Source organism: Pyrgilauda ruficollis, unplaced genomic scaffold (assembly GCF_017590135.1).
Source record: "Pyrgilauda ruficollis isolate IOZ18807 unplaced genomic scaffold, ASM1759013v1 scaffold20, whole genome shotgun sequence".
Classification (NCBI taxonomy): Eukaryota; Metazoa; Chordata; class Aves; order Passeriformes; family Passeridae; genus Pyrgilauda; species Pyrgilauda ruficollis.
In genome coordinates, this window is record NW_024519207.1 from 2,188,188 (window position 1) to 2,291,968 (window position 103,781).

Below are 103,781 nucleotides of genomic sequence, written 5' to 3' on the forward strand. Positions count from 1 at the left end.
CATGCTGAAAACACCCAGACAGTCCAGTAAGTCTCTTCCACATGTCATATCTAATAGAAGTAAATTGTGTCTTATCAGCCACACACGATGAGCTTTGGAGGGATGTTTGCAATTTCTGAGCAGTTATCAAGAAATGTAAATTATTAACAGTCTGCAGCAGGTTAAGCAGTTTACTTAATTGAGAGATGTCTTAACTACTGAGCATCAGAGGCAGGCAGGGCACATGGAGGCCATATTTAGAATACATTTTCACTCCAGTTGAAGGGGAGAAGACAAAGTATTAGACAGAGCTGTTCTGTGGACTGGATCTGGCCCCTAAAACAGATCAGATGGACAGTTAGCTCTAAAGAACACCAACAGACAGGAACAGCAAGCTTACAAGAAAGACTGAGAGCAGTTATGACCTCAAACACTGCAGTGAACAAATGGGTTGTTTTGGAAATACACACATATTCATCATCTCCACTGCACAGTGGAAGTACAAGCTAACAAAGGCTGTTAGAAATGCACAACCATATAATTCCACAAATGCATCTCTCCCCCTGGCACTGCACCTTTAAAATACTTGCTTCACACTCTTAAGTCTAAAAGATCACGGTTTGTCTTTGCTTTTCCTACTCACTTTTCTTCAGAGCATTTAAGGGTTTTGTTTGTTCAGTTTTTGAAAGGAAAGTATTTCTGTAGAAGGAAACAAAGGTTCATGGTATGGCAGCTACACGCTAATTAAAAAGCCAGTGAATGCTGAGGATCTATGTCCTACCTTTTCCAGTGATCAACCATTAACTCTATTTAGAACATAGGAACCAAAGAAGACAGTCCGATAGCCAGTTACTTCCAAGCCATGCTCTTAAAAGCTTAGAGACATTTTTCTGTACCCTCATCAGTTCTCCCACACTGTCTCTTTCTCTGGCACCCTTCATTTTAACACACATTTCAAACCACGCTATTTCTCTCCCCAGAGTTTTGCCTCCAGCATCTGGTTCAACAACAGCTGACAGCGATTTACAAGTCTTGCTAGACTTAGCCTTTTAAAATTATTCATGCTATTGGCAAGAATTTAAGCTTCAGATGTGTATGTGTTTGTGGGAAAGGTGCAGATAGTCCCTCTGCATCACTGTTTTTTGGTTTTCAGGAACACCCATTAACCAGCAGGTATGAAGCTACCAAGGTCATCTCTCCCTGGCAGCAGCAAGCCTTCAGCATTTGCACCCCCACAAGCAACTGCAGAGGTAGCCCATGTTCCTCCTCAAGCAGCTGATGTTCCCTTCCTCACCAAGTCAGCTTTGAAGCAGCAGGACAAAGGCATATACTGCCATTCCCCTCACCCAATGCAAATGAAAGAAACTCTTCCCATTTGATTTCCATTTCTCTACTGCTTGTAGCATCCCATCCCACTCTCTCATGTCTGGGAGGCACCACACATCCACCATCTCTCAATTACTCATAACAATTCAATGCATTTTAATAACATTTAAACAGGTTTAAAAAAACCTAGCAATAAACTGGGAATTACTGTGGACTCCTGCTGGACCACAGAAGCACAAAGGAGGTACTTCAGGTTTTCAGGAGACAGCACTTGGCAGATGAAAACAGCTAAACACACTAAATGCCTTTTCACATCACCAACACACAAGGTGGTTTTTACCAACTTCTGGTGTCAACAATTTTCCTGATCCAAGCTGCCCCATTTCACTTTCATGTCAGCTGACTTGGATATTGATATTTAACAGCATAGGATGTGCAGCTGCTCCAAGTTCATGCAGGAAGGAGACAGCCTGCCTTTTTTGAATTCCAAATTGATAAGAGGAGAGTCACTGAGAGAATTAATAAGCAGGAAGGTGAGGAAATGAGAAAGTAAGCTGAGAGGAGTTAGAACACGAATGGGAAGAACAGCAGTAGGGAACAGGATATAAAGTACAAACAATACAAAACCCTCAGTAAGGATGGCAGCAAACATCTGCTTCAGTAACACTCAGACAAGGAAACTGAAAGAGCACAGAGTTTTGGTAATAACAGGTCTATCCAAATGGAGGTAACGAGCTGAAGACAAACCCTTCAGAGCCCAAGACTCTCCCACCACCACAGTTACTGTGGTATCAGGCAACTTTGTGCATGTTGATTGTCTTTCACCAGAAGAAAGTCCAGCTCCACATCATGCATTTACGAAGCATCCTGGTGACATACAGGGCAATGGAAACCTCACAGCTGCACTCAACAGCTACCCTCCAAATCTGTAAATTGGAAAGTACTGCTCATATTAAGGCTTTTCCCCAAAGTGCAGTTGCACTTACCTTGATACCTCACAAATACAAAGTTCTTGCTCTGTTACTTGGGACACTAAATCCTTCAGGCTCTTTTTACTTTCAACAGACAGGAATTGGTTTTTGCATTTAAGACAAACAAAGGCTCATTATCTATCTCTGTGAAATAAGCATAGAGAAAAAGAAACAACAGTTTGAAAAAGGAAGTTATGACTATTGCAGACTATCTGAATTCAATGTCAAGTGTTTTTTCCCCAACTGCATACTGCAAAATGTATACACATTTTAAGGAAGAGAAAAAGCTCCACTTCTGTTGCCTTCCTCTGCAGTGTTTATAGAAAGTTTCAAGTCTCAGCCCTGGCTCTTACATTCGTACTCTCTTTTCTTTTTTCTTTTTTCCTACTCTCTTTTCTTCCTCAACTTGAGTCAAGTTATTACTGGGTACCATGAATAAAATATTTTTCTATTCAAAGCAGCTTAGCTTTTGAGTAAACAAACACACAGTCTAACTTTGTCCTGTTTAGGATATGTTTACAAAAATTACTATTAGTGAAAGATAAAAACCATATGTTTGAGATGCTTCTAAATCAGTCCTGGACATATAGAAAAGCAGCACCACAAACCAGTTTCACAAGAGAGCTTAAGACAATGATACCAAACACCAAAAGGTCTAAAATAAGAACACAGGTGTGGGAGTTCTGTTTCCACTACAGAGGTAGGTAGTGAAAAATGGAATTCCCATGAAACGCCCCAGTGCAAGCCAATCCACACTATACACACTTATCAAAGATGTAGCAGTTACATTTTTTCATGGCATCAAGACTGAATAGGCACTGACTGAACAAGAAGTAAACTTCTCTGCAAGGCAGGATGGATAATCGCATATTCATCCCATTCTTTCTCTCTACAAGGAAGCCCTTCCATTTCAACTTCCAGCTTTAGCAGATTATTTTTCCTATTTTTTTCAGATAATACATAAACAGATCATGTCGCCAAAGAGCAACACCACTGTCACTCTGATTTAATTTCAGAAAAGAATATCAGTTTCTCATGAAGGAGAGAGCTAAGTTAGATATCTTGTTCTGCTTATTTTTGTTATGTCTACATAATTGATAGCTATTTGTAAATTAATTTTAATTTACTCAAAATACGCTTCTCTTCGCCTGTGGTTAAAATTATTGTTTCTACAAGATTTTATGCAATGGAGGCCAAGTAGAATTTCTATTTGTGTCCAAAGTGAGACAGTGCAATGTTGCAGTATAGTAAAAGCAGCAGAGTTTGTAGAAAAATACTATCAAGGTTATTGTACAACTCTTATGTCCTGGGTATTCCAGACATACATAATTTAAAGGAAATTTTGTTGCTTTCTTGATCCTCTGATGCCGTAAAAAAACAATCATAATCTTATAACAACTCAGGGCTGGGCTAAAATACTCTGACACCATTTCCTCAGTATCAGAGGACCTGTACCAGAGAATTTCAGACCAACAATCTTGAGAACAGTTGAAGTAATGTTAAAAATTAAACAACGAACTTCTCATAGAAAATACAAAAACCTCCTACAACAAAACACTCCACACAAGAAAAAACCTAGAATATATAAATTCCTTGACAATCCCAGAGGGAACAGCAACAGACTGTGGAAGACAAGACAAGTCCAACAATCCTTGCCACTGGAAAGCCTGGCTCCAAGACACAAAACGCAGCTTAGCAACTTGGGTCAAGTTCAGGAAGCGGAGGAGAACACAGCTACCACAGGGCAGCACTATGCCAAAGAGTGTCAGAACAATGATGCTCCATCCAACATATATTTTCTGACTCTGCTGCTGCTCCATCCCAATTTCTGTGGCAGGCTAAGGGAAATGTATCATGCTTGAGAAGAAGTGCATGCACTCACTCCTCCAGTAATCCAAGTATCACCTGCAAACACTCAGCTGATCCCACTCCCAAGGTCAGCAGCAAAACTCTCAAGTGACACTGGAGCAGGATGAAACCAGCCACGACAACTCTGGTGTTTGTTTGCACATTGAAGCAAAAGGAAAATACTATTTCTTCCTAATAGGAGACACATCACTCTCCCCAAAACAGTGGGTAAAGGAGAAGAAAAAAAGAGAAGGACTTAAATACTGAGTGAATCATACACCAGCTACTCAAATGGAAACAGCTTGTACAAAAGCTGTAAAACTGTGGAAGAGACTCCCCAAAACACTTTGCCCCAACAACACCTTTAACTTCTGTTACATTATCAGTGTCAGGTAAACTGGACATGGCAGAGACACCTTGATAGTTATAGAACAAGCATCTCTAGCTATAAAGTACTTTCTATTGAAAATGTGCTTTGAAGACTAATTTAATTATTGTGCCTGAAGTTTCCTTGCTTTTCTTAGGCACAGGAGCTCACAAGCTATTGAGGCAGCCCATTTCCTCTTCATAGTTTCTTTGTGGCATTACCAGTTTTATTAGGACATGGAAGTTTCTTATTTTCTGTCCTCCTTGAAGTTTTAATACAATCTACAAAATCTCTTAAGAGTTTTCTACAATCATTTAGAGCAATACCACATGTATGGGCAGAAAACTGCTTGGGGTAAGGTCTGTGACCACGGTACATCCAACTTATTTTCAAGTATTTTAAAAATTGAAAGGAGCACAAATGTAATTTTTATGAATAAAGATCTTTTTGAAGATGTAATGCTTAGGTAAAACTTCACAGCAGAGGGTCTCTGGATTTCCTTGATCTTCTTCAAGCTATGCTCTAGATTTGAATGGCCCTGATGAAGAATTCTGTCTTCAGCACCTAACGTCCACCAGTCTGTGTTGCAGATGCACACGATTGGTGACTTGTATTTCAAAATTGGTCATTACTACAGCTTAGCACTGTTCTATGACTTCAAAAATACAGGACCAAAGCTACCACATGGCCTGAAACAGTGAAGAGACTGCCACACTTATTAGAACACATGGGTACTTTTACTGACAGGCACTGCAATGACACTAAGCCCACTGGAAGGATCCCACCCCAGGATGGTGTAAGCAGGGAAGGAGCTGGCATATAAGGAAGCATTCATGTCTCATCTCCCAGACCTACAGAACATGCAATACTCTGCTCAAACTGGCCAAAGATACATCCCTGGGTGCCAGAAACAAAGGCTCATGGAGAAAACATATCCTGACAGCTATTGAGGAATGCCAGAAGATGTATTCACATCGGTTACAGGTCCAATGCTTGGGCCTCCTGTGGTGCAGGAAGCGAGCACGGATGTCTGACTGGAGAACTTGGCTACAGAGGCCATGAATGTGACTTCAGTGCTCCAGCTGAGTTCCAGCCCTGGCTGCAGCCCTGCGGGTCACTGGCTAATGTCACAGGGGCCCTGGGAGACCTGTTCTCCTCTGGATGTCTGGTAGAAGTTATCTTAAGAATCTCAAACTACTTTGGTCTCAAATTCAGGTTTTTAAAACTTACTGTTACAGATCTCTAACCACCAGAAATGTTTACAGGCATGACAGTTTCAAGCGCTGAGTCTTGTTTAAACCAGTGGCTTAGTTGGTTTGGGTTTTTTTTTTAATCACAGAACCAATTTCCTGTAGGCAATCTGATACCCTACCAGGAGGAACAGCCACATGACCTGGGTGCTCCAGAGATGTGAAACACACCTACATTAATAAGTGACACAGGCCTGGGACCAGCCTCTGGCAGTAAGGCCACCTGGCAGGGAAACAATGGCTGCATCCAAGCTATGTACTGGGAACAGTCCCTAGGACAAGCTGACTTCCAAACCCTGTATGGTTTGGATGTTTGATGCTGTGCAAATTGGCTCATGGCAAGAACAGTGCTTAATACCAACAACAAGACACCACAGCCAGACAGATCCCCATGCTTGAAATATACTCTTGCACTATTTAGTTTATTAGAAATACAGTCACTGTAACTGCTGGCCATGGGTTCAGCAGCCCATTTCTCCCAGCTGGTTCACAGAGCCATTAAAAAAAGGAAACAGTATTGATTTCTGTGTACACCAACCATCTTGTTCAATACTGGGCTCGTCTAAAAGAACAGGGAAGTGAGAACAAGGGGTTTGCTGCTTACTCTCACAAGAACTCTTTTTTCTTGTTACATTGTACACCACAATAATATCCCAAGGTGGTTCACATTTTCCCACTCTCCCTCCTTCATTTTTGTTAGTCTGAGGTCAGTATAACGGCATTGGTCAATAATTGAATAAACACCATTTTTTGGCTTGAAGTTATCATACACAGCAATAAAGGGAAATGAAACTAACTAAAACAAAAATATGACCATTGCCAGGATAATGCTTCAGAATATCACAACAACCAGCTTGCAAATTAGGAGCTTGCCTTCAAACACAGGCAGTATAATTTATTTCTGGAAAAATACCATTGAGTCTGAGGTATCAATACATGCACACACACCACTTTTTGAAACCACTGTTTGCACTTTTTAATCCACATGCTAAACACAAACACAGTTCACTAAGCAATTACCCATACCATTTGCTTTTTCTGTCTCCAGAATTTTTGTCAGTGGTTGTTTATCTACTTCTCCTGTATTATTTTGTATACAAAACACTTGCCCACACATTTAATACAGGTTTTGTGCTTAACAGCTGTATAACCATTACACTTTTTTCTAAAAGAATTTGACTCTTAAAACCATGTAAAAATGTCTTTTCATGTCAAAAAGGGCATGTGAACACAAGTTTGGTTTTAGAGCACAAGAAAGACCACGGGAAACAACAACCAAGGCAGGCCAAGCCACTGGTTAGGTTTAGCCACGCTTCCCACTGGTAACCTCAATAATTGCAATCCTTGGGCCATCCTTTCAGATGTGTTCACACCTCATAAAAACCAGACAACAATGTTCAACCTGCTTCCTTGAAGAAGAGGTTTTAGGTCATCAGGCTTTTAGAATGAATATAGGCTGTGATCAAAAGGGTGCTGTGGATGAAACTAGTTGGGGATGACAACTACTTGGCTTGGTTTCCTGGTCACAAAAACTCATTAGGGAAATCCTCACCAGGCTTCTCTCTCATCTACTAAAGAATGAAGGAAGGAGGGAAAGAAGGAGCAAAAGCATCTGAAATCACAGAGGAGCTTTCAGAATTCAGATGAAAGTCATGCATTTTTCAACCACTACCGCATGTATTTTTTTTAAACAATCAGTACATTCATAGCTCCCTTTTCCTACTGCTTTCTCTGGTATATAATATGGGTTAGCAACAGTATTTGTGGAAAAGCTTATTGCTGGAAACTGAAGGACCGTGACCAACAGCATTCACAGCATTTCTTATTTAACAAAAACCCCCCTACCCTTACTTTTCATCTTCCACTCCAAAACCAACACATTGGAACCTGAATTAATGGTACAAGCTACTGAGGGATTTCCTCCCTTGCCCCTAGTCTTGTGCTCCTCAACAACATTAGCAACCATAACGAGTGTGCAAAGGGGAAGATGAAATGCCAAACAACAGAGGTCTCAAATATTCCCCCAGAGCAAAGCTTGCAGCTAGGCAGCCTGTAGAAATCCTGCCTGCAGAACAGCTGGGAGAAGATCTCTGCAACAGCCCATCCCAACATGGCTCCTCACCTGCTGGTGCTTCACAGCTCAGACTGCCATGGTGCTCCAAGCACCACAGCAAGCTCACTGAAATTTTATGTGCTTTGGCCTTTTGGCTACAAATAAACCTGGCAACAACAGGGATCAGAGTTTGAAGCTGCAAGTTCAGTGTTTGTATGGGTCTATCCCTGCTGGAAACCTGGCAGGACCATTTATCAGTTGATATTTTCAAAGCACGATGACGGATTAATTTATTCCCACTCATTTACTGGCACTTGCAGAAGTTAGCAAGAAGACATCAGTTTATGAAGTCTGATTTATTTCCTGAAGCGAAGAGACTGAATTCTTCTTTGGAAATGGATTAGTGCCTATACATTGTGTAACCAACCCTTGTACGCAACACGCAATGCCAAGTGTAGTGGTCTGCCACCCACTGCAGCTGATACTCTTACATGAGCTGCTTTCCCTGCTTGCTCCTGCCTGAGGGAATCCAGCATAGGTCCATCCTTAGCTGCCAATGCCAGCTCATGCAGTCTCAAAAACTTCAGATGTAACAGAACTTAGAAAAGATGAGGTAATATCAGACAGCACTAAAAGTCTCAGCTGCTAAGGCAGCACACATGACAGCTCAGGCAAGGCTTTGGTAGACCCCAAATACTCTTTTTGGGCTGAATTGCTGTTGTTCTGACAGAATGGGACATAGGTCTCAACGGAGCAGAATAAAATATGTCACTTGACTGCTACAAAAAGTATTAACTTGTTAATTTCAGTAATTAAATTATATCGGGGCCAATAAAGTCAAAGGTGTCAATTTTGATTTGACAGATACATTACCTCTTCACCCTCTGCCCTCAGCACAATTACTCCTTTTTTCCCCATGTTAGTACTACCACACTGCCCTACTTAGATCTCTAGTTTTTATCAGTATTGCTTTCTGCCTATGCTAAAGTAAATTGTTCCCATGGCAGATTAAAATCATAGAGAACATTTATCTCTAGCAGACAAACACAGGACTATTCAGTAAAGACCCATTCACCTGCCATTAAGCTCCTGGCCAGGAGAAAGCAGGAGCTTTGCTGAGGGCTGATCAAATGCCACAGGAGTCTGAAGCAATGGGACCAACACGACAAGAACAGGCACAAGGGCATCATGCCTGATGCTGGAGAACAGCACAGGCATGACCTTTCCTGCTGCACTTCCAGTAACTGCAGAAGGGCAATCATCCTTTGACAACTGCTTATTGTTGGTGGAGCTGCTGAAAGAGTGAGTGAAGCCAAGGCATGATTCCTAAACCTAGACAAGACGTGTAGAGGACCACCACTGCCATCAAAATGCTGCAGCTGTCTTTAGCCAACCCTGCATGCAGCAAAATCTAGGCTGGACCACATGCCACCTGCCATAAAGCTGAAAGCATCTCCTTGGAAATCCTACTTTTATTCTATACAACTCAATGCACATGATGCTGCAAAACATGAAGCCTTTTAAATGTCAATTTGAACCATTCATTGGATGACTCCACAGCCCATATTTGCTCTAGCAAAACACCGAGCTGAGAGGAGAGGCTGAGTTTTTCTCTGTATCAGATGGGAAAAAGGAATGCGGTATGGGAATGAGAAGATACTGATTAATAACACTTAGGATCCAGAAGAAAATGATGAAGTAAGGATAATTTGGCACATAAGCAAAATGAGTGCAAACTTTAAGGCCCCAAAGTGTTCCACAAAGCAGATGCACCTCCTGCTTAAGAATACAATGAAAGCTTTATTTGCTATTATAAGTGAATTTGAAGCCAAAGGTAAATTTACCACATTTTCACTCACTGCTAGAGGTGCAAAATCTCATTATCTCTCATGTTCTCAACATGGGCAAGGATCTTTTCTCCATATCCCTTTAAGACAAAGCACTGTACTTGTTCTATCACCTGAATCCTCAACCTGATGGCAAAATAGGCCACTTCACATTAGGACAGCCTTTTCTCAGATTCTCTCCACAGGACTCCACTCCTAAGGAAACCATGATTACATTCCTTTAAAGGTCAAAAGCATTGCCTTCTGGGGCTGATCGATCACTACTGTTATTACAAAAAACTGCTAAGTATATTGATCTTTCACCTCACAGTAGGAGGGAATGGTAAAGGACTGGAGAATAAAAGACAACATTAGACAAAACTTTGCAGTAAACTTGGCAGCAGAACAGCAGTGCTTTCTACCCAGAACTGCGCTTTGGCATCGCCTTCGATTCAGCGCTCCAAACCTTAAGAGTTCTCTGAAAAACTTAATTTAAGTGGTGAATACACATGATGTGAAAAGCAAAGCCCATATGTTCAAAGTCTGGCCAAGGTTAGTTACACAACACTATTTCCTGCAGCCTGACTAAGAGAAAAATTGAAACACCACATTTTTTAACCCAGCCTCCACAACTGTTCTCTCTCATGAGGATGAAGGCAGTATTTTGTCCCTCAAATTTGGGCACAGTATAATTTGTAAAATTTATTATTTGTTTTCTGATGGGCCAAAATCAATTTTGGCCATTATTTACACACAGTTTCAAGCCATCAGACATGCAGATTGTGACATATGAAGAACCCCAAGAGATGCATATGGCTTTGTGATTATGTGACGGTCCCTGTCTGGAGGGTTGTCTGGTAAACTTGCCTTCTCCTATTTCTTTCTCACAAAACTGTCCTTTTCCTTCTCCAGGCTTGCTCCAGCCACCCACCCAAACTGCTTGCAAGGGTACCTTCAGTTCCTGTGTGGATGTTTGTTTTACAGTCTTCCCATTCACATAATTTCTTTACCTCACAAAAGTATAAAGAAGGAAGCTTCATTTTCTCTTTCCTAAACTGCCCCATATAGGACAAGGCTCTGCTGAACAGGATGCACCCTGCTATGCATCCTCAATACTCCATGGCTGCTGCTCCTATTCCCTCCCATGGTGCCCCGTCCCACCCTGCCACATCCAGCAGTGCAAGGCTGCATCCATCACTCCTCACACTGTATGCAGAAGGGAAACAGGTCTGTTTTTTCTTGCTTCTGGTCTTGCAACAGATTGCATTATGGACTGCTGCAATTCTTATCAAATCTCTGGGAAAATACATGCAGTTACTGGAAGTTTTATACAAACCCACTCATATTTGGACAGAGTGTAATGAAGCACAAAGAGCAAAGCAGTGTTTTTAGGTAAATAATCCTTCAATGTCTGAGAGGTTACAGTGCACAGAACACAGTGATGCACAGAAGACACTTGTACAAAAGCCAGTTGCTCCCCTTAGGGCATTGCTCATCATTTAAGAAGCTTTTAGAGCTCCTGACCACAGAAACACCAAAGCAGTATACCTGCATTATGCCCTCCTACTCTCTCCTTTCCATTTGATCTCTGAGCTGCTAACTATTTCCTGACTCTCAGGGTTGTTACAAACACCGTTTTACAAAACTTGTGCCACTTTTGAGCAATTCTCTTCCATGCAGTATCACACAGCTAAAAGATCTTGCTGGGAAATTATGCACAGATCAGTGTTGGCAGATACCACGCAGGCACCAGCACAGCTGGAGAGAGGGAAAGAAAAAAGTCTGTCTCAGTAAACAAAACAGTATAAAGTAGCTCAAACAAGCTACTGACATATTTCTATTGTGCTACAATGGTCACATGCTATTTGAGACCTTCAGTCTGCTAAGTGACCCACAAAGAAAGGTCAGCCTTACTTAAATAGCTCAGTAGCTTCAAAACTGTTGCAATTCCTTTAGTTTAAGGTATAGCAGCCATTTTGTGTTGCAGCTTCAACCGCCTCCTCTAGACATGTTTATCTTAAGGAGAAAAACCAACAAGTTTCCTGCAACAGTGCATATTTAGTTATGTGCCATCTCTGGACTGCAAGGACTCCATAACTGGCATTTGTTTTTCTTTCAGGGTCCACAGGCCACACACAGAAGTGGCATTGTGCAGTCCCCTCTTGGCAAGAAGAACTGTTCAGCTGCAGAACTGGAGAGACTGCAGGGGAAGGTCACCAAGCCTGAAAGACGTGAGACACTGATGAGAGATCCAGTCTCTGTGTAAACAGATGCCAGGGAAATTAAGATGGGGTCAGGGAAGACAAGCAGAAAAATGAGAACTAGTTAATATGGGAAGCAGATGCATCATCCCAAAATTTGCTGACACTCAAGAACACTGCGCAGCAACAGGCAGAAAAAGAGGCTACAAGGAGGAAAAAAGGTGTATTAAGTAGCTCTTCTTATTCCAAATAAAGCTTGTAAGATTCACCCACATCTTTTATGGAAGGAATAATCTCTAAGAGAGGGGAGTAAAAGTCATTGCACCTCTAACTCGAAAGGCTCAAGCACCTAAGGTTCCACTCTATTACGCTGCCCAACTGTTCTGCTGAAGCTGGGTCTGTACAAGCTGTGGTCCAAGTCACATCAGAGCACATTTTTGCAGCTGTTGTCCTGCAATTAAGACATGAACTTTGTAACACAGGCCCCTTAGCTCAGTACGACAGGCGATGCAACTGAAGGAGTTTCATCAATCTCTGCATTGACCTACATGAGCTAGTAGTTTCAGGACAGCTCAGATCAGAGAGATGATACTAAATGCTTGTGCTTTAAATCTTAAACTGACACGCAGGAGGAGAGCATCTTAAGGCAAGGGATCCACAAGCTTGGATAAACTTCAAGAGGTGGTGGCAGAAAGTAGCACAGAGAGATAAAAAAGCGCAACATTGCAAGGTCTCCCACAGGTTAATAAGTGGAGTTTATCACCCCCAGCAAGGACTCAGCAAGACATTTTGTGTGCTAGTCTCAGATTTTGGCATCTCAACAGGATACATGTTAGTCAAATCCGGAACAAGTACTTTTCAACATCTGCAACAATGTCTGTTTCCAAGCGCTTTTGGACCTCCTATCTTCTCTCTTAAGCCTCTTGCCAGCATCCGCTTCTTCCTCGCAAACACCCAGCACTAACCTCCACCCTGACCTTTATTCCAAACACACACTCATCAAATTACAACATATCCAAAAAATTCAGTTTAAAAACACACACAAAATAAAAGAGCAAATTCCATCTACAGCATTAGGTCTCTTCAATTCCTATCAACAATTTTATTGGTGACTAACGTTTTTATCAAAATTTTAAAGAACCTCCAGGCAGGAACAAGTCCTTTTACACTTGCAAAGAGCATCCACACCTTCTGCCCTGCTTGAACTACTGCTCATACTGCAATCACCTGGGTGTGAAACCTACAGGCTTCGACTAAAAAACATACACAGACAGCATCAAAATCAGTTCTCACAGCACCTACACTTCTGCTGTGAACCAACAGCCACTCACAAGGCAGAGCAGACATCAGTGATGTAACCCTGTGCTTAGGTAAGAATTACAGATCTGTACAGCAACCAACACTGTTGGGCAAAGCAATCACTTTCTACCACTCCACCAGAGGAGAAAGGAAACTCAGTTTACCAAGGGTCTGCAGTTCCTTGCACCCTGCTTGAATACAGCACTGTGTATACATCCCACCTTTCCATTAGAGCTTGTTCACAGGCATGAATTATGACACTGAATGCTAAATATTCTGGATCTGGACAGGAAAACCACAAGGAGAAAAAGATTGCTTCTGATATACTTGATGGCAGAAAGATCACAGTTCTCCATGGTAGAAGTCATGTCAACACAAAGCAAAGACAACTCCCACATTTCTTGTCACATATGCATATTCCCATTCCCAGTCCACTGTTAATTTAGCAAAGAGATTTTCATTTACACAAGATGGGCATTAAGTTGTTGTGCTCCCTAAAAAACCTGCTCATTAGCACACTCAGAACACAAGCCTTGGACAACAGCTGAAGTGCACATCTGTATTTAAAACCCTCACACTGTAAACCAAACCCAGGAATACAAGCTCTGCACAGTTTTCTCTATGTGAGATGAAGAAACTAATAAGATAAGCAGTCGGGGCTCACTGTTTATACAGTGATCCATATGAAGAAGCTGAGACTACTGAGTTCAAAAAGAACTTAAGATAATACAAGGTAATGGAGAAGACAACGGTCTCTACTCCCTTAAAACCTTAAAACAAAACAAAACAAACCACCAAAAACAAACAAAACAAAACAAAAAAGCTATGGGATAAAGGGATAATTTTTTTTTCCTGTATCTTGCCACCAAGAGACTAGAATGCCCATTTTTTAAAATAAAAGGATTTTGACAATTTTCAGTTGACTGTGAAAACTTTTACTTCTTATGAATAGTTCAAGGAGAACAGTTCTTGACTGCAACACGTACATTTAGAAGGTCTGTGGCATGGAAGTGAGCACAGAACTCCCACCCACAAGAGGGCACAGACCAGAGTTCATAATTACCAGGAAAGCTGTTTACACCAGCCTCTGTAAAAGTTCTCCTCACTTAGAATCCAGCTAGGGGTAAAAAGAGGGCTACTGGTAAAGTGCAGGTCTACCACACCCCCCCTGCCAGTCTGGCACGGTGACACACGATCAGCACATGGGTGACACACGATCAGCACATCGGAGGCCCAGCTGAACTGGCACCCACAGCACTGGCAGGCTCTTCAGGCTCTTGAGAAACACACGAGTGTGCCAGCACCGAACAGAACTGCTGCCACTGAAAGCTGGGTGAGTCAGTGCACTTGTCCCACCGTATCCCATGCTCAGGTAAGATTAATGACACTAAATCTTCTCTGGAGCATGGAGTTAGATATGTCTGAACTTGACATGCCAGTGACCTACTTTTCAGACATGCCCAACACCCACGTCTCCCTCTGAGCGCAACAAAAGACAAGGATGCTTCACAATTTTGAAACGGCAGTGCATGCTTTTAATACTGAGGAAGCTGATGACAGCTCAGGATCAGCTGTGCACATTAGGAAAACCCACTCTAACTTCACACGAGCATACACTGCTACGGATCACTCATGACTCTACATGTTTGGCTATATATGTCTGTTGATTCCATGAGTTTGCTGGCAGGGAAAGAGCATGGATGAAAGCTAGTAATTTCTCAGAGTCATCCTGCAATAGATTTATACATTTCTGGATATCAAATTTTGCCACTATTTTAACTCTCACCTGTCTAGACAGGTGCATCCTTCTTCTTAGAAGAAAAGCACAAAACACCTTACCCCTCCAGTGCATACCAGCTCTACTGTAGATACAGGCTCAGTCTATTTTGCCCAGATATAGAATTAGAAAAAATTAGAAGATTAGGACACAATGAACATCACTCAATTATCACAAGTGACCGGGATTAAGAAGAGAAAATCCATGTGCATCACGTGTACAAATGACACATACTAAAAAGGAACTCCAACCCTGCTGGGTATACAAAGTTTTGGGAACCTAGTTAAATATGTGAACCCACTTTGCCTCCCCCCCTTCTCCCCAATTCCTTCTTCCCCCCCCAACCTTTGTCTTTCTTTATGAGGAATAACCACACTCCCTATTATTAAATAGTTTTAATTTTATTTCTTAAAATATATGCATGTATGAGCTACAAACATGCAGGGCTATATAATCCATAACTATGTCTGCAAGCTGTAGCTAAAATCACTTTTGTGTCTTCAAACCAGATAACACCACTAGTGCCATACAAAACTGGGACCAGAGACCAAGCTAGCTCCTGCTTTTAAAGGTTGAGGTGTATAGAGCCACATCATGCAGCAAAGAAAACCTTTAAAGTGAAAAACCTTTAAAGTGGCACCTAGCTGCTGCATATGCAAAGACTACCAGCAGCTTCAATAATCATGTGTTCAGCCATTCACCAGCAAAACTATTCCTCCTTCACGTACAGAACATGTCCCATACTGAAGCAATTACTGGCGATGGCAAGTCATTCCAGCTGAAGTTCTCTGCAGAGGTTTCAGAACATTTTCCTCATATGAGCAGTGCATATCACTGTTAGGGAAATGCAGACAAAACTCACTTATTTGGTTAACAGGTAAAGGGACAGATAACATCTCCATAACGATCCTTAACAGTTTCCAGGAAGCTCTAAAAGCCCTCCACATTCCATGGCCATTAAACAACCACGTCAACACTGACAGGAGAAGGCAGGTCCAAACAGGAAAAGGTGCCATAAGGATCTGCACAAGCCTAATCATAATACACGAGTATTGAAAGTCTGACAAATTATGCTTTCACCCCAGGCAGCCTAAAACCTGCAAGTTAGACTCCTAACTTGCTATTCCTTCCAAGTCAGTTTCACACTCTTAATCTTTTAATTACAATAAAAATGCTAATGCAAGCAGAAAATGAAAGACCCATCAACCGACATCTTCATGTCTGAATAAATAAAAGGCAGGATCATAGCTTGTAGCATGTCAAGGACACTGCAAACAAGTCCCAGAAGCAGGCACACTTAACCTGGTTAATTCCTTTAAACAGAAATAGCCTGAGAACCTCTGGAGTTTCCTAGTGTGAAACTCCTGGCTTCTTCTTCGCTGCTTGTTTCTTGAGGCTGACATCTCAGTTACTAGTGAAAATAATGATGTCTCATCAATCCCGTTCCCTACACAGAAATATCAACATGGAGCATCAACCTGTCATCAACAACTACAGCTACGTATTTTTGCTAAGGTGAGGGAAGATATGGAGATTGAGAGAGAGGAAATAAATTTCAAGAATATATGAGAGGAAATAAATTTCAGGAATACCTTCTTACAGGTAAAAAGAATCGGCTAAGTAAGCCTAACAAGCTACAATGAATGAAAACAAGCTCAAGCTATATTCAGCATCATTTTAAATACATAGAAATGTGAGGACAATAAAATTGTGAGCACATAACAATGTAAAACTCTACTTAAAGTTCCCTTGACATTATACTCGTTTTAAGTACCCAGCTCCTCTTGCTAGCAGATGAATGAGAGTTCACTTGGAGACCTCAGCTTAAGGTGAACTTAAATGGTCTTAAATTTGCACATATTTGACAGCTGAAAACTAAGTCACAGTGGGGACAAAGATGAAAGAAAATACTGTCCGTTTTTCAGAAAGCCTGCAGAGACATAAAAGCAGACAGTCAACAGAACAGGCATCCATGAGAAACAGTCCATCCAAATACCTGTGAGTACCAAAACATACTGACAGGCTGGTCAACAACATGTGTCTTTCAATCTTAGGACACAGGTTACACACTACACCTGAGCTGCAAAGAAACCCTGCCTAACATAACTATTTACGGGCACTGCAAGAAAAATAAGCACTTATTTTGAAATAAAAGGTTTTCAAGTTAGAATTTGGAAGGTCCAGCTGCAGGGCTGAATCAAGTTTGAGCCCCTGGGCAGCCTCAGTCCCTTCGAAGCCCTGCTAAAGGGCCTGAAAGCATTCTCCTCCTTGGCAGCTTTTCAACACGGGATTTAACTCCAAGATCTTATCACCAATATGGTATTTTTAAATAATTACCCAGAAATGTTTGGAGAGGGGAAACGGGAACCAAAACTACTGTTTCAGCCAATGCTACCACAATCTTTAGGCAAGGTCAAAGATCTTCACAGACTCTCCGGCAATCCTCGTGATGAAGGGGATCTCACATCCCATTTTTCCCACGCTTAGAAAAGTCACTCAAGTCCTGCAAGTTTCAGCGGCGCCCCAGCCCGGTCACTGTCCTGACCCACACAGCGGCGGAGGAGGAGCGCGACACTATCCTGGAGACCCCTGCTCCAGGCTCCTTCCCCTCCGGGATGTGATGTGTCTGCTTAAAGCAATGTCCCCATGCTGGACCACCGCCACCTTGACGCTTGCCCGGGCTCCGAGTAGTGGAGACTACAGTCGCACAGGGATGCTGGCGGTCTGCCTCCACCACCTCCCGCCGGTGATGGGGGACCACCAGCCAGGAGCCCGCGCCGCGGGCCCAGCACTGCCACCATCACCGGCAGCAGTGGCGGGAGCTGACAGACCGCCGCCGCGGCCCCGCCGAACACCCGCTCCCGGTACCTGTCTTCGGAGACGCTGATGACCCCGTCCTCCTTGGGCACTATCGCTGCCATGTTCACCACCTCCTGCGAGCCCTCCACTTTGTTGAGCAGGAGGGGCTTGCGAGTCAGCGCCTTGGGCTGGGGCTCCGCCGCCATGGGGCCGGCGGGCACCGCCGCTGCCACCGGAGGAGGCTACGGCCGGGGGAGGGAGGGAGGCAGGGAGGCGGCCCGCACTGCCGAGGCGGAGGAGGGACTTGCCGGAGCCGGGCGCTCCCTGGGAAGCAGGGACAGCGCGGCGGCGGCCGCGGCACCGCCCCCGAGCGGGCAGGGCCGGGCCGGGCCGGGCCGCGCCGGGCGGGGCGCGGTGCGCGGAGGGGCGGGAAATGGCGGCCGCCCGCCGCCATCTCGCAGAGCGGGGCTGTGGAGCGGCGCCTTGGCGAAGGGAAAGCTGCGGTCCGGCGGAGGTGTGAGCGCACCTCTCCTGCCAGGGCTGCCCTCCCAGTGCCGCGGACTCGCCCCAGGGCTGCGGGGAGCGTGTCCCTCTCTGTCCCGTGCCCGGCTATGGACTGTCCGCACAGTACGGCTCCGTGAGGTCCATCCCACACTGCTGTGGCCGCCGGGCGAAAAAAAAAAAACCCAACGCGAGTCAAGATTAAACAGAATGTTGCGCAAAAGTAGCTGCATCCCTCTCTGTTTACATTTTCCTATCTTAGTTTTTCCTGGGACTGAAGGTAAACATGGAATTTCTGCTGCTGCACTAGACAGGGACGCTGGCAGGCAGGGCTGCACCGCGGCGCCAGCAGAAATTCCCTTTCAGAAAGCTGATTCCGAAGGGAAACGCAGCAGACTCCCAGCAGCTCGTTTTCATCAAGCGCCTTCTTTTCACTCGCTTTTCCTGACAGATTCATTGAGCTCCAAGAAAGTCACATCACTTGCCCAAAGCTCTGTGCTGAAACCAGTGAAAAGAGCTTCCTCTCGAGGCATATGCCAAACTTTCATAATCTGTCTCGAAAGATTACGGAAAATCATGCTCAATGTCTGAGCTGCTGTCCTACATTGCAGAAGTTGTCAGCAGATTGGAAAGCGCTATTTCAGCTGCAACTTTAAATTTACCCACACTAAGCCCAAACAGCAGCGGTTTAACCAAAAAAAAAAAAAAAAAAATCAGGTATGAAAACAATACGAGATCGAGAGATTAATTTTTTTTCCAGGAGTAGAATAGAGCAGCGTCTGCAATAGGACAAATCTTGATTTCCCACTCACACTTATGCTGCCTATGTAGTAGACAGAGGCAACAGAGGAAAGATAAAGTCAATTACTTATGACAGAAATTAAGTATCACCATGTTTAGTAATCTCTTCTCTGGTAAACAAACAGTGTCTGCAGGACCACAGCAAGACATTTAAGTTTTCTCAACTAAACATGACAGGTCCACAAGAGTACTGCAGAGGGAAAGGTCTGGTCAGCAACAACTGGATTACAGGAAATGAATCTGCAGTCTCAAACTATTTCCCTGAGGATGTGTGATTGGACTAGATAATATCTCTTCCTCATCATTCTTAGAAGGGAGTTAGTACTGAAGAGTCAAAGACCCACCTTCTCTCTGCTGTGGATGATCTGCAGTCCTAGGCTAGAGCTACAGACAGAAATGCTTGTCTCACTGCTTGGTGAGGTATGAGGTACTCTTTGAAAATTGATATACTTGTTAGTTTTCAGAATATATCTAAAAATGTCTTTTAAACTGAAGTCTGGTAAGATCTACTGACCTTGCAGCAGTTTGCTCTCAAGATCAGGCTTTTGGATCACTGACATATAAACAGGGCTGAGCATTTGCTGGAGCAGGCCCTTGGGAGACCCACAATCCATTTTCCAAAAAGGCTTTTAAGGAAGAGAGTAGTTGAGAAATGAGTGTCTTGATAGGCAAAGGTGTGGGTCACGGGACTGGAAAGAGTTGTTTCAGTTGTTGAAACACAGCTCTTCCCTATTATCTTGTCTCTCTTATATCCTTAAACAGTCCTACTGAAACACAGCTATTCCCTATTATCTTGTCTCTCTTATATCCTTAAACAGTTCCAGGTCCAACTATTCCTTCAAGGTTTAAGACACTGTTTAGAGGAAAACACTGAAGGACAGACATACATTTTGGACTGAAGTGAAATAGTAATATGATAAAATCAACTATATGCTTTATATAAATGGTTGGCCTTTGGAAATAAGTTACCCTTTGGAGAGAAAGGAAGGAGAAGAAAAAAAAAAAAAAAAAAAGACAACACAATGGAGAAAGGAAGGAGGGAAAAAAAAAAAAAAAAGACAACACAATGCAAGAGAGATTCCAGAATTCCAGTGGCTATTCAAGATAAAATTCTTGAGGGCATTTTTTTAAAGCTTATCTGTAATGGTGATTTCCTCTGCAAGACCAGGAAAGTACTTGAATAATAGAAAGGTGTCCTGAGGTCTAGTACATCATTTTACCAGGTGTGCAAACTTGAGGTCAGTGCTCTACTCTCTCTGATGAGATAGGGAAATAGGGTTGAGAAATTATGGCACAGAAAAGCAATTTTGCTATGACTGATGGAAGAAAAAGTAATGTACTGAAACCTGGGGAAAGGAGTATGGGAGACAGAGAAGAAATAGAGTGATTTCAAAGTGAGAACCTGGATCTTCCTCTTGCATTCTCCTTGACAGGCTTAAAGAGTATTGTGGTTGTGGAAAAGGCATGGAAATTACCAGCAAGACCTGAGTGTTCTCCCAGGTCTACCACTGTCACACAAAACAATAAAAAACTTCTAAAAAACAATTTTCATATTATGACAGAAAGTTGGTAACATGTCTTTTTCAGACAAAGTTACTATTGCTCTAGACATCAATTTTTATGAGAACTTACAGGAGCAAAACTAGGATAGTTTAGAAAAGTGTTGCCCTGTATAACTGAAAAGAAAAATCAAGAAAATAAATCTCATAAATACTCCCTAGAATATCTTTTTTTCATTTTCTGTCATAGCTTTCAGGCCAGATTGCATGGATTAAAAATACTGCTAGGACTGAAAGCAGAACAACTTAGTATCTGAATCTGAAGCCAAGAAAAGCAAGCTTCTTCAGTTATGTTTCTGCATTAAAAAATGTTGTAGGATTAAGAATTATAAGATGCTCCTCTGGTATTTGCTTTTTGCAGGAAATTGCAAAAATTACATGATGACATCATTTAAAGGTTCTATTTCTTGTCTAGTAGGTATGCTTGGATTATGTGAACTTTCTTGGAAGAGTGTATCCACTAGTAAGACAGAATGAAAATCAAGCTGAAAAATGCAGCTTACTTTACATCGAATTAATATTACCTCATCTTTGGTTCTTAGCATCAATTCTCTTACTCTGTGTTCTGGCATGACAGCACAGTAAATGAAACATCCATGCCTCTGTTAGTTTTGGCCTTTCTATTCTTGAGGCAGGCTGACTTTCCCTCTTTTGATTGGGGTAGAGCAGAATTGGGCTCCCTGCCTCTGAGCAGCAGGGTGAGGACGGAGCACGCCGGGGCAGCAGCTGTGCTGGTTTGCACTGATGCGTTCACACACAGTGCACACTTTCCATGCCCTGGAACTGCACCAGAGTCTTGAAGGACTTTCTCCAATTCCTTATCTGCAGTCTTGTTTGGAGTTCAGGAGTTGGAGCAATCCGAGTTCCCCGTCTTCTCTGGCAATTTGCTTTAAAAGCTTCTCTCTGGCTCCATCTTCTGTTTGGTTGCTTGGGTTTGGGATTGGTTTTTTATGTCTATTTATTTTGACATAAATGGGTGACATTCTTCTAAGTTTTGCATACTGAAGTTGTTTTAAAAAGTAGGTAATCACATCTTGTGTGACAGTTTAGACAAGCAGAGAGAACCCCAACCTGCAGATGGAAAGAGTGGCCCAGAGAGGAGGGAGCTGAAGGTTCCCAGCTCTGCTGTCAGCCCTGTATTTACAGATTCTCATGTTTTGCAAAGCTGTTGCTCTGGTTACAAGACGAGGTGAAATCCCTTGACCAAAAAGCACAGCAACGTGTTCTGTTTCGGTGTAATTGTACTTTTCTGCATAATTATGGCCATTACATGATCTGACAATGTAAGTGACATCTTTTGTACATTTCAGCTAAAACTGTCAAGCACTGGGGCCACTGAGTAGGCATAGGACAATTTAATAAACAGATCAGTCTTTTTGTGGGTGGTATGAAAAACAGACCTTTTACAAAGTGCTCAAAAATAATAGTAGTAATAGTAAAAGTCATGAAAAGAGGACTCTAATAAAGAAAAACTGGTTTATGGTGATTAATTTTTTGGCCCAAAGTATTCATGCCCTTTTGAGCATTAAGCAATCTGATTCCAGTTGCTCTGACCCTGCAAGAAGGGACCTAGTGTGGGAGCAAAACTGCACTTTGACTGATTCAGTGCTGAAATTTAAAATTGCTCTCTTGACAGCAAGGCAGATTTTGGCTTCTGAGCCTCTTACTTGGTCACCCATGCAAAATCAAAGAACTTATATGCACAACAGATAGCATAAAAAAGGTAAAAACCGTTTGGCAACAAGAAGAGTTTTATTCATTGAATACAGTTGTATTCATTGAATACAGTGTTTTACTCTCTCATGCTTTTCTTCTCTGCTCGTTTATAAACTGTTTTCCAGCTTTACAATATATGGGATTTACATTTCTTCTATACCTGCACTTCTATGCAACTGCAAAAATGCATGCTTAAAATTCTCTCCTTCTCCTATTGTGTCATCAGTGACAGCCTTCATAAGATAGTTACTGAAAAGTATTTTTAATTTCAGATGCTACATCATTCTTGGAAGACTGTGGGAAACAAATATAGATGAGCTCTTTATATAGGAAGGCAAACTTCATGAAGTACCAAAATGTTCTGTGGAAAATCTGCTTGTCCATCTTGCCTAAAAAATATTAAACTTGTTACAAAAATGCACCCTCAAATTTAATCACTGCTCTTTATTTTGCTCCAGATATTTATCAGTTACACAATTAATAGTGCACCACCTATTACATTTCTATTAATAAGCCCTACAGTCTCATTGGGACAGTTTTATTCTATATTTTATTAGTTTCAATTTATGTGGCCACTGAGAAAATGAAGACCTATGAGAAACATAGCTTGAATCTGCTATGGGTCAAAGTTTTGGAAAGATTAGCATTAAAAAATAAACATGGCAGTACCACTGTGTAGCACCTTCTCGAGAAAGTATATACTCATTTTTAGCTGTCATGCAAGTGCTGTTGGCTTTGTAACTGACTGTGAACATGTGAGAACAAAAAAAGTGATGCTGTGTCAGTGTGTGGGCTGCAAATGAGAACTCCTGGCTCATACATTTTGCCCCATAAGCAGTTCTGGCATTGTATGCAGTCTTATTGCTGTTTCCTTTGTCCTCATTGATCCTGCTATAGTGTTACTCACATTTTGGGCTCCAAACTTTCTGTAAAAAACCCTCTGTAATTTAATTCACTGTCTTTTTGGTAGAACATTCTGACCACTAATTCTTCTAAGCTCATTATTCTCATCTTTTTCTAGTCCTAAGGACTAAAAGATCTTTCTTTTTTTCTTCCCTAAATCTTCCCTCTGTGATATTGAAGAATGATAAAGTATCATCAGCAAACACAATTTTGTGTCTGGAAAATACGTTAAAATCACCTGTGTAACCTGCATGAAAGGTAAATAAATTTGTCTTACATAATGCATGAACTATATAAAAGCTTTGAAGTATTTCCTTTTCTTTCATCTAAAGTACACAATTAAGAACATATCCAGGGAATATCAAGGAACAACTTCTTACAATAACTTTTGTACATTTGGCTTTTTTTTTTTCACTTTTATTACACAGGGGTCTACAGTAGATGTTGTTAGATTGACAAAATGCTTTCAACCATCTGAAACCTCACAAAGTTCAACAAAGCCAAGTGCAAGGTCCTCCACCCAGAACAGTGTATTATCACTACAAGCCAGGGGATGAATGGATGGAGAGCAGCCCTGCAGATAAGATCTTGGGAATACTGGTGAGTGAAAAATTGGATATGACCCAGCAATGTGGACTCACAGCCCAGAAAACCAGTCACACCCTGGGCTGCAACAAGAGCAGTGTGGCCAGCAGGTCCAGGGAGGTGATTCTGCCCCTCTGCTCTGCCCTTGTGAGACCCCACCTGGAGTGCTGCGTCCAGCTTTGCCATCTCCAGCACAGGAAGGACATGGACCTCTTAAAGCTGGTCCAGAGGAGAACCACAAAAATGGTCAGAGGGCTTGTCACCCCTCCTATGAGGAAAGGCAGAGAGAGCTGGGAGCTGTTCAGCCTGGAGAAGGTGCCAGGGAAACACTATTGCAGTTTTTCAATATATATAGGGAGCCTGTAAGAAAGACAGAGAGACTTCTTACCAAGGCTTGTGGTGGCAGGACAAGTGACAAGGGTTTTGAAATGAGGGAAAGCAGGTTTAGATTAGGCATTATAAGAAACTTTTTGCAACGAAGGTGGTGAGGCACTAACATGTTGTTCAGGCACTAACATGTTTCTCCATCCCTGGCAGTGTTCAAGGTCAGGTTGGATGGGGCTCTGAGCAACCTGGTGTAGTGGAATGTGTCCCTGCCAATGGCAGGGGGATTGGAACTCAGTGATCTTTAAGGTCCCTTCAAACCCAAACCATTCTGTGATTCTATTATCTGAGTGTACAAAGAGAAAAACAAGAAAGCTACTATTAAAATATAAACTACTATTAAAATATAAAAATGTTTATTGCTTGTTAATATTGAAAGTACCTTTGAAGAAGGAATGAATGAATAATGGAAAAACTGATACAAGTTATGGCCAAAAGATCTTAGCAATGCTACTGCTAACAAAGCTCTGTCATCATTTTAATACATACTTTTCAATAGAAAGTTTTTGGAGCTGGGCAGTTTTCTTGCAGTCAAGCCATTTTTACCCCTTACTGCAATTACACAGAAAGCTCCATATTGTGGAAGCAAATGAAGCATCCGAGTCCATAAAAAATAGGTGGAACTCTCATTAAGCTGCCAGTTTTGTCAACTCAAACCTGTGACAAAAGATTGCTTTAAAAGCTTGTGGTTCCTAAAGCAGGGCAGCTGAACTCATCCCTCCTGTAGAAAATGATTTCTGCAAAGAAGTCCCAAGAAGCAGCTTGAGAGCAAAATTGCAGAAATTTCAGTGTATACAAGGACTTATGACTCACTGCTGCAGGGCCATTTGGAGTTAAAAAAGAATCCCAGATTGTCTAATCAAACTTTTGCATGTCTTACTCTGTGCCAACATACTGTGCCACCTTCTCTTTAGCAGGCAAGTCACCATTTCTGGCCATTACTGTGGTAAGAGGTTCCTCAGCCTTACAGGCATCTCAGTAATGCCACATTTAGATGAGCATTATCACGGATGGTGTTGTAGAGCATTTGGTTCTGATTACTTCCTGGCCACTCCTGATAATTTTTACTCTAGATAGATTGCAGCCAGAATGTCTGATTGCTTTGAACATCTTGCACTGTAGTAGGCCCATATGTTTATTGTCACAATCTACAGAGTGCCCTTTGATTTTGAAGAGAGAACCATATCTGAGTCAAGTTTAGCTGCTTTAGGGAGACTTCCTCTGGGACAAGAGTGGGTGTAAAAGCACTGGCCCACCGTAGGACATCCACCAAATGTTAAAATTCATGAAAGTGGGAGAAATACTCTTTCTTGTAAAAGAGGAAATGCTCTAGAGACAAGAGGCCACATGTGTTTGGAGGGCAAAACCAATTATTCAGTCATGTCCTCATCTGTAACTCAGTGACCTCATTGTATAAAAATATCATCTGACAAGATAGTAGAAATACTTCTATGAAGACTGAGGAACTGACGAGTGTACAGCTTGTACCTCTGAAAGTGCACAAGAAAACTCCAAATGAGAAAGCAAAGAAAACCTGTTAGTCAGTCCAGCTGGGAGAGAGGAGAAAAAAAAGTTACACTCAGTGGTTTTCATTAGCCCTCAAAATTCACAGACTAACTAGCCCCAGACTAGCCTCTGTATTCTATCGGGGTTCGCTGTTATTTGTCTCTGCCCTGATACGGGAAAAGTGGTTCTGGGTAGGTCACGCTTCGAAGGACGAGTCTGGACTCTTGAGTTTTTGGTCTTCAGTCTTGTTTATTAATTCTTATTGTATGCTTAATATGAGCACTGGACAATTTTCATACAGAAGGTCTAAACCAGGTATCAGTATCAAAAGATAGAGGTGCTCCAAAGACTCTGTAAGAGGGCAAGCAATGCTCTTGAAATCAAAATAACTTGTTTGGCATGTTAGATCAGTTCCCAGTAACAGGAGGGAACTAGGGCAATAGTTATTTGCCAGTGACCATGACAAGAAACAATAAGAATTGGCCATGTCTCCCGAAGTGTTCAAAATGAGAAGACACTGGAGAAGGGGACAGGTAGTAATTAAGAACATCTTAAGAAAAGATCCTTTCAACTGTACTGAATGAGTGTAGGAAACAGGTTTCTCCATCTGCAGAAAACCAAAAGTAGATATGAATGTAGGCACATACTTATATTAAACAAACCAATAAAAATCCTCAAACTTCCCCCCCACCAAAAAAACCAACCAACCCAAAAACTCCAACAAAACAAACAAACAAAAAACCAACCAACCAACTAAACAAACAAAAAACCTCCCAAAAAACTCTTCATCAAACTGAAAAAGAAACCTTTTACCAATGTTAGAGAGACCAAGAGCAAAATTGTAGCAAGAAATTCAGGTACCTGCTCCAGCTGTCTAGCTCATAAAACAGACCAGATAGTGTTCTTTGGGTTCTGAGGCCAAACTGTGTGTCCCAGCTTGCACTGCAGAACTACATTTTCTTCTTCACCCAACAGTGATGATGTGAAGTTGCTTGTGAGGAAATGACTCCTGTTCCGTGCATTGCTGTCCTCCAAGCCAGATCCAGTGTACCATCTGAGAGGCTGCCAGGAGCTTCATGCCAAAATTGCCAAGTAATCTGCCTATACATCAATTGCAAGAGCTCTGCATAGAATGCAAGAGCATTGGCTTCTGAACCTTACCACTGCAGATCCAGCTGATGAACCTTTCTCCAGGGTTTTGGTACCTTCCAATCCAGCAGTGTGGACACATCAAATCTTTCACTGCAGAAGCAGGTACCAGTGAGGCATCCAGGAAACTTCCTGGCATTTCAGGAGCTATGTGGTGAGAATCCCAGGCAGCTGCCAGGACCTTGAGTGCTAGAGGAGCACTTGTATGCAGTCAGCCTAATTTCTATCCCTCACAAAGGCACACACTGAAGTACAAGCCATCCTCTCAAGCAATTACTTCACTGTGCAGATTTGTATTCTAGGGACTTCAGCACCTGCCTTGCAGAATATCTCCACAGGGATGTCTGACTGGACCTGTATCAATCAGCATTCATTGATTCCCTTCTCTGGGAGATGAGTGCCAGATGTTAGGGACCCACTTACCTCCTCTTTGATACAATCCTGCCTGACAATTTTCCTCTCACAAGTGCTGATAACCAAACAGAAAAAAAAAAAAAAAACAATCTGGAAGAGAAACTAGAACAACTTTCCTAGGCAGGGATGGGCTAGAACCTGATCTGAATGGGGAAGAGGAAAGAAGGAATGGTTGTGCAGCTGCAGCATGATTTCATACTGTGAACACATCACTCCAGTGCCTTCAAATCCTCTTGTAAGTCTACATTTGCCCTATGTGTAAAAGTGAGAGTCAAAAAGGCTTTGCTGCCACAGATCTTTTTAGGTCTCTGCCCTTTCCCCAACTTAAAGGTGTGCAGTGTGAGTTATGACTTGTGTCTATGAGAATATTTTCTCTCTGAAACTATATTTTGATTAATTTCAGGGGTTTTCATTCATGTCCTTTGATTTTAGCCAAAGAATAATATGGAGCTATGTGCATCTGTGCATTGCATGTACACATACATGAACAGACTCAGAAGAAAATGAGGGGAAAAAATACCACTTCTGATAGGCATAACAATTCTGAAAAGAAAATTTATACACATTTTATGCTTTTGTTTTATAATAAGAGGTGAAATGCTGCTCAAGTGCTGACTTGTAGCAGAATAGATTAAAAATTCTTGGCCCATCAGTAGCAAGAAATCACATGGCTCTACTTACAGAGGTCATTAACTGTCCAGACATCTGCTGGGTAACAAATTCTGCCAAACATAGATCATGAAGCGGTTCTTGAATTATGCAGAGGATAATTTCATAATCCAGAAAACAGAGAACTCAAGCAGAGAAAGAGCTGTGTAAGACTTTCTTATTGCCAGTTGGGAAGGAATTCACTACAGTGTCAGAATTACAGGAAAGTTTGATGCTAGTGGCAGTGGGCTGCTGCATTGCTAGCAGTGAAAAAAGGAACAGATTTAGATGATGGTCACAATTACAGTTATATATTCCACAAAGTAATTGACATTATGGTAAAATTGGCTGTATTAATTAGAAGGATGCTGTGACAAAAGTAAAAACTCCAAATATCTCAGTGAAAACTACTGTAAAGCATATTAACACAAAAGTAATAGATTTCAGTATAAGAAAAGGGAATTAGGAAACAATGAGCAGATGCAGAAAAGGAGAAATTGGTACTAAGGTAGAAACAGTCTGGAGCATTCTAAACAATGTATAAATTAAAGCATAATAGACTCTAATTCCCCTTGAAAAATGAATACTGTCCCATTTTTCATAAATTAACTGCAGTAGCCAGTTGGTAAAGGATCACAAATGAGTCCAATTATGCCACACTGGACTATAATTGGGTTAAAGGGCTGTCATTTACCTCTGAAATGAGAGCTCAAATGATATCTGTCAACCTTTGGAATCAGGAGTTATTCTGGCATCAGGAGTTACTTATTAGCTGCTGCAGAAGTCCAGGACGCAGCACAACCAGTCATTGAAAAAGCAAAGAGTGAAAACACTCATCAGGGCAAATTAGTAGTTTTGGCTTTTTTTCCCTTGGCCAGCTGAGGAGAGCCATATCTAAGTAGATAAGCCATAACTAAGCAGAAATGTCAAGAAGAACATACTGTAACTTTTTCTGCAAGATAAAAAGGACCTGAAATGGAAAACATGAAGAAAAATAAGAATTGATCAAGTAAAATAAAATTTAAAAAAACCAACATGCAAACCCTGAAAGGTAATGGAATAGAAATAATAGTTAAAAGCCTGGTTTTTGTGGCCTTTGCATTGTAAAGTTTCATTCTTGGAGACCTCAGTTATATAAATCACTGCTAGCTTTATTCACAAGCCACACAAACCAGAAAACAGAAACGCATATATCAGTGTCAAGTTTCTAAGAAAACAGGCTAACAGAAAACAGAAATACCTTAAAAGAGGAAAAGACCAGGAGAAGCTCAGACCAAATGTTACAGTTATCACACGACTGGTGTACACACACACACACACACACACACACACACACACACACACTCTGCCAAACCTGGAGCAGCATACACTTACTGTCAATATGAATTATGGGATGGGCTTTCTTGGACTTTTTATTTTGGCCCCATGTTTGGAAAATAACCATAAATGGTATGTTGCCTTAAAAGTAGCTTACCAACAGGAAAATATTAGAACTGATCCTGAAATGGTCAAGGCTTTCCGATTGCAACATCATGAAATTGAAAGCCATCTCCAACAACAAAAAAAAATCATCACTGACAAAAATAGCACTGCTTGGTGAAGACTGTTGTTATGAAAAAAGGTTATACTTGTAATTCAGGGTTTGCTATCAGCTGGTCGTAAGTCAATTCTAAAATTTTCCTAATAAGAAATGCTTTTGTAGTCTCTAATCAGTAAGAATTTTCCTTTTGCAATTTTCAAAGCTGTGTTTTAAGTGTCCTTCCTTCTCATTTGAAATATTTATAAAACAAGACACTTTTTCTGCAAACTGGTGCAGGATAGACTTGCCCACTGAGGTACCCACTAAAGTTTTCTGTGACAAATAGGCCTTATATCAGGGCTTCAATGGGCACATAAACGTAGAAACGGAAAAAAATCCCCTCACTTCATTTTAATTGCATCTTTTAAATTACATGCTCAGCAACAGTCCCAAACACCTTGACATAGGTCCTTGAAGGCATGAAATACTGATGACAGATTTCCTCTCTGGATGAGAGGCTTTATCTGGTTAATTGTATTCCAGGAGTCCTATGTCTGTGCTTTATAGATGGCTTTTGTAGAGATTTCCGATTAGCTACCAGTTGAGATTTGATTAAGTTTTCATTAACTGCTAAGTGGAAAAAGATCAACTGGTCCATATTCCATTCAGCATCAGTCATCAGCCAGCTGCTTTGCAGGGAGCAACTGAGTACATCTTTATTTTAGAGTGTATTTTGATTTTGGGCAAAAGATGGCAATGCATAATAATCACATTCAGTGTAAAAGTTGGACAAAAAACCTCTACAGTAAGGCAATATTTTAAAGAAAGAACTCCCAGCTCTCAAATACCACATGCAGGTGTGATACCTCAGTGGGAAACAGCTTATGGATGAATAAATATTTCTGTCTGTTTACCAAGACTATACACATTACATTTGCCATTAAAAAACCCCAAACCAAACAAACCACAAAAAACAAAAACCCCAGCTCATTGCTTTGCCTCCCTGGGAAGTGCTTGTAGCTATGTTTTAGCTGTAAGTGCTTTACAATCCAAGCTGACTGTAGCTGAAATTGGTGTCCCTTAGCTGCTTGATTAGTTAGATAAATTCTACACGCTTGTGTCTGGGATCCATGGTAATGGAGTTACGTTGCTATGCTATGAAATGTGCAGGAAGGTCCAGCTCTTCAGGAAGGATATGATTTCCAGGGCTAATGAAACTTGGTAGTGAAGGCAAGAAGGAATGCTTGGAGGAATGAACAAAAGCAATCACTGGAACGGTGACAGGAGATTGCTCAGGTCAGCGGGTACAGGCAAGGCATCCATGCCCCAGGAAGGTTTCCCTGAGAGGGCTGTAACAACCACCCCAAAGATCATTTAAAAGTGGTGCTGTGGAAGAAAAGTATCATAGTCCTGTTCCTGTCATCCTGAGGAAAGCCTGCATGGCAACATTTTTACAGGTATTTGTGTGGAGGATTCATTAACCCCCAAACCAGAGCAGATTGCTACAAATGATCTTTCTCAAACTTTCAATAGACCTAACTATTATCTCTGGCCATTCCGGCAAGATTTTTTTTTTCCCCCTGAAATAACAAGCAAAAGTCTCCTGAAACGTGTTGGTTTAGTGAGTGCAGAAGACTCCTCCTGTGTTCATGACCTGGGGTACTGGTGGGAAGCTGAGAAGGAAGGAAGATTTTATTGTATGCTACAGGGTGTTTATGCTGGAGGGTGTTTTGTGCTCCCTTTGGATCTTGATGTACCACGTTAGATACTCAGGACACAGAATGCATTTAAAGGCCCAGAGCTGAGACAGGGTTTTGTTCTTGACCAGAACCCTAACTTACGTGAAAAAAGCAATGTAACACATCAGGAAGGATAAATAAGAACTGTAAATCTATTTGAATTCTCATGTGTGCTACCTTATTGCAACTGTAATTTTGAAAAGTTTTTTTTTTCCATATTATATTTAATATTCTTCCATGGTACCAAAGAGGAGAAATCTTTCTCTGTTAAACGCTGTTAAATACATATGAAGACAGTGCATAGTCGAGAAGACCTTTCAATCTATGACCAGTAATAGTAAAGAAAAAGCATGTAGCAAACACAGTTTATTTAATGACAAAAGTCTCCTTATCTTCTATTCAGGTGCCTTGCAACCTCCATCATTAACTGACTGAATTCTGCTGTCACAGTAAAGTGACCTCAAAGAGATCAGGTTTTTTCTCTGAAAAGAATCGTACTGTGCACTTCCATTATAACTTTATTTGGAAGTACCTAAGTACTTCACAAATACTCATGAAGTTAAGTCTCCCAGTACCTACATTCAGGCTGCACAGTTAGAAAACAAGCTCTATCAAACTCCTGTTGTGCCCATTTCATTGCATTTCCATATTAACTGTTCTTCCCCTGGATGGTACTCTGTTCTTCACTGCGGTTCCAGCTCCCAGGCCAGGAAACAGCAAGGGATTTGGATGACTGGAGGGGTGGTGGGGAATACAAAAATCCCTAGGAAGCTTCAAAGGCTATCCTCTGGGTTTCCCAATAGATGGACAATGAAAAAGAGGCTGTCTTTGAAGATGGGCCAAGAGAAGCCAGAATGCCATTTCTTTTAGAGGTCATTGTTCTGCAGAGATGTACTTTCACTGTATTCTGGTGCTAAGGAACCCAAAGTACAGGCTTCTAAAAGGTGCTAGTTTCAAAGGAAGGCAGCTGCCTCTGCAAATCTTGGAAAAATAGGCATCCTCATTCAAGCCCTTATAATATACACTAAAAAAGTTTTCTGTTTACCTAGGCTACCTGAATGATAAGATTAAATCAGTTTATCTTTGGTAAGGATTTCAGGAAGAGGAAAAAAAAATAGGATCAAACCCCCCTGCATTGAAATCAGTCAAAAAACCCAACAGGACAAAACAAAACCCCCTAACAATATATGTTGCTATGTATGTGAGACAAGTAAGCAATGAAATTTTATTTGTAGCAAAAGCAAGTGAGTTGAATGCACAGAACATGGCCAAAGGAAGACCAAAAAAAAAGAGGACACAAGTATTAAAAGATAAATTGAAACTCAGAATGCTGTATAAAGAGATATGTTTTAATGACATGCAGTAGAATTAAATTAGGAAATGGAAAACATAACTGTTAAATATGGGGGGAAGCATTTAATAATGACAATCTAAAAAGCTACAGAACTGTATTGTAAAGGAAACTTGGAAAAATTTCCCTGTATCATTAGGACCTGGACTGACTAAAATCTGGACATTTTCTTTATGAAAATAATTCCATATTGAGGAGAAAGACAATTAAAAAACAGGTTATCAGTTTTCGTTCTCCAGCTGTGTCAGCTCTGGCAGTAATGAGCATAAGCACTAATATCACTGGGGTTTGTTCCTTTGCAGCCATTCTCCCACACAGATTTATAAATATGACTCTGATGGCAGTACCAGCCATTATGACTCTCACATCAAGAGACTGATGCACACTTAAGGCTTGGGTTGATTACCTGTCTTTGAAAGAATCTTTCTCAGCATTAATCAAACTGGCCTGCTCCCAGCAGCAAAGTACCAATGCCTGCCACAGACAACACACACCCAGCCGTGATTCTGCCCTATAGCAGGGTCTAATGTAAGATGCACAGGAGCGGGAAGGACTGAATGCTCCAAATGGCCTCCAAGATAACAGCAAAAAGCATACAGAAAAGTATCGTAAATTAGTTCCTTGTATAAATCCCATTGGAATTGTGTATAAATTTTTTTTTCTGTGGGACTCTTTCATCAGTGATAATTACCAGGGCTGAGGGAACAAGAGGTAGAGCAGGGCCAGCTGCTTCGGTCTCACCTTCCTCTTGCATTGGCAAGACAGTTACATCATGCCTACAGCTTGCAGTTTTCAAAGTTGATTCAGAATCCATGCTGGTTTATAACTGATTCTACCAGCACGAATGAACATGGCTTTTTAGCTGATCTCTCTTCATTTACTGGCAACAAAACACAAAAATTCCAAATGACCTTCCAGGATTTATGCAACGTCTTCACGGTTCAGGCTGCCTTTCATCATGACATTTTCTTGGTATGACAAGGACTCTAAAATGCCTCTTTTCCAGAACTTTGGAGAAGGAACCACTCCAGAAGTTTCCCATTTTTCAGATGTTCCCCAAGAAGATGGATGATGTTTTACACATAAAAGTGATGATGATTTTATTAGGACGGTCAATGAAATATCAGCGACATACAGAGAGAATATGGCATGTCTGAACAATGTGCCTATCTCAGAAATCTAGCCAATTAAAGGCCATCATTATACACTCAGTCAACATTACTCCCAAATGAAATTACTAATTATAAGGTGTGATTTGCTTTAGCAGCACCGCAGCCTACAACTTGAATCCCACCACCTTACAGAGACAATTACTACTCCTCCAGCAGCCAGTCTTGCTTACATTAGGAGCTGCAGAAGATACCTTTAGCTTTCTTTGGGGACCTGAGGGGACAGAAGGTGTCCCGAAATACCTCTGTGGAGAGAAAATTACTATAAACCAAGCCTATCTGATAGTCCAAATGTTTTATTGTGTAACAGGGACTGGCATGCAGATGGATTCCAGGGTAACCCAGCAATGTGGCCTCTGCGGGACCTGCTGTTATCTCCCTCTGACAGGAAGGGATTCAGATTAAACAGTAGAACGTGTACCGGAACAGCCTTGCTGCAAGTCACGAGACCCAACACCACTGCTAGAGCTCTAATACTGAACTGCTGGAGAGATACAAGCAGTTTAAGAGCCACTGGGTACACACGAGCTGGGCCAGTCTCACCAACAGCAGCACGATCCACAGTGAGAAATAATCATAGTAAAAGAAGTTACTGCCAAAGTTGCTGTATTTTGGCCTGCACCAACTCCAAAGATTCCTTCCCAGCTCTCCCAGAATTCCTTAAGATTGAAGACATTTTAATAGCCTTGAATAGTAAACTGGGCTGAAAGGAAGTGTCCTTGATTTCACCCCAAAGCCTAAGAAAGGATGGCACAGGTTACAGGTGCAGCACCAACAGGAAAGCCAAAATAAGCTGCTTGAAGGCATAAGAATGCATACCAATTTGCAATGGAAATGTGATTCTATCCCTCTCTCTTCCTAGAAATGCTAATCTTCCGTTAGTCTTAAAAATAATAAAAAAGCCAAATCAAGCTCTTGCCTAACAAGACACAAATCTTGCCAGGAAGACCAAGACGAATCAAGCCAGAACACAGCCAATTTTATTTTGGGAGAAGGAAGGAGCACAGTGGTTTTAAACCTTCTAGATCAGCAGCTGTGGAAGCACATCAGCCGGATCAGGGAGAAAAAAAATTTCAGTCAGATAGGAAATAGAGCATTCTCCTGAACAAATTATGCTAAGAAATGGCTCTGGAGTTACTGCTCCAATGATGTGAGCAGAAACAGCAGACTCAATTGCTGGAGGAGAAAAAAAACCAAAAAAACCCAAATCGTAACAAATTGCCAAAAAAACTGAGAACAGAGATCTTTGTCATTAATTGATTAGGAACAGTCCATAATTATAAGATTTATAAGAAGTAAATTTGGAGTGCCTTTGCATGGATGACTGAAACCTTAGTATTAATCACTGCTCGTATGGAAGGAAAAAGGTCACAGCTAAGGCTAGCCAATTTTTTTTTCCCCTAAGGATCGAGTGAAAGGCCAGACCATGTCTCTTGGAATTCATCATCAAAACGGTACCGGACCGTCATCTCCATCCTAAACCCAGCGGGCAAGACATGCGACCCCTGGGCTGCCTGCCAGGAGCGAAGTTCCCTTGAGGAGCGATCCCCCCGCTCCCTCGGCACCGGGGCCGGCGGGGCTCCCCGGACCGGAAGGTCTCCGCGGGCATCTGGCTGCTGCACGGGTCACCCGGAGCCCTGAAGCACTGCCCTCGTCCCGCAGGGGACAGGACCCGCAGCGGGGACAGGTGGGGATCTGCCCGCAGCCTCAAGGAGAGCGGCGGCGCCCGCAGACGGGGCGGGGGCAGCGCCCGCCCTCTTCCCTCCCTCCTTCTTCCTTCCCACCCCCGTGACTCACCCGCCGCTCCCGGCGGCGACAAGCCGCCAGCGCCGGAGTTACCGCCCCGGCCCGGCCCGGCGCTCCCCAGGGGCCACCCCCCGCCCTCCCCGAGCGGGCGGGTCGGTCAGGGCGCTGTCCCCGAGGGACGCGTCACCCCGCAGCCCTCGAAATAGCTCAGCGAGAGGGGCGGCGGCGACAGATCCCTCTCCCCGTTCGTCCGTCCGTCCATCCCGCACTGCCCCTCCGCATCGGCGGCGCCTGGAGCGCACCCCCGGGGCGCGTCCCTGCGAGCACCGGAGCTCCCCGCCCTGCCCCGTGTCCCCCGGCCGGCCGGCCGCCCCCCCGCCCGCCGCTGCGCCTGCGCGCCCCCCGCCGCCCGCGCCCCGCGGGCTGCGGCCGCCCCGCCCCGCCGATTTGAATATGCTAAGGAGCGGTTACCGGGACCCTATGGTGGAGCCAGGAGGCAGTCACGTGGGACGGGGACGTGTCCTTGAGGGGCGGGGCCGACCTACCCAGGCTGCCTTAAAAACGGGAGGCGAGCGAGGAAGCGCCTCAGTCAGAGCGAGAAAGTGCCGGGGTAGCGGGGCTGCGGCTGCTCCGCCTGAAACTTCTGAGTAACATCAACAGGGGGAGGGGAGGGCGGGCGGCGGTGGAGGAGGAAGGTGGCGGTGGGGGGAAGGTTAGCCAGCAGCGCAGCCCTATCCGCCTCTCCCTCATAAACCAGCCTGTGTTGGGCTGAGCAGGCCCCTCACACAAAGGAGGGCAGGGCAGGCAGGGCTGCCCCCCCTTCCCCCCCGCCTCGGCAGAGGGGCAGCGGGGAGGCGCCCTTCCCCGTGCACAGCACTCACAGCCACTTACTCCTCTCCCGTCCCCCGTCTTCTCTCTCTCCCCCCCTTCCCCTCACCTCCCCCCACGGTTCTCCCCTCAGCCCCCCGCCCGCTGTCCATGTAGCCGTCCGGCCGCCGGCCCCTCCGCACTATGCCCATCTTACTCTTCCTGATAGACACGTCCGCCTCCATGAACCAGCGCACCCATCTGGGCACCACCTATCTGGACATAGCCAAAGGCGCTGTAGAGACTTTCATGAAGGTACCGGACTCTGCCTTGCGAGAGGAGGCGAGAGAAAGCGAGCGAGAGTGACTGCGCGGGGAGGGGAGGGGGCGGCAGGGAGCGGGGGGCTGCCTGGGCCGGGGGCGCGGGGCGAGGGCGGGCGAGAGTGAGCGAGAGAGTGCGTGTGTGTGCGGGGAGGGAGGGGAGGGCCGGGCCGAGCCGGGGGGCTCCGGCGGCGGCGCCGCCTCTCGGCTCACCCTCTGCTTTGTCCCCCGCGCCGCAGCTCCGAGCCCGGGACCCGGCCAGCAGGGGAGACAGGTACATGCTGGTCACTTTCGAGGAGCCTCCCTACGCTATCAAGGTAACCCCCGCTCACTCCTCCCCTCCTCCCCGGCCTCCTTCCGGCCCGTCCGCCCCCCGCCTGCCTCGCCCCGGCTGCCGGCGGTCCCGGGGAGCGCGGCACACACGGGCTCCGGCGGCGGCGCTGACATCAACATGGCCGACGCTTTTCCCCTGTGCGGTGTGTGCGAGCAGCAATGAACTGTGGGGGATATTTATTCAACTTGGGAGAAGTGACAGCAACTCCAAGGAGAGTTCGGCTGGGAAGGGGCGAGTCGGGGGAAGGACCGACTTCAGCCCGGAGAGCCCCGGACTCGGAAGGGGACGGCACTTCCCTGGCCCCGCCGCGGCGTGGGGGGACGCACCGCGCGGGGGAAGGGGGCGGTGGGTCCACATGACACAGGACGGTGAACCTGTTGGAGGTCGCTTCGCGGCGCAGTTGGCTTCCATCTGCAGGGCTCTGGGAGGGTGATGTAAATAACTCTTAAGGTTTGGGCACCGGGGTCATCAAAGAAATTTGTCCCGTGGAACAAAGCAAAAATGCTCGTTTGGTATATGGGGAGCTCTAAGGATTAAGACAAGTGTATCATTTCAGGCTTTTTGGAGCAACATCAAATACTAACTTCTTAGGTGTTTTATTATCATTTGTACTGAGCTGCATGCAGCAGGGGAGGCTCTTTGTAGCCTAACAGGAAAGCAAAACTCGTATCTGCAGAATAAATCTTTTCGCATTTCCCTTTGCAGGCTGGCTGGAAGGAAAACCATGCAACGTTTATGAATGAACTGAAAAACCTTCAAGCTGAAGGACTGACGACTCTTGGCCAGTCCCTAAGGACAGCTTTTGATTTATTAAACTTAAATAGATTAGTAACTGGCATAGACAACTATGGGCAGGTAGGTTGACTGTTACTAGGTGGAAAAATCTTAAAACACAAACTTCCCAGAGACAGCGATTAGCCAGTTGTCCAAAGTGGCACCTTCATGAAATGTTCAATATGGGGGCTTCTTCAAAAATTAAGCAGAACTCTACTACCTTGAAGAAATACAGCCAGTGAATTTAGTACACAACTTACTTTTATTCTTCAATTTCAGTAATTTCTCAGTTTTTAAGCTGTGATACAGCCTCCAAGTTGACCTTTTCAGTTCAAATTTTTTCTTTTTTTTGTTGAGTCTGTGTTCAGTACCTTAGCTGGTGAGCCTCATAGGGTTATGAAAACTTTGCTTTCCCTATACAGTGCTGAACAGTTTGGGAGATGAGCCATTTTTCTAACAACACTGCATGTCCAAAAGTACTGGAAGGAGCACTTTTTCAAAACACTTCCTTTCCAGTGAGTTTACCACAACATTTCTCCGCATACATGTATTTTTGTGAACTTGCCTGTTGTATCAGAGCCTTGAGAAGCTGTGCTTTTTTAAATGTCTATTTCAACTATCCCTTTAAAACAGGAGTTTTTTGATGTGGGCCAGAATTCTCATGCTCATTAGTATGAGCTGCTAAAATACAGACATTGTAGGTTAAACAGCATGCCTTAGGACTCAAGAGTTCTTTCTGCTGCTGGATCAAAGCCTGGATTTGTTTCACATGAAGGATGCTATTAGTACTTTTCATGTGGGGCACACCAACTTGAATCTCCCCTTTTTGTTTGTTATTCTCATGTAATTGTCCACTATCTGAGGATCAGTACTTAGTACTGCTCTTGGTATTTAACGTGGGAATGTGGTTGTGAACATAAGTCCCCCTTCTTCCCCCACTATTTCCCAGTCTAAGCAGAGTTTGTGATAACACGCCACATGGGTTTATGAAGGAAATTTGTCGTGGTGCATTGTATGGCTTTACCATGAGATGATCAAGAGAGCTAAACATTTTGAAAATGCCTGTTCAGTGATGAAACTTTAAAAACTTTTCCTGTGGCCATCTGATGTCGTCATACATCTGTGTGTAATTTTCCCATTTTTCTGGTGTTTTTGTTTAGTTACAGGAGCTATATTCTTGAACACTTAACCTCTGTAGGCCCATACACAAAATATTGCTCTTTCCAATTGCTACTGATAATTATTCTAATTAAACCCATGTCAAATAATTTTCTCTAAGTGAGCCAGCTGTGATCAGCTACTCAAATAGGCAGTTTGAGTTGTCATGGTTGTTTTGACTCACTAGTAGTGTTCATTCCTGCAACAGCTGCTCTTTTGCCTGTGAAGCAATGACTTTTTCTTTGTCTGATCTGTTCTGGTTGTAAGCCTCTCTGGGCTTGAACGCACTGTCACTTAAGCACATTTTTGCTCCATTCCACATGTGGAGCTGGCTGTTGAAGAGGTATTCACAATCTGCAGTCAGGTGACTAAATAGAAATTCTAACTCTTTTTAGCGTATGCAAAAGTAGATGACTCTATTGCAAGTGGCAGGTCACCTGCTGCTAAAGTCAAAGGTTCCCATTTTGACTATTCTAACCAAAATAGCAATTTTTAAAAAACAAAATCAAATTCCACAACATTTAACTGATCCTTCAGTATTTGCAGGATGAGCTCTAGGGCAGCTAATTGTCTTCATCTTCACATTGGTTTTTAAAACTACGGCTTGATAGCCTGTCATTGTCCTGTTACTTTTGTCTACCATCTAAAATTTAGTCCAGACAAATTACTGTTTGACTGTATGAGAAACTTAAAAATCCAGGAAAATAAAAGTGGTCAGAATGCTCATTTGCATTTTAAATAGTTTTCACTCAGAACATAAATCGCTGATTAACTTTTTTCTAAAGCAGCTACAAATATTAACACTATAAAACAGTAGTTAACTGAAATACAGCAGGCAGATATTTGAAGACTGAGTATGTCAGAATAAGAGAAGATAATTTTATGAAAAACAGCAACATACAGACCATCTTAAGTGTGAAACTATGTGACGTAATAAAATCCAAATTTATTAACATTCTGTGGGAAATTTCTCTGGCTAAAAATATTTTGACTGTCAGGCTTGTATTTTGGTGTATTGACAAACTTCTAAGATATTTGCCAAGATCCACTTGTTACACAAAAAGAAATTGTAAACCAGACTTTTGTTACACGTGCTGTTGACAAGACACGATACAAGCCTGATGGGATTGTCTGGTTATGTCTCCACCAGTGTTGTCTTGTACCCCTGCTGTGTGTGAACTGTTGGTTTAAATGGCAGAGTGACTCAATTTCTTTCAGAGTTGACCAGAGTTCTCTGTCATCTGACCTTCTGAACAAGAATGATGGCTGAACGGTCATTCTGGAGTTGGGGAAAATCTGCTTCATATTTTCTTGCTACATTAATGTTTGGATTTTTATTACGAGTATTTATCATACTGCATATGCAGTGATTGAGTTACTATGTGATCAGCTGATCACAAGATCTCACATTTAGATCTTAAAGGACACTGTCAACACACTTAGATTGTCAAGAGCCTGGAAGATTTTTTCATTAGCTATTTCTTATATAAATGCTATGGTAGGGCTTTATAAATGTTTTTTCTTACTGAGGGATTGCTAGATCCAATTGTTTTGGAGGCTTTTGTTGAGGAAAAAATGGTTTTGAAAAGTACACATTTTAAGGTGGCTGTTCCTTAAACTTTTGCAGCACATTCAGATTGATAATTGCAGTATTATACTGCTTGGATCCAATAGGTTTTTTTTCCCTTTAGTACGCTTTGTTATGATTATGATAGCAGAAGAATAAACCTTCAAATAGAGTGTCAGCTTTTAGCATTCACTGACAATAGTGATCCTTTTCATCTGCATTTTTATGGAGAGCTTTGGAAAAAAATATAACATTTAGATGTCTCCAGGAAGAAATCAGTTTAAACACATCAAATTCAATAAGGGTTTACTGTCCCATCACACAAAATATTGTACTTCATTAGCCCAGTTTACAATTAGATAATTGGCTTCTTATTTTCTCCAGTTCAGCTTTTCGATTATTTCAGGTAGTCTGAAATACCAAGCCTTTTACCGGCAGGTTTTTTGTCCTCTTGAAATATGCTCTTAGGTCTTGTAGCTATGGCTTGTTTAGCAGGACATGAGTAGTCACGATTTAACCAAATAGTTTTGAGTATAGCAAATGTGCAGCTTGTTTTAGTTGATAGAAAGGTTAGACACTGATAGATGTTTCTGTGGAAACAGAAAGCATTCAAAATGTAACTGCTGTTACAGTAGAGTGAAAATGTAAACAAATGGTTGAAATGAGCCATCAACTTCAGTTACTGCAGGTTGTAGTGAGGTTTCTGAGACTAGGCACTGAATCTGAGGTAGGTAAAATACGTATCAGTGGTGTTTTGATACGTGCCAAGGACCAACGTAGCTCTACCAAAGCTGGAATCTGGTGGATGTTTGAGATTGCTAAAATTCTGATTTATTGATACCCTGTCTGTTTCACATTGCCTCTTATTTGTGGAATGATGAAAGCCTCTCACTGTTTTTTCAGCAGTATTGCATAGCATAAGGTTTGAGAGCATAAAATACACTTAACTGAATGGCTTTCTAAGTATTTTTACTATTTTTTTCAGGGCAAAATTGCTTTAATACTAAATATAGCAAATGCTTTTCAATAATATAAGCTTTTTATGAGTTTTTTTAATCTCACTAGAGTATCTTGCATATTTTTCAGCAGCATTACTACTGCTATGAGATGAGGTTGACTTTTAAACAAATCTAATGTAACAAAAGCACATGCTAACTTTGTTGCTCTGAAACAGAAGAGTCAACTAATGTGTGTAATACAACTGGATTTAGACTAGGTATTTTTCATTCACAGTGATGAATAAGATGCTGCCTGGATTTAGATTAGCACAAGAAACACTGTTTGGGTGACTTACCAGGCTGTGTAGAGTCTTGGTGAAAGCCTTTTATTCTGTAGTGTATATCACATATGAACAGAAGCATAACTAAAGTTTTTTGAGCAAAAAACTACAATCCAAATGGAATTCAACTAATAAAGAATATTTTTTAAGAATACACTCAGAGCTGAAGTTGGAAGGTATCCTGCATATGATGGCATTGTTTTTGAATAAGTTTTTTCCAGGTGTTTTGGTCATGCCATGTATGACCATCAAACAACACAATCTGAGGTTAGCTGCTACTTTATAGTTCTTTCTTAGTATAGGTTGAGACCCATTTATAGCTACAGTAGCAGAATTGCTGATGTGTTTCCACAGTGAAACTTGGCATTGGTCTGTAAGTTCAGGGTGCTTTGCCACAATGGCTTAAATACTGTAGTATTCCAAACACAGGTACACAGTGTACCTAGGAGATAATGTCTAATCATACTTGGAGACACAAGACAGCTTTAAGTCACACATTCTAGGTTGACTGCTTGCCTGTATGCTTGTCTAGGTTCTCCTGAGCTTATAAAACCACAAAAATCACATGTGAAAGAGATCCTGTTCCCTAACATGGACTACATTAGGCTTCTGTAGTGATATGTTCTGTTTTCTTTAAATTGTTGAGCAGTTTTATTTTCCCAAGAGACTTTTGAGGATTCTTACTGAATTTTGTTACTCTCAAAAGTCAAAATCCTTTGAAGTATGGCTTCTGTCTTGGTATTTTGGGATCATTATGCACTGCACTGAAATGGCCTGTGCTGCATGTGCCTCCAAATTTGGAACCCAAGTTTAGGTTAGCATTTCCTGCTTTGTCATGCTGGCACAGTTGCGCATGCAGTTTGCTTCTCATGTTGGTAGAGGCAGAGATTTACACTTCCAGAGTAGCTCCCCTGATCTCTTTTTTTTTTTGTCCCCCTCCCCCAAGAAAACCAAACAGGACCATTTCAGACAGTAGTAAACAACATCACAAGTGTAAGTGTAATAATGGCAGAAATATGAGAAGCTTTCTCACAATCTCATTTTTTCTGTGGAATGACAATGGATTTAACATGAACGTGTATGCCTACTGATGTCAAAGATCTGTATGAGAAGTGCTGATAAAAATCAATCATTCTCATCTGCTGTGTGATGAAATTAAGCATATTGGTTTGAGCTTTTAGACCATAACCTTTAGACATGCTGTCCTTGTTTTAGAATATCCTCTGGTGAGAGCTACTGGCACTGTTAAGGTGTTTTTTTCACATTTTGATGTGGAACTGCTTGCCCTTCAGTCTTCCCAGCACAACCAAGTTCAGCAAAAGTCTTAAGTGTTTCTAAAATTACTTGTCCAGTTCCAATCCAGTATGTTTTTAAAGAATTTGAACCTTTCATGAAGTACTTCATTTTTTCCAATGACAACAATATAATCAGTCTGTTCCAGTAGCAGAAAGAGGATACTTCAAACAAATTTGATTTGGAAGGGGCAGTCCCATAACGTAATCATTCATAATTTATTTGTGTACACTGTGAGTTTTGTCCAGCTACATTGAACAAATACAGAATATGTCACTGGACTCATGTAGGGCACTGATGGTCTTTTCTGATGCTCAGTATACAGAATGAGTGAAAAGTGGGCATCTCTATTGCAACAGTTTTGCCCTCCCAGCTTTGAATCCCAGAATGCCAGCTTGATTGTATGCATCTGTCTGTAAGGCAAACTCAGCCTAGATCTCTGCTCTGGACCTTGTGGCCTCTCATGGGTTCATAGTTGCAGTAACCTTGCTTCAGGTTGTGTGACTTCATGTAGTAAAACAAATCAGTGATTGATCAGTGACATTAATAAACTGGACTGAACTGTAGTGGTTCAAAATTGGTTTAGAACACCTAAGTTGCTCCTGCTGTTGTGGTGATAAACTCCAGGAAGGAATTGTGGGGGAGTCTTCAGGAAGTTATTCTGAAGAATTGCTCTGTGTTCATAGGTCAATAAGCTACTTTTAGTCAGTTTATCAGTACTCTAGATTATTAACCCCCTAAATTGTGGGGAGATTTTTGTAAACAAGTCTGTCTTTTCTCCTTGGTGGTGTGTATTTTGGTTAGGTTTTTTCCCTCTAATTAGTGTGCAGGCAACTGTAGGACTCGTCGTCCATCTCCAGCATATGGAGAGCAGAGGCCTGGCTGAGTCTGTGAATTGCACTGAGTGAGCCAGAACCAGCTGTGTAAAGTCACTGCTGTGAAGCAGAAGGGCTTCTGTAATTAGGGACTTGATCCAGGGCTTGGCAAGGTCAGTTATTTTTGGAACAAAACATTCAGAAGTATTTTTAGGAAATAAAACCAAAATCATCTTAAACTCAGAGTCGTTGGAGCTGATTTTAAAGTTACATTTGGTATGGGTTGTGTTACTTTGTTTTTCTTAGAAAAAGTTTATAAAGGCTCAAATAGAACCTATTTTTAGCAGCTTGCGTTTGCTATGCTCACTCAAATAACTTCAAAAACTCCTGTAACTTACTGGCTGATTATCCAATTTCAGGTGACTCCAGTAGTGATGCATTTATTAATCTGTGACTAACTGATAAGGTGCATCTTCTTCTGTAAGTTACCTTAAAAATAAGATACAAGTAGTGATTGCAGTTGATTTTGCTGCTTAGGTAAATCATTTTATTTAAGATAAAGATCTTCCCCTTCTGGCATTATATATCTGTCACATCAGTACTTAAATGTTTCAAATGTTAGTGGCGTTTTGTTCTTCATTTCAATGTGGTTTGTCACTGTTTAGTTACTTGCTGGAATTCATTATGTATAAAATCCCTGTTCTATGCATGTTTTATTTTTTTTCAACTGTGGTGTAATTGTGAAAGATTGAAGGACTGAATTGTTTTTGAAACTTACCAAGGACTTAATCTAAATTGGAGCACTTACTAGTTAATCAAGAAGTTATCACTTATATAATGTGATATTTAAAACTCAATTAGATCTGTTCTTAAATGAAAGAGGACAAACCTATATATTAACCTGTGATTTTTGAAACTCTGTGACTTACTAATGTTGGGACCTCTCTCATTTAGACACATGAAAGTATCTTGAGGTTTTAAGTTTGAGGTCTTAGTAAATCTACTATGTATTCATCATTCCTTTATTGTTCAACATGAACAGAGTCTTAAACTGCTTCCTTAACACATGCCTTCTGTTGTCACACGTGTGTTGTTCAATATGGAAATTGTGTATTCCAAAATGATCTGTTCTTGAATTGAAACTCATTTTCAGGCTGCTTTGAGTTGCCTCTTTTGTTTTCTTGCTGTTAGTTTTGGTTTTGTTCTTGGCACAAACTTTTTGAGAGAGTTCCAAAATGACTGAAGTTGCGCAATTAAATAGTCTTTAAGCAGTTCATTCGGTGCCAGACTTGGAAACTCAATGTGTAACGTTATGAGCATCTATAAAAATGGTACTAAAAGTGCAGTGAATTTTCTTGTGGCATGTTTCAGGATGGATATGCAATGAAATCATTGCCTATAGAACACAAACTTGCATCTTTAGCAAAGCAAGCAGCTGATATGCCTAGATATGTTTCTGTGATGTTGTTTTTGAAAATGGGTTTGCTGTCTCTTGTGCAATTCAGATAGCTGTTTTGTCTCTAGCGTTGCTAATTATAGAAGTGATATCTGACTGGATCTTTGGTTTTTGCTGTACAGCTTTGACTGGACATGGCTAGTTTAAGGTGATGTGTTTGGAGGTTCAGTAGTCAATTGAAGTCATAAATGGCTATTTTAAAAAAGTTTTTTGGAGTTAATGCCTAGGTCCAGAATACCAAGGAGCAAATGACTTGCTTTTGTTCCATTTATTTTCCTCAATACCTTAAATTTCCTTTTCTTAAATGGAACCTAGGTAGCCTGTGTTGTGGGCATAATGGTTGTTTCAAGAATTTTCCCTTAGTCCTGTAACTTATGTGCTGAGGAGTTTGATCTCTGGCTCGGCCTTACGAAAAGTCTGCTGTTGCAACTGCGTTTGGCTTTGAAAGCCTTTTGCTAACTGATTTTTCTTTAAATTTCTTTAAGTCTATAACTTAATTTGTTCCTGGTTGCCTGAAATGCAGAAAGCTTCATGCCACCAAACAATGGTATGTACAAACACTGTATGAGCAAAAAATATTTCATTTACTGCTAATCTGTAGTGCTAGTAAATAATGAAACTGAAACCATGTAACTGCCTTGTAATCCTACATAGGTATTCCGGTTAAGAAACTGTGACTAGCCCATGTCTTGGGCATTATAGTAACTCTTAGGTATTTGTTATGTAGTTAACTAAAGAATTGTCTAGAATGTGGGAAATTAATTTGCCTATAATAACCTTGCTGTAGTCTATGGAGGAGGACAGCTGAATTTAGGTTTTGTAGTCTTGCCTCATGTAGGAAAGATATTTTTTGGTAGCCATCCTTAATGTAAAATTGTTGCAATTTTGTTGACTTCCAGAGCATGAGTGCTGGAGAAATCATTACTGCTTGAAAAGTATTTTGCATTTTTTTGTGGGGGAGGGAGGGAGATGGTGTGTTAATAGAAACATGGGTTCAGACCTTGATAAATTCTACTGGACCTTCTTCAAACTCTGTTTTTAAGGTCTTCTCCAAAAGACAAAATAATTTGAGATAGAATATGGGGTGGAGGGTGGAGGGGAAGGTTAGCTTCAATAGCAAAGGGAATGTGTCCATAATACAGCTCAGTGTTTGTGGCTGAGCCTTCCAAAGATGGACAGTCTGTAGCAAAAAAAAAAGAAAAAAAAGGAATGATAGTATGTGCTTCCATGGTGTCTAGAAACCATGAACCAACTGCTGGATTAAATATATGTTAAGAAATTAGAGTTGAGTGAGGGATTACTTCTTGTTTGTACTTACACAAGAACATTTAAGGTTTTTAGATATACAGCTTTAGACAGGAGGTATTAACCTGTTCCTGTGTGTTTTGAGGTAGTATGCAAACAGAGCATGCCTCAGGTTTTCTTGTTATTCAGTTCACCTCGCATGAGGATTTTATTAACTTGTGCCCCCTCTGCTGGCTGGTGTTCCAATTACAAAGTAAAATACAAGTTTATATAGGTGAGAGGTGCTTTCTGATTAGGCTGTTTTGGCCAAATAGCAGTTTATAAATGTTGCTTTTATGCAGCTGTAACTACGGCAAGACCCGTAGGAGAATTTGGGAGAATCCTTGGTAGTGTTGAGAGTTGGTGTTTTCATAGTACAGTTGCTGTTCTGGCCGCATTCAAGACTCCTTAAGCGTTTGTCAAACCTGTTTCTTTCCCTCATCCCTGAGCTGAAGAAGTGTGATCTTTCTATTCACCCTGGGTGTGTTATATATACAGAGGAGCTAGATCTTTATCGTTTTTGGGACCACACTTTGGTATTTTAAAACCTGCTATTATCACCTGCTTTTCTGATAGCAGTTGTTTTCCCCTTAAGATTGAGTTCTCTTCTTTTGGTTGTAGTGAGGTGATCTCTCAGATTATGTTTAACTGGTGATGAATTTTCCTGTGTTCTTTCTGAAACCTGTCTGTTGGTGAGGTAGGATTCCCAACTGCCTAGTGTGAACAAAAGGCAGAGCACAAGTCCTCCCATCTTGGGTACTGTAGAGAGAGCTAAAAGATGTCAGTATTGTGACAGGATGCTTTGTCCATACTGCAGGTGTGTGTGTGTGGACTAGCTCTAATAGTAGGAATCACCCTGGTGTCCTGCACCCCTTTCAGAAAAAACACTGGGCATTTTTTCTTGGAGATAGTGTAATTTCCGGAATGGGGCTTTCATTAGGTTATTTCATAAGATTCCTCTTTGTGACTGGTGTTGTTGCATTTGTCATTAATCAGGCATCAAGAGAGATTTCTGGTTTGTATTATGGTATTCTTTTATGGCTTGAAATCTTAACATATTTCAAAACACCCATCCTGTGTAAAAGTCAAACTGGTTGGTATAGCTCTCGTTGAACTTTCTTCTGTGGCTTCTGAAAGTGATCTTGAAATAAATTTGCTATACAAACATCTGATATTCTACTAAGACAGAACTACTACTACTGCAAAACTGTATTATATATTGAATAATCAACAGTGTCAAGGGAGCATATTGAAATCTTTATGGACAGCAAGATAGATGAGTTAGCAACTTTCTTTGTGTGTGAAGTCCATCTTTGTCAGATCATAAGCCTGTGCAGAATTTGTATGTTCTTCAGCTCTTACTCCTTCAGGCTGAAAGCAGAGAAGTTTCTCTGACACTGAGGTGCTTTCGCTTCAAAGAATCAATTTCAGTTCTAAAACAGACATACTAAATAAATACAATTTCAAAATTATTTTTATCATGTGGGTTCAGTCAATTAGATAACACTGTGACAGAATTTAGTGGTGCTATATTTTTCAGTCTGGCCACAGAATTGTGGTGCTCTTTATGGTGGCATATCATGTGAGAGGTCAGATTTATCAATGCAAATGTTGTAGCAGAATTGGACTGCCCTTTTTGCACTCCCCCACCCATAGCATATTCTTCCTTGTGTTCTGATAGAGTGAAGTTTCACAATGTGTTTGTGTTAAATATTAGCTGATGGTTTTCCCAGATTAAGCTACTCTTCAATTTAAAGGCATTTTGCTTCTTCTGAAGTAATAGAAAAGAATTTACTAATCTAACAAAGTCAAATCCATATTCTTTCCTCAGTACTGTGGTGCATTACATGTACTTGCATGGTTGTTGTGTGTGTCGACATGCATTTGAAAATCCATAAAGGCAAAGTAATTTTTGTAGAGTTTAATTGCCAGCTATAAATTGACTGAAATACTGCTGTGATGCCAGTGTATTCACCTGTGCTTGTGACTTGGGAAACAGTTGTGCAAAAGCGTGAAATACACTTAGTTCTGTAGGACTTGTCAACTACAGTGATTAATTCTGTGGGGATAATAGAAGATAGCCAAAGCTGCTGAAAGTGCGAGTGCGACAAGTAAGAAGTTGCACAAGATTCTGTGGTTCTTATGTAACTGATGATCAAAACAGTTGTTAATACCTCTGTGTTCTTGACTGATAGTGTTCTGCCTTGAGCAATGAAGGGGAAAGTCTCCAATAAATGTTAATGTCTTAGACATTTCATGATTTTGTTAAAGCGTAACTGAAGTTTCCAAGAAACAAAAAAAAGTTAAAACTGTGATGGATTTGGACCATCTGTTTTAGTTTAAAATTCAAGCTCAGTGTTTTTATATTTTTTGAAGCTTTTTATCAGTTAAAAAATAGCTTTAAAGCTAATAATTTTTGTCATTCTGACTTCTAGATTTCATTTTAAGCTATTGCTTTTGAACAGTGGTTGCTCACAGATTCTCAGGAGAATTTGAGATGCTTGACCTTCTAAATTACAAAAAACCAAGACTGAATTAAAAAATTGATAGTGCAATTTTGTATTTCCTGGTCAGATGTCTAAATTTTACTGAGTTAGGACTGATAGTTCTGAAAATGAAAAGGCTCTGCTGAGATAATATAATGGGAGATAGATGTACAATACAGCTTTCAGAGTTTTGTGACTTACTGAAATGGAAGTGTACATTTTAGACATTTGTTGTGATCTCAAAATGCATTTTTTCCAGTTCTTAGTGATATGTTCTATTAAAAAATATTCACTCCAGTTCATGTCTATTTTCAGCTTTCAGTCTTTTTTGGGCTTGAAGTTTCTGTACTACTAAAAACTTATTTTTGTAGTAGTTGCTTATTGTGTCATTTTTAGTCTCTGATTTGGTGTGTTTTGGTCACATTTTTACCTCATCCATTTCTTCTACAACATTTCTGACTCTGAAATTAATATTTAAATATGTGCTTTGAGATAACAGTAGTCTTTATCATCTCTTCCTGCATATAAAATATTGTATACTTGCATATGTAAGGGTCAGAATTGATCTTGAACTGCTTTACCTCTACACTTGGAAGAAAGAAAAAAGTCATATGTGTATTAATTAGTCACGCTGAAATTTGATGCTAAGCTTCAAACTTGCCAGTGGGAGTGAATTCTTAGTTGTGAGAGCCTTAACCAGGCAATAATGTGTCTTGATAATTTGATACACTTCTGGCTTGATGTGGGGCTCCCTCTGAGAGCATCACACAAGCTGGGGTAGCATGGGATGCCTCTTACTGTGACCCCTTGTGAGTGGTGTGGAGCTCAGTGGTGCTCTGTATTTGTGTGTTATCTGAGCGCTGAACTGCTTCATCTGGAGACCAAGGGAAAGGCAACCAATGCAGCTGAGCTGCTTTGTGTTTTGGAGCAGTCATGAAGCTGTCAAATTGTTCAAATGGAAGTCTTGTGTAATATTAAGTTAGTTTTAAGGCTTTGAATCTCTTGCTTGTTCCTTTTTAGTCAAGCAAACTTTCCCTGGTATTGATGCTGAGTTTTAAGTACCTTTGTTTCCAGAAGAGGTCTGTAGGCTTTTTGTTGTCTTGGTGCGCATCTGCCCTTGAAAATGTAGATTGTGAATGAAAAAATCCTCTTGTACCCTGTTACAGGGTGGTCAGCCATTAAAACTGTACGTGCTTCTTCCTTTTTTCTCCACTGCTACAAACTTTCAGAAGGAAAAGCAGTGTGTTGAAAAGAATTTGCTTCTGAAATAAATAAAACCTCATGCTGGTTAGCTAGTTATCAGAGTAAGTTGTAAGAAGGCTTATTATTTATACCTTACTATCCTGAGATGCTTTCCCCAGTGCATTGCAGCATACCTGTAAGCTGCCAAAGAGATGGTAGTGTACCCTGTCACTGACTGTTCCTCTGCATATCCAAAATAATTGGGTTGGACTGAATTAATTACCTATGCATTTACAGTCAGTGATGTTGCTATGTATTTTGAAGACTGATATTTCCAAGATTTGTAAATGCTGTTTTTTTTTACAAAAATGTGTTTCTAGGGGAAGAGAAATAGAATTTGATTACTGTAGAATTAGATTAATTAGATAGAAATAAAGTTCTCAACCAGTTGTTGACAGAAGTGCTGCTGTTTAGTTAAAAGAATTGGTAAGTCTTCTGGAATTCAATTTTATGATGTCTGACTGTTGAGAGCTTACATAAATAAGAGGGGGTTTTGTTGGAGGAATACTTGACTTAATATTGGTTTTGAATGCCTTTGTATAACTAAGATGAGGAGCAGGGTCAGAGGAGTCAGTGGTGGTCTTTAAAAAGTAATGACATGGAAATTTTTAGTCAAAATTAGTAAATCTCAGGCTTTTTTGCCAAAATTCTTCCATGACACATTTTAATTATCTTTCTGAAAACAATTGATTATTAGTATGTGAGTGACTATCCTTTGTATATGTAAAATGCTTGTGAAATTACCAAGAGTAGCCAGAGGATAAAGACATTTCTCCCTCAAACATGTTCCATAGGGAGCTCAAGTGTAGCAACTCTTGTTTCCTTCCTTATAATTTCATGATCATTCTAACACCAGTTGTATAAGGCTTAAACTTTGGATGGGAAAAATTGAGACAAAGTATAGTTAAGGAATAAAAAACCTTTTCAAATGATGAGGATATCCAGATAAAAGGTTTTGTCAGAAATGGAAATTTTAATACTTGTATTTGAAATTGCAACAGCATATTAACTTAGCATTGCTTTTGACATAAATCTGTGTTTTTATCAGTTGTCAATTCATTTTTACAATAACTTATTAGCAGTAGAATTCAAGTATTTTTATGGTCAGTATTCATGAGAAATATCTAGTTACAAACCCTGCTTTCTGTGTTATTTCAGTGCAATGTAATTAGCTTCCAGCTGATGTTTAGCAGTTGTGGTAAACTATTAGTTGGTAGAAAAACATACTGTCACTGTTAAGAATTAAATAAGGCTAAATATTCTTAGGAAATTATTTTAATTAAAATTGAGTGTTTTCAGGGTCCTTAAATCCTTTTGAGTGTAATTGTTTAAATTAAATCACAAAGTAGCTTGGCTTTCGTGGGAGAGATTGATCTTTGCTTTAATTTGATTTTTGCTTATTTTTTGTAGTAATGGTATGCTATTAGAAAAGAAGCCTTTAATATTTTTTTTCACTAAGGTTTGGGAAAATATTGACCACTATGAAAGTGGTGCTGTCACAGTAGTCAAACTAGATACCCTTCACCAAATATATTTGAGATTGTTAAATAATAGTTCTGTTCAAAGCACAAAATGAGTAGATGGTATTTTATATTTAATGGGTTCTAAAAATGGATTTGAAAGGTCTTTTAAAACCTGTTATTTCTCCCTCCATGTTTTTAGAGTAAATTGCAGCCATTCATGAGATAGTTTGTCTTTATAAACAGAACTAGGCTGTGGGTTTAGTTACATTTTTCTTTGTTTCCTGAGGAAGAAAAACAAGGCCTTGAGATCAACAAGAGGGGAACAGGACCTACTAAACAAAATCTTGTGGTGACTTTTATTCAGTCCATCATTAATCCTAGGTAGAGTGAAATGTGTTACTTAAGCTTGGAGTTGATGTATCTGTGCAATACTTTGGAATTCTCCTTCAGAAGGCACAGAAAGCTCCTAGAATACTGGCAGCAGATAAAGGAATACCAATAACTGACTTCAAGTTTTTGCTACAGCTAGGCTAGCTGCTGGTCTTGCTGGGATCCTGGAATATCTTGCCTTGTATATGTTTCTGTCCTACATGATACATATAGAGAGTTTATCTATTTTTCAAGTATTTGTTTCTGAAGTAGATTTCGTGTATGCATGTTGAACCACTTTGATCAGAATGGAATGGGTGCTATTTATATCAGTCTTAATACATAGAGTAGTAGTTCTTAACCTGGGGGTCATGATCACAAGATACTATGCAAATATTTTGGTTGGACACAAAGTAAGTCACACAAAATCCGTCCCAGAATAGGGGGAATTGCAAGTACCTTTTGAGGAGATGGTTGCTTCTCTAAACAGCTGCTAGTTTGTCAGAATATGCTGGCAAGCCTTATTCTTGAAGTCCTGTGTTAACTATTTTTGCTGTTTCTGTATGCACTCATTGAATACAGACATGCTAGGTGTCTAGCATTCCGTGATCTGAGTGTAAAAAGGCTCAGAAACCCATTGTGCTGCAATATGTGGTACATGAGAATAAATACCTCAAGCTTTGCTGTTTTGTTAGTCAATATCAGTGGCTATTTAATGGCTGAACAGAGTTTGTTGCGTCATTTTAAGTAACTGCTTTTTTTCCTCTTAGGGACGAAACCCTTTTTTTCTGGAGCCAGCAATAATTATAACAGTTACTGATGGAAGTAAATTAACTACTACCAGTGGGATACAGGAAGAGGTAAGATCTAACCTCTGGTTACAGTAATGTGTACTAAATATTGTTTAAACATTGATACTGTTTACAGTAGGAGCATAAGTGGCTCCTCAGAAGAATGCTCATTAATAGCTTAAACGTCCTTGTGTCTTGATTAATTTCAAGTGATTTATTTTTATTTCAAGTAATTTTATGCAATAGTACTATGAAAAACCAAATAACTCTTTTTCCTTCATGTAACAGAAACCTGTGGTGCAATTGTTGGTCTGTTTAATAGAATGAGTTTGCTCTTTCTGTCTAAGGAGTTCATGGCTTTTAAACTACGTTAGCAGAAAAAATTGATTTCTATAAAGCATGTGTGTCCTTAATTGGTCTTGATATAAGTTCTTTTTGTACAGACCCAAGTTAAAGTAATGATTTCCCAAAGGATGTCGCCACTAGAGAGTATGTGAAACATATACTACTTTCACACCGAGTTCTTAAAAAGATTATAATCAAATCAGTAGTGTTTATAATTCAAGGTAAGAGCTAAAGAAATGTATTCCAAGTTAAATCTGTAGAGCAGTTTAAAATCAAGATCTTGATATATGGAGTACCCACTCAGACATCTGGCAAACTCAGAGATACAACAAATGCTGAGGCATTGAGCTATTTTAACTTACTGGCCGTTTTGAGTTCTTTCCTTAAAAAGATGGAAGTGGTAGGATTGGTCTGGCCAGCTCAGTGCCCGTTCCATGCAGTAGTAAAAAAAAAACCAAAAACCAAAACAAACTATAAGAAATCCCTAAGCTCATTTCCTTTTCAGGAAAAAGGTTAATATCCAAAGGTCCATTTTAAAACTTAAGCGGGGAATTTAGACTTTTGCCTGTGCTGCACCACATTTGACTGTACAGATTAACTTGTACTTTGCTGTTCATTAGTTACTCAGATTTCTCCTGATAATGTATTATATTGCATTCTTACAGCACTTACAGAATTTGTCTGTATGAAAAGTGGTATTTGAGTGGTTTTTGTAATAGGTCTGACTTGAAGAGAGTTGAGTGATTGTGTAATTCTATGTGGACTCCTAACAAGCATAGCTAGTAACTGAAAGGGAATATCTGGATCCATGGTAACAAGTAGGTTATCTGTGTGAAATCTCCCTTCCATTATACTTTTTTCTACCCATTAAGCTATTTTCAGATGGATTCTGTGATAGAATGTGTGCAGTCCAAAATACTGATTAGAGTAATCTGACACTTTTAGAGTCTTTTGCAACATACAGTGCTGTTAGCAGCAGAATACCGTTTTGGGTAATCTTTCAGCTGTGTGAGTCCTTCATTGAGGAGAAGAATCTCTGTTGTCAGATGACTTGTAAAATATGACACTGGCATGAGGAACACCAAGGTGCTCAGAGGGTGAAACTCATAACCTCTGGGTAGAGGCTGAGAACTGGGTTTGTTCAGTCTTCAGAAGAGAAGACTGGGGAGTGCTTTACCACCCTCTGCAGCAGCTGAATAGGACAGGGAGCTTGTATTTTCCTGGAGGTACCCAGGACTGAGATAAGAGGCAACAGCTGTAAGTTGTCCCATGGGAAATTCTGATGAGGTATCAAGAAAATCTTTATCTGTGTGGGTGATCAAACACTAGACATGTTGTCCGGTGGTTGTGGAGATGGTAAAAGCTGCATTGGACGAGGCCCTGAGCAGTGAAAAGCCTCTGGACTCTGTAACTGTCATGTCCTCCTTCTGGTGTACGCAGTGCTATGATTCTGTTACATTTCCTTTCATCTTTGTTACTCAAAAAGATTTAGGTAAGAAAGCTGCCTTAGTAGTTAAGGTCTTTCTGTTACAACAAGAATCAGGACTTCTGGAGGCATGCAATCATTTGGTCATACATTCACATCTTTAAACTGCTGTAACTTAGGTTGAGACAAAGGTGGCTGCGTAAATCTACTAAATTCAGATTTGGCTCATGAGCAGTGCTGATTGATAAGTGTGTGTCATAAGTGTGTGCTGCAACCAGAGTTTGTGTTGTGATCATGTCAAATCAGGCGCAGTGTTACAATTTTGTGATTGTTAAATTGCATTCTAGAAATGCAGAATTTGCTCTAATAACAGTGAATTAATGTGGGGTTTTTTGTTATAAATGAGCCAATGTAAAGGTGTTTCATTCCTCCAGAAGGCAAAGTGACCACTGTTCTTCCTGCAGGACAGAATTTGAATGCAGACATTTTGAATGCTTTGCCATGTGTGTATACTGGGTATATGTTTCATACCCAGCAAAGGATGTGATTGGTTTTTTTCTCCTGTTTTTGGCCATAGGTGTACACTATCAAAGAGAAGAGGAACAAAGCATTGAAGGGTGCTGCTACTGTCTTTGAGGGGTGATCTTTTGCAGTTGTCAGTGTGTGTGCTATTGATCAGAATTTTTCTTAGTCTACCTTGAGTGTCCTTGACAGTTACCTCTCAAGTTGGACAGGCAGAAGTGAGCTAGAATTAGTACAGGAGCACCACCCTGGAGATACGGAGTTCATTGCTCCTCTTTGGTTTACTAACAAAGCTTTTTCAACCACTTTCAAATGTCTGTTCTGTTCTTTGGGTTTGACTTCGACTTGGCTTTTCAGAGTTGATGTTGGAAGTGATCATATCCCACTGGCTATGACAACAATGTTTTTACTTCCTAGCATTGACTGAGGCAGTGTATTTTTAGTTCTTTTAAGGCATATGTACAAGGGAACCAACAATGTTGGGCTTTTGTGTTTTTTTCGGTTTTTTTTTTGAAAGCCTGTGAAGCCAGCATGGAACCTGGAGGCAAGTTTTCTCAAAGCTTTGTCATTCAGGTGAATATTTGCATTCTTACCAATGAAATCAGTTTATCACTATGGGAGCACTGTCATTTGCCTTAGCGTGAAGCAGTCAAGCTTAAACCCTGTTTCAGAGCTCTTGCTGAATTCTTCAGATGTCCTGTTCCTTTGTGGATTTTAAAATGGATGTTGCAGATAGAGCCTTGCCCTTTAGTGAGTGCCGCTTTGTCTCTCATGGGTGTGGTTATTCTGACTGAAAACAGAAATTATATTGTCTATGCAGTTTTCTCCACCTGCACAAGTCAGTAACACTTCCAGTTCTGTCCCTCCTGGCACTGCTTTTTAATGCATCAGTGCCAATGCACTGAAAAGTGCCAGCATCAGTTCTATGTTCTGTATGGCTTGTTGACCATACTCTTCCCTGGACTCACTAGTTCGAGTCAGAACTTGAGGAGGGGATGGGCTCATACTGTTGGCAAACCATCATTAATTAGTTGGTCCCATGTTATGGATTCCTTATGGAATGGCCTTTGCTTCTGGCCTGATCCCTTAAATTCAGTCGTAGCCCTTTCTTCATCTTTCATTAAGCAAATACTTAAATACTTGAAGGGATTTTTTTACTCCTCTTCACATTATGGAATAAAATACTTTTCGAGTTTTACAACAGCTGAGCTATGTTCCCTTGTCCTCCCTCAGCATACCCTCTAAGTAGCATTAAACTTTTCTCTAAGACTGAAATGGAGTTATTAGCATATTGATACATTCTGATAAATTATTATAAAAGCAAAAAGCATGAACAATGCTGCTTGGTTTCTGTATGTTGCCATTCCTCTGATCTTCCAGTTATGAGATGCTATTACAGGAAGAATCCATGGTTTTCTTGCTACTTCATCCCACGGCTGTTTGGCATTGTCATATTGATCCTTCCCAGAGCTAATCACCTTGCATTGCACTTGTAACAGCTGTGACAAGTGTCCCAGCAAGGTTCTGCTTACTGTCAAGAATAATCAGGAACTTTAAATGCTCTATTATGTTTTTTTATCATAGTTTCTCCAGTTAAAATTTCTGATTTCTAAACAAATTATGCAAGAAATATATGGCAAATATCATTAAATGTATGTCCCCATTCTTTCTTTTCTTTACTCTTCCTGTTAGCAGCAGTTTTTGGGTTCACAGCACTTGACACTGGGCTCCAAAGCTCTTGATGTGTAAATTCTTAATGTGTAACTATCAGCTCAGTGAATGCTTGGTGGAGGCTAATGGTGGTCGTGGAATGGCCAAGTACATCATGTATTGACATGGTGTGTCAGTTGACCTTGATGTCTTTGGGATCTCCTTGAGTTATCTCCCATGGAAGAACAACTTGTCTTTCTGTGTATTTTAACTGCATAGGATTGGATGGAAAAAGATGGGAAAACATAATGTTGTTGGTAACTATAAGTACAGTTTCTCAGTCTGTCAAGAGCTGATGTTTTCAGCTGGGCTTGAATGGTTACCTGTCTTAGTCCTTCAAGGATGAAAGGCTGTATTTGCTTGGAATGTGAGATGTCTTGTCTGTTTTTTGGGTACCAGAAGAGCATGCAAGGAAGGGTACTTGCCGATAGTTTTTTGTTTTTTTGGTTTTTTTTTTGTACAAGAAGAGAAGTTGACTGTGGGCATATTTTTTTTTTTAGTGCCTAGTCTTCTAATGCCCTTTTATGAGATATCGAGATGGAGCTGCCTGTTACTATGTGGGTACTAAAACTTCAGCAGTGCTATTGGTGCCCCTTGTAGTGGATGAGCCTCTCTTGCAGCCATTGACAGAAAGAAGATCATGGTCTTTCTCAGACTGCCCTGCCAGTGTAGTGTTCTAATGCTTGTCTAGCTTTTTTCATCCTAGGGTCTCTAGGATCCTCTTTATTTTTTTTTCCCCCACCAGGATTTTAGACTGTGCTGCTTCTCATGATTGCATAAATGTAGGTAGAAACAAGGACTGAGAATAAATGAACCTGTTCACCAATAACCTTGTACTGAAGAGGTCTTCTAGAACACTCTTATCTTCCACCCCCTTGTAGTTCTGGAATATTTTAGTTGTTTTGGAGGCAGGAAGAGAGGCATAAGGCACGAACTGATTGTGTAGTTACATTATCATTGTGGTATTTGGGAATGGTAGGGCTTCTGTGTGCACCTCCAAACGAATAATGAGACAAGACAGCTGATTTCCAATACTAAGCTGGGAGGACACTTGTTGTCTGTATACAGGTTGAAGACCACAGCTGGTAAATAACCTTCCCTTAGTTCAGTCTACCTTTGTTTCATACTGGTTGTTGAGAAAGAGGAAAATGTGTGCATGCCTTCATATTAAAAAGTGCGTGGGGAAAGAAATGAAATGCAGGATGTAGAATTCTAGGCTCATCTTAGTTTCTGCTAGGTATGCAGTTGCTATGGTAATACAATACCAGTTAAAAAAAAAGGTAACTGGAGATGGTAATTTGAATCTATAACTTTGCCAGTATAAATGTTAAAGGATGTTAAATTTAACTGGAATTAGATTGTTGGAAGGAAGGTGAGGACATTTGACTTGACGATGATTGCTTTGCATTTTGTCTTAGAGTTTGCAAACTTTCCTGATAGTAATATGTGCATCATGCAATGGCCAGCTTCTGATTACTCTTTCATTTTAGAGTTCTCTACATATAACTAGCTGAGCCAATGAAGTATTTTGTAGCTTGAGGTAAACTGAACTCAGGATACTGTTGGTACAGGATTTAATGGAATACTTTATATATATGTAAATATTCATAGTAAAAAATATGTATATATGCTGCCCGAAGGAAAACAATGCTGTTACATAGGTGTAACAGGTTTGTTTGCAGATCAAATGTACTCTTTGGAAATAGTATATCTTCGGTCAGATCTAAGTAGGAAAGCTTGAATGGAATTCCTTAATACCCCCAAGTGAGGATGGTGGAGTCCTTGCAAATCAGTCTTCTTACAGTCAGGATTCCAGGCCGTTAACTAAGAATGTGGCTTTTCTTTTAAGTTCTTTTAACTGAGTTTCCATTGTCAGGGAGTCGTTATGGCTCTTTGTATAGAGAGGAAAGACATGCATGTCAAACAGTTAGTTATAAGCCACTGTGTTCCTTCCCTTTGACCAGTTTCGTGTAAAACGAAGCATTTGGAGAAAATAGTTCTGTTCTTACATGCACTCTGTGCTTGCATAAGCAAAAAGAGAAATTCTGGGGGAATCATCAGGTGTGCTGAAAAGTCCAAAATACTCTAATTCTTGGCCACATTTTGAGTAGTTTTGTCATGTTTGTTCTTAGTTTCAAGATTGTATCAATAAATTGATTGCTTTTCAAGCAAGGTATGTTTTTTTCCCAGTATGAGACGCTGCAATTATGTAACTAGAAATAGCTGCAGGATCTGGTTTTGGAAATCAGGCTTTAATGCTTTCAAGCTATCTCTTAAAAATAAGCAAACAAAAAAACCTTTTTTAACAGTTTTTTTGTAAATTCTCTAACCACTATGAACTGGAAATGAAGGCGATATATAATGAGTGCTTGTGTGGATTTGCATCAAGGTTTGGAACAGACGAGTACTTTCTTGCTAGCATTGAGCTAAGGGTTGAGAACTGGGATTTTTTTGAACGCTGCATGAGAGAAAATGAGGACATGTTGAGTTTGCTTCAGCATGTGGACTTAGCTCCCTTGTATTTGGTGTGCTAATGGAACTGTTTGCACCACTTGAGTCATTGCTTTGGGGGCGTTTTTTCCCATTTTGTTGCTGCAGTGCTCCAGGTGAAATGAAAATTTTGCTTGTGCTGACAGTGGTATCAGCCAGGGATGTATCAAAATTTCTGGAACTTGGAATTACTTGTTGCAAATCTGTCTATTCGGGGCTTCTGTAGTTAAATGTTTGGATAAGCTTTCTTTTTCTCACTAATGTGAGAAGTATCCGGATGCGAAAAGAGCATCTAGGACCTTCTGAATGCCTTGTGCTGTCCTTTAGAAGCTTGTCTCAGTTTTGTTAATGAGGTATTAAATGTGTGTGGAGAGAGAAGTGTGCTTTTATAGAGTGAATTGCCATTGCTATGAAACCTGAATTTTTGTTTCTTTTAAGAGCTGTGTATTCACAGATTTAAATCCCTTTCCAGCTCCATTTACCTCTCAATTCCCCTTTACCTGGAAGTGAGTTGACTAAGGAGCCCTTTCGATGGGATCAGAGGTTATTTGCTTTGGTTCTTCGTTTGCCTGGTATTACAGCACCAGAATCAGAACAGATGACAGGGGTGCCTGTGGATGACTCTGCTATCACACCTATGTGTGAAGTCACAGGAGGTGAGTGCCCTTGTTCCCTTTGACAAGTCATTGCTTTCCAAAGTGTAAATTAATTCAGTTTAGTTAAATTAATTGTGTGATTCCATGTCATGGAATAAGGATTTCTAAGTTCTTACACTCTTGTAAAAACTCTCAAGACTGTTATAATGAAACTAAAGACACTTAAGCATTAAAGCTACAGACAATTAAATGTAGCCTATCTTGGAAGAGTGAATCTACTTTCTTCAGAAATGTTTTGTAAGAAAACTTAATTTTTTCCCTACTACACGTTGGTATTGCAGTTAGAAATTGTAATAATTGAGTCTGTTCTGCAGTACAGTTTTGGTTAATTCCTGTCACACTATGGTGTAAAAAAGCCAAAGTGAAGGAAGTGGGTTGTTTCAGGTTTTTTCCCTCCAGAGCACACAGAATGCCTTTCAGAATGCATAATAATTCTACAAAATTGATGCTTTTCTCAGTTACAGATCATATTGTTAATATCTAAGCAATTATATTCCAGATCAAACTCAGGCATTGAGTTTATTACGTTTTAAAAATATGATGATTCTTCTAATGCATTAGAGAGGATGTGATAAAGAGGAAACAAAGGGCTTTGAAAAGTATTCCAAAAGGATTTGATTCCACTGCTTTGACTGTATGTAGGGTGGACGGGCAAGTGCTTTGACTGAAATTTGTGGACAGTTTAAGTGTTGATGTCTGTCACAAGGGGGAGCCCATTTTCCATGAATGCCACCAAGAATTTGAATTAGTCATTAAGGGTCTAAAATACAAATATTTCCAATGAGGCACTTGTCAGTGCTTCACTAGGCTGCCTTGCTGCTTAAAAAAAGAGGGAGTGTTCTGGAGAAGCTTTAAATCAGTGATCCTGATCCATACATAAATCTACGTGTGTGGTGGTTGAACAGTTTTCAATGATGCGAGTTAAAATAAGGGCAGAAACACTGAAGAGCTTTAACTCTGACTGTTTTGTTCCAGGTCGATCATATTGTGTGTGCTCTCCAAGAATGCTGAATCAATGTCTTGAGTCATTGGTGCAAAAAGTGCAAAGTGGAGTGGTAATAAATTTTGAAAAAGCTGGACCAGATCCCTCACCAATTGATGGTACTTGAAATTTTTTACATTGTGGTATCAAATAACAGGGATGACTGTCATCAGTTGTAACTTAGTGAATTTAATATAGTAGTTATCAAGTCAAAAGGGTAACTATTGCAATTTGAAAGACTTAACTACAAAAGGACCCACCTGTTAAGTCTGAAATTTTGCAATGTCTCAAAATACTGCCTGTAGCTGCCAGACATTCTGCATTTGGTCAAACCACTCAGGTAGTCTTAAATGCATTTGTTAATGTCAGGCATAGTTAAAGGGATTTATGGGTTTTTAGCAGTTTTTAACCAGCTGGAAATGTAAATAACATGCTATGGAAAGACCTGGGCTTATCCTTTTTTCTTCAGTGTATTAAAGTGGCTGTGTTAAGAGTTAAAATAGCAAATGCACCTGTGTGGCATTAATTTCTCATTAAATGGCTTAGCTGGGTCTGTCTTTGGATGTTACTGAGAAGTTTGAGAGATGTTTTCAAAATTTTACTTTGCTGCAATAAAAATTATGGCAGTATCAGTCATGTATATCACTTCTTAAATGCTTGAATTTGAAGGTTATCTGTTAATGAAAATGGAGGAAAAAGAAACATTATAATGAAGGGCTCTAGGTAATTGCCTTTCTGGGCTCTCATCCTGTAAACATTCAATGCTTATTTGGTTTCTCAGTTTGTGTCTTTGCAGACATGCTTACTGACAACTATCTGCTATTCTTAAAAGTAATATTAACTACAGGAAGGGCTTCTCTGGGATTATAAGTCTTTGACTCTTCACAGAAGTTATTTAATACTGTTCCTGAGTTTTAACACTATTTTGACTCCAAGCCTTTTTCTTCTGTAGATGGGCAGGTGGAGATATCCAGACCCTTTGGACCCCAACCTTGGCACAGCTGTCACAAACTTATCTATGTCAGACCAAACCCTAAAACTGGGGTTCCTATAGGACATTGGCCTGTTCCTGAATCCTTTTGGCCAGATCAAAATTCTCCAACACTGGTATGTACTGAAGATAAAGCAAAGGGTTTGTGCATGCAGGAATATTCCAGTATTTCCTATTCAGAGGATTTTTTTTCAAATCTTGATGTATGTGTTGCATTGTAGCAAATGTGGAAGCAGTGATGCATGCAAGCCTATAAACTAGAGATGAGCAAATAAGATGGGGTTTTCTTTTTAGTAACTTTGAAGCATTAGGAAACTGCCTGTAACATTTTTGACCAGAACATGCATGTAAGTGTTTGTTTGAACCCTGTTAAATATCAAATGGTGGCACTTGGTAAAAGCCTATCAAATTCTATTGCCTCATAGAGGTTATTAATAAAAGATAATATGATCTTGACAACTTGAATCCCTGTGGTAGTTCTGCTTTCATTCTAGTAAGTGAATATTGTTTCGTCTGCTGTGTAGCCACACCTTCAGTTTATCCAAACTGAGAAAACCTTAGCTTTTAAATTTATTAAGAATTAATTTTATTCTTTTTCATAAAAGAATGTATGCCACTGTCTTTTCATCTGAGAACTAGTCATTAGTGTAGTGTAATGCATTTTCATGTTTCTGTTTATATTTGAAATCATTAAATTAGAAATCCTGCAGTTGTGTAATGGTTACCTACATTTCATGATTTTTGTTGAATCCTTCTGGGTTTTTTGCTGTGAAACGGATGTGACTAATACTCACTGAACTTGTCATAAATTTTATCTCTTGATTAGAAAACAAAGTTGTTTGAAATAGAGGTTGTTTTGTTGAGGAGTGATTGAGTATGAAATTTTAGTCATATTTGCAGATTTTGACATTTGGCATCGGTGGCCATACTGATTAAAAGATGTGATGTTCCATATATGAATAAAAGTAGATTTTCTGTAATCATTAAAAAAAACCAAGAGGTCATTATGTAGTGGATATTTGAAGGCTGTTCTGTAGGAAAGCTGGTTCTGTGTATTCCTTGTAATCACTGTCAGTAGCATATCTGCCTCCATTTGCCGTGTAGAGTCTGTACAGTTCGCTACTCAAGATCTTAATCAAGATGGATAAAATAGATCTTGCCAAGTAAAGAGTTATTGAATGAAATCTTTGAAAAGCCTGAAGTTTACTTACTCAAATTGCAAAAGGATGAGATTTTTTTTTTCTGTTGTAGTGTGTATAGCTCTCATAACTATAAAGCACTGTCACGTACAGCTGAATTCTTGTTGACACCAATTGAAATTGAGTTCTACCTTCCTCATGCAGTGTTGGGGAGCTAAGTTGCTGATAGTGTTCAAGACCTGTGTTTCAGTACTGTTCCAACAGTAGTGTTCAAACACAGCATATGTTGTAATCAGTGTGTATGTATGTAGCATATCTTGTCTGCTTAAGAGTTCAAAGGTAAATACTTAACTTTGCCTGCCTGTTACCTGATCCACAGTGGAGTGGTCTCAAACAGTAATTGTAACAAGACTTAAGTCTACTGTGGCTAATGACACCACCAAGGCTTTCTTAAATGTATATGAAAATCTGCTAATAATTATGCTGGCAGATCAACGTGTAAATGGCTCCTTCAACTGCTCAGAGGTAAAAATAGTTCTGCTGTGCAGCAAAGGATTATTGGACTTCTGAAGTCTGAGTAGTCAATTTCTTTTGCAGCCTTTTTATTTCTAGTCTAACTTTGAAAGCTTGGTCAAAAACTCCACCACAACTATTTATTAGTCGTATTCATTGAAAAGAGTTGTTCTTCGTCCATTTGGTTGGGCCTCCTGTTTGGTGTCTGGTTGGAGAGCCCACCATCCTCAGGGTGGAGACACTCAAAGCAAGACCAGCTCTCTTGGGAGATAACTTGTTTGGGTGGGTTATCCTAAAATGAAGAGCCTAGAGCTTAGACATAAAAGAATTGCTTTCAATGTGAAGTGGTAAGATGGTCCAAGAGACCTTTTGTTTCTCTGCTGCATCTTGTGTATTTGTGAGTTACCTTTTTGTAAATGAAGTAAATGGAAGGAGGCTTCCCAGTTGAGCTCTTATTCAGATTCTAGTGGCCTTGGGGAAAGGCTCAGAGTAAGTACAAGAGCTTGTATTCCTCCCTTCAGTGGAAGCTGTAGAGCTTCTGTTTTCATCCCACTGAAAATCAGCTCTCCCTTTTGGCAAAAGAAATTCCAAGTTGTTAACTTGGAGCTGAAACTTGAGACACAAAGGCCTTTTTTCTGTGATTGGTAAAAAAATTGAAAAAATCCAAACACTCAAATTCCTGGAATTGAAATAACTTTTTTTCCTCAGGCCTAGTCAAAATGTGAGTTTTTAAAGTTTCTTTTTTTCTGAATTCGCGCTATTCTTGATCTTTATAATTGTTTGAATTTTGTAACTGGTAAATTTGCCAAGAAGGAAAAGCTCCTGGCAAAGTCAGCAAATGCAGAAGTACAGCACCTGCTTCTGTAGGGAATGAAAATGGACATGTCCCAGAGTAGCATTGAGGATGTTTTTTGTCCCCAGGAGGACTTATTCCCATCTGTTCAGCTTTTGGGTAAATGCAAGAAGTCTTAGTTGCATATTGCTCTAGACTAATGATGTGAAGTAATTGTCATGTATTTAGAAAACAAGATTCCTTCAGAATACAACAGTGTAAACATCATAAATTGCGTAGGACTCATTAACAGTAAATGAATCATGTATTGAGTAGGTTCCTTAAATACATGTGTTTTCAAAGAATCTGTATTGCTTCAGTTGTCATAGCACAAATGCTTTTTAATTGTTGTGCAGCCTTACTAACAGCGGAATACTTTGTTTAGCCACCTCGCACATCTCATCCCGTGGTGAAATTTTCCTGTACTGACTGTGAACCGATGGTCATTGACAAACTGCCTTTTGATAAATACGAATTAGAACCTTCACCACTGACCCAGTTTATCCTGGAAAGAAAATCCCCTCAGACCTGCTGGCAGGCAAGTAGAATGCACGCTGAATTGAAGTTTGTGAAATGCTGTATTTCGTATATCTTACTCTATAATCAAAATAGAATGTAAAGTTTCAGAACACAATACTTGGAGTGTAAATCCAATGTAATGTGTTTTATTGCAGGTGTATGTGAGCAATAGTGCAAAATACAGTGAACTTGGTCATCCTTTTGGTTACTTGAAAGCTAGTACAGCGCTGAATTGTGTGAATTTATTTGTGATGCCTTACAATTACCCAGTCCTGCTTCCATTGCTAGGTAAATATCACTTCATACAAATTTGCTTACGTGGTAGGTAACTGAAACATTGATATCATCTAAGCAGATTACTGTAATTAATGCCAGTATTAATAACACCTGGAGAAAGGTAGAATCAGTAACTTGTTTCACTTGTTTCTGATTGTCTGTCTTCATGACTCAGACTCTGTGTAAGATGATTTACTCAATCATCATTTGCAGATATGTTTTGATCTCACTTTCATTGTTTTAAGAGCCATTTTTCTTAATCTGTTGTCTCAATACCAATTCAATTTGATAATTTATCAGGTTCCATTTTTGGCTGCAGCATTAATCTTGTGTGTGTTTGGCTTAGTTGTATATATGTTGATTTTTAGATAGTAATTTAATCATTGAGGAATTTGCATTTCTTCAAGAGTTTCTTTAGCTAGAATTTTATTTTTTAGAAAAAAAGATGCAATGCTATCTAGCCATGCCTTTCATTTTGTTGCTGTGCTTTTTTTATAACCATTAGATGACTTGTTTAAAGTACACAAGGCAAAGCCTACGTTGAAATGGCGTCAGTCATTTGAAAGCTATTTGAAGACAATGCCTCCTTATTATCTTGGGGTAAGATGACTGTGTTAAAATTTCTGGTTTATAGTTGTCTTTCCACTATGGATGTAGTCTCTATTTTAAGTAGAATAAGCATTAATTAAAGAGAGAGTAGTTAAATTTCATTCATAATGAGTGTTTTCACTGGAGTCCTGTGGGAGGCCTGAGACCTGAAAGCTATGGAATTTTTTTAATTTCATAATACACTGGGACTTGCATATAAATTAGATTTTTGTTTACTGTTTCTGTATAAATTGAACAGTTTTAAAACAACAAAAAATGATGCCCCGAGTGTCTTTTTTTGTTGTTGTTCTTTTTGAACTTTCAGAACCTCAGGTTCTATTTGAAATGGGTACAGTTAGTTGAAGTGTGTATAAAGTTAAATATGACCTTGCAATATATTCCATGTTTCAGCCTTTGAAGAAAGCTGTGAGAATGATGGGAGCACCAAACCTTATAGCTGACAATGTGGAATATGGACTTAGTTACAGTGTCATTTCATATCTCAAAAAGTTGAGTCAGCAGGTAATGTTGAAGCAAAAGAGCAGTAAAAACTTATTCTAATAGCAGGATAATCTTAAAATACTCAAGTTCAGTGGCTTTGTAGGAACAAAAGAGCAGAAAGATCAAGTTAGTACTTTCCTCTAAGCAATTACCAAAAAATAATTTTGGTTTTTTGAATTGAAGGAAAATACAACATTTAAATACAAACTTTATAAACTGAACTATACAGAGACAGATATGGAAGTACAAGCTGAGATTTTTTCCTATTTAAGGAGTATTTTCACTTAGCAGAGAGTAACATACTTTTATCCAAAAAAAACCTTTCTGTCTTTAAAGATGTTTTAGTATTTTTTCAGGAAATAGGGATTTATTCTTGATGCATCAGAAACAAAGTGTTCTTTCTTTGGCTTGTGGCATGAAGTAGAAAGTGTTCAGTAAATAAGGTAACTGACATAACAGAATATCAAATAATGATACAGATGTAGAAATGTCAAGTGACTGTTTGAAATTGCTGACTGTGTTCAGAATAGTGCCTGAATCTTTGACTAGGCTCCTGCACCAGATAAAGCATTTCTGCCCTGCTACCTTCACTTTTGAACTGTGCATGTTAAGCTTTGTGTTCAAGATAAAAAAGAGTAAACTTGGAAGTTCAAGAAACAGTAGTGCCAAGTACTTGTAACTTAGGTGATGAGTTTTTATGGACCAGCTTTTTCTTAAAACATAAATGAAAATGATTATTTGAGGAAGCAAGTGTCTCAAAGTCTAGAGCATATCCTGTTAAATCATAGTCATATTGCTCACTAATCTAAACTGATGTCTCAACCTAGACATCTTGGACTCCTCTAAGATGTAATGACATGCACTGCAAATTGTACTTAAAACTTTTGTAACTTCTGATGGGCCCTGCCAGTAAAGACTCAATATTCTCAATACATACTCAAATTTTTGAGTAGTCTATGAATTTATGTGAAATTGTAAAACCAAAATTGGCAGTTGTGTTACTAAATTCCTTTTGGCTCTTTTCACTGTGTTCTGTCAAAAAGCTGGCATTTATGAGCATGTTTAATTTTGGTACAAATTTTGGTAAAAATCTAACATAATATATTGGGGGCTAGGTCTGTCTGGTCAACCAGTTGGTTATTTTCATATATTTCACATTTTTTAATGTTATGGCTATTTGTATTTAGCTTTAAAAAAGTTGATACAATTGGGTGACTGATTGCAACTACAGTTGTGGAAAAATCAGTCTTGTGAGAGTTTTGACTGTTCTCTACAGGAACAGCTGAACATTATACAAGGACAGATAGATCTGCAGAGAATTACTAGTCAAATGATGGCATTTTATGAAAATAAAAGCATTGCATGCATATTGGTGCTTAGATACTGTAATGGGCAGCAGAGGAGAAATATGCAGAAAACTGTTCACTATATTTAAAACTGTAGTAGGCATTAAGTGGTTATGTATTAAGCACTCCTTAAGCGCTCAGCCTGTTATGGTCGTCATAGTGTGTTGGCACATTGTTGAATCTTGTAGGTAGGAATTTAAAATGAATAAGTCTGACTAATCCTTTTAAGAGCATATTGTCAATTTTATTTATTTATTTATTTCAAATTAAGGCCAAAATAGAGTCCGATAGAGTCATTGGCTCTGTAGGCAAAAAGGTAGCGCAAGAGACTGGAATTAAGGTCAGAAGCAGATCACACAACCTGTCTATGGCACATAGGAACGATTTTCAACATCTGCTACAGGGGATTACTGGGGAAATTCCTCATAGACCTCTAGACCTCAATATGAAGGAGTATGCTGGGTTCCAAATAGCTTTGCTGAATAAGGTAAGCACCACTGTGTGTAATGTTGTTATTTTCAATATACTTCCATTGAAATGCTAGATATTGTTTCTTACGTGGCATTAATTGGAATTTCATTTACTGGAACCATAGGATTTGAAACCTCAGACATTTAGAAATGCTTATGACATACCCAGAAGAAATCTTTTGGATCAGTTAACACGAATGAGATCTAATTTATTGAAGAGTACTTGCAAGTTGCTCAAAGGACAAGATGAAGGTTAGATAACAGTTTATATTTTGTCTGCGTGTGATGTGATCATTGCTAAAAACAATGTAGCAAATAATGTTAGTTCTTTAAAACTTGGTGGATGTCTGCTCTTGGCATTAAACTGCATGGATTTTTTTATATGCTTTTTCCTTACCTTATTGGAAGAAAAAATGGTGAGGACAGAAGATTGCTGATTCATTGCTTTATCCTTAAGACCATATGAGGGGACTTGGGCTTTTACAGAAGGTTCTTTGTTCACTGTTTTTCCTAACTTTCATGGATGTATCTGATAAAGTCACAGGGCAGTTCTGAACATTATGATATCTCTCAGTAGAAGTGGATTGTGAGCAGTGGAAAAGTAAGCTAGCTCACTGGGTGCTGCCCCTGTGATTGTTTTGCCTGTTGAGCCAGCAGCAAATGGTTTAGTAGTTGCTAATTTATTCCTTTACCATTTTTCCTGTGTCTTCTGGCACTGCTTTGTGGCATTTAACCGAAGATGTTGAAATAACTAGAATGAGAAGGGCAATGCAAGTGAAAGCTTGTGCTGCGTTAGTGCTGCCACTACTTAGGTCAGATTAACATCTGTACATTTCACATTACATTATCACTTTGTCAGAGTAGTTGTTCTTCAGGGAAGGAGGATTAACTCACATTAGGAATTTTTTTCTGCGGTTTCTTCTAGTGTATTTTTTTCCGGATCAAAGGCTTGGCAACTCTAAAACTAGAACAAGTTTAAAATCAGCTCCTATGTTTTTTTAAGCATTTGTTGATGTACGGTGATCAAAAGTCACCCTTGCTCTGGGAAAATGCTAGTCTTGACAATTAAGTTTTGGGTTGCTAAAATTGGACAAAGTTATGTCAAAGCTGTGTGCAGCATGGCATTCCTACTTTGCTTTAATGTATCTTTTGTTTGTAGTAATGTTTTAGTTCTAATTTGTTCCTAGTCTGTTTTTCCATCCATTACTCTGTTGCAAAGTTGGGACAGTAACAATTGTATAATCATTGGAAAACTAACATTTGTGCATGACACCTATGGCTTATTTGTTGTCAAAATGATAAATCCCCAAGCCATGTACTGATTCCTTTGAGCAAATTTCCTGAAGTGTTCTAAATACCAGTTAGGCAAGAAAAATGGCGAGCTTTGTACAGCTGTTTTGTTAATGCATATGATAAGTCTGAACACTGGAGATATAAAATGGATATAGATTAAGTTCGCATAATGTGAGCAGTACTGTGTATTAATTAACTCCTCTGTTATGATAGATCAAGTTCACAGCGTACCTATAGCACAAATGGGGAACTACCAGGAATATCTAAAACAGATACCTTCTCCACTCCGAGAACTTGATCCTGATCAACCACGAAGGCTTCATACATTTGGCAATCCATTCAAATTGGACAAAAAGGTGACTTTTCTGTAAAGCTTTTTTGAAAACATGCTGTTGTGTGTGCGCTAGTGCCTACGTTGTTCTTTGAGTAGTCTATTGGAGAAACCCTTTCAAATACTTGTAAAAGAAATGGCTACAAACTGCCTCAAAACTCTTCTTCAAAAACTGTTCTTCAATCAGCAGTATCTTATGGAGGGCAGCCTTTATTGGAAAACCAATATTATGTCTCTAAATTGTATTACAACTGAAATACTTGTCTCAAAATTGAGAGTCTTGGCTGTCCCTCTTATCCAGATCTCTTAGAATTGACCAAACTGCCAGTAACATTCAGAGCTCTTGTATTAATCATGTGAGTCTCTTTGCAATTACTGAAAAGACAGTTTGATGGCCCACTCCATTACCTTACTTGGCAGACATTGGATAAGGGCCTTAAGCACATTTATCTGGTCTTGGTTGACAATTTGGAATTCCAAACATAATGGCATGTTGTGTGTAACTCTTACACATGCTAAGCATTCTCGTAATATCAGAGCATTAATTGTACCTTATGTTACGTGGTTTTGGTGTGAAGCTTAAGAATTCTTCCTGTTAAATTAATTTCAGGGAATGATGATAGATGAAGCAGATGAATTCGTATCAGGACCTCAAAATAAACATAAAAGACCTGGAGAACCAAATATGCAAGGGATTCCAAAAAGGCGACGTTGTATGTCCCCCCTGCTCAGAGGGCGACCACAAACTCTTCCAGTTGTCAATAACCACATTGGAGGGAAAGGGCCCCCAACACCAATTGCACAAGCACAGCCTGACCTTATTAAACCCATTGCCATTCACAAAAGTAAGTGAATCTTCAAAATCTTTCAAGTTTGTTTTTTAATTTATTTGAAAAAAAATTCTTTGTGTAAAAATGCTGCTGGATAATCTGTGAAATACGGCAATTTTATCCCTCCCCCTTGAAAATAAAGTGCCTAAGTGTGTATCTGGGGTTAATTACAGAGTTCGTATAGTCCTTTGGATGGAAGTCTTCCATACACATTCTAAGTATAAACAATGTGTTTCCTCTCTCCTGAGGAGACAATGTAGACAATGAGAAGAGTTTTCTTCCTTTGCCTGGAAATTTAGGTACTCTAGAAGTATCACAGCATCAAGTTAGTTTGAATTTTGCTCTTGTGCAGTGAAATCACTTCCCTGCGTGTGAAGCTGAGGGGCTGTATAACTCTCTTCACTGGTTAGTACTAAAGTAAATTTGGTTTGTTTCATTTAAAGGGGGAAAAACAGCATCTCAAAAAATCACTCCTTACAGGTAGTTTTTCTTTTGTTGGTAGTCCATACAGTAGTTTCCTTTTTCATACAAAGAATGTACCTGTGACTTCTTTTTTTTGAAAGCCATTAATTGCCAGGAGATAGTGACAGGCTTCGTGTTATAATCCACAAACAAGTTTTCTTATGCCTGGCATGTACAGTAGACTGTATGAGCTGGAGCATAGTTTTAAGAGTCTAATGCTGATCTGACTCATTGACTTGTATGGAATGATAAGGAATTTGAACTGGCAAGTGTAATTTTTGTTTTTTTCAGCATCAGAAACAAATAATGAAGTTGGAGTTGATGATGTCATTGAGAATCACAGTACAGGCACCCTTTCATTGGATGTTTTCCCAAATGCTGTGGATTCAGAGTTTTCACTGTCCTCTTCACCATTTAATTCATTGGATCGACCAGCAGCTCATACAGAGGATAATATAGGTCATGAACATTTAGGGAATAATTTGAATGTTGATGGGTTTTTGGAGAATCACGAGGAATCAAGTAGTAAAGAGCAAAGTCCGGAAGAGAACTTGAAAATGTCTTCACCTAGCAAAGGGAAAAAACCAGTGCACTGCAGGAGTTCCAGAGAAATTAATATAGAGCTAAGAGCACAAATTATGAAAGAGATCCGAAAACCAGGAAGGAGTAAGTATACTGAATTTCTTTCAGATAATTGGCATGAGAGTTAAACAAAGAATTTGTTAGATCACTATTTTGGAAGTGTGCTGGACACTGAGACTGAAGCAAAATTAAATTTAAAACTGAAAAGATTTGTTTTAAAACCTCTGCTTAAAACTTACTTGTAGGAGTGATTAAAACATTGCTATACCTATTAGTGTTCATGCAAGTCATATTTTTTATATCAATACTGGAATTAACTTGATAGGTGCTAGTAATACCCTAAGGTGCAATATCATGTATTTGTTATTATTGGTTCCCATTAAATAAGATGTCCTTGCTCCAGCTGATAGGAGATACAACTTAAAAGTTTACAAAAATTGAATGTTGCATTTTACTCAAACCTATTACAACAGATATCTGTGTAGGCGTCTTTTAAATAACTGATGTTTCTGTCCTCTTGACTTTTAAGAATATGAAAGAATCTTCTTTTTGCTGAAGCATGTGCAAGGAAGCTTACAAACCCGACTGATATTTTTACAGAATGTTATAAAAGAAGCTTCGAGGTAGGTAACAGGATTGTATTATTCTTACAAAACTGCACCATGTTGTGCCATGTATAATTGCTGGACAATCACACAATTGTTTGAAAACAATGCTTTTCACTGCAAGTAAATAATTCCCCATGAAAGAGCAGAAATGCATAAGCTTCTTGAGGTGTTTTTTGTAAAAGCTTACCTTTTTCCTTGGATTTTGGCTTAAAGATGTTAGCAACTGTAACTGCCAAATCCTTGTGAATGTAGATGGACAATGGTATAGAAAGAGAAGGTAACTAAAAAAATAATTCCAATTAAAAAAGTTCAGGTGAGTGTATGGCTAATTTGAAAATGTAATGGAGCTGCCAGTTACTGGGAGTTAGGCTTTCAGAAAAAGCAGCAGCTCAAAATCTTGTCCTAAAAATAGTTTTTAACTTCAGGTATGCTCATAAAGATGTGTCTCTACTCTTCAGCATACTTCATTCAGAGATAGCGTAGTCCTGTCTGAGACTTTGGAAATGGAGGTGGCTTTTCTCTGAAGAAGAGTGACTTGATAAGGATTTAAACCCTGTGTTTTTCATCCAGGTAGAAACTGTTCCTTACAGTATCTTTAGAGTGTCCATACTTAGCCTTTTACATGCTTACTGAGAGGAAAAAAGGAGAAATGTATTTGAACCAATAGTGTTTGAGTTGCAGGGAATGAGTAATTCCAGGATCTTGCAGGGATCGTAAATATAACCAGGCCTTTGAGGCTTACTTTGGAAACCTCAAAGAATAGCTGCTTCTTATTCTCTAATCTGTTTTGTAGTAGTCAGCTCTTTTCCTGTGGCATTAAGCAAATTTCATTATTAAAAATTAAATAATTTTAGGAGAAAACTGTACCTCTCAAGGTATGCTGGATGTTGGACATTCACACAGATCCTCTGGCCTTCTACTGCCAGCTTGGTGGGGCACGTAAATTCATGTAGATTGTGCTCTTCCTATAGCAACCATTGCTGTATTGCGCTTTTGCTTGATTGTTATATTGCCTGTCAGAGTTGTTCTCTATGTTGCGAATTATAGTTCTTCCTCACTGTCACAGCACACCGTAGCAATACTGTTGCTCTTGGAGTTTGTGGCAGCCCCTAGTGGGGTTGGAATTTTTATGCTGTAAAATTAGGCTTTTGAGATCACCTGTAACTCTCATTTCTCTTGCACAGTCTCTTTATTCCAGCTGTCTTTAGCTGACAATTTTCTACAAAATTTGGCAGTGCTTGAGTGTTGCTCTTGGATGCAGAAGGGATTCTGGAGAAGCTTGTGATCTGGAAATTAGGGCAGGTACCATGTCTCTGTGAGCCAAGGGCATGGACCAGGATTCCTGACTAGAACTAGAAGCTTCTGCTGGGGTTTAGTGAAGTCACAGGACTGAATTTGGGATATAGTGCAAAATATTTTCATTGCTGCCTGTCATTGAACACGCATATGGCTACCAAAGCATTGGTCAGAAGTGGCTTCTCTGAGGTGCAGATATGTTGCACGAGGGAGGGGTTAGCTGGAAACAGCTAGGAGTTGTACTTCCTGAGGTAGGGGTGTAAGCAAAGGTGACAGAATGGCCTGCTGATCAAATTTATATGACTGATATGGAATAGAGCTGCAGAGACTCCAGAGATACGGAGTTTGGATGCCTGTATTTTCCTTTAATTTCTTTCTCAAAGTTTTAATTTGTGTTGTGTGTCAGGAAATCTGCTTTGCACTGTGTAATGGCTCTTCCTCCACCAGTACCAACTTTAACATGGGTGAATGCATCATGAAGGCATGCAAATAATCCCTAAAATTGTTTGCCAGCTTTAGGATTATAGTTCTTTTGAAGTACATTTTATTTCTGTGCTTCAGAACTTCTCTTCTGGAAGCAACAAAGTCTTAAGTGTCTTTTTCCTGGATTTCTGAGAGCTGAGTGATGTTCAGCTATAATAAACTCTCGTAAATGTAGTTTTGTATTCAGCAAATGGAAAAGCAAGTTAGTGGTTTACCAGAATGTTAGGAGACAGTGTAAGTATACAAATGAGGTATATGTCTACCTCATCATACACTGCTCCTGAAGTAGTAACTCAAGTTTCCAGAGTTGAGTAAAAGTTCTGTCAATGATATTTCATGTATTACTCTGTGCATCCATTGTAATGCTTTCTTTTAAATTCAGGTTTAAAAAACGAATGCTGATAGAACAGCTTGAGAGTTTTCTGGAAGAAATCCATCGCAGATCCAATCAGGTCAACCATATCAAGAGCAGCTAAGAAACTGCACCTGACAGAGCCACAGCAGGGCACTGCTGTTCTTACTTGCATTCATTTTTGACATGCACTCTTATCTCAAGTTCCTGTACCTGAAAGAATGAGAAGCTGCTCAATAAAATGATGAGAAGTATCAATCATCCTTTTTTTTTCTTCACTTCTGTTATTTTTGTAATGTGAAAAATACTACGAAAACGTTTTTATTTAACTAAATTGAGAACTTCTTGCTTGTCATGGACATAAGTATCACTTGCCCTCAGGTTCTATTTTTCTTAATCTAACCTTCAAAACTATCACCTCTTAAGGTTGAACTTTGCCAAAAAGTTGCTTTGTAATTTTCAAAAAAAAAAAGCACATGCATTAAACAAGGTAATGTTTTGTATATACAGTTATTTTGGATATATTATTGTAAGTTGTATAAATGTATTTTGAAAAATATTTAAGAAAAGCACTTTTGTTATTCCATCAATAAAATCTCTATTTTAATCTTCGTGTCAGTTTGAGTACTGGTTTTATGAAAATTATTTGTTTTCCCTTCCCTTTCCAGAGCTTCTGTGTTCTGGTATCAGTGTTAAAGAATGAAGATTGGTTTTGTATCACTGGATATTCTGCTCTTAATCAGAGTGAGTGAGAGAGCTAATGCTGAATTGCAGCTATAGTAGGATATCTTGTGTAGTTTGCACTTTTGGTGGCCAGCATAACAAAGTGATGTTTATTAAGCACATCTGTAGCCATGACAAGCCTTGCAGTTTTATTGAGGGATACACCGCAGTAAAGCAGGGGTCGTTTGAGGAAGGCTTCCTTTGAGGAAGGCTGCACAGAGGTTTTCTGTGTCAGAAGATTTTACAGGTTTACGACTGTGGGAGCAGCTGTAGGGTGCTGCTGCCTGGACACAAAATATCATTGACTGCTTTGCTGGCCACATTTTTCAGCTGTGCTGGATGCTCTGGGTTATCTGCAAGTCTTTGTTTCATTCAGTGGGCAAGGAATAAAACAGTCCTCTCTTATCTTTTCTTGGGAGTCAGTGGTTTGCTGTCTTCACCCAAAACCTTTATGGGCCTGGGTTTCTGATGCTTGTGCCATGAGTTGCTGAACACTTGCCATATCCCAGCTTTTGTCAGGATGCTAAAAACCACCCCCCATTTTATATTATGCCAGTAGTCACATTCATTGTTCTTCTGGAATGTCTGTTCTATGTTGTGTATGCTCCAAAGGCAGTAGAGGTAGTACTGCTGCCTCTTTTAGCAGTATTTGTTTGGTCACTGAGTGGATATTTCTGCTTCTTACCTGCTCTGCGTGGAGGAGGCTGCCCTGGCAAGTGGTAGAATTGCCATCCCTGGAAGTGTTCAAAAAGTGTGTAGGTGTGGTGTTTAGGAACTTGGTTTAGTGGTGGACTTGGCAGTGCTGGGTTAATGGTTGGACGCTATGATCTAAGGAGGTATTTTCCAACCATAATGATTCTATGATTATGTGTCAGTTTTGGAACAGCCTTTCAACTTGATTGTCTTTTCACAGCATTTCACTGCTTGCTTGTTACCTTCTATATCAGCTGGGTTATAACTGTCTGAGGTCAGACTGAATTTCAGTTTTATTCTTAAGCTTATTCAGGGAAATGAAATTGTGCTTGAAAAATACTATCACAAAGCTTTCTTGTGGGTTGTTTTCATTCAAATGGCCTACATACTCAGCAACAGTCAAGCTGACTTTAGCCATGATGAAGTTGAAGAGAAGCTGTTGGCTCATATTGGTAAACATTTAGGAGGCTAAACCTGTTCCATTTTTTTGCAAATGTTTTTTTGGATACTGTCTTTGCTGTAGTTGTGGTGCTGATGATTCCTAGACAGCTCTAAGTTTCAACAGACTCGACTATGTAATAAGGTGGTGGAGATTCTTGGGAAAGCAGTATGCTTAAAACTGTGTTTTAATAAATACATACAATGTAGCCTTTAATTTCTTTGGAGGAAAGCTCATCACAGGAGGAGCAGAAGTCAGTATATGCATTTAGTGCCTATTATGAAGGATTTGTAACTCTTCCTATAAAAAGTACTGAACCTGTAAATGAAAACAATGTTAACATTATTTCAGTTTGGGGCCACATTTTCTGGGTGCAGCACAGTTTAAATACATAAGTTAGGCATGGAGCTAGCAGATCACAGAATCATTCATTGCTTGTATGGAAAAACTGACTGCAATTTGCATGCTTGTCTTAAAATAATCTAAACATTTCTCTATTAAAAACACCTTTCCAAATAATTGGTAGTCCAAACCAGGAACCTGCCAAAATCTGAAGCTTACACTGAGCAAAACAGAACCTAAGTTCATTGCTTTGTGTTCATATTTTAGTCACAGAAGAGAATGAAATTACTGCCTCAGGCTGACTGGATTTGTTTGGTTATTTGTAATGTTACCTTGCCTGTACTTCAAGGGGAATGTGCTTAAACCTGAAATTCAGATTTAAAAAATCTCAATTTTTCAATTATTTCGAACAGAACTATGCTGTTTTAAGTATTGGAAAACATATTTCTGCTATTACTAGAAAATTGATGCAATTAATACTTTTGGTCTACATAAAGATTCATTAAGAACTTTATGGGCATAGAAGTTTTAAGCACTTTTAGACAGGTGGATGAAAAATAGATCTTGTTTACCTGTTCAAATTTTCCATACCTCAAAAACTTGAATCACTGAGCCTGAGCAAACGAAATGACTGAATGTTTTCACTTTTTACATTAAAAAGCTTGAATTACAGAAATATATTTTTTGATTTTGAGTTGATTGGAAGGTATGTGGTTTATGCTTCACATAAAAATCCTGTTTTACAATCTGATTTCCTTCCTCTTTATATAATTTATATACATATATATATAGTAAACTGGCCATTTTATTCACTGAAGTAAGTTCATTCTTAATCCTGAAGAGTCTGTGGCTCATATTTCATAGGTGAGCTTATTAATGCCTTTTTGTTTTAAAATTATGCATTTGCCAAGTAAAATACTTTTATTCATTGACTGGTAATGATTTCCAAAGCATATTTAAAACAAAATTCCAACCAAGGCAGTAATTTTCTCTTTGGGTGCTTGCACTGTGGTCAAAATCCACGATACGGGTTTTTAAAACAAAATGTTACATACACAGGTATTCACTGACTAAGAGAACAGTGTGTGTTGCTTGGAAGCAGATAAGGGAGATTATTTCTGTCTTTGTGCTAGGCCCCAATGTTTTACTGAACCCTATAAATGTCTGTATGTTCCTTGAAAATCTAAATGGCTGTGACCCCAGTTATGAGAGAAATGTGGTGGTTTGAACAATTTGTAGGAAAATACTTCAGGTGCAAAATTACTGCATTGTTAAGAATGATAAGAGTTGTTGTATTGGCCTGATGCTTCAGAGTAGCAAATATCTGCTAAATGGTGAATGATGCAGTTTTTTATTACTGCCAACAAGCTATAGGGTGTTTTATTTTGGCAGACATTCTGGAGTAACTTAATGTGATTGGACATCTGAAATGAGACTTCTAATGCGCTACTGAAGCTAAAGGAATGCTGTGATGCTTCACTCTAAGACATGCTCTGCAGTTCTGTTTGGGTTTTTTGAGTGGTTTTTGTTTGGGGGCTAGGGGAAGTCATTTGTAAGAAAAGAGTTAACAGTTGCAAAGAAACATTTTTTGGAAGAAGTCTGTTTGCTATCAGTATAGCCATGGCTAAGTTTCCTTTATAGGGAAAGGTTTCTATTTTAACTACTTCAGACGTTAATCCAGCTGGTCCAGCCCATTTGTAACTTGAATTCCTCTGTAGAGATCAGTTTCTGATGCTGGAATGTTCAGCATCTGTGAGATCTCTCTAGTGCCTATAATTTTGATAGAAATTTTTTTGAGCACATACTGCATGTCCAGAGAAGAGGCTAATCTGGCTTCCTAGACTTCTGTGACTATTATACAATCTTTTTAAGGAAATTGGAATCTATGCTTTAAAACCCAAATCCCCACTGGTTCTGTGGTTGTTAGAAGTTTCCTATACTGAGGAATGGCGTGATATTTGTATTGATTTCAGTGCTACCTGTGTGGGATTCTGCTCCTGAAAGGCAGAGCATGCATACCTGTATTAGCTTGTCTCAGGAAAAATGTGAAAGGTCGATCTGCTTTGAAAATAGGTGTTCGAGATCTTTTCAGTAAGACCATTGCTGTAATGCAATAAAGAAAGCATCAGTAAAATGCATCTTTTTTTCTTTCCATCTCCCACACAGTGCCCTCAGGCTCTGGTTAGTACCTTGACTTTTGAGTTGCTCCTCTGCTTTAAGACTAAAACAGCAATTTTATCCAACAGTGAAATCAGTCTGGCAAAATTAACAAGTCAGGAGTTGTGAAACTACATGCAGGTGATTTGTGCATATTTCAGTGCTGAAGGGCATCTGCCTAGCGTTGGATCTCAAAGGTAATTTTTGTTGTCATCACACCCCTAACTGCTGAAGTCGTACCTGTTGTCTCACCTGTTAGCCAGTTCCTGGGTATGCTGTTGTGGTGAAAAAGATAAGCAAGGCACAAATGTAGTTGCTTATCCAACTGGGAGACAAGCAGCAGAGAAATACCTACATCATCCTGGAATTTCTCTTGTCAGAACTCTCAAAAAAATCTCAAGTATCCTCAACCCAGTTTCCTCTCTGCTTGTGGGTTAATTTTTAGATTAAATAAATAGTTTTTAAGAATTATGATGGCTCAGATATTATTAAAATACATCTTGTTTAAATAAATTCTTCCTTTTAGCTATATTTGATAAAGAATACATTGTCAAAACCCCTACCATTAAACCCACCAGATCGGGATTATTTTTGAACAGTTAAAACAATGGTATTAGTTTGAAAATTCAAGTTAGACACAAAACTAGTTTGAGAAGGCACCATTTTGGTGCTTGTAGACAAAAAAAAAAAAGTGCCTAGCTTCTAGTCATCATGTGACTAGATCCAAGGCTTTTAAAGTAAACAATAAATGTAATTGCAATTTTTAAAGCCTGCTTGTCAGCTTGGTCTGACTGGAGCTAAGGGATGTTTTGGCATTGGTTTCAAGGGGATAAAGGTATTTTTCTCTTAGCCTTTGGTATACAATTGAAGTCACCTAAAAGATTTTCTTATGTAGGGGCCTTACTACAAAGTTATTAAAAATATTACTGCTCTGATAAAAAATTAAAACTGTTACAAAATTTTAAACTGCACAGCTCTGCAGAAGGGTTAACTTAGATATGCCAGATGTTCTCTGTACACCCCCCCTATGTACACGTGTGCCTTTTTCAGGGTTGTTGCCAGAGGAATACTGAATACATCAATTCAGGTGTGCTCAGGTTCTTTTTGGCATTGCGACTGTGAGATGTTGGAGTGAGGGCATGTGCAACAGGTTTGGCGCCCCAGTGAGATGCACTGCCATGCTCTCTACATGCCTCTTGAATTCCTTCCTGGGAGCAAGGAGGAGAAATGATAGAGTGCCCTGGTCCCCGGCCAAGGGCAACCAGCATTTGTGATGTGGAGCACATTTATCCTTGGTACGGCCCAGGGAAGCAGAAAGGCGAGATGTGGTTAATGGTGAATGAGTCATGTACTGACTGGTAGTCCATCGCTGGGACTTTGCTCTGAGTCTCCCGCTCACCCAGTCCCATCTGCTCGTGTGCAAGTGATCTGTTAGCAGGGCTACTGCACGTGAAGGTCACACTTCATTATGTGAGAATCACGCTCGTCTGCATAAAACTTGTCCATTGTTACCATTAATGCTATCAAAGAGATCATTCTCAAATCCCGTAACAGTTCAGGGGCTGTAGATAAAATATTACTAATCTTTTTTCATTTTTTCTTCTCATGATCTGAACAAATAGATAACCAGCAGAAAAATAAGTGGTATATTTTCTCACACTGGATTTTCCCTGGACTGACAAAGTTGTTTTTTTGATTTGAGCCATTACACCTTAGTCGGACATCAAAAATTAAAGTTTCTTATGCACAATTACAAAGGTAAAATGGAAGTGTGTTAAAAAAGTTTGTTAGGCATACTTGTAAATTCTACAATACTTTTTTTGTTTTAAATAAGAGACTAGTAGTTGATTTTATAGTGGTAAGCTCCAGAAGTGAGAAGTTTGTCTGAGTATTTGATTTACCTGTAGCTCCTGATGCCTTTGTACCATCTTCTGTTACTTCAATTTCTGCTTTGTGAATAGCTTCTGAAATATAAAGGCTATCTTGCTCTGCAAAACCCCAAAAATTAATAAGTTATTTTCTGCATTTCGTTACAAACATATTTTAAAAAAGTACTCAGAATGCCTTTACCTTTTTTTTCCCTGCAGAATCTAAGGATCACATAACTGTTATGTATTTCAGCCTTTGACTCTTCTCCCACTGTATGGATAACAGTGGATTGAATGCTGAATGGGAGTTACTAGCTTGAGAGGTCTCCAGTTTGTGGTGGAAGGCAAGGTTACATAGTGAAAACAGAAACTTTAACAGAGTGAGGGCAATGAAAGAACTGAAGAACCCGTGGAAGGGAAAATGTAGAAAAAATGTTCTTCAGGAAGAAACAATGGAACTGTGACATAAAATGCATCTTGGAAAATAATTAATTTCAGAAAGACACTGAAGGGAGTGTTACAAGTCTGCTTTTCTCCAGCTGCCTGTAAAAGGCAGAAAGCAGGAAAGGTTGATTTTTTTTCTTTCTTGTCTGAATTCAAGGATCAAGTCTAACATGTAGGTCAAATCAAAGAAAAGCTAAAAGAGAATTTTATCTATTTCTGTCTTAATTTTGTCCAGTCAGAAGAACTGGGAAGGAATCAATCAGGACAAAACTAGGGAGAGGAAGAATTTTTAAAAGTACATAAATCTTACACATTAATGAGGGAAAAAAATACAAGCTTTCAGATTTAAGAAAGCTGTTTCAGGTCTGAAATGATGTAACACATTTGTTTGCTACATGTGATCTGAGAGTAAATATCCTGAAGATTATCCTTGTGCTTCATACAGAAGAGGAAATGAAAGCTTTCCTATTTTTTTTCCTCAACTATCTGCTGCTTAAGTAAAAGATACATTTTCCTTGTTAACTCTGCCTTACATAACTCTTACACGATACAGAACCTACTGCTATGACACGGTGGTGTAAGAGTAGAACTAAAAAGGGTCTCAACATATCCTTTGTTCCATAACCCTACCAGAGCAGGATCAAATCCTTCTACAAGCCTTATCCTGTATGCCAAAAGCCAAAGGGAAGCTGCTAAATAATATTGTTTATGGAATTAATTTCCCCAAAGTATTTATCTTATTTAAATAGATATTAACTTTATAAAATATATTCTTGTGTAGTTTATCAGTATATTAACATTTGTTTGCAATAAGCAAAGCAGCAGTGAGCAGTAACAAATTATTTTAATGTGCATCTATGTGCAGTCTGAGATCTATATTGCAATGGAACATTGCTATGTTCAATTTTAAGAGCAGCATAAAAAAATCAGTGAATAATGTGCCTTCTGAGGTTCATCCCAGGAAAGCAACTTTTCTGTAAAAGCAGATTTGTCTGAATTGGAGCAATTTCATTTATTCACTCACATGCACAAGAATGTGAGCTGCTTGCTGGGCAGCTACAACTCCCAAGTCTTTACTGTGAACAGAAATGACTTAAGTTGAAATATTTTGTTGCTGGAAGGAGTCAAAAGAAAAAGAATAAATAATGCGGATTCTTTAATTTAATATTAAGTGGGGACAAATTTTCCAAAGAGCAGAAGGATTTCAGTGTTCCAAACCCAAGATTTTAACCGTAACAGTATTTTAGCAAAAGGAAAGTATAACTTTGTATACTGATTACTGGATTAGCAAGAAAATATAGCCTGGGTATTGTTTGCAGTGTCAGGAGTTGGAATATGCACTTGTTGGACCAGCATCCGTCACTGTTAAATAACTATTTGAAAACACAAACAGGAATGTAAGTTTTACTAAAGCATCCTAAATTTCTGAATAAATAACCATTTTCCCAGGCCTACACTGTCTTGACAGTTTTAATCTTATAGACAAGAAAAAAGTAAGTTCAAGACAAAAACCAAACCTGTCCTTTTCAGGTTCCTCTTTCCTACAAAACAGCTCAAAATATAATTGCAGTTGAGTGTGAATTGCTTTAGAGTTTCACAGATAAAGAAGTACAATCAATTCAGAAGACCCAGGTCTAACAAATCATTCAAATGTAATAATCTACAACTATTGGGTCAAGGATGATTTTGTTTTCAGTCAAACCTCTTACCTGAAATGCCTTTAAAATTAGCAGTGATGGGATCAAATGCATCTCTAATTCCCAAGGCAGAAAGAACTGTCTTTAGGTCAAAAAGGCTTTGAATACTGAACCTGAAATTAATATGATAGACTTTATTTAAATGCAGGATTTGTGGAGTTTTTGTAGAATTTAAAGGGCATTAACAGATAAAATTTATTTCAAGCTTTTGCATTTCATCCATCTCTTCCTGTATGAGCCCAGTGCATTGTCTGATTGTGTATTTGCAGAAAAGTAGCTCACCTTCACCTGAAGACATTAACAGAAAGAATCCCTCTGTTGCAATCAGATTGCTACTAAGTCTTCTTGACATGTGAATTCTGCATTTACACGGAGTGTTCTCTTTCTAGTATTATTTTTGGCTATAGCAAATGGCCCTTGGAAATATTTTCCAAAATTTAGCTTGAAGAAAACAAATATTAATGTACACACTGGTTTTCAGCGCTCTGTTAATGTGATGAATGTGTTGTAGGACGTGTGTAATGAAGCCCTTCTGTGCTAATCCATACAGTAGACACCACCACATGAAGCCTTCTGTGCCTAATTCCTCCTGCTATGCAATTTCACTGGAGTAGATGATAGAAAATACCTCCAGCATAGGTGTTTGCTAAAACAACAACTGACTAAAGTGGAAAGGATGAGTGAAACCTCATGCTTTGTGCATGGAAAGATGGTTATGGCTGCTGGAGGAGGGCTAAGCTCCTTGTCCTGTGCCTTTTTAGTACTCTGGCAAGTTAAAGAAAGACACAGTAGTGCATCTTTAGGAGGTTATATGTTTATTCTTCCTTAAACAAAGAAAAATGAGTGTGGCAAAGGTCTAGCAACATTTCTCTGGTTTCGATCCTTAAAGGATTTATACCTCAAACAAATTGTAAGTAAAAGCTGTAAGATCAACTGAAATACATAGGTTTTTTTAAACAGTACAGAGTGTAACCAGAAAGTCTTGTCATTCCTGGCTCACCTCTTTGTGGTTTAAGAAAGGGTTACAGCATCTCTGGTCATGTGATGAATAATGAAACCAAAAGCATGTGATTTTGCTCACACACTGCTTGTGTCAGCACTGTCACATGGAATTCTGACAGCTAAAGTCGTGAATCCATTGTGCTAACATTGCTTACCTAGGCAGAAAAATGTCCATCTTTGTTCTCTTCAAGCTGTTGGCCCAGAGGGTTATGGTTTTGGCAGAAAGGTGAGACTCAACCTGGGACAAAGGTGTTCTTTTGTGGCTGGGAAGCACTAGGAACATGCTGAGTTTCTCTCCCAGGTAGGGTAACTCGACCACGCTGAAAGCCTCCAGAGCTGCAGTCTGGAACTGGCCTGTGGGTGGGCAAAGAGAGATCTTATTTCATCATTTAAGTGGGAAGAAAACCCCGAACCCACAACCCTTGCTGGGGCCAGCAGACAGTTCAGAGCAGCTGTGGTGGGATGTGAGGAGTGGTCTCCAGCTCTTGGGCTCCTGTAGCCAGCTCAGGTTGCTGTTAACTGACCTGAACAGCGCTGAGTGTGTCAGACACAGATATCTTGGCAGAGCAGTGCCAATGCCACTGATAGCACCTGGAGAACCACCTCAACAGAGCATGGGTATTTTATTACTGTGCCATATAACAGCTGTCCTCCTTGCTCAGTCTGGGGACAAAAACCCCAAAACTACCAAGGCAATAGCAGCAGCTATGATGACTCTTCCCACAAGGCATGTTCTTTGAATAAACTTACAATTTTATAGTAATTTTCAATAAAATTTTACTACAACAGGTACAAATTACAAAAACAAAATACAGAGTGTCCTAGTTGATTAATTGAAACCTACTTTGGCTCATGTTTCCATCTTTACTACCTTAAAAAGTCAATTGTAATCTTATTTCAATAAAAAATAATTCTATTAAACAAGAGCTAGTATATGCTTATTTAAACAATAACTATTTTTATTTAAGCACCAAATTTATAATTTTTTTTAAATCTAGGCACAAAGACTTAGCATAGTCAGATGAAGGTCATAAAAAGTAGTCTCAAAAGTAAAAGAAGAGAAAAGCTGGACAGCTTCCAAACTTGCAATTAGTTTTACAGCAATTTGTAACAGCCATTTAAAAGTACCATTTTCATCCCATATTCCAAAAAACAATTAATCCAGGCGTTTCTAATGGAATCTGTTATACAGTAGAACAGATTTGTCTGTCACAATTTTGCTTCCTTATTTTTTCATCTGAGAATCCAGTAAGTAGCATTTCAGGAGCACTCAGCAATAGTGAGTGGCCAGGAGTTTAATACAACTTAAGTACAAGGCACAAGTGAAAGTCTTACTGGCTTTACTGCAGGCCATCCAAAATATTGAATGTACACCTCCTTCACCCAGCGGTAGCAGTTGTATCTCCAAGAGTAGATGCTCACACTGTTTGAGTCAGTGGTTGTAAATAACTGTGTATGGATAGCTCGCGTTCATAGCACGTAAATATTTGTCAATAAATACATAGCTCTAGGATGTCTGAAATGTTTAGTGTACAGTGTTTGTTAGTTTTGCACGTATGGACTAGATGGGATTCATTAAGTGTTGATTGTTCTGCTAGATTAAATTTTAGGCTTTTAGCCCTCCTGCCTTGCAATCTAGAGAGAGAATTGCTCTGTTGAAACCAACTCCCAGCATGTGGATCATTTGCTGGGAGAAGATGTTCTGGTTTCTAATGGGCAGGAAAGGAAGATTGATATTTGCAGTGCAATGGACTTGAGTGGTATAATTTGCGGGCATGCTGATATTTTGAAGTCAGCACATTCTGCACAAAGGTGATACAGTCCTTATTTATTAATTAGAAAGAAAATCAAAGACTTTAGATTATTGAGACAGAAGTGTTTGTTGCTTGAACTAATTTTGAGCATCCCATAAGGACTATACACATGCTAAATTAGAATTCAAATGTTGTTAACAAATTGCTAGGAAAAATGAATATGTAAAATAGTTGTGGTGTTTAAGCAATGTGTGTGAACAGTAATGTTGACATTTTCTTAGAGCAGTCTTACTTGTCCCCAGGCTGGTTTGTTCTGTGTGTCAATGTTAAAAGGATAAACAATGTTGTAAAATTGATAACAGGCCACATCTTATCTTTCTCACTCTGTGTTTTGGATCTTGGTGGGACACAGCTGCTATCATTTAATAATGAAGGACAGTCATCTCAGTCCTATGTTTAGTTGTACCGAGCCAGTATTTTGCATTAATTTTAAACTGATTTTTTAGAAATGTTTCTGGATTTTTTTAGTGACAAAGAATGAATTGGCCCAATCAAACGTGACAACCAGCAAATTTTAAATGATCCCTTCTGTTATGGCCTCCCTCAAAAGTCTCTCCAGCTGCAGAGAGCTCACACATTTCAGGCTGGATGAAAGGGAATCCAAATATTTTTTCTTTCCTTTTCTGTACAAAAATGTAGTGCTCTAGCTACCTGCTTAAGGATGATAGGATGGAGTTCCTTGTGTTTTGGCAAGTGGTCAAAAGAACACAACAAATGATTTCACATCAACTTTGCATGGACTCTGGAGCAAATATATGGTCAGACAATGCAGCTCAGCTGTAGAACCCCTGGTAATTGGCTTTACCTGAGATCTCTACTTGTACAAGCAACAGCAGCCCCCTGCCTTCTGTCATTAATAATCTGGGGCCTTAATGATCACCCCAGAATATGAGAAGAACTTGGATGTGGAATTTCAAATGAGTCAGCAAAGATTTTTAACAGCCTGATGATTCAGTTTTTTCCCCATGAGTAGGGAACAGGAGTACATTTGTAAGAAATAGAAGGCAATCTGTGAAACTTTAGGTCTGTCTTTGAGAAGTTTTAGGACACTCTGGAGAAAAGAATAATCAGATCACAGAGAGAAATAGAAAGTGAGATAAATTGCAATATCATGTAGACTGGCAAACAAAGCTATAAACTTTTTTGACTTGTGAACTAATTTGATAAAAAGGCACATATCCAGCCATCTAATTTTAGGTAAAACATTGTTTCATTGTGCCACTATTTACAAGTAGAAGTGTTGGCACTTAGAACCAGAAAGGAAAGGCAGCAAGCAGCCACTTGAAGGGGAAACTACTATGAGCAAAGGTTGAAAAGAGTCACTGACAGCTTTCCAAAGTATTGTCAACACTCAAGACTTTTATCAAAGACAAACAGTGAGATTGCCATGAATGCTGGAGTGGTGGAAACAAAATGGTGGATCAAAACCACACAAAGTATTTCTATACCTCTGGAGATTTTCCTCTCCCTGATTTACCTAGGAAAAAAAGAGTAAAAAAGGAAAAATGCCCAGGTGGGTGCCCTGAGCCGGTTCTGCAGTACACTACACAAGGTATTTTTATCAAGACACAGAAATTGTGAAAGCATTTTATCAAGCATGTGTATGCCCTCATTGAAAATTTTGTGTACATTTCTGGTCATTTATTTAAAAGAAAGATTAATTTAAATTGGAAAAGTTCAAAAATAGAGCTAGTAGAGAATTTGGAGCATTTGGTTTTTGAATAGTTTAGAAGACCCTGGCATCTTCATCTTAGCTATTAGGAAATCGAGGGAAAACTTGGTGGCTTGCAGTTACCTTTGGGAGTAACTATCAAAGCTGAAGAGAAGCTATTTAACTTAAAGGATAAATAAGGCAGGATGTTAAGAGATATAAATCTTTCTTAAAAAAATTTTGATTTGGAATTTGGACAGTTTTTACCCAAGTGCAGTCCTGAAATTTAGAGTAGGAGGGAAAAGAGCTTTTTATATTTTGAAAGAGATTGTGTAGCTAACTGGTGGCAGAATTCCTGGTGGCAGAAAATTAAGCCTGCAGCATGAGTCCTTCTGTCAGCAACCCACGTACATCAAGCCTTTGAAAGTAGCCTACACTGTATTCATATATTATACAAATAAGTGTTTGACCTATATTTATACTTTTTTAAGCCCATGCTGACATCATCCACTGATTTGGTATAAATGACCTAAGAATTTATGTTCTTTTTCTAGAATTTGTCCCTGAAGCTCTGCAGTTTTTCCCTAAGGCCTTGGAGACAGGCTATGACCAGAAGGTTTGCAGTGTTGGTGCTCCCGGTTATGCTCTGCTCCCTCTGGTGCTCACACATTCAAAGGACAGTGACTTGGCTGAGGGGCCAGGAAATTTCTTACCCAACAAATCAAATTGGTAGGGGCTTGATATAATTTTAGTGTTATTTGCCCCTCTGTCATGGGGTCAGATGTGCTTCCTGCTGTAGCCCCTTGCTAGCCAGCTTTATTTAACCAGCTCCATGCTATTGTAAAGGACTTTGTATATTGCAGTATATCAGTCAGTCATCCCAGTCATCAGTCAGTCATCCCTCAGTCTCTCATCTTTCTTTCTCCTGGCGCGATGTATTGGTGCCTTTTGACTGTTTCCTACAGCTGACAAGTTGTTATGGAGTACTGGGAGCTGTTGGTCTGTGAGGGATGGGACAAGGACAGTGGATATTTTAGGAATCAATTTGAACCCAGGATCTCTTTCATGATAGCCTGGAATTATGAGGAGTCAATTTGGTCACCTGGGTGGTCTTTTCATTTGATGGGACCTCTTCTGAGACTTCTCCAAGCTGGGAAAACAACACATTTAGTGTGGTGTCTGTGGAAATGAATAAATCTGTTCCATATTGCACAGTAGATCAAATATGGATCAAGGACAGTTACCGTAGTTAACTTCAGCTGTGTGGTGCATGGTAGGCACTTTCAGGGTCGAGCCCTCTGGCGTTGTAAAAGGCAACATCTGGGAATCCATGAAGGAAAACTTTTTTTGCCACATGCTTCTGAAGTACAGGGTGCTCACCAGGGTGACCTGGCTGAGTGATGGTGCAGGGCTCTCCAGTGTCATTCCACGCATATCCCCATCTGCAGGGAAAAGAGAAGGCAAGGGGACACATGCAGTCCTACATGCCCACGTCCATGTGACTAAAGGAAGCAAGCTGAGACCACTCTCCATCCCTAAGGCCAAGAGGCACAACTCACAAAGCACTGCTCACCCTCTACCTTCCCCTCCCCACCTACACATGCACCTCACTGGGGCTGCCTGTTGGTCCATGCTCTCCCCAGAGCTGAGATTGAGCTGGCCAGTGTTTTTATTCCTCATTTTGACTTTTTAAACTCATAGTCTGACTGCTGAGCTTACGCCCCTGTGTGTCCCCTGTAGCACTGTGAAAGCATTCAGTGCCATGAATATGGTCCACGGGGAATTTGGCTGTTCTTAATTAAAACTGAGAACGCTGCAAAGGATTGCCCTTTTAAAAATTAAGGGAACAAGGCAAAGTGGTTACCAGCTTGACACTGCTTACAGATTCAGACCTATTCCAGCTCTTTCTTCCCATTACAGATGAGTGTTAACACAAGAATTAAGTTTCCTGCCTTCAGCCTTGGTTTGGGCAACATGGAGTGTGGCAAAAATCCTCATGCTTGGTTAAATGCAATTTCTCCCATTCCTCTTATTTTACATTTCACTCATGTGCAACAATTCCTGTGGGTCCCTATGGTACCTGCAAGGTCGGTGGTGATCCCTTCCTGTATGTGGGTGATGTTGGGGTCGGTGAGGTTGGTTTGGAGCAGGCTGCTGTTGGCGCAGCGTGCGGCGCGCTCGGCGAAGTCAGGCGAGAGCTGCACGCCCGCATCCACAAGGAGGGAACATCCCAGCTGGATCACTGTGCCTTGGCTGGAGTCAGCCACTGCTTCATCCACCGTGTGCATGAAATCCTGCACGCTTTGATCTGCCAGGCAAGAGAGAAACTGCAATTATGCTGAGGCTGAGGACAGCAGGGATTGCCCCAGGGCTCCACAACTCTCAGCTCCAGTGCTGACACTGGTGTCCTCTGACTGTTAAAGCCCCTTGACAACTGGAGCACCCTTGACTTTGTGGAGTATTCCTGTCAAGCACTGCTGCCACGGGCAGTGATGCACTGGGCGTTGGAAAGCTCTCTTCATGCGTCTCTAGAAATCACTCTAGTGTGGATGTGTCAAGCAGCTGATCTTGTGTCAGGCTCACAGTTCTATGCAGATGCAATTCTTAACAGTTCATAAGGTTGTTATTCTTTCTTGGTCACTCTCTGAGTTCCCACCAGTGAGGTCTAGTGCCTCTGGCTATGACTGGCTGAGCTGCCAATGCCACAACACCACTATCTCCTTCTCCTGATGTTATCCACCTATCCCAGGAAGGGCATTTCTCTGACAGCCCCTCTGCCACCCTTGGCCCTTAGGTGTTGTTTGATTTCTTGAAGGAAGGTGTCCCAAACTGGCCCAGTATTGCTGATGAGCCCTGGCTAAACTGAGCTGATAAGTTGCTTAATGTGTTACAAGTGACTCCTTTATTTACACAATCCACAACAGTGGGCTTTTTTCTTTTTTTTTTTAAGAAAACTGACATGGTCTGAGGTGTAAAATATTGTTCTTGTGTAGGAACACTTGGTGAGCTCTCTGGAAGATGTGAGAAGTCAAAGATGGTAAATTAGAAGCAGAGATGAGTGTGAGGAGTGGTATTCCAAGCTTGTGACTTCACCAAAGTGCTTAGCTAACCAAAGTCCCAAATTCTTACTTGGACAACAGCACAAAATTGCTTTAACTAAACAACAAGGAGAAATCATTTTAAAGCATGTCATTTTGTCTGTGCTATCTAGGGATACATCCCATTATACATTGTTTTTGTTAGTACTAGAATAAAGTGAACAAATTTTCCAAACTTTGAGAGAAGTTTATAAGTGCATGTAAGAGCAGATTCTCTGTGAGAAGTGAATGAACCATTGATGTTTCCATTGTTTTCAGCCTGCTAAGGTTGTAACCATATCCTTCATTATTGGCTAGGGCAGACCAACGTAAACATTAATGCAAACATCTACTGGAAGAAAGGAATTTTATCATATATGCATACATACACAATTTGGGTTTATTAATCTTATAGGAAATTTCATCTAAGTATTTAATGTATTTATTTGATTTGGACCATTTGAGGAAGTGGTTTCCTTCCCTGTTACTGGAAATACGCTGTATACCAATAACAATAGATCCTGTCCTACTTTATTTTTACATTCATGCATTAGTATTGCTGAAAGCCAAAGCTCGTGTGGTTTATGCCACAGACAGCTAAAATGGGGATAAAATGTCTGCTTGACATGACGTGCCATATGAGAAGAAGAAAGCATAAAAGAGCTAGCAGGTCATTAACAACCCCTGCACTTCTCTCTTAAATTTTCTGTGAAGAACTATGCTTGAATTTCGCTTTGAAATGTTATTCTGTAAGGTCCTTTCATAATAACTGAGCTCCTAATGACCAGAAGTGTCAAGCAAGGTATAATCCTTGTATGAATTAATGTTGTTTAGGAACTGAATTTACAGAAATAGCAGTCCTGTAGGCAAGACTTTATTATATCAGCTGTTCATAATTTAGATGCCCTGTCCCTGTGTCAGTACATGTGGCTGTATTGGCATGGATCAGCCAGAGTTAGCTCTAACTGCTGTGCTGGGGTTGAATATCAATGCTGTACAGAATGGTGGTGGTGACTGAGGCTGGTTGCACTACAGGACAATGAAATTATTGTGGGTTTTAGTCTTCATACCCTGAAGGTAAATTTTATGCTGAGAAATAACAGTGTTATCTCTATACATAAGTATTGTATGTAAGCTGCAAATTTTGAAGATGAGGCAGTCATCTGCTTTTCATAAACATTCTGCCCATAATATAAAATAGTTTTTGACATGTGATTTGAGATGGTAGGATAATCCAGAGCTAAAATGAAAACAGCATCCTTAAATTCAGCTGACTTAATGCTGGATTTAAAGACATCTGTCTTTCCCCTATCCCTTCCAAATTCCCAGTGAGTTTTATATTTTAGCCTGCTTTCAGGGAAAGATGCAATTGCACCACCCATCTGTCAATGTGTATCTCTGTCTGCCAGTCTCCTTCTGATAACTTTTCATCTTTTGGGCTAGTTGTAATAGCATTAGAAAAGTCTTAAGGATAATTCAGCTTCTACAGGCTTCATAAAAAATTTTAGTGGGATAGGAGAGAAAACACTGTTTTCTCCCTGGCAGTTCTTTGCAGAGCACACAAAGGAGATGAGGACACAGTGGACACAACGGACCTTTGGCAAACCTGGAGTAATTCTGCTGTTCAGGGAAGTAGCTTTTCTAGATGTAGGCTGTATTTTGTGTCATAAGAGAGTAAGTACTGATTCAGAAAAAAGAGGAATAATAACTTGTGTGTCAACTACTCCCTTGAGTTTCCTTTGTCCACCTGATACCTGGCTGTCAAAGACAGAGAACACTGCATCTTGCAGTGAGAGAGAAAGCAGAAGTTTAGTATGATGTGTGCAATTCCCATCACCTTTGTAAAGCTGTGAATTGATTATAAAAAGTGAGACAGTAAGGATTTCTTAAGTACATTACCATGAATGTTGTATCCTAGGGCATCTTGCAGCTCCGTAAAGGTATTTCCTTGAGCTCCAAACTGCAGCAGCTCCAAAGAAACAGCCACACTTGCTGGAGAGACTACCAGATTGGTCCTGTTCTCTGCTTCAGACACCTGCCGGTAGAGACTGATGGCAAATTCAGTCTTCAGCTCTCTCAGCTCATCATAGGAGATGCAGTTCCCTTTGGACATGCAGCAAGCAGACAGGATAAATGCAGAGAATAAAATGGGCAACATGAAGACGAGCTGGGCACAGTCTCCACCAGCTAATACCTGCAATTAATGACATGGATATATTTAGAAAAGCAATAGGCTGAGCTGGCAGAGGAACTTTCCATCAGTGTTGAGATGTCACTTGCAATAGTAATGATAACTGTTAAAGTACTTGTCCAGGTCTACTCAGTAGCTACTGTCATTAAAAAAATTAAAAAAAAAAAAAAAAGAAAAGGAAAGAAAAGACATATGTATGGACATGCTGATGACTCTGTTGACCAACAAGAACTGAATTTTCCAGAATGCTGTAGCATGTAAGATGGTATTTATTCCATTACAGAGCATGGAGACACACAGTCTCTTGGTTAAAAATTAGCTACCTGCACACATGATGGGCCACCTCAGTGCAATCTCCATGCTGCTGAGCACCCACAGCTCCTTTCAGTCCCCAGCAGAAAGAGGGTCACACCCAGCACTCCCAGAAGGAAGGCCACCCCTCATGAAGTGAAGAAATCTAATTGGAGGCTCCAGGCTGGGCTTTGGATCCAAGTTTGCAAAAGGCTGGCTTCAAATTTTCCCCCCAGATACTCCTTCTGTGAAATTTATGCCAGCAAAAGAAAAGGTGATATTTGCAAAAAGCTCCAGTGCTTGCAGCACAAAATCACCACATCAGATTTTTATGGGAAATCAAGCACTGGTCAACATTATATTAAGAGACACCTAAATTCATATTTAAAGGAATAATGTTAAAATGAGAGAATAGCTTTCCTTACAAAATTCCACATTTGCAGATTGTATACAAGTATATTTTAAAAATTACTGCACCTTCTTTCACCTCAGTATTTCCTACAAATCTTTCTCCATGCCCTTTGCTCTAGAGAGCACCTCTAATGCTTTGTATTTACTCACAGTTAGCTCTGTTAAATTGTCTTGCCTTCCTGTGTCCTTCTGGGTGCCTGAATGGAAGCTGCCTATGAACGTCTTGTCTCCTTCTTTAATAGGTAGTGGAGCAAAGACTAAGTCATGAGACTGCATTTAAAGGGATAGTCAGTGATCAGGGTCTCTGTCGGCGATGTCTGTACCACTCTGTCCAAATTCCTGTAGGCTACAAGCTCTATGGAGAGCCAGGCAAAGCAGCATGCCACTGACCAGCAAATCCAAGGCAAGGAACAAAAAGGTACACATGGACATAGAGTCAGCAGCTTCCTTGCAAGCCCTGCTCGAGCCTCATGAGGCTTGTGACCTGCTGGTACCGAGCAAGGCATCTCCTATCTCTCTTCCCCCCTCCTTCTTTTATATGAATTCCATTGATTCCTCTGCCACAAAGGGGAAGAGAAAGGGCTCTCTGTGTACCAGGCACACAGCTATTTTTTTACCCCCACTTTGAAACCTTATTCAGAAATCCCGTGCAATTAAAATGTCTTTATTTCTCTTTTTTTTAAAATGAATGCTATTGGAAATAGCAAGATTTTCTTTCACTCTTTAGTTTCCAGAAGGAAAGAAACAACAAAATGCTGCACTTGAAGGAGAGCAAATGAGGAAGGGGCCACTTTGAATGGACCAGAAGCAGAAGAGCTGTGGTTGTGACAGCTTTAAAAGCAGCCTTGCTTCGTGTGATGGAATCAAATCCTGCTCATCATATTCACAGGTTCAGCCTCACAGCTTCACAATGCCACCTCAGACAAGCAAGATTACAACTGCAGCTTATTGATCTTCCCAGAATTTGGTGTTGTACATTTGGCCATTTCACAATATACATTCTTGTTGCAAGTGGGAAAGAAGACATTGGGAAAAAGGACATTACAAACAAGCAATAATTCAGGTGCTACTGCTTCCCTCATAGCAGGGAAGGAGTGACCACACAATGGAATTAGAGCCCACGTGAGAATGAAGCAGTGGGTCTCTCTTATTCTGTTGTGCTGTTCCTCTCTCTCTGCTGTTTGGAGAAAATGCCAGAATAGATGAAGACACTGGGGTCTGTTTCAGGATCCTAGGATTTAGAGCACATTCCTGCAAAGACTGGTGAAGTGCAAGAGCTTGGTCACTCACAGTCTAATACAACAGACTGACATGTAATTTTGCCACAGATTTCAATGACAGTGTCTTCAGCCTGAAAATTACATTTGTGTTTAGGGGTTTGGCTGAATAAGGACCTCTCTGCTGAAGTTATCATTAACAGTTTCCACTGGAGTGGAGATGTATTCAGAGGGAATGAAACAGAGGCCACCAAGTGATGTCTCAAAGGGCTCAGAGCTGTCAATAGATAAATTAGCTCTGGTCACTGGTGAGAATTTTACACTGGATTTGATGTGGTGTTCCCAGAGGCTCTGGACCTGAAAAGACATTTCTTTGCCCTTCTTGATACACTTCTGTGGATTTATTAAGATTTAAACAAAAGCTGGGGAATCCCTGAAGGTTTTAAGTGTTACTGCCTAAAAATAACATTCAATTCCCACTTTGCAAAAGTGTTGCTAATCAGATTTAGGGTATGTATTTATGGAAGATATAACTGAAAACTAGACCGGGTAAAAATGCTGTGTAAGACAGCATAGTTTCAGTGAGAAGGGGAAAAAGTGTTCTGGGTCTTGTCTCATCACAATGGAGACTTAGAAATGGGAGTGGTTGTTTCAAATTTTCCCTCTCTGCAACTGTTTTAGGAAAGGAAAGCTGTGGAGGAATCTTTGCAGCAAAAACAGTGTTTGCAGATAAGCAGAGAGGACTTAAAACTAAAATTGGATCAATGTTGTTCAAAGTAACCACGGGGAATAAGAAATATGCTTTATATATAATAAATAGGAAACAAATCCACTGGTGAATTATGAGAAAGTTAGGAGGCAGTGGAGTAAGAAAGAATAAGAGTCAGTGAAATTAGCTGTGGCTAAAAAATAAGTGTAGAAGCCTGGGGGAAGATTATGAACATTTATCATAGTCAAGGTCAGAACCAAAATTCTCATGCCTGTTCAGTTTAGCAGCCTAAGTTCAAAGTTTCTCTGTGCGAGACTGGGATCCACAATTGAGAACTGGATGTCCAAGGAGAAGCCAGTTCCACATCAGGGTGAGTCTGAAAACTGAGGTTGCCAAGTGAGCCCAGACAGCCAGAAACTGAGCTGTCCAAGTGAGGGTAGTTCAGGGGGGGCTGCAAATTAAATAGGCCAATTCAGAAATTCTGTGTCAGAAATAGAGGGGTCTTGGACCTACAGAAGTGTTAGAGTTGGGCTGCTGTGGAGAAAGGGAGTTTCTGTCTCCTTTAAGGATATATTTTTTGAGCTTTCATACCTCCCTGTGTCCTAGTTTAGGCATCACAGCCTTCTGGTTGTGCATCACAAGGTACTGAGAAAGTACGGATAAACTTTCTGGCAATATTTTTGTTTTTATGATGCTGAAAATGCATTTAAAAAGGTGTGCAATTGACTGGTCCCCAAGATAACGCCTCAAAGTCAGGAAGGGGCAGAGGTAGCATCTGTATTTTGAGAAGTGCTTCTTCACATTGCGATAACTTTGACTGACTGTGAGAGAAGTGAGGAAAGACACAAACCAAGGATGTCTGGAGAAAACACAGCACAGGAGTGTGTAGGTAGCATTCTGGAGCACAGAGCACTGTGTCTCTGTGGAGCTCCTCTGAGCTTCTACAGGAGCAGCTGTGAGAGCTTCACAGGGAGCCCAACCTCTCTGTTCCCCCTCTAAGCAGAGAAAACCACCACTCTTTGAGAAGGAGTGGAAGCAAAGAGCTTCCTGATGTGTGAACACCTCCCCACGCTGGGAACCAATCTGGTGGAAAGCACTGGAAAGAAGCCATAAGTGGTGGCTGCATTCCACGATGGGTTAGATCATGTCTGTGCCTGCAGTGTGCCACTGCTGTTACTGCACAGTGTCCCCCTGTGTGACCATGGTGGTGGGCAAGGGGACAGACTGCTGAAGCATCCCCTGCTGCTCAGTGCTGACAGATGCCATCACAGGCGGCTCTGCAATGTCTGGTGTGAAAAATGTGCAGAAGTGGAAAAGAAAGATGAGGGAAAGAATCAGAGTGAGCTGTCCTCCAGAATTACATCTTCAAGGTCCTCATGGGCCAGATTCTGCTCTCAGGTACAGGAGTGTAAATGCAAACCATCAACACAAACTTGGGTTCTCGAACAAATGAAGAGCTGCTGGGGGGCTATGGGCTGGGAGACTCCTCTGGGAGACAGGGTGTTCCATGACTCTGGAAAACAGACTCACAGTCGAGCCTCTGTGGTGGTGGTGGCAGAGGGAGGAAGGTCAGGAACTTATTAGCCCTGGAAGCAGCCAGAAGTCACAGGACTGAAATGAGAAACCAGAGGGAAAGGCACAGCCTGCACGGGCACTATGGGCAATGAAAGATTTCTCTGGAAACCGTTCCCCACAACCAATTTTTTCTCACAGGAAACTGGAGTTTTCTCTGATTTATTGGTGTTCTAAGAAAAACTGAACCCTAGTTTGGTGTGGCTGCTGAGAGGAAAGGGAGAGCTGTTCTTTGGGTTCTGGCCAGTTTGTGCTTCTGGTGCATGCACTTTACACAGTGATCTGGAGCAGAATTTGGCCCAGGGAAAGGCTGGAAGAGACAAATATGACAGAACCAGTAAGAAGCAAGTTTTCCTCTTCAGAACTCTCCTTAGCTTTTCTGTGTCAGGTCAGTCTCCTGTAGTCTTCCTTCCACTCTAGCACAACCCCATTGTCAGCAGGACTATTGTGCATTTACCCCTTCACAAATGAGAACAGAATTTAACCTTCTATCTGCATCTGCCTTCTGTGTGCTAGCTCTCCTTAACACATAGAATAACCATAGGGAAATTAAATTGGATCCAAACCAGCTTCCTTCCTGCTTACATCTCTCCTCCAGGAGTGAGCCTGCACTGTAAGATGCCAGCACATTTGCTCAGTCAGGAAGGTGGTTCTGCTGAATCTCAGGATAAGAAAAACTGGCATCATCATTTCATACAGAGCTTATTCTCTGGGGAGGCAGATGGCTGTGGAGCCACAAAACACCCAGATGAGCAAATGCAAGTGAATTTGTTTACTGCTATCCTCATGCCATGCAAAAACCAACACTGCCTCTGCCTCCCACTGGGGTGTGAGGACAAAATCTGGCTCTTCAAAGGGTGACCACTTTAGAGGGTTGCTTCCAAAGGAGAAATCCATCTGCTCAGCGAGGTGTCTTGGTTTGAGCAGATGAGCTTGGTGCCAGTCTGGCCTTTCTGGGGAGGTCATACACATACAATGGAACTCCATTCTGCTGGAGCCCCTAGATCACTTCCTTCCTGGCCTGCTCCAGGTGGAAAGGAGCAATGAAGGTTTTTTGGCAGCTCCAGAGGAGGAGGTAGTCTCCCTGCCCATGGCTGCAGGCTGGGTAGCAGAGGAGCAGTGGCACAGGCTGGCTATGACCAAACTGTGCAGCACTTTCTTCTCAGTCCTCTTCAGCCCCTGTGGGTCTAAAACATGAATGTAACATTTTGATGGGTTTTCCTCTATCTCTAGTACTCCAAGTGGAATAACAGAATAGTGGTTTCACAGCATCACCCTGGGAATCTGTTTCCTGCCCTGAGAGATGCCCCATGGGCACACTTGGAGGGTGGGTTGGTGACAGAGGACTGTGTGGGATCCAGGCTTGGGCCAGGCTATGCCATGGGAGCTTCTGAACTGAGTCTGGTAATAAATGAGATCTGGACTTTTCCTGGGAGCAGTTTTAAAGACAGCTAGTGAAAGCAACCAAAAACTGAGCCAGGCGGTAAGTTAATAAGTGGTGTGAGAAATTGGTGCTGGGGTTAAGTTCAAGTTTGCAGGGTAGGTGTTTCTAACATGTTGTGTGATGTCTTCTGCCGTGCGAAGAACAGTGCCTTTCTCCGGTGTGAAGAAAAGCAAAGCAAACAGGAGTTCCACTTCCAATGGATGAGGTTAATGCCATAACACTGATGAAATGACAGCTGTTTCCACACTCAGAAGTGTAGGCTGAGTGAGAGCCCAAATCAAGCAGTTTTTATTTTTTAATAGACAAAATTCAAAAGGGCTGAGAAACTACGTGAATAAGACCATAAGACCACTTCTTCTTTTTTTCAGGCTGATTAAATATATATGAATTTAAAAAAAAGAAAATAAAAAGAAAAAATGAAGAAAATATGATTGAGGGAAGACTAAAGATTTTGCACATCCTTGTTGTAATGCAATAGTTGTCCTATGCGTATGTCATAGGGAAGACAGCTTAAGGAACACCAGGAAAATGATGCATGAGGTCCAAAGAGATAATCTCACTGTGTATATATTTTCTGCAGTGTTATATGAAAATCTTAGCAGTAAAGTCTCTTCCCTGTGGACTCTGAATGTATGATAAGAGCCTGCCTCTGTGCACAACTGACCTGTGGGGGATGCTGTCACAGCTCAGCTGACTGCAGTGGCTCAGAGGTGCTGCATCAGCATGTTCAGAGTTGCCAGTCTGTGAGATGCCCCCTCTGCCCCCAGATGTCACCCTTTTGGTATCAGCAGACTTAAAATTCTCCTGAGATAGAGTCAGTACCCTGCAAGGGGCCTGGTGGAGATTCATACTCAGACAAGGCATGCCAGTGAGCCAAAGCAGGAGTGGAGAGCAGCACTGTGGTAGGACATTTTCCTCCCAGACAACTCCATGACAACAACAAATTAAATGCATTTGCTGTTGACATGGAATACAAAGTAAGAAAAAACTGATACCCCCAATGCTTGTCTAACTGTCTATCATGGGCTCTTACAGTGCCAAGTAAATGACATAGCAAGAGGTCCTTATATGAGCACATTGCCAGCTGAAGTTTCTGCTGCTGATCTGACTGAAATGACAGGGAACCAAACAGAAGATAAAAACATAAAGATGTTTATGAAGTTGCAGTGCTGACTTCTTATAAGAAGTCTGGTTTTCAGAAAGAGTGGTGTGTTTGAGTAGGCAAGATGGTTGAGATGAAATGGGAATTTATGGAATTCGTGGAAGAGCATGGTTTTGCAAAGGCCACCCCAGCTTGTGATGTGCCCCCAAGCTGGGCAGAGAAGCACAGTTGTGTGTGTTTGCACATGTTGCACATATTCCCTCCTGCAAGCACTTCACTGCACACAAGTTCACCCAAAGTAAGCAAACCCTCCTACCCAGGCAGCCCCACTCTTGCGTTCCCTGTGAGGTGAAATGGTCCTGCTCCACTGTGACAGGCAGGGCAGAAAGGGTGGGTGGGTGTTCCCATGTCTCTCTGCTAGCAGGGTGAAACAAAAAACCTTTATTCTTTGGAAAAACCTTTATTCTTCAGAAGCTGATCTGCTCTCACAGCTTCAGGTTATAATCCCTTTTGGTGACATCACAGGTACTGCTGAGGCCGCCAAGGTGATGTCACAATGAGAAGCTTGTGACTGTAAATGGGGAGTAAGTCACAAGAACAGATGACCTCAAATTAAGCTAATAACCTATTATTATATAAGTGTTCCCAATACTTATATAAATGTGCCAGTAGCAAAAAATAAGAAAGAAACAAGGCCCAATGACCTATCAGGATATGTGAAGACGTGTGTAAAGTTGACACTTCTCACAGACCCACAGAACCTTTATTAGTGTGTCTTGCCTCTAAAAATCTTCCTTCTATCAGCTCAGTTTTTAAATCAACCTCAGGATCTTTCCTTATTTAAAGAGAAAAGCACAAAAAAGGTTCTCCATATTTTGACATGTCGTTAATCACACACAGGCTTAGGCATAGCAAAGCATCTCAACCAAATATAATCTCCATTTTAGTGTCACAAATGTGTTAAGTAATTTGAGCATATAAGAACATGGAAATGTGTCTTTGCTGTGAAGCCCTCTGGGGTCCTTGGGGAGTACCACAGAATGGGTGTGTATCTGAAACTATCTAATTATTACCTGCTGTATTCTTATGATAAATAGGAACTAATAAAATTGAAAACTATGTGCAATTGTATAATAGAAAAGCTTTATTGCAGCTATAAAAATGATACTTTATATGCTGAGCTAAATTCTTTGAAGTTGGAAATTATGTTCAGAATCTCTAAGGCACTTTTTTGTAGATGTCTTGTCTCCACTGTTCTGCAGGTTTATTATTTTCCATGGTCAAATACTTATTACATTTTATCCTGGAAAATTTTTAATGGATTCTTTTGCTTTGATAGGATAAGAAGCACATTTAAATGCCTCCCGGGGTAAATTATTTCACATCAACACTAAAGCACAAAGTCTGGATCTTCAGTAGGTTTTTACATTATGCAAGTAGACATTTAAGGCACTTAATACTTTCTAACCTCTAGTGCCCTTTTTACACAGAGACAGGCAGTCAGCAGGGATTAATCTGATCCTAATTAACCACAAACTCTTCTGATATTTGGTCAGTGCACAGTAGCGTGCTGCCAGGTACACAGAGGTAAACTGATCTGGATTATCTGCCGGTGTATGTGCTTCACGCAGGGAGGTCTGTGCTCCGTGTCATGGGCGAGCCACGGGCAGATACAGCTTCAAACACACAGCGGGGAGGCTGCTGTGAGGAGCTGCAGCTGCAAGGAAAGGGGAAACCACTCATGAGAAGGCCTCTTCTTAATGCCTTTCTATCAAGACTTCATTCTCAGAGAGGGCATTTGTTGGTGTGGCACTCTCCCAGACCAGATCCTTGCTCTCCGCCCTCTCCCGATGCAGGTGTTGCAAGCAGAACAGAAGCTCCAGACAAAGTTTTATAGAGAAGTTCTCTCACTGAGTCACGAGATGCATAAAGAACCCCCTTGCTTTCTAAACTCCTCCTCAGAGAGGGATCTATGTGCAGATGGATCCAGTCTTTGCCTCAGATTTTATGTTTAAAGGATTATATAGGTGTAATTGAATCTTTGTGTGAATTTGGACCACAAGATTAAGAAAGGAAAACCAAATATATTTATAGGAATAAAATAAATTATTTGTTTTATTGATGGTGATAATTATAATGATTAGACTAAACGACCTTAATCAGAATGATTTACTACACAGTACAGATAGTTACAGCTACTAGTGCAGTGCACTATTTATTGAAGCAATATTGAAACAGCAATATTGAAGCTAGCAAAACAATTAAGTAGAGATTCATGTTACTCACCCATACCAGCAACTGTGGGCAAATCTATTCTGCTCAGCCTTGGGGGAGTCTCTAGTCAAGGGAGGAGTCTCTACACACATTCCTAGAAGGGGTATATTAGATGTGCCTGCCATTAAAATGTGAGATTTCAGTCCCATGGGAACAGTTGCCTCCTCTGAGTAGCTGGTGTCGGGAGGTGATGGTACTCCACTCTGCTGGGGTCAATCCATCCTCTGCTAAGGCAACAGAGAAAACTGGGAACATGAGGTGGCAGGGAAACCTTGTGCAGAGCCAAAAGGATTCCTACCTAGTGTTAATGCTAGGTGCTAACAGCTCTGGCTCTTGATCTCCCTAAGAGTGGCATGGCCAGCCCAGCACTTGAATAGGGATCCAAGATACTAAAATAAAATTTTTTTGGGCAGGACAGAATAGGACTTGCTGTCTGCAGGCTCTTGACAGACAGCTCTGTGGGACCATGGCTTTTGAAATGTTGTCTTATTTGTGATGGTCACCCAGGCCTTATGCATTAGATCAAGGCAGGCTGATAGGATCATCCTTACAGCTCAGGGAAACAAGTTTAAAATTGAATTTTTAATTCTGTGTTGTTGCAAATGCTCATAGAGATGTCAAGAACAAGGAAATAGCAGACCAAAAATCATAGGAGGAGAATATCCCAGAAATGGGATCCTGACAAGTTAACTTGCTGATCCTGACTTAGCTAACACAAGGCAAATTCACAAAGGAGCTACATGGAATTTCTTTAGTTAAAGTGGTGATCAAGTCCTCTGAGCATAGTGGGATTCACTGCTGAGGGTTTACCTTTTTTCAGACTGCTCCAAAGAGTAGAGCCAAAGGCCAGTTCAGGCCATGGGAGTAGGCAAGCATGTACTCACGTGAACAAGTGCTGGCTTCCAGGGTAGTTTGTTTGCTTTCCAAGCTCATTCTTCTCTTTTTCCACTCAACTCTGAAGCATTCCTCTCTGAGACATGATAGTTCTTGGAGATCAAGAGAGTTAAAATAATCCCCAGAGAGGCAGTAATTTTGGGAAGCTGGTCTCTCTTGTATCAGTGTGCAGTCTGCCTGGTATCCAGCCATTAGCCCTTTCTGACACAGCTGGAAACAGGCAGGAAAAGAGAGCTGACTCCAAGCTGAGCTTTCAGGGTTGTAATGCAGAGCCATTTCCTACAGAAAACAAGCACTGCCTTCTCCTCCTTTAAACAGAAGTCTGCAGGAATAGGCATCTAATAAAATAAGATTATTTTGTTTATGTTTGTAGTAAGTGGGACTATATTAGAGCTATGCTTGGTGACACAAGGTTATTCTCAATTTTTTCTTGGGAAGACTGGAACACTGCATTGGGAAGACTGGTTGAGGGTCTTGTGTGAAGCCACACAGAAGGCATGTGCCATTCACTACAGGACGGCTGCTGATCTTCCATCTAGAGTTGTTCCCTGTGCACTTTTGTCCAGAGATGCCTTTCATGCTGGGACCCTCAGCACTGTTGTATTCCCAGCCCCTGAGGTTGTATGTTTGGAAACAGTAAATCCGTTTTCTGGAATAGAACAAAATTAAACTGTTAAATTACCTTGTTTCATCTGACACACTACTAGTAATACAGAAAAATAAGTGTTAAAAAGCTAATTGGTCTGGTGAAGGTTGCTTCTCCAAGGACATGACAATGCACTGATTCTGCTTGAGATGTGGCACAGCACATATGATCTCTGCATGGCTGTTGTAATTAAATGTAAAACATTTATTTCTCAGTGCTTCCCCCCTCCACGCTTAATGTCTGTTTGTTGCTGCTTGGTCTCATAACAACTCTGTTAATTAGGAAAAAGTGTCAAAGGACCAGCTGATGAATGAATGAATGGATCCTGAATTAAGAAATTTATCTTTTTCAATGTTTCCTTTCTTTTTGAAATAGAACAGCTACAGCCTTCTTTAAGTGCTTTTGTCAAATATGGGGACATTTAATGTTGCAGTTCCTTGGAAAATAAGACTCTTTACTTCAGCATTTCAAGAAGAGAAAAAAATTTTCATAGATTGTTTGAGGGAAAAAAGAAAGCGCTAGCCGTTGTCACAGTGTCAAAAGTAATTATTTTTGATTGATCCATTTGCCTTGATCTTTATGACCCTCAAGAATTTCAAATACTTCCCAGTCAATCATTTAAATTCCTCAGTTAAACCCCATACCTCATTAAATAATGAAATAAGGGGGGGTCTTGATATGCTTTTCTTTTGGCCTGTCACTCCAGAGTCTGAAAATACAGATCATGGAATCTTAAAATATTCTCAGTTTTCTTTT

General features: G+C 40.2%; 3 protein-coding genes across 6 annotated transcripts in view; 1 reads left to right on the forward strand and 2 right to left on the reverse strand.

Annotated features, from left to right (window-relative positions):
- The window catches only part of WDFY2 (WD repeat and FYVE domain containing 2), a 58,976-nt gene extending 41,002 nt beyond the window's left edge, over nt 1-17,974 (reverse strand). The window contains exon 1 of the mRNA XM_041466975.1: nt 17,766-17,974. Within this exon, the coding sequence (XP_041322909.1) occupies nt 17,766-17,902 (137 nt within the window). The 5' untranslated portion in view covers nt 17,903-17,974. The remainder of the gene's footprint in view (nt 1-17,765) is intronic.
- A 17,985-nt stretch (nt 17,975-35,959) lies between these two features.
- On the forward strand, nt 35,960-74,972 carry INTS6 (integrator complex subunit 6). 4 transcript variants are annotated; one of them, XM_041466958.1, is made up of 19 exons: nt 35,962-36,098; nt 36,348-36,508; nt 36,753-36,830; nt 37,553-37,702; nt 52,804-52,893; nt 59,790-59,973; nt 60,949-61,074; nt 61,908-62,062; nt 64,816-64,968; nt 65,105-65,237; nt 65,731-65,825; nt 66,225-66,335; nt 67,932-68,147; nt 68,256-68,382; nt 69,637-69,779; nt 70,365-70,599; nt 71,338-71,712; nt 72,158-72,251; nt 74,398-74,972. In XM_041466958.1, exons 2-19 carry the CDS (start codon nt 36,398-36,400, stop codon nt 74,489-74,491), a joined length of 2,670 nt encoding a protein of 889 aa, XP_041322892.1. In that variant the 5' UTR covers nt 35,962-36,098; nt 36,348-36,397; the 3' UTR covers nt 74,492-74,972. The 4 variants fall into 4 exon arrangements, with proteins under 4 accessions (XP_041322895.1, XP_041322896.1, XP_041322892.1 ...); XM_041466959.1 differs by having other exon boundaries at nt 35,992-36,033; XM_041466961.1 differs by having other exon boundaries at nt 35,960-36,508; nt 68,064-68,147.
- Nucleotides 74,973-76,499: 1,527 nt separating this feature from the next.
- On the reverse strand, nt 76,500-92,432 carry SERPINE3 (serpin family E member 3). The gene is made up of 8 exons (XM_041467073.1): nt 92,174-92,432; nt 89,278-89,505; nt 88,442-88,639; nt 83,888-84,086; nt 82,743-82,843; nt 80,623-80,709; nt 78,584-78,667; nt 76,500-76,540 (listed from the first exon to the last, which is right to left on the reverse strand). The coding sequence occupies exons 1-8, from the start codon at nt 92,430-92,432 to the stop codon at nt 76,500-76,502; spliced, it is 1,197 nt and encodes a 398-aa protein (XP_041323007.1).
- Nucleotides 92,433-103,781: the final 11,349 nt, after the last annotated feature.

Bases quoted from the DNA above. Each gene is read 5' to 3' on its own strand.
- INTS6 (XM_041466958.1), top strand. From the start codon at position 36,398: ATGCCCATCTTACTCTTCCTGATAGACACGTCCGCCTCCATGAACCAG. The intron at 61,075-61,907 runs GTACTTGAAATT...TTTCTTCTGTAG, and splicing joins AGATCCCTCACCAATTGATG to ATGGGCAGGTGGAGATATCC. The intron at 65,238-65,730 runs GTAAATATCACT...TATAACCATTAG, and splicing joins AGTCCTGCTTCCATTGCTAG to ATGACTTGTTTAAAGTACAC.
- SERPINE3 (XM_041467073.1), bottom strand. From the start codon at position 92,432: ATGTTGCCCATTTTATTCTCTGCATTTATCCTGTCTGCTTGCTGCATG. The intron at 84,087-88,441 runs GTAACTGTCCTT...GCCCACCCACAG, and splicing joins CACAGCTGAAGTTAACTACG to GCCAGTTCCAGACTGCAGCT. The intron at 82,844-83,887 runs GTAAGCAATGTT...TATTAATTTCAG, and splicing joins ATGGACATTTTTCTGCCTAG to GTTCAGTATTCAAAGCCTTT.